The following is a 110519-nucleotide window of genomic DNA, read 5'->3' as shown; positions in this document are numbered from 1 at the left end:
TAATTGTAAATTTTCCCATTTACACTCCTGTCATATAATTTTAGTGTGTTCTCTGCACTTGGCAGTACAGACTACATTTTTCAATTATTTGTTCATTTCAATCAGAATCAGACAATATTGGAAAATAACACTAAAACCTATTTTAGTCTAACAGTGATGGCAAACCATTCCTTAATTTAAGTCTTTAGGCCATGTTTGTTATTACCCACTGAAAATCAATAAAGGAAGCTGAAATAATCAAATTACAATGCACATCAGAATTATTAATTCCTTAGTAAGAATCCAGATAACACACATTCCTATGAATGTTATTTTTAGGAGTCACATCGTTCACTCTGTTCCTATTAGAATTCTGTTTGTGACCTCTGTGGCCTGTTTTTAGCTATTGTGCTATTTATTGCCTTTCTTTTGTACTGCATGAATATTTGGTGCTTTTACAGACTAGTAATGTACTACATGTTTGGATGCATGTAGCATGTACCTTTACTTGAATTAAGAGACCCATAAGGCTTGTTTTTCCCATTCTAGCCTTGTGAGTAAGTAACCTCTAGCTGTGAAAAGAATTGAACTGTTTGACCTACAGTATGGTGTTTATTGGGACATAATTAACCTTTGAAGTAAAAAAAAATCAATAAATGAAGCTGAATTTCCCAAGAGATATTGATTGCCATAGGATGACAAGGAGGACTCGAAATGGAGATCTAGATCCTATTTGGAATAAATCATAGATAATGCTCAATGATGTACATTATACTCTCCTGTTATTCTGTGATATTCATCTTTGTACACCTTGTCTTTTGGTGGTTTTTCTTTTGTTCTGAAATATGGTAAATCAATCAATTCATTCAATTGATTATCAATAGTAATAATAATAATAATAGTAATAATAATAATAATAGTAATATTATGCAACTCCAATTACAATGGCCCGGATATTTTTTGTTATATTACTGCCTTAGTCTGATATCAAAACATACAGTACTTTGCCTTCTCACTAGACAGACGTTTGCTTCTTGTTCTTTTCTTTGTTTCCAATCTAACGAAAGAACATCCTGTAAAATAGAAACTGACATTTTTGGATAAGTATAATATCAATAAGATGTAGTACAATATCATCCCACTAGACAGTTTAGATTCTGTATTTTTTTCAATTACAGTATATGACGTCTATTTCTTAATTTAATGCAAATGTAAAATTAAACTTTAGGCATTGCAGAAGTCATGGTGCTAAATTGCAATGCATTATTTGTTTACACAATGATTCTGTTCCCTGTGTTATAACAATAACTGCCTATTGGATCTTCATACCCTAATGATAACATTTGTCAATATACAGTCCTCCTCCCCACGCTCTGTAAATTTCCGCAACTGGCAATCAATTGATCACCCAAGGTTTGCAAATTCTGTTCTGTCCTCCTTATCCTGTTTCTCTTCCTCTGACCCTCTAGAGGACAAAATACAGTTACCTGACAATGCTCTTTTATCTACCCTCGACACCTTTGCTCCTTTAAAAACCATCTCCTTCTCTCGCCCTGCCCCCTGGTACAATGACCATCTGCGATCCATGAAGGCAGCCTCTCGGAAACTTGAGCATAGGTGGCGTCTTTCTGGCCTAAATTTACATTATCAGGCCTGGAGAGATTACTTATCTAATTATAAGGTTACTATAGAGTCTGCTAGATCCACCTACTTCTCTCACATCATTGAAAATCACCAAAACAACCCCAGACATTTTCTCCACCATAAACAGACTGCTCAAGCCAAACTGCCCTACCACATTACCTGCCTCATCACAACTTTGCAACACATTCTTAGATTTCTTTAGTTCTAAGATTGACAACATCCAGCATCACATTCTCTCCACTACGCATATCATTTCCATACCTCCTCCCTTCTCATCCAACTTCTCTGGTTCCCGTCTCTCCAGCTTCTCTCTTCTTGACTCGGCATCCCTAAACGAACTAGTTATGCGCATGAAACCCACCACATCTATTTTAGATCCCATTCCCACCACTTTATTCCAGTCCTGTTTCTCTTCTCTCTGTCCCATTGTCCTCAATATTATACATTAATCCATGACCACTGGCATTGTACCAATGGTCCTCAAAACTGCTGCCATTACCCCCACGCCAAAAAAGCCTAACATGGCTCTCGACAATCTTAACAACTTTCGCCCCATCTCCAACTTACCCTTTCTCTCATAAATTCCGTCACACTTCAGTTACATAACCACCTCATGACAAACAACCTTTTTGAACCCCTCCAATCTGGCTTCCGTCAACTTCACAGCACAGAAACTGCCCTGGTCAAAGTCACCAACGATCTCCTAATAGCTTCTGATTCTGGTTCTCTTTCCATACTCATCCTTCTTGATCTCAGTGCTGCCTTTGACACTTTTGACCATAACATCTTACTTTCTCGTCTCGAGACTGTGTTTGGAGTTTCTGACACTGCCCTCAAATGGTTTAAATCTTACCTCACTGATCGCTGTCACTTTGTCTCTCTCAATGGGTACAGGTCTGAAATTGGTCTTGTCAAGTCTGGTGTCCCCCAGGGCTCAATACTGGGCCCCTTGCTCTTCAGCATTTACATGTTCCCACTTGGTCAGCTTTTAAGATCACATGGTCTCAGCTTTCATTTTTATGCTGACGATACTCAAATATACATCCATACCAAACCTGACACTGATGTGGCTGTCTCTATTCTATCTAATTGCATCTCTGACATAAAAATTTGGATGACTCAAAACTTCCTTCATCTTAACTGTGTCAATAAGTCATGCTTATTGGTACCCCCCATCAACTTCGTAAAGCCAGTCCTGTAACCCTATCTGTAGATGGCTCTGTACTTGAGCTTCAATCAAAATTGAAAAACCTTGGGGTTATATTCGATTCTGGCTTAACATTCGACCCCATGTGCAGCATACTGTCAAAACATCTTTTTTTCCAACTTAGAAATATCGCAAGACTACGCCCTATGCTATCATTAACTGTGGCTGAAAAGCTGATCAACATATTTGTATTCTCTCGAATTGACTACAGCAATGCTCTACTTGCTGGGGTATCTAAATCTACTCTGAACAAACTGCAGTATGTCCAAAATTCAGCAGCCAGAATCCTGACCAGGTCTAGTGCAAGTGTTCACATTACTCCTATCCTGGAGTCCTTGCACTGGCTTCCGGTCAAATTCCACGTAGACCTTAAAATCCTCATGCTCACCTATAAGGCTCTACATGGCTTGGCACCTCAATACCTGTCTGAACTATTATAGCCCTGCTCCCCACCTCGCAACCTCCGCTCTTCAAATTCTGCCCTCCTTACTGTCCCCCAAGCCCGTCTACATTGTATGGGTGACAGGGCCTTCTCCTGTTATGCCCCCAAGCTCTGGAACTCTTTGCCCAAGGATATCAGAGAGTCACCTTCTCTTAACTCCTTCAAATCCAGACTCAGAACCTTCTTCTTCAGAAGCCTTTACTTAACTGGTTCCATTCTTCACCCCTCCACTCTTCTTAGTACCACCTTCCATGGTCTCCTCTATTGTTATTGTTGTATTGTTGAAATTGTAATTGTGTCTTATCTTGTGTATTCTTCTTACTTATTGTTGTATTCTTATTTATTGTTATTGTCATCCTGTAAGGCGCTTTGAGAAGCCACCTTTAAAGGTGCTATATAAAATAAAGTTTATTATTATTATTATTATTACAGTATTTCTCATTTTCAATGCACAGATCAGTTAAGAATTAGCTGGAAACATTGCTGACAGCATAGTATACAAATTGATGTATACAATCTAAGGGCTTCTTTTGAATAAGTAAGCAGTTAAGATTAACATTGCTGCATCACCACTTAAGATATTGAACAGACTGCAAATGAAACTCTGATTAGCTATTTTCCTGTGGCAAGAGGACAATAGCAGTTACACCAAGCTATATGGTACAGTATTTGGAACTGTCAGGCAAGTGATGATTTCTGAAATGTAGACTACAGAACTATTGTTTTCTGGAGAAACAGAGAAAAAGAGAATAACAAAAGTAAAATAACAATAACATCAACCAAATCTAATATCTGACTGTGTAACATTGTGTGTTGTATTAACAAACTATATCTCCTCACACAGTAATGTGGAAAATGAAGCATATTCGTGATATACAGTAAGGAAATTCTTCTCTACATCTGCAGTTATTTTATACATCTGAAGTCCTCATTAGCTGAGAAAACTGCTCACACAATAGTGTAGCAAACATTATAACAAGATAAGGGTTGCTTCTGATTTAACTGTAAGACACAAAATACAGCTGAACTGAGCATAACTATGCCTGCATCACCATTTATACTATCAGAAGGACTGACAGTGGAATGCCATGCAAAGAATATTGCTCTGAGAAATAGTATTAAGCACATACAGTATATTGTGTTCAGTACTAGTGAAATATTGATATTAGATATTAATTTTTGGAACTGGATGCCACTGTTGAGTTAAAATTCAAATCCTTCTATTCTGGACAAAATGTCAGACTTTAACAACAAATTAGAGATAAAGATGTATTAATCTCCTTCCAATGATGTCCCACATGAACATATTTTTAAAGAAAATGTTTTAGTCATAAAACTGAATACTCTTATGGATGAAAAACGTTACCATCTAAGTTTCATAAATGATAAGATTAACAGAAAGTAAAACATTAAAGAGTGTACAGATGTTTGCCATTATTATTTATTCATACAACAACAATATACTGTAGAACATGAGGGGTGGATCAATGTATTAATATTATCCAAACTGTAATTTGTTATGCAATAAACTAAATGCCCATTTATTCTCCAAACATCGATATCAGCTCATGAACTGAGAGAATCCTGAGCAACTTTAATTGACTTTTCACTGAAATAAGATACTTTGGGAACATCATATGTCTAGGTGTTTCACCTAAGTGCTTTAAAGTGACAAACATTTCTTGGGTTACTATACTGGGCCAATCTAGGAAAGCAGCCAGCTTTCAGAAGTACTGAAAGGGATCTTCACCTAAGGCCCAAGGGAGTCTAGGTAAGTTAACATCTGCTAAGTCTCGGCTCTTTCTAATTACCGTAGGCTTTCAGACTCTGACTGGAAGCCTACTGTGATTATTAGGATTTTTATTTATATTTACAGTAGGTCTCCTGGCAGTGACCTGAAGCCTTTTGGTACTGTAAGGACTTTCGGTCTTCAATTTTTGAAGCTGCTGGTTTTCAAAGCCAAGCTGCTTGAGAACATCATACTAGAGTAGTATACTGGGAGAGAAAAGCCATTGAAAGTGTAACACAAATGTACTGTAGATTCTGTGTCAGACAAGGTGGTGTATTTAAAAACTCTACCAAGATGTTATTAACTGCCACATTGATTGAAAGGGAACTTTGCGGGCTTCATCAACAATCAAAGCTATAGAATGTTTACACCCGAGAAATTGCTGTATTCAGTTTTACGCCAGCAATAATAGTGAATAAGTGGTAATTTCCCCTCCAACAGCAGGTCATCAAATACTTTGTGAAGTATTACACAAACCTCTTACACAAACTCTCATGTTCAATTATAATAATAATAGTTATAATAATAATAATATAAGTGCTTTACAGGTAATGGGGACTCCCCTCCACCACCACCAATGTGCAGCATCCACCTGGATGATGCAACGGCAGCCATAGTGCTCCAGTACGTTCACCACACATCAGCTATCAGTGGGGAGGAGAGCAGAGTGATGAAGCCAATTCATAGATGAGGATTATTAGGAGGCCATGATTGGTAAGGGCCAATGGGAAATTTGGCCAGGACACCATGGTTACACCTCTACTCTTTTCGAGAGACTTTAATGACCACAGAGAGTCAGGACCTCAGTTTTATGTCTCATCCGAAGGACGGCGCCTGTTTACAGTATAGTGTCCCCGTCATTATACTGGGGCATTAGGACCCACATGGCCAGCAGGGTGAGCACCAGTAACACCTCTTCCAGCAGCAACCTTAGTTTTTCCCAGGAGGTCTCCCATCCAGGTACTGACCAGGCTCACACCTGCTTAGCTTCAGTGGGTTGCCAGTTGTGAGTTGCAGAGTGATATGCATGCTGGCCAATTATCAATTATCTGCAAACCTAGTAGGCATCATTCTAGAAAAAAAAAATCCAATATGGCTGATTGGCTTAAATCTTCTCAGGCTTCATTTCACCCTGGCCTGCTTCTACTTTAGAAGTTACAATACTTGTATGCATGAAGCAGGTCATCAGGTGCTTGGTGAAATGTGCCCCTTATATTTACTGAAGCTCTTCTACAGAAACAGTATGGCCACTTTAATCCAAACATTATTTATGTAGTACTAGTACCAACAGAGTGAATATATGTGAAAATGGATTACCTGCATAAACCAGTATAGTTGTTTGACCATTTTCTTTGTTGTTGATAGACTAGCATTATCTCCTGCTGTTTAGAAGCAGTTACAGTACATTATATACAGTTTCCGACCCATACTTAATAAAGGTACCTCTAGTCTCCCCTTAGTTTATTAGAAGTTCTCTAACACTTAAAGTAAATGAGTAAGGACTTTTTTGGAGGTTTACTGACCATACTGTGACAATGCATACTCCTGTATAATATTTATCTTCAAACTGAGGTTGTGAATTTAAATATTTGTGGAGTATGCTATAAACACAGCTAGATCATTCAAAATGATAAAGAAATTAATAAAAAAAATTCCAAGAAATAATGGACCCTTGTTTAGCACTTAAGTTTTACATTTTTAGTGCTTTCGTCACATTGTGCCAACACTGAAGAGGGGAAAAGACTGATGGGCTGTGATTAATTGAATTTGCATGTAGTGGCCAGTAATTGTGTTTGTAATGGAGTGTTTGTCCTTTTCATGAGTGTTTGTTTCCTCTGCATAATCAAAGCTGTCAAATGCAGACAGTGAGGCAGAAGGCAATTAGCAAGGGTGCAGGAACATGTTTCCTTGATTTCCACACCTTCACTTGGAAGTGTCTGGTGAAGCTGAGCCAATTTGGAAGTGACCTTGGGCGAAGGGGGCAGGAAAAGAAACAGGAGTGACGATGCTCCACAACACCTGGAAATCTGGACTCTGAGACCAGAGGATGAAGGCCACAGCATAATCTTTCTTCCTTGTCTACAGAACTGGACTTGGAGACAAATAGGGTAGAGAACATCAGGTAAACATTGTTCAGGATACACAGGACTGAAGACGATGCCTAATAACCACCAAAGGAATTACATATCAGATGGAACTGTTAGACTACTGTACATTCTCTTGGGACACGCAAACTCTCTTTCAGGATCACCCAAACCGTGACACTATCAATAAAAAAATGTTCTGCACAAATGTTAAAAAATAAAGCACATTCAATTATCCTTAATCAAAACAAATGTTGAAAATTATGAGTTGCGGAACACACTTCTTTTTATTGCACAGGACATTACCTCTTATACTTTAGCAAAATTAACATTTTTAACTTAAAAATCTACTGTGACAATCAGAATAACCATGTGATTGTTTGAATATTTATATTCGCCCTACACACCACTAAAAAGTGTTATTTCAATAGATACACCTTACAAGTAATGATTAATTTTGAAAACACAATTATCAACACAATTACCAATTAACAGTTTGAAACTGTTAATTCCAATTTAAAACTACAAACTTCCAATTTAGAACTACAGTTCTAAAAGGAGTTTCTTTTAGAACTACCAAATTATTTATTAAGAAAAGTGGTGGTTAATAACAAGAGTTAGTAGCATTGTTTTGTTTTTGCGTGAAAAGCATTTTAAACACTCAATTAAATAAAATATCTTGAATGAGCCGATGTCCATAGTGAACACATTAATATTTAATGGTTCTCTAGGCTGTTGCTATTTGTGCAGAGTTACAATATTTAAGGGAATAATAAGGTCATTTACTCAACATGAAACAGACCCTTGGACTCCTTCTCTGGTAATGAGGTCAGCAGGGAGCTTTTTATCATACTGCCATAGCACACAAGTCTAGTGTTTGTCAATTACCATGTCAGATACTGTATGCTACTGGCTCTTTTGTTAATACTAGAAAGCAAGCAATAGAAATACATTATCACTGCTGGCTTGGATAAAATGATAGTTTATGTAGTTGACACAATTATTTGCAATCTGACAAACAAGAGACATGCCAAGCCTTAAATCTTGAAAACCAAAAGACATTAAAGCAACTATATAATTATGCAAATGATAATATATTACTAATTCTCTTCACTGTACTGGTGCTGAGTGTTTGCTATAACAAAAAAGAAACTGCTTTAAACAGCTCTTTTGTTCAAATATGCCATTGTTTTCTATTGAAGAAAACATTCCGTTAACTTCTGTTTTAGCTTTCTATACACATCTTGAATATGAGATTATGAATTTTGAAAAATGAAACCTCATTCCATCATTCTAAATTTGGTAGATCTACTTTTCAGTGCCCTACACTAAGTTCTTATTAAGTCTTTTTTTAACCCAGTGCCAAGGTTCCAAAATCTCAAAGAATCAGTAGAGCCTCGAGATCATCAAGTATTTTGATATATTTAAATTATGTGCAGATATACAGAACATTTTTAAAATAAAATAAATCAGTCTTAAAAGTCTTAAAAACAGCGACATAAGCTATCACAAAAAAACATCCCGTTGAAAAGGGCATGTTCTCAAACTTTTTTAGGTCTCTGAACAAAGGTGTTATAGTTTCATGCATTTGACCAAACGTCTGCTAAGATAAATACGATGCTGAGACAATCTCCTCGGTTAGCTGCTTCCTATTTATCGATAGTGGTTAGCAGCAGACAGTACACTATTATTCCATTACAGTGTAATTGAAAGAAAAATTTGAAACTAGCAGACTTTTAGTACCAGAAGATAAATGGTGATGTGAATGGATGTTCAGTTTTTATTATTTTCTTTCATTTTTTTCTTTCACTGTTTCTTTGATTATGAAAAATCATTACTAATTATCAATGATTTCATAGTGTTTTAATTTTAACGGTAAATCAAAACACTTGGGCAGCATGGTGGTGCAGTGATTAAAATTGCTGCCCTGCAGTGCTGAGGCCCTGGGTTCAGTTCCTGGGGTGAAACTCTCTGCATGTTCTCCCTGTGTTCTTGTGGGCTTCCCCTGGATGCTCTAGTTTCCGTTCACAATCCATATACATACTGCTCCTGTTGGTTAATTCGATTCCATTTATAAATTGCCCCTTGTATAAGTGAGTGAGCAATTGTTTTTGTGTGCCCTGTGATGGACTGGTGTCCCATTCAAGGTGTATCCTGCCTTGCTACACTGTATTAGATAAAGCAATTAGAAATGGATGGATAGATACTGTAAGAACACTTTTACTGTATATTGCAGTGTCTGTTTACAAGAGAAGTAGTTTAGCCAGTAGCCATATCACCCTGCAGCTAAGCATGTGTGAGCCTGGTCAATACCGTACCTGGATGGAAGACCTCCTGGGAAAAAGTAAAGTTGCTGCTGGAAGTGGTGTTAGTGGGACCAGTAGTGAGTGCTCCCTCTGCGGTCTGTGTGGGTCCTAATGCCCCAATATACAGTATTGATGGAGACATTATACTGCAAAAGGTTCCGTCCTTCAGATGAGACGTTAATCCTGACTATGGTCATTAGAGTGTTTCTTGAAAAGAGTAGGGGTGTTACCCTGGTGTCCAGGCCAATTTTCCCATTGGCCTTTTTCAGTCATGACCTCCTAATAATCACCATGAATTGGCTTCATGTTCTCCTTCCCACTGATAGCCTTGCTACACTGTATTGTATTATGTGGTGAGCATACTGTGAGCAGTTGTATTATCCAGGTGGGGGCTGCACATTGGTGGTGGTGGAGGGGAGTCCCCATTACTGTAAAGCACTTTGAGTGGAGTGTCCATAAAAGCACTATATAAGCGTAAGAAATTATTAATTATTATTACCAGGTACGCATCTGCTACCAACTAATTCACTGGACAGACTGCTGAATCTGCTTGCTCCACAAAGCCAAGCTAGAACTGAAAGTACTGTGGTTTGGTTTAATCATTTGAACCTTGCGGTCTGTGTGATAACAAAGGGTTTGCATCCCATTAATATGTATATTTCTACATACAAAATATTGTGTTTAGCTGTGTTTTATGTAACATGCTTGTTATTTGGGGTGTTATACCTTGCAAAAAACATGAATACTGTATGTATGCTGTGACTTTTAATCCCTAGTTTGCTGTATTGGAAACAAATGATTAGTGGGTGTAGGCTTCATCTCTTTACTGCAATGGTAACAACATAAGACAGAAATTAGAAAACCAATGCAGGACAAGCACAAATTGTTGATTTAATATACATCCATAAATGCAGATTTATGAAGCAATATGTTTACTTGTAACTGTATGAATGAACTTAGCTGAGCTATGTGAAGGTCTTTCTTATGTTTTGAGACATAAGGGAGGTGTTGATATAAAACATTTTCCCGGGTTTTATGTACTTCAAAGCAAATAGGAAAATCTAATCTCAAAATGAGCCTGACTTATCTTAATATAGAGATCTTAAAAATGAACAGGGGGCAATTATAGAAGCCCTATCCCCAAATTCTAATGTATTTAGAGATATTGTAATATATTTGTTCCAATCAGTTCAAATTGTTTGTGGTGTAAAAAATAAACATTGAAGAAAATTATTAATGTATGACTCTTATAGCATTTACCTAATTTAGCAACATCTTATTATACACATGATTAAAAGTGGGTCTATGCTTTAAACCTTTGATAGAAATAGAAATTTACATCCAAATAGATTGTGGACCAAATGTATTGGGCAAATATGTTGCTTTGATTGTTGAACCACACATGCTTCTTGGCTAATCTTAAACAAAATGTTTATCTACTTTAAACCGGGAAATTAATTACATCAACGCTTCCCAATTGTCTAAACATAAGAAAGAATGTTCACACAGCTCAGCTAATTCCATTCATACAGTTAATTCCAATAACACAGTAGTGGAGAATTAAAGTCACAGCCCTAAAATACTCAGAAATTCACTGGGAAGTGTCGCCACATGGTCCACCCATACAAGCAGCAACTTGGTTTTATCTGGAGGTTTCCAGTACTGTACAAACACAGCCTTCCTTAATTTTTGGGAATCAATTAGATCAGGTTACAAGGTGGTACAGTAGCTCTGGTGTCGAGCTAGACCATTAACAATCATGAGAAAATAGTTTGTTGGTAAACCATAATTATTATGGTGAGTACTAAACAGACAGAAATATTCAAGTAGCATAAAATCTACTTTTATTTCTTATCTGGAATACTTTTCTCAGCACAATGTGTGGAAAGGAACTTGCAGCTTCAGTGGTTCTCATTCAAAACTTTCTACACTGCACTGACTGATTTAAGGGAGTTAAATTAAAAGTGATTCCCTTTTCTCAGGGAAAGGGACCCCCTCCAGCAGATGGTTTCTATTTTTAAAATAATTGAAGTGGAACATTTTCTCCTAATTTCTGAGGAGCTAAAATGGCAAAAAACCCAAAACACTCTAGTGTCAGTGTTAAAAGTCACATGTTGCGTGGGAGTTTGGACTACATGGGCTGACTTTTTCTTTGGAAAGAATATGGAATCAAGATGAGTCAAGCATTAACTAGAATGAGCTTTTTTTAGAGAAAAATCCCTTTACACCCAAGTGAAAATGGAAAATTCAAGAAAAAGTATGTCTTATGGAAAGTGTGAGGAAAGCAGGACATTCAGTAAAAATCTATGTGCACACTAAGAGAACATGCAGACTCCACACAAAACCTACCCAATTTCACAATCAAGCCAAAAACCCAAGAGATAGAAGGAAGCATATACATGTTAAATCAATGCAGCTTTTATATTTAATAATATACCCCATTTGTCACATTACTATTATTACTGCTACAGCTGTAACCTGCAATTGGATAAGAGGGCTGGAATTGGTGGAAAGATGAGATGATGGAAATAAGAAGCAGAATACTAAGAGTAGAATATAAACTATTGCTTTCACTATATTTCTAAAATACCATCAACACAATTTGAAGATGTTAATAAGTAAAAGAAGTGTTAAATTCAAGAGGTTAGGTCGATATTGTAGATACAATCATTTTGTAGATAGGCTAAAAAGAAAAAGGCAATGACAGAAAATCAAAAAAGAACAAAAAGTGAAGGAAACAAGAGGACACCCAAATGTGCCAACAACAAAGACAGCGGAGAGATGAGACATTCTTTGAAGTTTAGCTCTCGGAAAGGAGGAGGCTGATGAAGTGAACCCCAGACTGTTGCCAGCAAAAATGAAAGCTTATTAAAGAAACAGCAAGGAAGGCAAATATGGATTTTTTTACAGTGTGCATCTGAATGATGAAAATAACTGATATATTTTCTGGGAGACTAGAACATTAATTATTGTATGAAGATGCAATTAAAAACATACATAGAAACAAACAGCAACAAATAAATTAATCTTTTCAACGGTCTCCATGTTTACTAACTGTACAGTAGCAAGAACAAAGGAAAAGGTGAGCAAAATGAATAAAATATCTTTATCTCTTTTTTTTAACATGCAGAAGCTCAGAGGGTCTGTTGAATTAAACATTGTTTTGGCCTTTATCACATAATGAAACAATCAAGTTATCAAGTGTCAGTATAGACTAACATAACAATAAGCTTGTCCATACTCGTAATTTGCCAGCACCATGATAATTTCACAGCTTAGAAGCAAAAAAAGGGCAACAGATAATTTTACCAAAGTACAACACACTGAAAATCTTATACCGAGTGTATATATAGACATAATGGAATAAAAAAGCAAGGCTATTTGAGGTATTTTGTTAATTGAATGCCAATATTTACATGACTGGATTTGATTGTTTCCTTTAACCAACAGCTGTCTTGTAGAGAATATGCAATTGTTTTCCGTACATGTTGAAGGTCAGACACTGCCCCTTCTTTTATAAGAAATCTATGTAAAGTCTAATGGAACCTGGAATTTGGGGTCATTTTGAAGGTAATTGTAACCTTTTTGAATCAATAGAAGTAAGATCAAAATAAAGGTTTAAGCCTTTCACCAGTGTGCACATTAACATCACAAAATGGGTTTTGATTGTAACAGGCTTTCAATATTGAAATATTTTGCATTTCAACAGCACTAAATAGATTTTTTCTGCTCTTTTATGATAAGCACCATATCAAAGTATTTCACACAGAGTTATGTTGTGTAGCGGCAAGGCTTATTAAAATACAGGAATTAAGTTTTCTGCTCCCTTGCCAGTGAGGCCCCATCTCTCTCTTCATCTCTGTGGTGCAGCCACAGAGAAGCTATTCATGCAGGCTGATTTAAAGATGTTTTCTTTTGATAAGGGACAGCTCCAAAATGGGGATGCACTTAGCTAAGCCTGGCTATCATGATCAATGGTCATCCATTGGCGCCTAAAAGTCTGCAAGATTCCAAGGGAGAGCCTCATCCAAGTGGCTTACAACCCCAAGGTCAGAGGGCATGGTTACTCATCATCAGCCAATCAGGAATTGGTAGGGCCGAGTAACCCACGTGGGTCTCTGATGCCCATGAAACTTTCAGCCAATGAACGAGCTGAAGTTCCTCCAGGTAAAAACAGGCAACACAGAGAGCCTGAGAAAGAATTCCAGGGGAGAATTCCAGGGGAGGAACAATTCCAGGGGAGGACGGCCCGCAGGCCAGAACAGTTGGGAAGCGCAGGACATTCTCGCAGTGCGCCTCCTGACCATCCTGAGACTCAGCCCGGACCACCACGTAATGGCCAGTGTGTCCGAGTGCCAGAACTTTGCTTTGCTCTAAGAGTCGAGAGCGGAGGTTGCCAGCACGTGACCAAAGGATCCACCCGAGGTTAGCACCAGCAGCAAGCCTCATGAACAGGTTGGAACTGTGGACAGCTGAATCAGTATTCAGAACTAGCGCTTCATCAGGAACGAACTGGTCCTCTTCCTGACCTGCTGGGACCCACAGTAACTTTTCTACCATGCACAAAGCCAGCACAAAGCCAGCACTAACTAGCGAGTCTTCAGAGAGCAGCGCAGCAGGAATCTCTCCAGCAGCACCAACCACTGCTTGGCACCGAGCCAGTGAGCGCGGATTGGACAGCAACAAGCCTGCAACTGTTTCTTTGTGCCCGCAGGAGATCTGAATCCCCAGAGATTGGATGAGTATTCAACTTCACTGCATTACAGCTCGAGAATTCAATTGTTATCCCAACCAGTTGATATCAATTTAATTCCTAAGAGTTATGTACTTGTTTTGAGTATCTAATGTAGAAGTTGTAACCAAGTTCAATTACGAAACGGTCTAAATAAATGATATACTGAACGTATGTCCTCTTGGTGTGTGTAACTCTTCGTAACTGAATGAATATATATATATTTTTGTATTCTGATGACCCTCACTATAAGATCTGTTAGGTTTACATGCATATTCTATGTATTAATAAATGTATCCTTGTGTATTAGTACCGGTGTGTGTGCGTCGTTTTGAGTTATATTGCATGGTTGGATTCTAAGGCCATTAAAAGAATCATTTTGTGACTTACTGCTACAATTAATAATTGTCCCAGTAAATGCCCAAACCCCTACAGAACTGGTGCCTCGTGAGAGCACACTACAGTTGCAACATGGTAAAAAGACAGTACAAATGCAACCACTTATACAAAAAATAATATAAATCTAGCTAACCACAGATATAAGACTCAAAATATTTAGGTTTTGGTGATTACCAATTGATTACTTTTACTTAAAAGGAACAGAAATTTAACACAGCATAAATGAAAACTATAAATGTCAAATTAGAAGGCTTGTCCTAGACAATAATCTGTAATAACCCTTGCACCCCTCCAGGATGCCTTCCAGCGTAAGTGTGGGTTTGTGGCAGCGCTGATCTTAGGCCAACACTGTCATTTCCTCAACCAGACACGTTATTGCCAAAATATTTTAGGAGTTTATCCCTTTATATGGTATTTGTCAGCTTGTTGTGTCATTATTAGAATTATAAACTACTGAAATAATGTAATGGAAATAACATGAGTCTTGTACATTCAGGTTTGCAGGTAAACAGATACAGAAGATTATGTTCACTGGGACACCAAAAGCGAGTTTTTCAAACTGAAAGCTATATTTTGTGCATCCATTTTGTAACCGTTTCTTCCAATTCAGGGTTGCAGGAGAGCCGGAGTCAATCCCAGCAAGCAATGGCACAATACAGTGTACCCTCCGATGAGACACCAGTCTATTGCAAGGCAGACACACAGGCACACTCACTTTTTCCTAGAAATGTTGAGGACTAACTTTTACCGTTCTCTGACTTCAAAGAAACAAATAATTTTCCCACATCTTTATTCAGATAAATGGCCCTAGACTTTAAATTGAAGACAATCTAAGTAAAAAAAAAAATTATATGATGCTAGATTTCCATGCATCAGAATGTTACCTTGATACTTTTTCACAGGGTCTAAAAACCTCAGGATTCATTTTTAACATATAAATACTGTATAAAAAACATTCTGATAGAATTAATGGAACTGTGAAAACCAATCCATCCACTAATTTTTTAACCATTTCTTCTAATTCAGAGTCGGGCTGTAAAACTGAGGCAGCAATGCTAACTACATATAAACTACAGTATATTATGCCTATGAAATATGAGGCAATTTATTTTGCATCTGAGCAAACATCACAGACCTCATTTTAGCTTATAAGTACATATCAAAATCAAAAACCTAATTAAATCCAGGTCAAAATCAAAACAATTACATAGCATAATGCTTATCATTAGAACATTAAAAAACTTCAACATGTGTAGTAAATCTTGCAACAAATGTTAATAGCATTCTATACTGTAATAGCTTCCTATTACAATATTTTATGCGAAATACAAATGAAATGCATAATGATAAATAAAGTAATTGTTGTAGTATGCAGATTAGGCAAAAAAGAAATGACCTTGAAGTCTACAATAAAGATTTAAAAAGAAATTTTAAGACATGAAGAGGCTGATTCACAATACATAGAATTCATAACCATTTAGAAACACAGGTCATCCCAGATACAGTAGACTCTCAGACTATACTGTACCTTGGTTTCTTGAAATTCCAGGAGCAAAGAGTCTTGTTTAGTCTCCTTTTAGAGGAAACTCTCCTAAATCAGGTCTGGTTCAAACAGAGTATATGATACAATTTAAAAGTATGAAATGGTGTATTTAGAAGTTCAGCAATGTTGTAGTAAAACTCTAAAAGATCAATTCTCAAACTGAAGTCAATACACATACAGTATTTGGAAGGAGAACTGGTTAACCCACAGGAAACAAAGTGTACGGTTAAGGAGTGATTAATTGGGGTGATGTAATTAGTGGAGTACCAGTGGTTCAGTTCAAAATCCAGCTGTTCGAATTTGTAAAGCAAATTCAATTACAGTACGTACAGTGGTCATTTTGAAAGTAAAAAGTGCAGAGAAAGATTTGTGCACCAGTAATAATTTATAACATTCATTGTGAATTGAATGAATGGTTTATATAGCTAACAAACGTGCAGTTAATGTTTCTTATAACTTCAGAATATTGAAGCCTCTCTATCCTACACAAAACCCCTTTTCCCTCTGTTGTATTATGACCCTTTATTGTTGTTACAAGAGCCAAAGCTAACATTTCCTTGGAAGATAATAACTAAGTGACAAATGGTATTGATGGATCTCTAACCTCAGAGAGCAGATGACCGTACAAACAGTACCGACCAAAGAGAAATGCATTATAGCAGTACTGAAAATAGAATAGATTTTTAATTGAAGGTAACTAGCAAATTAAAAGATCTGATCAGATTATAAGGTATAAAGGTATAAAGGACAAGAATAATTTAGTGAGCACATACAGTACAGTATAGAAGTCTAAGTCATGTCTCAGGTTACTCAAACTCTCGGAAGCCTTTGCAATTGAAGGAGAAAGGAAATACATTTGAAGCTATTGTATTCTAAAATATACAGTAGGTGCTGAAAAATATTTTTCAGTTAAAAATGTACAGACAACACTGACATTTCCAAGCATCCCAGTGCCATCGTCCTTGAAACACATTTCCTCTAGCAACACTTGTGCCTCATCTTTATAAATGTAACCTCACAAGAAGCAGCAATTCTCACTTCCTATGAGCTTTGGCAGGTGTGAGGTCTTGAAATGGATTTTAAAAGTATTTGAGAATGAATCTATATTTAGATGTGATCCTATTAAACCGGTGGTGTCTTCCTTTGACAATTGAAACTGAGAATGAGAGTCCAAGAGATTAAGGTCTGCTACAAACAAAAAAACAAACAAAACAAACTAATGTGTATAATATTGTGGTCACCACCTCCCCTAAAGCATAAGACTTTTCACAAAATAATTTACTTAAATATTTTACATTGATTGAATTAAGAACTTTACATTGTGTGTCTAATATTTCTTCCATTAACACTAACATATTGGCTCTTGGGAAAATTGGCCATAGATGTGTGTGTGTGTTTGTGTCTGTGCTCTGCGATGGACTGGTGTCCCATCCAATGTGTATCCTGCCTTTTGCTCCTCTTGCTTGACAGGATAGGCTCCGGCTCTCCTTTAATCCTGTATTGGATTGAGCAGCTAGAAAATGGATGGACAATCAGACATGCTTCACATACTGTACATTTCACATTTCTTCACCTTCTTCCTATTTCTTCTCCTAGATTTAACGAGGTCTCAAAGAGCTGAAAAACACATCCATGTCAAATTCTAATAAGGCTAAAACTAACTGACAAATGTTAAGGGATAGTGAACTTAATACTTCAGTGTATTGAAGCTCAGGAAATAAAAGCACTGTCGCAACCCCTTCACTTATGAAGAATGAACCAGGGAGGATGCTCCAAGGGTGAAACTGGGAAGCTAGAAAAGAATTGTGTGCAGCCTGAGAGTATTAATACCTAGTAGAGCAGAATTACCAGATTAGAATTTGACTCTTTCCCGAATTTGTTAAATAACACCAAAAGTATTAAATGCAATAATTTTTGTGAAAGTTTTGATTAAACACTAAATGTATTACAATGAAGCACCATAAAGACAGGAGTTTTCAGAATAACTGAAGTTGTTGAAAGGTAATGAAGGTGATGAAGTTGTGTGGGAACCATAGATGACACAGAGTTCTTTCAACCATTAGAACATCTAATTCTCAAACTCCTTCCTCATGTCATGGTGAACCTTATTTGGAAACCCAAATTTGAGAACAAAGTCGTTAAAAATCTTGTCTGCTACAATCTTGGCAGTTGTTTTTAGTAGTGTATGCTTGTGTGAACCTAGTATAATGATCCATCGCCAAGATGTATTCATATCCCTGTTTACAAGTCTTCAAGTGAAGAAAATCAATAGACAATGGGGCTCTTACTGGTTTATTTGGCTTCTTTTGTCACGCTACTTTTGTCACGAAGTGTTCAACATCATTTTGCATCCGAGGCCAATAGAATCTGGATGGTATTCTTTTGGTAGAATTAGCTGATCTTGTACAGACATTTTCCTGTGTAAAACTCCTTCTTTGTCCACATATAACTTAGCCCACTGCTTCAACAGCACATTATCAGGATTTTCTACTTGTTGTATTCCTTGGGGGGGCAATTGATTCCTTATTTTGTATTTCAAAATCACTACAATACTGGGGTCATTTTCTTGGGATCTTCTGAGCACTTCTGCAGTCAAAGGTTGACTGAGACTGTGGAACTGCCTGTCTTGCACCATCTCCAGTGGATTTGCAAGGAATGTTTGGGTTCCTTGTGATGGCTTCTCCTGGTTTACTGATACTTTGAGCATTGAAGCACTAATGACCTCTTGGTATATTTTCTCGGTGCACTGGTTCATACTGTATAGCTGTCTATCTCCATTGGCATCAGCGTTGCACTTGCCAGGGCAGTACTGTCACGAATCGCATGCAGGCATGCAAGCACTCCTACATTCCCACGAGCACTTCTCTCCCTAAACGCCCACGCACCAATCTACTCAGTACTATTTAAAACCTCAGTTGTCTCCTTTTCCTCGCTCACGGTTGAGGTCTCCTCCCTGAGCTCTGTACTTGTACATTCCCAGCCCAACTTTGAAGATTACGACTCTCCCGGTTTATCGACTCATGGCTCTTCATCGACTATGACTTCGCCTCCCGATTTTACTAGCTCTCGTAACCTTCCTGGCTTTAGACCCAAGCACCCAAGCACCAATCCTCGACTACGACTCTGCCTACTCATGCCTTTGCTCTCTGAACTTTCCCGGCGTTTGACCTCCTTGCTTTGTCCATGACCACGTCTTCGCCTCCCGTTTTCGACACTGAACCACCGATATCAGAGGTGCCATGCTCAGGGTCCCAATCTACCGAAGTCTGGTTCTACGCGACAGGTACTTGATGGTGAAATTAAAATCTGCGAGCTGTGCTATCCAGCTGTGTCCTGTTGCTTTTAGCTTTGCTGTTGTGAGGACATAGGTGAGCAGATTGTCTGTGTATGCAACAAATTAGGGTGTGTTGTACAAATAGTCCAGAAAACGGTTACAGATGGCCCATTTTAGTGCTAAGAATTCAAGTTTTCCAGAGTGCATGTGGTAATTTTTCCTTCGGTAGTGTCAGTGTCCTAGAACATTAAGCAATTACAACCATCTTTAAATTTTGTCTTTGGTACAGCACAGCTCCAAACCCTTCATGTGATGCATCACAGTGTAACACAAATGGCTGAGTGAAGTCTGGATACCCAAGGATAGGTTGACTAGATAAACAATTGATTAACTGATTCAATATTTCCCAATGTGTGCTTGTCCGTATAATGGGTGTGCAAGGTGGTAAATTTTCTAGATGCTTTGTCCTTGGGCTCTTCTTCTTTCTTTGTGCTCATGTGGTGCAGTGTTCAAGCTCAGGTGTGATGGAGGAGGACACAACAATTCGTACACGGGTTTTGCCAATCAGGAGAAATTAGGAATATATGACCGGTAGTATGAAAGAAATCCCAGCATTTTCCACAAGTCCCCTATAGTTTCAGGTATTTTCTCTTTTAGTGCCTGCACTGGAGCAATTTCAACAGGGTCCATAGTTTAGCCACCTTCTGAGACCATTTGTCCCCAAGAAATCTCACTTTCCTTTTGAATTGCTCACACTTTCAAGGAGTAAGCTTGACACCATACTGCTGGTATCTTTGCAGGACAGCTTGGACATGATTTAAGTGGTCATCAAATGTAGTGCTGTGCACAAGATTATCATCTAGGTACGGCTGGCAGATAATGTCACGGATGTCAGAAGGGATGAACTGTGGAATGGCAGGAGAGCGAAAAAAGACCCTATGCGTAGCGGCGAGACGGAGGTTAGCCCGGGCTCAGCTGTTCAGGAAATGCCATATAGAAACCTATGCCCTCAGGCCACGAACAGGAGGAGCGACCTGGTGCTAGGTGGGTCTCAGGGCATCTGAACCTCAATGCTGAGCGAGGAGCAGAGCAGACACAGGAAGTAAATAGGCTACACAACAAGACACACCAGAAAGACATGAATAATCACAGGGAACTAGGAACAGGACAGAAGTAGAGCACCCTCCAAGTGTACTAGGTGTGACAGATAACATCTCTGAGACCCAAGAGACATTCTTCCATGCACCTGAAACTGGATCTGCTGGATCTGAGCTGAGTCCAAAAGGCATGTGGACCCCTTCATAAAGCCCTCAGGGGGTAATAAAAGCTGTCAAAGGGCGGCTCTCCTCATCCAGGAATCCCTGATGATATGCCTTACCCTGGTCAAGGACTGAAAACCACAAGCTGCCACTTAAGGAATCCAACATGTCCTGAATCCTTGGGATTGGATAGGGGTCAGGCACTGACCTCTTATTTAACTCTCTGTAATCACAACAGAACCTCAAGCTCCCCATCTTTCTTCCTTAGACAAAAAGGAGACAAATATGGTGATCTGGACTGTATTATTCACCCTCTATTTAGTAGATCTTGCAGGTACTCTTTCACTTCTTGGTGTAATGTTTTTGGAATTGACAAATAAGTGTTTTGAACAGGTGTGGTATCTTTAAGCTTGATATGTATGTTAAGGCATGGAATACAACCAACATCATTATGATCAAAGGCAAAAGCATGACATCCCGCAACATCTGCCTTAATGCCTGTTCTTGAGTATGGCTTAAGTGATCCAAGTTCATCGGAGGGTCCCATTCCTGCTTACTGTACATTTGCCTTCACAGTGTGACATGGTATCTCTTACTTTCTATTGTTGTTCTTGGGGTGAAGATAAACAAGATTTATTGTATTTACTGTATGCTCCTTTATTTGCTCCTGACTGTTAATAGGTTGCACTGCAGCTGGATATACTGCTTTTATTGCCTGGAGATAACACAGTATTACATGCTGGTCCATAATGATATGCTTGGTGGTGTTCACTATGGGGATGGGGACATAAGGATTTCCGTTCCACACAATTAGAAGTACTTCATTTAACAGAAGGCCTTCTGGTAATGAAAGCTGTTCATTAGGGACAAAAATAATTGCTTTGACTTTAAACATGTCTCCCGCATGTGCATGACCATAGACAGTGGTCACCTGGTCTGCTGACACAACTGTCCTTTTCTGCCCCATTCTTACAATCCCTATATTGTGGGTGGTGGTGGAGATCTGTAAAAACTTTAACACAGATCCTACTGGATTTGCCATTATGAGAAGGCAGTACTTACCAACTGAATAACATCTGACTTTGTGTCTATTTTCACATTCCCTACTTTCACTATTTCTTCTATTACTGTACATGAAAGGATCCTCAGCAATATTTGGGTCACTTGACACTACAATTGGAGCTACCAGTGTCTCTGGTGGGGAATCACTGCCCAATTGGAACCTCACTTCAATCCAGCCAATGAAAGGGATTTCTGTCTGATTGGCAGCAAATCCTGTCCACGTCCCAGGACCCAACAGCTCCTCAATTGGTCAAACTTGGGTGTGGGGTAGATAGTCTCCTACAGGTCTCATTTACTATGCAGGCTTGGGCCCCAGTATCCCACATGGCTTGCACAGCCACAAGGCTGTCTTCTTAGATTTAATAATTTGGCTTGGCACTGTTGTGGTAAATAATTCACAGAGGTAGAGGACACAGTTTTGAGAATGGTTCTTAACATGGGAAGGTTAAATCCACTCTAAAAGTCCAACATCACTCACATAAAGTCCTGGGCTGACTGCATTAATTACTGTCTCAATAATTTCAATTTCTTAGTGTCCCTGCTTCAAATCTGGTGGACCAGACTTGTATAGGAAAGTTTATCCTTTTGCCCTCCTTCCCCAATCTGTCCACAGATTCTGAATTCTCTTCAGAAGGTCACTTCAGGCACTAGAGTGGGCAAACTTATTTCCTCCCCTTTTCTCTCAGTGTTGTGATTTGATCCCTTTTAACCACTTATTTTTCTCTTCTAAAAATCTTACGGGCTTCCTCTTGTCACTGCTGAAATTGGAGGTATTTCTGTTTTAGATCATTGATAAATAGTAGTTCAACTTGAGATTATTTCAAATTTGAGGCACTTTGCCTTATTTCTCCAATAAAAGACAGGAGGTGTTTAAGAAACTCACACAAATCACTCTCCTCCCATTCTAATTAGAGTTTGTCTTGTTTTAAAAGGCAAAATCCCATAGCATTTTAAATATTGACAGACCTCAACAAGATGAGCCTTTTCTAGTTGTAGCAGAGTTGCACTCACCTCATCTCGTTCGCAGTGGACTTCTTTTAAAATAGCTCCTCCAATAAATCCCGGTCTCGGTTCATCTCTGTGTAAGCACTAGAAGTATTTTCTGTACAACGTACTTCTCCTGGCTGGCTCACCAAAAATGTTGCGCTTCAAGAATGAAATGAAGTACCCATCCATGTACAACACATTTATGGTTTTAGGTAATTTACAAAGAATAATGGTTTGCGTTTCACCACAGTGCAATGATTTTTGTTAGAATGCATCTTTAAAAAAAAAACAAGGTGCACATGCTTGGTCTCGCTCATGCTGATTGCTGGCCATTTAGTAAATATGCAGACACATACATTAACATCACCACTAATAGAAATAGTACTAATAAAACAGCAATCACAATGGAACAGGTCAATTTGTAATGCATTTTGCATTACAAAGGCACAGATAAGGAAAATAGTACACAAAAGTTCCTAGAGATGGAATATCTCTATGGAGCATGGATTTTTAGTCTAAATGCAAAGTGTCACATTTGGTGCAAACCTAAACACAGTACATTACCTACTGTACTCAACACTATCCCTATTGCCAAGCAAGGTGGTGGCAGAATTACTGTACATTATGGGCCTGCTTCTCATCAGCAGGGACTGGACAGCATGGAATAAACCTTTGGCCCCAATGTGCCACACCTTATTTAATAAACATTGATTACAAGTAAAGCAAATAAGTTGACAAAATGGTGAAAATGTGAATTTGTAATATTGTCAAGTATTACAATTTCAATGGTTATGGGGATCAGTTATAGTGCTATTACACATGACATAAGAACACTCACTCAGAAATGTTTATATACAGTTTGACATGCATGAAAAGAGCTCATACTGGATCATGATTTAAAGGATTAAGGCAAAGCCATACTGGCATAGTCATAACACATATTATGTTACTCTTTTCAAATTCCACAGATCATTATGTACAATAAATGTTCCTGTTCTGCATGACTGAACATGAATTTAAATTCCCCGAACTACATGAAAAAAAATCTATTATGTTACAGTATATGCAGGAATCTTGATCAAAACAGGCACAACTAGGTTCCAACTCTCAAGTATTAGTGAGAAACTCATCTTTTTGTGTAAAAAAATGTTACAAGTATTAACTATGCATGACATACTCACTCCTCTAAGTTGGAAGCAGATCAAAAGAAAGTCTTTTAGCAAGGCATAGATTAAATTTAAATGAAGCAAAAAAAGAAACAAAAGTACTTAAACCCTGAATACATTTGATTATTTTACACAACAGATAAAGAGAATATTGGCATGGTGTTGTCAAAACAATGACTAAGTTGCTTCAATACCACAGAATTATAAGACACAGAACTAGTAAAGGAAGAGATGCATTTTTGCCCATCTATCCCATTTGGATGCTGGAAGGCAACTGGCTTGAGGAACCCATCCAGTTGTTTCTTAAAAAATACTGTACCAGCTTCAATAATGCACCTGGGTAGCTTGTTTCATACTCACACAACCCTTTGTGTAAAGGGCCTCCAGTTTTTAATTTTAAATGCCCTTCCCCTTAATATATTTATGTTCTCTTATTTGTGTATGATTTAGAACTTGGTTATTCTTCTTTGGAATGGTTCGAGAGGCAATATATTTGAAGAAGGCTACACATGTTAAGGCTGGATATCAGCCAGTGTTAAATGATGGACCCTATGCTTGCAAGGAGATAAGAAAGCTGTAGAAGGAGTTATCCAGAATCATAGTCAAAAGAGTAGTGCAAAGTCCCAAAAAAACTGAAAACTAACAAACCTTCAATACCAGGGTCAAGTGGGCAATCCAGAAAAACCAGGAAGCAGTCTAGCCACAAACCAAACCAAACCAAACCAAAACAAACCAAACCAAAACAAAACAAACCAAAACAAAACAAAACAAAACAAAACAAAACAAAACAAAACAAAACAAAACAAAACAAAACAAAACAAAACAAAACAAAACAAGGCTCTGAAGTGTATCTCAAGAAGTACAAGCCAATACAAAGCATGGAGGAAACAGACAGCTGGGTTTAAAAAAGCTGAAGGGGAGGCGTGATGATGGGTTAACGAGGCCTGGTTAACCTACGCCTCCCCAGAGAGGATGAAGTAGGCCGTAAGCATATAGGTGCCCTCTGGTGGTTGGAAGCCGGTACTGTAACACCACAGCCGAAACGTTTCTTTTTTTCTCTGTTCAGCATGGAATAAACCTTTACTATTGCAGCCTACGCATTCTGACACAGCTACCTAGTTGAAATATTTTATTATAGTTTGGTATTAGAAACTGTTGCACATTATTCTAACTTAAGTTTTTCTAGTACGTTGCACAACAATTATTTAACAGACCCACTGATAGTATATCTGTTTTTTTCTAGCCTAAGTAAGAAATGGGTCTGTTAATGTGTTTAAGATCTAAGGAGAATTCTAAATAGAATTCTGGAATACAGATTTAATTGAAATCATATGAAAATAATCAAAACTAAGTAAAATATTATACATTTGGAATATTTGAAGCTAAGCTAACATCTGAATTGTTTAATCTAGAGATGAGGAGGTGTAACAGAACATGTCTAATTACATGAAAGTCCTTCAGTAATTACAAGACTTGAGTCAGAAAAGACTTGATAACCTATTATGTTTGAAATGGCTCAAGATCTGAGGGGTCCATATGACTAGGAGTACAGGAAAAGAGTATAATTATGACTAATGTGATTGTTAGCTGATATCCCACTGATTTGTATGAATATTAAACCTATGCCATTCCATTCTCATAAAATATTTAACTACCTCTCACAATCTGTGAACATCATCTGGAGTAATTCCTTTACATTGTGTAAAAGTCCTAACAAAACAGCTAACACTAACAAAAAAAGTCTAAATAATGCATAACAGGCAATAGAAAAAAAATGTTAGGTTTGCTCTCCTAAATCAACGGGTGTATGACATAAACATTGAAACAATGGTATTTTTACACCATGTACACAATCACTTATTTGAACACACATAGGAATATTTTGTATAGAACACCCTTATCTGTTCTAACTTTGGGTTCGTTGCCAATAAATTTGTTTATGAGTATATACCCTTCTTTAGAAAATGAATTTAAGGGGCTGCTCAGTGATCTGTATCTCAGTGCACCTTGTTGAAAGCTTTCCCCCCTGGGCTTCCTTCATAAGTGGCTTCTGGGTAGTCTGATAGACTAAACATAGTGAGACAGACATGGTCTGGGCAGTCCTGACAGCATTAATTATGCTTGAATTGAAAATGAACTTTGAGTCTCTTTGTGCCTTCAGCTGTGTCTCTGCTTCATTCCTAAGAGATGCATTTGCCGGTAAAAATTCCAAAAGCCAATTCCAGAAGTACTGCAATTGCAACAACTGTATCTGTCTGAATGTAGCTTTTAAAATGACAATGTATTCATATGTAATAATTTACCATCTGCATTACATTGAGAACCCACAGTTCTCACCTGATTCACCTTCCATTAATGTGTAGAAGCTGTTGCAGGCACCAGATAAAGCACTGCAGCAGGTGACAGGTCGAGGCCCAAGCCTGGGCTCTAGATGATCCTGGAGAGATGGGGAGACAGAGAGAAATGAGGCAGAAACAAAGTACGAAGCAGACTAGGCGACCGATTAAGATACAGATTGTCGTCAGTGGAAAGTGGAAGATTTGCCTTGAATAAATCAGATAGTTTATCCGATTCTAAGCAGACAAGAAACTGTGAGAAGGTGACGCATCAGCAGTAGTTAACACAGTAGCACTAATCTCGGAGCACCAGCCAAGCAGAGAAACCTGCCTTAAGTATCCCTCTTAATGGGATGATTGCCCGGTAGATTGGCTGCCTGATTGGAAGATATTAGACTTAATTGATAAGCCTCCTGACCTAGTTTGTACAAAGTTTATGACTGGCTGCATCCATGTGCGAATGTGCTGGTTGTCACTAGCAGTGTGGCAGGATGCAAGCCACTCCCAGCATGGGTCTGGCAGAAGCAGAATAGGCAAAGCTTGACCATACTCCCGGTCCCAGTTCCCTGGGTGCTGTACAATAGACGACAGCATTGACACTCATGCTTTTCAGGTGGCCCCAGACAATAAGCTCATTACATGTGTTACAGCAATTTGCCTCTGCTTCCCATGATGCGCTCTGTCTTGGGGCTGTGGGGGTATGCTGCCTGGTGGACAGCCTGTTGTTAAGAGCTCTGAGAAGTCACTGTCAGAGAGTGACATCATCTGCTTTGACCAGAGAAGGCTCAATGGTACCACCTCATCTTTATTGTCCCCTCTGCATCCCTTGGTGATCTCATCTCTTTCTCATTCTCCTGGACTTCCTTAGCAAAGTGCATTGCTCTAGGGATAGTCCAGGCTCCCTGAAATGCAGTGCAAATGAAGTTTGCAAAAGTTACTTAATGTTAATGCTTTGAATGAACAGTCCAGTGTTCTGTTTGTATTGCTCCACTTACAGTACTTTCATACAAGGAACATCCCTCCCCTTTGCTGCTCACAAACTCCACTTCCACCTGGATTTCTGCAGAATTTTCACATCGGGACGAACGTGTTTCCATTTTGATCGTTGATCTTCTGGGGGGAAAAAAATCATGAACAAATCATTCATGGTGAAATGTCGCTCTTGCTGTCTAAACCCTGCTTGTTTAGATGATGTCAGGTGCGGAAATTACATTTTTAAATTTGTGACTTCCCCACTAACTTCAGCAATGACTGTGTAGCATCCTCTCACGAGACACCAGTAAATGTAGGGGTTTTGTGCTTAACTGGGACAATTATTAATTGTGGCAGTAAGTCACAAAATGATTCTTTTGATGGTATTAGAATCCAACCTTGCGGGATAACTCTAACACCGCACACACAGGGTACAAATACACGAGAATACATTTATTAATACATAAAATGTGCATATAAACATAACAGATCTTATCGTGAGGGTTAGCAGAACACAACAGGTATATATTCAATCACGAAGAGTTACAAATGCCAAGAGGGACATACGTTCAGTATATCATTCATTTAGACTGTTTCGTAAATGAACTTGGTTACAACTTCTACACTAGATACTCAAAACAAGTACATCACTCATAGGAATTAAATTGATATCAACTGTTTGAGATAACAATTGAATTCTCGAGCGGTAATGCAGGAAGTTGAATACTCATCCATCTGTGGAGTCAGATCTCCTGCAGGCACACAGAAACAGTGGCATACTTGTCGCTGTCCAATCGGCGCTCTCTGGCTCAGTGCCAAGCAGTGCTCTGTGCGGCTTGCGACGTGCTCACTGAAGATTGAAGTTAGTGCTGGCTGAAACTAGCAGAGTTTGTGCTCAGGAGAAAAGTGACTGTGGGTCCCAGCAGGTCAGGAAGAAGACCGGTTCGTTCCTGATGAAGCGCTAGTCCTGAATACTGATTCAGCTGTCCACAGTTCCGACCTGTTCATGAGGCTTGCTGCTGGTGCTAACCTCGGGTGGATCCTTTGGTTACGTGCTGGTAACCTCCGCTCTCGACTCTTAGAACAAAGGAAAGTTCTGGCGCTCGGACACACTGGCCGTTACGTGGTGGTCCGGGCTGAGTCTGAGGATGTTGAGGAGGAGCCCTGAGGCTGAATGTCCAGCAGGCGCGCTGCGAACAATGTCCTGCTCCTGGGAACTGTTCTGCCCTTGGGAACTGTTCTACGCTTCCCAACTGTCTTGCCCTGCGCTACGTTCTCCAGGCGCTCTGTGTTGCCTGTTTTTACCTGGAGGAACTGCAGGTCGTTCATTGGTTGAAAGTTTCATGGGCATCAGAGACCCATGTGGGATTAACCTGCCCTACCAATTCCTGATTGGCTGATGATGCTGATGACCTTAGGGTCATAAACCAACTTTGAATAACACTTTCCCTTGGAATCTCAGACTTTTAGGCGTCAGATGACCATTTACTTGGGTGGTTGATGTGCCTCAGCTGTTGGGAGTTGCTCCTTATCAGGACACTCTATCAGCTAGAAAAACACCTTAATTGAACCAAATGGAATGTCCTCGCTGTATTAAGCACCACTGAGATGAAAGAGAGAGGGACTGGCAAGGGAACAGAAAACTTAATTCTTGTATTTTAATAAGCCTCGCCGCTACAACTGTCATGTATGGATGCTTTATCAGCTGAATCACAGCCTGAATCTGACCTTGGGAAATAACTTGCTTAACTCTCATGATTTCTTGCTCATGTTCTGCCAAAATATGGGGCTGTCTTCCCATAACAAATGAATATATATATTTTTTAGCTTTAAAATTCAAATGATCATCAGCACATTTCTTCATTATCTAATCAATAAAATTGCCAAAATACAGTATTCTGTATGCCTTCACATTATTTTGTCATTGATTGAACTTTTCCAGATTTTCTGTCACTGTGTTGTCAAGAGGAATTTACTTAGAAGTATAGTGCAGGACACACTAGAGAGTAAGCTGATGTGCTGAAATCCTCCTGCCAATATTACAAATCTTCCTCTGTGTTCTTTTTACTTCTCTGTGCATTTTTTCTTACTTGACATTTTTATACTATTCTTCATGCAGATTTTATAAAACACATTCAACGTGATGGCATCTGAGACATTAACAAAATACAATAAACAAGTTTGTATACTTGGGCACTCATTGGATAGTCTTGTCATGTCTTTTAGGACCAATGTGTTCTACTGCTTGGAGTTTGATGATGTTGCTAACATCATAACATAGTTGAGCAGGCCTTTGCCTGGGTCTGAACCTTTGTCTTAGGGACACGTGTTACTGCAATATCAAAAGATCCAACTCACAAGACAACATCTGGGTTGGTTATTATGTAAGTGGACCTCTAAGAATTGACTATAAACTCCAGTTTCTCATATGACAGGTGTAAGACTGAGCTCCAGAGAGGAAGAACTTCTGGTTCCCTATTGACATGCTGCATACAGTATATTGTTAATTTCCAGCTTGCTGGCTCAGTATTTACAGTATTTGTTTTGTCTGTGGCATTGACAGTCTTAATCAGGACTTCTCTTTTCCAAGAACCCAGTGCTGTAAATAAAAGTATCTTTTGTTTTTTTAATGATGAACTTCCAGGCTAAACAGAAGAGAAGCTTTGTGCGGAGCCTGTGACAATTGCATATTAAATGAATCCATTCACTGGAGATTTACAACTTGACAGCATGTGTGTTCTAGGAAAATACCTGAGGAATCCATGTGGGTAAATATAGCTTAAAAAGCAATATTTATTACCCATGAATTAGTGAATAACCTAGTTTCATACATAATATTTGAATTATTATCTTCCTACTTTTATGTGTTTATAAATAGAAACATCACATAATGTGACATAATTGTACCAATCAAAAATACTTTCTATTTCTCTTGATTTACAGTATATTTTTTACTGGTTTAGAAGAATTTTCCTAAACTCTCAGCTTCAGTTTCAGAATATGTTTCCTTAAACAAAATGTAGTATGTTGTGGTTTAATTACTAAGCTGGACTGAAAATATTAAAATCATTACCAAGATTGAATTTTTCCACAAAAATATGAATTTTGTGGCTATGGGGTGTTGTCAGAATTTGAATCCATTAATAAGTTTTATTTCTAAGGTTTCTTAAGGTCCAAGTATAAAGAAACAAGGATAGCTTTCAAAGCTTTAGACTCTAGTTCAATATGTGCTCCATTTTAAGTCAGGAAATTCAGAATAAAGTAAAAAGGAAAATGAAAAAAATGTTTATGCTTTTCACACTCTGTCTCTTGTTTGTTGACATTTTTAAACAACTATATTTACTTACAGATAAAAAGAAGCATATTTTATTCTGCATTGTAAATTGATTAGGTCATGTTATAGTATAACTTTTTTTTTTAAATAGTTGTGTTGCAAAAGATGTTATGGCTTCAGTGGTAATCACATTGATTGTAAGTTCACCTGCTACATTTTTAATTGCCTTATGCTTTACCGTGATGAATGCTTTCAGACTATAATTGTCAAATTATGTTTAAGTAAAAGTTCTGCAAGTCTGTTGAATCGGTAGCGTGGGATAGAACTTTACTGTTCAGCATAATAGTTTGTAGTTTTCCATTTCTAATCAAGAGATTCATTTTATTACCAAAAGAAAATTGCTTTTTGCTTTGATATAATGCACAAAACCTTTACCTTTTGCACAGTACCCTGCTGAGTGCTTTACATTATTTTGTTATTATCTGTACAAAGCAAAAAAGTATCATGTAACTGAATAAATTGGTTTGCCTCTCCCCTCTTAAAAACAGTGACTGTGCACTTCACTTGCACATTTATCTTGCATCTGTTCCATATGACTAAAGTATAAATTAAAATGTTATTAAAAACAGGACGGAGAGGTGGTTGTGGCTTTTTTTAAATTTAAAAGTCTTGAACTAGTTTTTATTTTTCGATTAGTTGTCTTTTGCCAACATTTTTCGTCTGTAGCAATTACTCTGAACTGTGAAAGGTACCAGTACTTCATATATTTCTCTTTCATTACTTACTTTGGAATTTGAGAGGAGCTGGAGTAAACGTTTGGCACACTACGTGTGGCAGAAAAAATTACTCTTTAAAACCGATTGATAATTTCCTTTTCTCCATTGTCGCATAACATTATGATCACTTCTCATGAGATGTTTTTCCAAAGGTTTTAAAGAGTTCACTTTAGACTTTAGCCAGTGCTGATCCAGCACTGATCCCAAGGCAACACTGGTTTCAAGTGCACTGCAATGTCCTCTATAGTCTGTACGTATGCCCTCCAGATCACTTTTCTTTTGTCAGTGACAGAATAACCTGAGCAAACAATGGCTTCTCAGAGAAAGATAAAGGGAAAAGTAATCGTCTTTTCATCCCTAGTGGCTGGAAGTGTGACATGTTTATGCATGATTTCTTCTCTAAGGTTTATAATTACCAAAAGTGATCTAGGATGAAACTTTGCTATTATGTAAATATCAACTTATCTTGTCTTCAAGTACATACTGTGTTAATATGCTAAAATGCTATAAATAATTCTCCAGGACTCAAGTGTTTGAAAAAGTTGAGTTTTTTTAGCTAACAGTAGAAATCTTTATTATTGATTTTGTTTTCAATGTAAGCTAATCAGAAGTCCAGTGTCAGCATCTTTTTCAGATCACTTTTATTCACTTCTGTTCTCATAGTGATGAGTTATATTTGGCTTCACCTCTCTAATGTGTCTTATATGTAACACTTTAACACTTCTGTAATATAAATTTGTGCTAATAAGAAAAGGGTTCCCTATACTTTATTTATATAGTATATGCAGGAATTGTATGAATTGCAGTTTTGTTCCTTCAGCTGACATAAATTGAACCATTGAGGAGAATCATTGTAGACAGGCCTTAAGGGACTTAAAATGAAGAGCACAATTCTCACTGAAAACACCAGTGTCTCTAACATCAAGCACTAGCCCTCTTAAGTTTTTTGTTCCGGAGCAAAAAGTAATTGTATATTTAAAGGTATGCATCCAGCATGAGCCAAATTAGGGGTGGAAAAGCAAAAAAAAGAATGTATTTAGAGAGAGACTGCAGATGAAAAAAACAACACATTTTACAATGCCTTAAAACACTGTCCCCCTGTCACTTCTTTTGATGCTTGTTTTACTGCAGGGAGAAGAAAAGACCTGCAGCAAATTCCTAAGGACTTTCAGATGCTGTGCTGATTCTTGAAAGGTAAAGATGCTGCTGAACATCTCATCTATCATTAACAAAGAATTTAAAGGCTCATCTTGAAAGAATCTTCTTCCCAATCCTACATCTTTAGTTAATATTTAGGAACAAATCAGCTTTGTATGTTGCATTCTGTCATGGGGCTTTGACTCTGCTTCATTCTACCTACTGTACATCTGTGTGGGGATATCGTAAGAACAAACAGCAGAATTGTAACACAGCTTCAGCAAGACAAAGCACCAATTTCAGATTGAGCTAGACTCTAAATAGCTTTAATTAGTGTTACCAGAAAAAGGAGAAAGTCTGCTGAACTACTGCATTGGGAACATTGGCACTAAAGGCCTATGTGAATATGTCACTTGAAGAATAATTCCAGCTGTGCTAGGCCTTTGCCATTTGCCAGTATGCTTTGGAAACAATTTAAACTTTCTTCGAGCAGTCCAGAATGATCACTGAGGGCTCTTTGCAGGGGTAATGAGTATTCTTATGCTATAGGAATGAAATGTAAATAGGTCAGTGACAAAACAAGCAAAGAAAACCCACCAGCAATAGGAATGTCTCATAAAAAAGAGCCGCAGTAGGGGAAAAAAAGCCAGATGCACTTAACATCAGGAAAAGGAGCGAGAAATAAGAGAGAGTGAAATCCCACTCTGGTGGAAGCATGGATAATGCGAGTTGACAAGATGGATGTCTGTTGTACTGAGGATAGAGTGGTAGTCTGACAGGTTTCCTCTCAGCCGCTGGGAGGTTGCGACCACAGTTGTCTGACCTCATAATGTTTGACAGCTTTTTCCAAGGTAGGATATCTGGGAGTAAGGACATTGACTCACACCGTTAGAAAAAGCAAGAGAGGCAAGGGTTCATGACATTGTATTGCTATATGCTATAGTTAAAGTAAAGTCCTACGAGATACCAAGAAAACATGGTAAATCACAAAGAAATGTGGAAATGTGTGACATACGTCTTGGGAATCCATGGTAAAGAAATTAAACAAAAAGCTGTTGAAAGTTACCTTGGCAACATTTCATAAGAGGTAGCAACTTAAATGTCAGCTAATTAGAAAAAGTACATTAAGGGCTGTTTTTTAATAGAAAAGTTCAATTATATTAATTTGCCTTAAGAACTCACCAACATTACCCATACTGTAGGTGAAGATCAGTTTTGCACTCTGAATGCAGGCTTCTGTTTAACGTATCATTGGGGATAACCCTGTGATTGATATTCACGTATTAATTATAACTGTTTATGTTAGATGTAAACTATATTGTTTTGTATTGGTGAAACTTTAATGGTCAGTCTAATCAGAAATTATAGCTTTAAAAGTGACCATTTTATTGAGGTACATGTACACTATGAAGACTGTTCTTCAGTAAAAGAGACAGAAAGGAATCCAATGCTACATTGTGGGTACTACTGTTTTCATGAATCTGGTTGTTCTTCTTATTATTTTTATGATATGAATGCTTGGATTCTTTGAAATCCAGAATTTCACTGATAGCTAATGACTCAGTACGGGCTATTGACATTATTTTCAATCTACAATTAATCGTGTTAATTAATTAATTATTAATAGGTCACACCTGAAGAAGGCTCCACAGCCGAAACATTGTGTTTACTTTTTTTCTTTTCAGCACGGAATAAACCCATTACCTGTTTCTTTGCAGCCTACGCAGCTACCTACAGTACTTGAACTACAATTAATAGTGCTTTCTTAGCTTTTTGCCAATTCAATTCAAAGACAATTTAATTGTCTTTCTGCAAGCTCTTTATATTCCTTTTATTTAAACATGTCAGAGAAGTAATATTACTGTATCTGTGGGATTGCATATTTGTTTAATTCACTTACCAGTCTGCTCTTTTCTTGGGAGCAGATTTTCCCAGCAACACAAAATAACTATTAAATGAGTGCATATTGAGTGGATACTGTATTTTGCTGTTGAAAATTAATGGAAACAAGCAACAAAGAGTGTTTTTTTATTTCACAGGTGTCTCAAACATTGGATTAATTCTGAGCCTAAAAATATATTTTAATCTCAGACATTGTGACTTTTATTTAATTTCCAGGTAAAAAAAATAGAGTTCTAAAGACATAAACACTTTTTTTGTTTACTAAATAATGACACATGATCTAAAATCCCCCAACAGCATCTATCCCTTAAATATCCTTTGTTGAAACAGTGTAAGGGAACAGGTCCAAGATGAAGAAGAGAAACCTTAAAGGTCTGTGGTAATCAAGCTCTCAGTGCTTTATGAAGTTAGTCATTATGTAGCATCTCAAAAGCAAATACTAGAACAAAATGTGTGCTCCATGCAGTGATGGGGCTCAGTTATGGGCTTGTGCTGTAGTGGTGTGGTAACGTTCTGTGCGCTAATTATCTATCTGAGCTGTAGTCAAGGTCTTTGTCTCATTCTACAGTTATGGATTTGGCTTTTGAATAGTGGTGTTTGATTGGTCTTGGCCTTTGAGGTGCAGTGGTGTGCATACGCCAGGATACTTGCACAGAATTTTTCCAGGCAACAATATTCCTATACATGGAGAAAGTGGGACTGGGGCTGGGATCCTGTTTACTTCCCACTGTCAACTGTCCTTTTTGTATTTCCCAGGAGGTGCTTGAAAATGGGAAAGCTGTGTCCCCTCTCCGGGTATGCCATATCAGACCATATCAGCCTGTTTCAAGATGGTGAACAGAGGTTTTAAGCACTTGTTCTCCTAATTCCTCTTAAAGGCCATGGAGGTTGACCCACTGTGCAGTGTGGCAGTGCCACCGTGGGAATATCTTGGTGGTCTTGGAAGACCTGTTGCCACCTCATTTTTAGCCTCTTTAGTGTGTGGACATGTGCTTCCTCTCACTGAAGACGGATTTCCTCCTGGCCATTACAACAGGGGAAAATGACTCTGCAGGTCAGAGCTTCCATGCTGTTCATACTACCAAAACAACTTTTTGTGCCTTTCAGGGGTCAGGTGCCATGTGCAGGTACCAGTAGGCTAGGTGGATAATAGAGGTCTCCAACTCGTGGTGGCCTTTAGGCTCACCTATTTAGCATTCTGGATCCATCCTATCAACTAAATACCACATCTTAGTTGCAACGTGGGCTTCTTCTTCCATGTTTGTCATTTTTCATAGGCTGAAAGTAATGGCCAGCTTCTGAGTCCTTTGCTGGCTCTCCATCACCACAATCTCCTGTTGGCTGTTCACTCTCCTGTTGCATGACGGATTGGGTACTCTTTATACCCAATGACCTTGTCTGAAAGGAAATGCAAGGTTATTATCGTACTGTAGCTCTGGTACCTTGGAAAGAAATGCAGATGTTACCGTTCAAGGTTTCTTAAGTTTCTTAGTCAACCTCTGTGGATTGCTTCCACACTGTTTGGAGTATGTTCTTGGAAATACAGTATCTGATTTAAGGAAATGGAAGCTTTATGATAATGCAAGTAAAAAATGGAAAGAAACATATATACTGTATATAGAGACACCGTTTCATTTTATTTTTTGCAAATATATACAGGGAAATAGAACAAAATACCAATATAGAACTTGCAGACCATAATATTAACCTCTTCAACACAGGTTAGTTTTTGAGAAATCACGTCTATCTTTTGAGTTTGAAGACATTCACTAAATAACATGTAATCAGTTATTATCTGCATCCGAGTACAAAAAGACAAGATGTGTACAACTGATTATCTTATACTGACTTATTTTAAATAAGTTTTTATTTAAACAGTGAAATAATAAATTGGTGCTAAGAGAATCACACCATGACCGAAGTAAGCTTAATTCAAAATATAATTTGTTATACTGTAAATGACTGACGCTTCTGCGTATACTATATATAATTAATGTTCAATATCAAGATGTGGATCATTCACTGTGGACTATGATCCATTTCAAGGCAACAGAAACACAAAGCAAAGCACTGAAAAACATCACTTTACATATATCTCATGAGTTTAGCATAAAGCAAATATAGCTTATAGAATATAAGAAAGGTGACAAAAGAGAGGAGGCCTTTTTACACATCTAGCTCATCTGATTATTAGCAGCTAAGATACCTATGGATCTCATTGAGTAGTGTTAAATGTATTTGTCTGTTTAGGACTAAAAATGCTCCAACTTGTCAAGATTAAATGCAATCTTTCAGTTGTTTGTCCTAAGTCTTTTTGTATTTCCTTTACATTTTCTGTAGTATGTGGTACAGTATACTCTTATTTTGGCATTGTTCATGAATCGAAGTAGTTTACTAACTGTACCTATTTACGCAAATCAGGAACAGCTGTGTTCCCAACACATTCCTCATGCTACACCGCTAATTACAACACCCCAAACTGGACATTCACTCCTTATCTGTACATTTTCCAATCCTTAGAGTTAACACAAAATCATGAATCAGTATTAGCATAACAATTGTCACTTTAGAATATTTGAAGAAAAGTAAAAATTAATTACGTATCAAATGCCTTTTGCTGTAAATTTGGTCTCTGAACAGACCCAGAAGAATCCAAATGGCACAGAAATTAAGTCATGCAAAGGAACAATCATTGTCATCAACTAACATCCTGGAGAGGATATTCAGAGGACTAATATTATATTTGAGTTCATAGCAAAGAGCCCAATCCAAATCCAGAGAGAATTTGTACAATGCATCTGACATACGATATATCAGTCATATCACCACACTATAAAATGATAAAAACAAAACTCTATAGAAAAAGTCCAGAGAAGAATAACAACCTTTTTCTAGGGCTGAGAAACATAAGATATAAGGATACATTTAAATGATATAACCCACGTTATATCCGTCAATATGGTCCCTACAGACACCAGCTGAAGGAGATCTGAAAAAGGTCTCCAAACAATAGAAAATAATACTGTATAAAGTTCAATTATAAAGTTATTCCAAACATCTAGGATACGATAGAAACATGAATGAAATGTCATGACTGCCAGCCAGCAGAGATCAACCCACAAAAGAGCTAACCAGTGCCAGCAGCGGGTTAAACCATCCTAATTCACTTCTCGCTGCTCAATCGTATTGATTCCTCTCCTAGAGAGATTCTACCTTGCCTTTGTTTGAAACCCTCTTGCTATACTTCTTTCGGCTACAGAACTCCCTTTTGCTTTTTGACCATGAACTTGCCTATCGTATTGGATTGGACGCCTGTCTCAGTATCGTTCGGCTTTTGGACTTCCTTTTGCTTTTTGACCACAAGCTCGCCTAACGTTTTGGATTGGACACCTGTTTCAGTATCTACATTCTCCTTCGTCTGCATAGGATCCTCATACCTCATCACTTGGATCCCTTACACCTTATTTAAGATCTTGATCTAATAGGAGGCCAGCAGCTTTTAAAATAATTATTTTTTGACACTTTTGTTAAAAAAAGTATTTTGTAATACAGTTATACAGTATATACAGTTATTTACACAGTATATACACCTTATTTAAGATCCTGATCTAATAGGAGGCCAGCAGCTTTTAAAATAATTATTTTTGACACTTTTGTTAAAAAAAGTATTTTGTAATACAGTTATACAGTATATACAGTTATTTTCCCTATTTTCCCTCGCAAAACAACAGAGACATTAAAAATATAATTCTATTACAGGTTAGAAAATTTTAGTCATATGATTTGTGCATTTAAAAGCAAAAATAAAAAAAAGAAGTTCAAACACAAATAAAATGACACGTAAGTTACAAAGTTTGTAAAATAAATACAAAAAAGGATATCCATAAAATCAAAATTAAAATATGAGACAACATCATACTCCATTGCATGCTTTGAAAATCACTGCAAGCTGTTTCCTCCAGAAAATGAATGTTTTTTGAGACCTCTGTATTAATTCTGATAGGCAAGATAGGGTTTACCATGGAGACAGTTTAATACAATAATAAGGCACAACTCATCCTTAATTGTTAGCATGAACTATAAATAAACTATAAACCAAGTCTTTACAGGTCTCTTATGTCTTTTTGACAACTGAATGTAAAAGAAAATCACTACTATATTGGTAGTCAATATCTTTGATTTATTGTTAAGGAGTACTGAATTACCACATATCCCTAATAAATACTAGAATTATAATTATTAGGATAATTCACTTGAAATAAAACATTCACACACAACTAAAGTGTTACAGTTAATCATTTATCACCCTTTAGTAGTCATTTCTAAAGAAAATTAAGGTTAATTTCTGAAGCTGTTTGCCCTATCTTTGCATGCAAAAGTATATTTGCTAAGTACACTGTAATAATTCAGCTTTACATAAAATTGCATTAACATTTTTTCTCTAAATGTCAATCACAAAACACTTATTTTACACATAGAGCCAAATTCTGGTCACTACGCAAAACACAAAGTCTAGGACAAACCTATGGCTAGTTATCAAGTCCAAATTTGTGGCAAACCGTTATTTGCAGAACAATGCAAAAGTAGAACCACATTTTGGGCAGGGTAACTACACTAGAGATAACCACAGTGGTTGTCTCAGCTTTGGAAGCATGGGCTGAAGACTATTTCAGCATGAAGTGATGTTTATGATTGCATTAAGTACATTTGTGTCTTGATTTAGCATTTTAAAAAAGACAGCTAAGGGAGGCCTTTTCTCATCACAATCATCTGTACAAACAATTCTGCAGGTTATAAGTAGGAGGCATTAAGTAGGAACAGGAACCTTTAAGATAATTACAGTAATGTAAGAAACAAACTACAAAACTAACATAAGAAGAAATTATTTAGACAAAATTTTAAACATAGATTGTAAATGTTAGTCATGGATTTCCACATGTAAATTTAGTGAGATTTTAAGTGGATATTTCTAATCAAACCTTGAGTGCTCAACCTGAACACTTGAAATGTACTATGGGTAATATAATGTCAACAAAAACTACAAAGAAAACTCAAAAACTAAATATATTGAGAGCATGATGTTTTCACTCACTTTACTAAAGTAAATCTAAATTACCTCAGGCACACAAAATTACTTTGAAAAGTTACCCAATTTGTTAAATGGCTTCTATGCACAAAAATAGTAGATCAGATGGTGATCTACTATTTTTAGATGGTGGAATAAATACACCAGTCTCTGTAAGATTCCTCAGTCAGGTACTGAATTTCAAGCTAAGATTTAACAATTGAAGACCAAGGAGCTTTCAAAACAGTTCACAGAATAAGCTAAACTAAGGCAGACATGAGGATGTTTATAAAACAGTTTCAAAGACACTGAATATCCTTTTGAGCATGGTGAAGTCCATTATTAAGAAGTGGAAGGTGAATTGTGCCACCAAGACACTACGTAGATCAGGCTGACTCTCCAAACTCAGCAACCAGGCAAGGAGGAACTTGTAAGGGTTGCCACTGTTAGGCCAACTCAACTCTGAAAAAGCTACAGAGTTTAATGGTGAAGATGGGAAAAAATGTCCCTGAGTAAACAATATCCCAATTTCTCCACAAAGGTGGCCAGTATCTATCTATCAATTACCTAATTGATTAATCAAACTCAGGGTCGGGGGGGATCTCAGCAAGCAACAGGCACAAGGCAGGGCACACCCTGGATGGGATCATTCGTCACAGGACAGACACAAACACACACTCACACCATGGCCAATTTTACAAGCCAATTAAGCTACCGGTATGTCTCTTCATTAAAACTGGAAACACCCAGTTGAAACTGGAGCACAAGTGAACATGGCGAGGACACACAAACTCCACATACATAGCACCCCGGGTCCGGAATTGAACCCAGCTGGGTCAAAGCTGGGCCAACACTTAAAAATTTCTGTCTATTAAAGATCCCAAGCCAACTTGACAGAGGTTGAGTAAGTTTGTAATGAAGAACAGCTGAAAATTACACCATCTCAGTGTGCAAAGGTGGTAGAGACTTAGCCAAGAAGACTCACTGCTGCAATTGCTGCCAAGGGTTCTTTCACCACTGACTCAAAGGGTTAATATAGTAATTATTAGGTGATAAAATGTTAATTTTTGTTGACCTTTACATTTTTCACCTGTAAATGACTAGTTTGACCATTCTCATTTTTATTGAAAATATTCACTTTCGAAAATGTAAATACCTAATTTACCATTCATCAAAAAGGTACAGCATTGGGTATAAAATACTTTTGCAAGGCACCATATCCTGCCTGATGAAATACTGAAAATATACTTGACATTATGGAATGTTACAGGTATGTACTTCTGACCCATCTACAGTAATTCATGACATCAAGCAGGCTTTGAAAGTGGAAGTATTGGGCATTTTCATGTATTTGTTTTGGACTGGCTGTTGTACTTCTTCTTCAGCTAAACGTAAAAAAGCATTAGTATTTCAACCATTTAATTGAAGTCTGCTATTTTGGTGGTGTCCTCCTGGGAACGTTTGGATTAGCGCAGGAGTTGGGTGTAGGGCTAGGGCTTGGATAAGGGTTAAGGATGAGGCTGCTGATCATTCTTACACTTAAAAGCTAAACTTCTTTAAATATGCTAAAATATTAATATTATTCACATAGCAGAAGACGCACATTCCCAGTCTGGTGTTCATGTACATTTTTTTGGAATTGACAGCGTGACCACGCACTGTTTATATAATCAGAATATTCAAATATCTCAAATGAGGTAAGTTAAAGATACTGTATATGTAAAGCAAGTCTTAGTGTATACATTGAAAGAATATAGGGCAATATTATGTTTGAGGTTCCCAAATCCATGTCTCTTTTTTTACTTTCTATATGTTCACCATACAGATAGTGAATTCTATAGACAGAAATATTACTTACTTACCTCTTTCCAGTATTCCAAGAACAGAATAATTATTTAACATGGACAGAATAGGGAATACAGTACTTTCTAGTTATCACAGGCAACCTGGAAGATCATATTACATGTTGCATTAAATCATTGCAACCAATTCTCAAATTAGATTTTTTATTGATGTTCCATGAAACATGTAACAACAGAAAATCAGTTGCTACAGAAATACCTCAAACAGTAGGAACACCTACAGTACATGTATTATTGTAAACCAAAACCTTTGTGGTGGTTTCATACAGAATACTGCATAACTATTGTTAATCAGAAAAGTAGTATATATTCATTGTGAACATAACGGAAAAGAGAAACACCATTGTACAAAACAGGTAATGATATACTGTAAATGTATTAATCACTTTATAACAGAAATGGAGAGCATGTTTAATTACATGAATAAGAAGAATCATGATGACAATGATCATGACGATAATAAAGCTGTGGCTTTTTGTACTCTCAGAAGATAATATCAGCCATATATTTCCGTTTTCCTTTTTAACACTTCCTGTGTACAAAACCTGGACAAACTTGTCCTTCTGCTTTGTTTCAAAGGTGCACACTAGAGCTTCAAAAAGTATAGAAAGAGATATGTGGATCTACATTTCACAAGATGATTACCTGTGGTTGTGCATAAACATATAAACTAGATACAAATTAGATAAAAATGTAACATTCAACATTAAAAAATCGGATGTACCATGTGTAAAATATAATGCTGGCTAGATTGAAGGCTTTTCATGTGGTTTGAAACCCTGGATTCTGTTTGCTCCTCTGGGTTTTGTAACTATTAACTCAGAGAAAATGAAATTCTTACAGGAAAACACATACTGTACATACAGACTCCTAATCATATGCCTGAGTCATTGATGTGCAATTCTGTAACATACAGTATGTTACTCTGGCTCTGTGGTGGAGATGTATTATATTAAAACATCAGTCCAAAATGAAAGACAGAAGTAGATACAAGCTGGAATGCCATAGCTGTTCAATGCCATTGACCATTTTCTCTCAATGAAGGATGCCTATTTCTCTGGCTAAGCCAGATAGCACCCACAAGTGTTCTTGCTCCTTGCATGTGTTTCTCTCTTGGCATTCCAGAAAACAATTTCTATTTCTCTGTCCTGGGGAGTTCTCTGATTTAAAATTCTTCTCCTCGATGCTGCGACCGGTTATGAACTTACCAAAGTGTAGATCATACTGGATGGGGAGAGACAAAGAAAAACAAATATCTGTAAGTCCACAATTTTTACAATTTACATAATTGAAAAGTTGTTTAGAAGCCTTTTGAATAAACTCTGATGACTTCAATACACATTTATGAACACATCTGTTTTACAAGAAAAACAGACTGGCATTATTTCTTATGTGTTATGTACAGTATGTGGTAATTATGACACCACTAAACTAGAATTAATGGCATTTTACACCATTATGAATAGATCACCAGCAATACATTGTTGTAGGATTGTGCTTTTTCCAAATACATTTTAAGTTTCCCAAATTGCAACAGATAACTGTATTATATATATGCTATCAACCCTGGTGCTAGCAGATGGAGGAAGACGATTGTGAATGCTCTCCTCCAATCCTGCTCTAACATTGCTTTTATTCCTGCTAGGAATTGAATGGAAATGATGATTGCAGTGCTATTTGTGTAAATGTGCTTCATTGCAAGCTCACGGATGTCTGACAGACTCGATGTTGTTGCTGCATATCAAGCTGAAGACACTCAGTTCAACTCAGGCCCACACAATGCTGACCGTACTCATTTAATTGTGTGCACTGTGAATCACTGAATGAAATGCTGCCATTAAAAAAAAATCATTATTGGAACATTTAAAGAGGTGGGTTATTCATATTCATACAAGAACTAAACATTGTGTGTTGAGTTTATGCTTGTTCTAATGCTTGATAAGTAATAGACATATGATGGTATGTTTTTAACACTGTGTGAAAAAAACTGATAGGCCTACAGTAGCTCTGGCAGATTCTCACAGACTCACTAGAACTTCCATTATACTATAAATGAGACTATCCTGGTTAGCAGTGTTAAAGAATAAAAAGAAAAGTGAATATCATTAACTCTGTAATGCAGATGTTCACACGTCTAGAACTAGAGTCTGTAATATTGCTTTTGCCAAGATTATTATACAGAGATTTGACAGAAGAAAATTAGAGCCTGCCACTGAGGATGAGGCAATGAGTCTGAAGGCTTATGTTGCCTTCATAAACAATAGAAATACAACTTAATTAGTGCTTTTTAGTGCACTACCACATATGGTGCTAAGAACAGTTTGCCATTAGACTATTGCCATTAATCTTCATTCTTCCTTTGTTCCCCTCTGTGGGTGAAGATTTCTAGACATCAGATGAAAACAACAAAACATATTCAGACAAAGCTGATGTCTCTATTAATAGATGGTAGTTAGCTTCAAAATTACAGCTGGTACAGCTGCAGGTCTGACATGATGCAGTTTCTTCCAAATTTATTGACCATCTATACCAAATACTCTTACACAGAAAACATGAACATGCTGATGTGGCTTTTCAACATCAGACAGAAACTAGAGCCTAAATTACATCTTACATACTGTATTCTTCACCATAACAACTCTTCTTTACAATCATTGTGCCGGACATACTGTACATCCAGGACCTGTATGTAGACTGCTGAAGAGCAAATATGTCTTCTATATATTCAAAACTAAAGCCACTATTTATTTTAGTGACAGAAAGTTTTATCTATATGCTGATGATTAATGAGAAAAAGTCAAATTCTGACTTTTTCTACAAATTCTGTAGCCATGCAAGATTTATTATGTATAGACTACACATAACCTTGCTTTATACAGAAGGATTAAATGATCATGATAAGAACAAGTTGTACAAGAACAGTATGTAAAGTAGCCAGCTGAAGCCCTGCCCAATTCTGACAAGCTACAGTATTTGTCAGTGTCCACTGGCACTGAATTCTTCTCTATGCCCAGTATCACGTGTATGCCAATATACCTGCTAAGTTTTAAACTCAGACATTCAAAGCTGTCTAACCTTGGTCTTTGGAGCAGAATAAAACACAAATCTTCACTTTCATGAAACAATTTGCAAGCACACCCTGCAGCACATCTAAATTGAACTTGCCAGCTTCTTCTTGTTTCATCAAGGACTGTTTGTTTTCATTCAGCCACATACCACTAGGTCTGGTAAATAATAATTAACAATGTAGAAAATGCATGGACAACTGAGTAATGCCAGTGTAAGATATATTTTCAGATCATATTCACTCCCATGGCCTATTTAAAGGAGGAGTAATTTATAAAAAGTTCAACAGCTTCATTCAAATGTTTTGAAACCACTGAGGCGACAAGATTTCTTGCGACAAAAGCGCCAAACAGACACTGAAGAAGCATAAAGGTCATCTTAAAAAAACTCCCCCCGGGAGAGTATTTTACATCTTCAAAGTGCTAAGAGGTCTACACTGGAGATTTACAAGTACTTTGATATCACAGGAGAAACTACTGCCAAATAAATTGTAAACTGATATCATGCTCAGTTCAATTTAAAATGAAGCGATATTTTTGGCCATATCAATGAGTGATTCCCATTGTTACAAAACAGAAATGCTTGATAATGAAAAGCAAAAAAAAAGGTTTCCTGCTTGTGAAGTAAAAAAAAGGTAGGTTGTGTTTGCCAGGTACTCTGCACAAAACATTTACCTTTGTATACATTTTATATTTCTCTTACATCCTCTTAATCCTGATTCAAAGGTCTTCCTGATTTTTGTATCTGTAACTTTCATTGCTCCAATGCAGAAATACATCAAACGTAAGCTTTGCTTCAAATTGAATGCTCTACTTGAAACGTGTAGTTACTGAACCTGTGAGAAAGTTGATCATGTTCGTTTGCTCTCAGCAGCAGGTTTTTAACAACAACTTACAATTACTTTGTTGTTGAGAGCAAATATCCTTGCATTCAGAGTTAATAAAAACCAAGATGTAAGATATACAGAAATGAAAAATAGTAAAAGCAGTGTGAAGGCTCTACAATTTTAAATTCCCTGTTTGTTTAGAAGTCCAATTATGTCTTGTACAACGTCTACATGATTAATGTTCCACGTCTAGAAGATTTTAAATCTCCAATTAAAACTGGAGCAGACAATAGACAATAGAGCAGACAATAAAATGGGCACAGACAACCCATGTACTGTATATTTAAGAGTTGTGGATTTCACAAGAGCACTTGTAGACTTTTTTCAGTAAGTCCTTTTGTATGAAACAAGACAAAAATGAAACATCCTTCAAAACAAGAGCTGCATAGGACAGAAAAATGAATTTTAAAATCACAATTGTTTACGCACACACCTGAAGAATGAAGTATGAACTACATGGATAAGATTATACAGTACATTTCAGCAAACATAATCAGATTTAGCTACACTAAGTACAACACAACAAGCCCTAAAATCACTGTAAATCTAAATTTAAATCTAAAGTTTTCTGAATCCTTTTTGAGATCAAATGCCATGAATCATTCATTTAATTTTGAAATGTTTCAGTACCAGATGCCTCTTTGTCTTTGTTTTAGACTCCGCCACTAACCCAACATTCACAGACATGCAACACAATTCAGAATTAAAAAAAGTAGTATTTAGAAACACAGGAAAAATTAAATTGCACATTGGTCGTGTGATAGGAATCAAGTAGTACAGAATAAACCTACCAGTACAGATAGTAGAAGAAGGAAAGCACATAAAAAGCCATCTTGCACCAGGCTTCTTTTTGACAAAACTTCAGTGTATCCCCATTCATCACTGAAGCAGGATCGTATAATAACTCAGGACTGTCTGTGGGGCTGTGAAAGTACCTGCCAGAAAGCATCAGGACAGTGGAGGGAAGGTTATCTAAAGGTATTTGTTTGGTTTCATATGTGTTTTTTCATCACCTGTTTTTAAAATGTAATTCTGCATGCCAATCTCAAGATGTCACCACAGCCTTGTGATCAAGTCCTGTAATGAGTCATCATTACATAATCCTTCCATATAACAACACTGTTGGTAACTATGAGCATTTATTTACCTTCTACATCCTAGTGGATTTTCACAGTAATACAGGATTGTAAATTGGTGTTTATATATTTATGTTTATTTTTAATAATAATAATAATAATAATAATAATAATAATAATAATAATAATAATAATAGTAATAAATCTCGCTTAACCTCACAGCAACCATCTAGACCAGACACTTTCCCCTTCAACAGAATCTGCTGCTTCATCTGCAAATATACAGTATATCCAATACAATGCACATTCAAAGCCCCTCTGGACAATTCCCTGTCACCCAGAGGACATCATGTATATCCAGAAACCTCATTTACTGCATCTCATGCAGAAAATGCCCAGCCATTTACATTGGTGATACAGGAAGATGGTCTCTAAAGGCCATGATCTTTTCACATCTTTCTGTATGCATCCTCTCACAATGGTTTCAGGACTCTGAAACAAGTAAATGAGAACAATAATTGATTGAGAAACAAATTCAGTCAGTACGTTAGGAAAACATACTGACAAAGAGAGACTGGGAGATGGATCTGTTTTTTTTTCAAAGGTGTGATGGTGACAAACTAGTATTTTGAGAGAAAGTCATTTTCATTCTGTCCACATTGTTACTTTGTCTAGAATTCTAGTCTCTCCTTATTGCTTTCTACCACATAGTGCTACTGAAACATGGCCTTTAACTTTGCCTGTGTTTATGCGTCACATTGACTTGGCAGAACACTTCAACTAAGTATTTTTGAGAACCCTGACTCCTGAAAATTGAAACTGGCAATCTGAGATTAATACTATGACTTGATTTATGAGACCCAGAGACATAGACATTAAAAAAAAAATCTCATTAGAACTTTGCAAAAATTATATAGTTAATTTTCAAAAGATTGACAGTAAATAAAATAAAGCATTCACTGCAATACTTTATTAACATTTAAAGGTTTTATATTTTTTTTATTTTAAAAGCTCACAGCAATTCAGGTTTTGTCCTTTTGCTGTTCCTGATTGTAATTCCAGATTTTGCTTAAGTATTCTATTTTAATATATTTTTTTCTTTTTTAAGTGTTCCTGAAACACTTCATGTTCCCTTGTGAAATGTAAGGTATGTAATGTGACTAATGATTTTAACATTATATTAGTAATGTGTGGCCTTGCTTGGTCTTATAATTGATTCATATCTACAGTATAATGAAAGACATGCATGACCAAGATACAGCATTCCAAGCCATATTTGTTCAGCAAATGGGAAAAAGGAACAAACTGAAAAAAAATTTTTTAAAGTACCTAATAAAACCTAAACTGCATTTCTTTGAGAGATAGGAGGAAACCAAAATATTCAGAGAGAACCTACACAGAGAAATTGGGAGTATCCAAACTCCATACAGAAGGCACTTCTAACTGAAACCCAGAATCCTACTGCTATGAGGCAACAGCAGTAACCACCACACCGCTTTTCTAAAAATAAGCTTATAACTTTTAAAGATACAGTATAAAAAGTGTTAAGTCCAGGAACATATACCTACAGCAGTCTGTTTATCTTTAATAATCTGATTTTTGCTGGAAAGTTTGATATTGCTCTCTTGATGAATATTGTCATATATGAAATAGACTGCAGTGGAATATGAATTATAAAATCACCTTAAGAAGATGTTAGCCCTGGGCTCCACTGGAACATAAGTTAAAGACACCTCGTACTGTACATGGAATGACCAGCTCTGTACTTCTTGTGTTGCCTTACGTATAGTATATCTTATTCAAGTTCATATGAGCATCCAGGTATTAAATCCAAATACTATTTCTCAGCATCATGCAGTGTCTATGTATTAATCAAAGGGGTCAGGTGATGTACAGGGTATATATTAGCAGTCCTGTACAAGGTTAAAAGTTAAAGTTGAAATTGAATTTTTTTGCATTTAAAGTGAAAACTGTACTTTAATACTAGTGCAATAAACCGTTTTGTGTAAGGTGTACAATTTTATACTCACAATATTATTATATTCACCAGTGGTCTGAGTGATGTAAAAGTTCTGAGTTTATAAGTTAAACTTTACATAACCAGAAACTTTGATTTTAATGTGCATGTGCCTTGTCGGGTATCTCAGTTAACATCATATCATGTTTTTGTTTCCTGTCTTTTAAGGCATACAAGGCTGCAGTAAGCAACATCTAAAGCTGAAAGTGCGAGAATTGTTGCAACAAACTGAAGGACACAACTCATCCGAACTAGAAATTCGTTCTACAGCTGAAAAATGTTCGAATTAATACTCTGATTATTTTATACAGCCCTGCCTGATCTAAACATGCATTGAAAATGTTCTAAAGCACTCTTGTAAAAAATATCTTTGACTGAATGATGATGACACAGCATATTTGTGTAGTTCCTACCTCCATGTATTGTAGAAGAGAAGGGGAATATTCAAGCCTACAGTCAACCATTCCTGAGCACACAGGAACATGATACAGAATAGGCCATGGATAGAATATTCTGGCAGCACCAGCTAGGGAGAAAAAAGAGACACAACTATTATGTTTCAAAGTGACATGAATGCATACGTTTCTATAATACTTTATTTTCTGATTTAAGTACATGGCGTATCTTCACAGGTACTCCGTAAGGACATCAGTCTGTCTTAAAGCACATTCATTTTTGAGGTTTATATAACCCTTACATGCAAAGTATTGTATGTATTATATATCAATATATTCCAGTCATAACAACAATAAAAAAGCATGTAAATCCTTTAGGTTTTCCAGACTGAGGAATGTATAAAACTAAATGGAAACATGAAGGGTCAAAACAGGTTGGCACCCTGTTTGAAATTGACTTCCTTAAGGTCGACCAGGAGTTGTAATGGGATTTCCATAGACCAGGGTCAGATGCACATTTTTCCCCATCACTCTGAGCTTCACGAAGGGATTACCAGAATGGACTGACATAAGATCACTTTATTAGCCATATTCAATTTCTTGCATTAGGAATTTGTCTTTTCACATTCCCCAGCTTGCTCTCCATGAGACACACAGGCACACAGATGGGGAGAGAGAAGCTTGGGTTCAGAGTGCAGGGTGACATTGTGACACAGTTTCTTAGCAGTCAAATGAAGGTGTCTGGAAGTCATAAAATGACCTACTACAGTGCACAGTAAAATTAGAAGTAAGAGTGGTGTATAATGTTTTGATGTTTTTTGCTGTTTTGCTCTTATCAGGATGTGTTTGCACTGGGCATTGGACAGCAGTGGTTTGGTTTATTTGATATCCTTTTGAATATGGGTAGTTATTTGCATGTCCCTCTAAGTACATTAAATTATATAAGGGCTTGTTGTGCTCTCATAATGGTATTGTTAAATTACTTCATACACAGACAATAACAGCAGAACCAAACATCAAGACAGATAATTGCAAAACCAGTCTTTTTTTTCAGTTCCCATTAACATTTCTGCCAAAACAAGCTTCAGTAATTCTAGATAATGGACTAAAACTCCATTTTCATTAACCATAAAAATAAAATTAATCTTATCTATTCTAAGACAGCTAGACTACATCATAGGAGTACTGCATATGAGCCTGTAGATAATTTTCAATGGGACTTTTTTCACCATGTTTGACTTAATTCCTTTAACAATAACAAATAAATTAAACCATTTGCTTTGGCATTACTTTTTACACTTTAACATTTAAATACAGAAACAAAACATTACTAAAATATTTATCTTGAAAGACATAGGCATTGTTCATAAGGTGATTAGAAACCTCAAATAGTGAAAATAATCATTAGGTTAGGAGATTAGGTTTGATTGTGTGTTTATAATTTTAAACAGATGTCTCAGATTGTCTTATTAAATCCATTTAGCAGTTGTAAAGCCATATTCATAAACTGGAAGGTTTCTGGGATGACTGCCAGAAATGAGCCATAGTTGTTTGTATAACCTGAGGGGTACTCTCAATCTAAGTAACTCAGGGCCATAGGCTTTTTGCATTATTTTTAACATGACCCTGTAGCTGAAAGAGATCTCTCAGAACAAAATTAGATTTGTCTGCAACATCACCACCCCCTTCTGACAGACCCATATGAGAATGGGAAAGTCTGACATTGAAGACCAACTTTCCCCCTGGTTATCACTGTATGATAGCACTAACATAGTTAAGGAAAGCCATGCTCACTTCAGCTTTAAAAAGGCCAGAAATAAAATGAATCATTAATTAAAACAACCTACTGTATGTCTGGTCATTACAGAACAAGATTAGATAATTTCATGTATTGATCAAAATAGTGTTGTTTAATTGTAGTTGTAGGTGTAAATTAGCAGTAATACCTTGAAAAAGGCCAGGGTAACATCTTCAACAACATGGCTGGGCAACCTATTCCATTTTTTCAAAGTTTCAATCAGGGTTTAAAAGGAGATATACTGTAGTTAAAAACAACACCTAAAACTGGAAATCGTATAAATATATCCCAACATTTGCCTTTTATTGCTTCCCCATTTTCTCAAGATGAAGACAGTAAACACCATAATTTAGTAACATTGTCAATATAACAGTTCCCCGATCAAAAAGCATATATATATAAAATATATATATACATACACTAATGGGTATTCTTACTACCTACACTCAGAACTTGTACACTTTTTATTTCATTTGCCAGCTGTTTGGCCAGCCCAGAGAAATATTTTCACATACATAACATAATGTAATAACATAATAAGAACATAATAAGAGGTTCATCACTACAAAAATACCAAGGTGATTCACTGGGTAATTTTTCAGACTTTGTATGCTAAAATGTAAAAAGGGGAAGATAAGGGTTATGTGGGAGGCGTTATTAAATATAACCAGTATATCTTTGTTAGTTTTCCAGAATACCTCTATGCTTAACTCGTCTTTCTTCATTACCAGCCCCAATAAAAGCTACAAGTTGCATCCATAAATTTAGCAAAAGGGGTGGGCACCATTGTTGGGCTAAAATAGTGAAATGCCTTATTACAAGACCTATTAAGGTCATAGCTTAAGGCTGGTCAAGGAACAATAATAACAGAGTTATTTTGGCCATTAACAGGCTTCAATAAGACATCAAAAGGTTTAAGAGGTTACAATTGATTTAAATTGTGACATTTAAGCCTCATCTAGCTGGAGAATATGCTCTGTGGAACCTTTAAATATTTTATTATCTACTGAGAGCACTAGTTTAGCTCACTGCAGCACATTTAATTCTATGCATCTACTCCTCCTCCTTCTGACTAATGGCTATTATTCACAGGCAGCTTCATTCTTTTTCTTAGACATTTCACATATTACAGTCCCCAATTACTGCCACTTTGCTTTAATTATATAGCATTCATTTGGGACATTCAATACGGGAACATTACACAGGAGTTGTGAGGACGTCTGGGACTTCTCTTGTAAAATGCAAACCGATGCCATACAAGTTTGTCCCTTTCTGAAAAATATATAAACAGAAAGAAAAATGCAAAAACAAAAAGAATATTTTATGCATAAGGAAATTTTAATCACTATTCAATTTAGTAATATGAATAGTCAATGAAAGAACATCAACATATTCTGTATAGAAAATTATATATAAAAGAATTATGCTAAACACCAAAAACATTTAATCGGGGCAGACATTATGCCAATTAAGAAATTTTGCCTTTGCAAAAGAAGTGAAAATATACTTCTTTTGCATTTTTTCATTGATTTTCATTTTTTCAGTGATGATTCAGTTCTGTTTTTATTTTACCCTCTAAAAGTGCTGCTGTGACATGTCATGCTGTAATATAAACTGCAGATCGACTCAGAGAATTTGACAATATTGGCAATGTTAACTGAAAGCAAAATTGTTTTGAAATATTTCTGTAGAATAGATTGCAATGCAAAATAAGATAAATTAATTTTAAATAACTGATTTATGAAACTTTAGGTTTTATGCTAAATTAGTGCAGGGCTGTAAACTTAAAGGATATAAGAAAGGTTACAAACAAGGGGAGGCCAGTTGACCCAACTCAACCATTTGGTAGTTAGTAGTTCATTGATCAATGGACATTATCCAGCCGTTTCCTGAAAGAAGTCATGTTGGTGATATGAATTCAACAAAATGGGTGGTTAGCTTGGTCCCACAACTCTCTAGGCAAAGAAGTGACCCTAGTTCTCTGTTTCACATGCACTTTTAACTAATTCCACTTGTGCCCTCTGCTTTGTATAACTGTCTTGAGGTCCCCCATTCAAAGGGACATTCTGAAGTGCCAGCAGTCAGATCTTTCTGTTGAGTCTGAGGTGAATGCATTGGTCTAAAAACTTCATACTAATTATATAATTATAGTCTGTAAAATCTGTAATAAGCAGATGTTGTTCTGTGCAGAAGGGTCAATTATTCAACTTTCTTTTTTAAAGTAGTAATCCTTTTAGTAGTAGTAAGCAGGGGAAACAAAGTTGAATTGAAAGGAATTGAAGTTATTGACAAGTCAAATGCATGTTTCCAATATTTACCTCCTTTCTTTGATTAATAGAACTTTTATTTGCTGTTGTTATGTGATTTCTTAGTTCTTTGCATTAATAAGCAGGTTTTCTGTCTTGTGATACTGGAGAGTTATTATTTTAGATCGTACACTGCATTCCTTTTGATTTAATTAATATTTCCAAACATGTCTCATTTGTTTCTATATGTATTGTATTATGTATAAAGGGGTTTCCCAATATCTATATGTCACATCAAAATACATTATTCTTTTACGTCAAAACAATGGGCAGTTCAAGGAATATATGCAGAGCCATTTCTCTATGTCTGTGAAGCAACTAACATGGACAAACATCTTTACTCATTAGGACGAAACCAGTTGCAATTAATTAAATCCTTATGAATGCATCAAAAGAGAAGAGAGGATAAAAAGACACACAGACAGAAAAAAGAAGCAAAAAAGGTTCCGTACTCATACTATAGATGTGACTACAGAACTTGAAGGTAATTTGAGTACTAGAAAGATCAACTTTGGAACTCAGGTAAGGGACTTACTGTATTGTTATAAATTTATTGAAAAACTGATTTCCTATTTGTGGTATCCACTAGGCTAAAATAATTATTTCCTTTAGTAGCAGGTTCTCATTTGTCCAAACATCCATTTTAGATCAAGATTATTTAAACCACAGTAGAACCTTGTATTTCATAAGGCTCCAGTTCTCTTTCCCATTATATGGCAACTAGTTGTGTCTCAGTTGCTGGGTAGAGTTCTATGTTTCCATGTATGTAAAAAGCAGGACTCTGATGATCACAGTGTGCACAGTTATCTGTACAAAGCAGTAGTTGAAATGTTCTGTCTTGTACTATAATTAATAAATGTTTGTCCCTTTTATGTTTGCCACCTAGCTATTCCTTAGTTACCATGTTTTCAGGAGAACAAAGAAAACATCTGCCACGTGATGCTGAGTTATCAGTTATTATTATACAGAGGTATAATTGCTAAATTTTCTACATTAAAAAATCAATATATTGTCCTTGTGTCAGGACCTTTAAATTAATTTGATAGATTTCCTTATTTATAGTTATCCCCCCCTACCCCAACTCATCACAATTGCATTTATGTTAGACAAGAAATAATTAAGCGAAGATATTCTTCTTCTTCTTCTTCACAGCCTTAGTCCCAGACTGTCCTGGGGTCAGCTGCTTAAGCGAAGATATTACTGTATGTAAATATTAAGGCAATACCCCATAGCAAGCAGTTAATTTTGAAATGGCTATTTAACAAGTTCAGAATCGGTAGAGTAAAGGAAAGTCACAGAGCTTGTGTATATCCCTCTGTACAGTGTGTCAATTCCAGCAGAACCAGTAGATTTAGGGAGACAGAGAAGCCAAGAAGTATATCACAACACTGCCATCTAATTCTTTAAAACATCCTGAAACACAGATTTTGCAGAATAATGTTCTCCACCCTGTTATAACATTTTAACCTTAACTCATTTTGATATTTTATATCTTACCAGCAAGGATTTTCTTTTGCTTCAATTTTAGATCAAAGAGAACCTCTAGTCTCTAGTTACCATGTATTTTACACAAATCCCAACCTATATCAAGAGTAATACATTTTTGGAATTATTTTCTTTTAAAGCAGACTTAAGCCTCATGGACAGTCATAAAGTGAAACATATTTTTCAAGAGCCTTATTAAAATTAAAAGCATCCCAGCCTGCATTTCCAAAGCTATCTGAGATCAATTAATGAAAATAAGAAATAATAGTAACTTGCATATTTCATATATTTTAAATTAAGAAAAAAATATATATCTCCATCCTTTTATTAACAGTACAGTTGCATAATAAATTTAAAGTAATTTACTAATGTTATCCAGAATATGGATTATATTGCATATTGTTTAGGGTCTAAGATCTGTGTATGCTCCACAGAATACAAAATACAATTATATATTACTCAATTTACTTTGTTTTATAAGTATGAAATCATTTAACTTTAAATTTATTGAAGAGTCTTTAATGTAAAATTAATTGCAGATTCTCTTATCCTGATCTTTCTTATAATTCTTCCACTAAGTCTTCAAAATAGAAATCACATGACTGCTATACAGAATGACATTCCTGTGCTATATCTTGGATGAGCAACAGGCACAAAAGAAGATACAGAATACATAAACCGAAAAGCTTGAAAGTCTACATTGCTACATTGTAATTGAGCTGCAAGGCAGGTGAAGATCAAATAAATCTCAAATCTGAAACAATGAGAACCATTTAATCACATAGGTTATATGGATATCTCTCTGCTAGATGCCATGACACTGAAAAAAAGCTGTGAGTCCGGCCCTGTTCATGAAGGGCACAAAGGGACCTGTGCAGCAACTCCATTTGGGTTTCAGTGCAGCAGAGAGGCAACTTTATGCAACACGGGTGTGAGGAGATCACTGAGGTAGGCACTGTTCCAGGCTGTCACGGATGTTGGAAGGGACGAACCGTGGAATGGCAGGAGAGCAGAAAAAGACCCTATGTGTAGCGGCGGGACGGGCGTTAGCCTGGGCTCAGTAGTTCAGGAAATGCCGTATAGAAACCTATGCCCACAGGCCACGGACAGAGCGGCGACTTGGTGCTAGGCGGGTCTCAGGACATCCGAACGTCAATGTTGAGCGAAGAGGAATGAGTGACCCGGAAATATATATCCCCAGACAGAGAAGACACTGGAAGGACAGCAAAGCACAGGAAACAAGCACAGGACAAAACAAAGTAGGAGCCCCCCTTGATGGGTAGATCCTGACGCCCAGAAAATAAATGAGCTGCACTGCACTGGGGGGAGGAAAACCTCATTTAACTGAAAGGAAACCTCTGGGAGTCCACAGCTGAGAGTGATATCCAGCAATGAGGATAGGAGAGCCAGCTCAACATTTAATCACGGATGCCGAGAGAGACAACCCGAGGAAAGCCAGGTATTCGTAAGCGGATGTCGGAATGGCATACCACTGAATGACCCACTCACAGACATGGAAGTCAAGAGTAGCATCCCGCGATTAGAATAGGAGAACTGAAAAAACAGTCCAGAGAAAAAAACCTGCGGGAAGGCAAAAAGGCGTCGCTCCCGGGGTCAGGAGATGGCTCAGCATTCTGTCACGGATGTCGGAAGGGACGAATCGTGGAATGGCAAGATAGCGGAAAAAAAATCCTATGCGTAGCAGTGGGACAGGTGTTAGCCCAGGCTTAGTAGTTCAGGAAATGCCGTATGGAAACCTATGCCTACGGAGCGTGATGGAATTAGTGTCACCAATGAAAAACCCATTTGGGTTCCCCTCTTGTCCCTTAATGTTACTGTATCGCTCTGGGGAGACTCTTCATCTTGTTCTATTTATGAATATAAATATTATATATTCCATCCATACGTTTTCTAACCGCTTACTCCTGGTGAAGATTATGGCGATAATAGGCTGAAAAGGATAAAGACTTGTCCTAGGTGCTCCCAGGCTTGCTGAGAGATATTGCTCCAGCATGTCCTGGAACTGCCTTGGGGTCTCTGCCCAGTGGGCGGTGCTGGTACACATCCAGCAGGGGGCGCCTGGGGGCATCCTCACCAGATGCTCGAACCACCTAGATCCAAAAGAGCAGCGACTATACTCCAAGGTCCTCCTGGATTGGCAAGCTCCTCACACTGTCATGGAGAGTAAGCAGCCCTCCAGAGGAACCTTATTTCCGCTGTTTGTTCCCTTGATCTCATTCTTTCAGTCACAGCTCAAACTTGTCACTATAGGTGAGGATGCAGACATAGACCAAAGGGAAAACCAAGAGCTTTGTGTGAAAAAAGTGTTTGGTACAGTGTCCACATTACTGCAGCTGGTGCACCAATCCTCCTGATCCCCACTACCCTCACTCATGAACAAGACCCTCAGGTACTTAAACTCCTTGGCAACTACTTGGTTACCCTTGGCAAATTCATCTAAGGTGAGGGGCCAGAGAAAGACTGACACAAACTAGACTTCCATAATGGTTCCATTAAGAAATTAGATAACCTGCCAGTGTCAAAGACATCAAGACCCATCCCGAAATAGCTACTGTATATGGAGCTGTCATATGGACTGACCACCTGTAAGCCGAAGGATGGGGTCCGGGTGCCATGCCAGCTGGGTGATGGGCTTGAGTGGGACAGATCTGGGTGGTCTAGACATTTATTATACATTCAAGGCATTATTTCTTCTTTGACATTGGATTTGGCTTTTAATATAGTGTATGTGAGTAATATTTTGTCTGGAGCTAAATTGTCCCACTAAATGTGCTAACTGTTTAGAGTTGTTTGACAAAGGAGAAATATAGATATTTCCATGCTACAGAAGTATCATTGCAAACACCAAGATGTTTATTGATTTACTAATAAGCATGAGTGTGTAGCAGCCTCCTCTTCTACAGAGAACAAAATGAAGGGGGCTTTATAATTGAATTTGTCCGTTAGGTGAGAGAGATATTCAATATTGGGGAGATTATTAGTTTAAACAAATATCTTGGGCAAATAAAATGCTTTTACTTGAATATCTACTGTACCCCTTCAATGTTTAAATCATGGTTTTGATACTACAGTATAAGTCAGATTCCAAAATCAATTATATTATTGCCACCCAAGCTCTTTTTTATGTAGTTCTTAATGCAGATCCATATCAATTCACCATGCCAATTTCTGTAGATTTTTTTGTAATTAATACATCTCCACACCACTGGTGTACACCACTGGTGGTTTAATACCTCACAAAGCAGGAAGTTTTGGACACGGTTTCAAGCCAAATTGGAAGAACTCTCAACTTTCAAGGAAACTTTAACTGTGGCTGTAGCTCGACTGACATCTCTCATGTTATGTGAGATGCAATCAAAGGCTTCATTAAAAATACTTCTACTGTACTTGCCTTACAACTGCAAAAGTCATGCCTCAGGAAAATTAAGTTGGATTTTCTAGAACATATTCAACAATTCATTTTATTCTGAGGCTACTGCAGTGCAATTTAACCTTGTTAAAGAAAATAATTGAATTCACTGCTTAGACATTGTTCGGAATTTGTTATATGAAGATATAAGAAAATGTATTATTGTCTAAGATCTTCAAAGAAGAAATGGCAATTGTCTAAGCCATTTACCAGTTGTCTGGCTCCGTAGTAAAGAACTTTTTGCAGGTATTTTTGGAACAGAGGGAATTACTGATAAACTCCGCATTTTGCTTGGTTTACTTTAAATTATATAGTCCAGACATCCTATTTCATCAGTGAAAGAGTATGAAGATTCTCAAATCACTTCATTTACATCCAGTCACTTAATTTCTTTCTTCTTCAGAGACAATAAAATAAAATACAGTACCTGTATCTCTAGATCCCATGCAATTCAGAAAATTACAAAGGGGGCATCTCCCAACATTGGTAGTATCTATGTGGAATTATATCTGTCATTTTAGCTGCAATTATGTCTTTGTGGAATATGATAGGTTATTATGAAAGGTAATATTTCTGGTTGTTTCTGCGTTACATGTGCTAGAATCAGGTTTCATTAATATAGTCTTAGTGTTAAAATAAAGTCTCAGTGTTAAAATATGTTTACTCTTCAGCTATAGCAACAGATGTTCTTCCCAGTTTGCTATATCTAGGGACACTCTTGAGGGTTTCCACTTTTATCTTTACTTTGAATCTTTTGATCAATGTACTACTTCTACTATTATTACCATTAATAGTACTCAACACTGTATATTGCTCAGATTATAATGTTACATATAGAAAATGTCCCCCAATGTTTACCTCATTTGCCAACTATTTTTATAAGGATAACTTATACTCTGCTCTGATCTATGTTGCTGTTATTGAATTCTGCAGTGGCAAAGCTGGCCAACCGCTTACTAGTCAAATACACCCAGAACCTTGGTATTTAGATTCACTCTTATTATTATTTATTTTTCTTTCACATAGTTTTTGATATCATATGATTTTGTGATCCCTAAATAGAATATATGCTATGCCTAATTTCTTAGAAAATTATCCTTACGTCAAATAGGAGTGACAAAGAAATTCATGTTCTAACAGATATTTCTCTTTTACAAGATCATTCCAACCTGACAGGTATAAACAGAAAAACTGTGGCTGTATGGTTGTGCTAACATGCTGACCTTTCTACTTTTTGTGCTTACTATTTCCGAAAGATAACACTGTGGACATAAACTGGGTATTACTCCGATTTAAACATTAGAAAATAGTTATACTGTACCTGTACCACTCAAAACCATACAAATAGATTCAGCTCCAAATGAAAAATGGAAGTTAAATATTGAACACCACAAAAAAGCAAAAGAAATTTGTAAAAAAAAAAAGCCAATTGCTATCTGTCCCACTAGGAGCTAACCTCTTGGTGGAATGATGCAATCAGGCACTTTATTTATAATAAGACGTTAGCCACACATTTGTACAGTAATCATTTGCATTCTCTGATTTATAAAACAGAAACTAGAATGATCTAAGAACATAAATACTGTATAAGAAAACAAATGAAATGAGGTACCATTGTGGTAGTTAGTAGCTAGCTAATCTGAGGATATCAGCCAATCATTACCTGATTCCCATAGTGTAAATATGTAGAGGTCAGTAATTTGGGAAATTTGAGTTTCATTGGTTTAGTAAACTGTAAGGATTTGACCAAATGGCAATACAATACAATCTAATTAAAAAAAACTGAAAACCCTGTCTAAATATTACTGCACCTTGGTGTTTATAAATACCAGCCAGACCTTCAGCTGGTACATGTGTTTTCTGCAATGAAGTGAATTGAAACACATCAGGAAAACAATGCACTATTGAGAAACATTAATGTATATAGTTAAATTGCTCTTGCCGTTGCTTATCATTTGTGTTTAGGAATTTAGTCACATGTCAACTTTAAATATATTTAGGTCGGAATATTTTTTCTTTTTTTTGGCAGCTTTGAGCCCCTGTCCTCTAAAGGTTCTCTCCATGGTGCCAGCAGGGGGGAAAGTGGAGGCTTGGTGTGCGATGGGATTCCATTGTACCTGTCTGGATTTTCTGTATTGACTTGGAGGGGAGGACCACAGAGTTGATGTTACATAGATTGGCAGATATTTTTTTTATTGGATTGCGTTTGAAAAAGCTGGATTGTGGATTGTGTTTGATAAAATAATGGCATGAGGCTTTCATAATCTTTTGAAATAATTCAATATACTGTATTTTAGCATCTGTATCATATCAGATGTCATGGGATGTGAATTCTTATTCCAGGCGTTATTTTCTTTTCCCAGAGCTCCTTATTTTGCAAAGCAATTAGCAGATCTGACTGTTTCTTTGAGACACCTGCTATCATGTAGGAGGAACTTTTTTTAGATCTTAATGTACAAAATGTAGGTCTTTGAAGCTACTGCTTTTTACGTCCCCAGAGGAGCTTGACCTATGACACAGTTCAGACATCCTCACACAGCGTGTATGAACTCTTTAAACCCATGCATCTATTGCTTTAATAGCTCACTATGACTTTGAAGTCATGTTAAAATACTGTTCCATTCGCAAAGTCACTCACCTTTCACAATAATCTTCATAATACTTGAATATGTGTCTATGGCCTTTGATCTAAGCTGCACTAAAGAAAAAACAAAGCTATTTTTTAAGAAAACAACTGGCGTTTGCTTAATGTGATCAAAGTCGAGACGAGCTTACAGGTTCTAAAGATTTTAAATTATCTTGTTAAAAAATATGCATGTACTGTATGCTTTCAGAATTTCATAAAGCCTCATTTCAAAAAGAGATTCCAAATATTCATGGAAAGTACAAACCTTTGATTTTCCTTTCCATTGTATGGTTTGCAATTGTATAGCAAAAGTGGGTGTAAAATAATGTGAAACTGGAATATGGACATCCATTTTAATAAAGTCATTTGGAAACAGTGGTTGTTTCTCTTGGCACTGCATTGAGATAATTATATAATTGCTATCTCACTAGCCTTTATGTGAATACATGAGGCAGAATAGGAAAAGTTAGAGAGACCTGATACACATGACAGAACGTCCTGACAGAATGAACAACCCTGGCAAAAATACAAAACTTTGTAACCAAATCTAGAGAAAGCTCTGCAACAAAAGAACGCACGTTACAGGATACTTGTTACGACCCAGACGTCCAGAACAAGACAAAGACAGAGGCGGTAATTACTTAGTCTACCACCTTGCTCGATCACCGACACCCTCTCCCTATTAAAGTATTTCAGCACAGCTCACCCGTTCCACTCTGCTCAGTATTGCACTTTCCTTTGAGCTTCCTACCTGCTTTGGCGATCTCCCTCAGTCTACACGGCTCCTGACCTTTCACGTTTCACTACTCTCCTTGCATCACGAGCTGGCCTGAAGTTTGGACTTTCTCTCAAGGTAAAGGACTTTTTGGCTCTTGTTTTCGACAACTCTTTGGATTGCGACTTTGTTTTGGCTGCCGTCTCGCCTCCTGAACCAGCACAGGATCCTATTGCACCTGCTCTGTAACCCCATCCGTAACAATACTGATGTACAACAAAATGCAGCACTTAACAATGTATCTCATAAAGCCAATGCTAGAACATAGAATAGGCTGTACATGCTAAATAGTAAGTACTGTTGTTAATAATTTGACTGTACTATTACTTTTTCTAGTAATGGAAGGCTTGACAATGTAATCGGCAACTTTGACCTTCTCCTCCAGATCATTATGCCACCACACACATGGTAGACTCTTAATGCATACTGGCTGTGCTTTGTTTAGTAGGGACAGCATGTTTGACTACAATTATCATAGGAAAATGTCATGTTGACATCCCTCCAACACACTAAGTTCTTATTGTTACAACTATAGGTGACTAAAGAAGTGTGTCTTTTTATTTAGAGATTTAGAGACAATGGGTAACACCTGGCTAGTTCCAACATTTCCAGCTTCAAAGCAAAGTGATGTTTAGCTGAGATGTACAGTAGGGAGTTCCAGATTCAATTATCAAAGTAATCAAAAGGTTTACTTTGGTTTAGCTTAGATAATTAAGTTTGAGATTAAGTGTCGATTAAATGATTAAGTGTAGATCAAAGTCCAGGAACTCTGATTTCCTGTGTAGGGAACCCCTTGATTAAAAACGACCTCAAATGGTTATTGAGTGCATGTTTAGAATTGGGAGGTAGGTTCCCATTCATTTGGTGAGATCTGGGTTTGCAGAGAGATAACTTACCCATATGTTGTATTTTATTTAGTTTAGAAGGTTGCTTATCATTTATTTGTGACCTTTGTAGACAATTATACAATATTTTACTAACAGTCTGGGTTTTTTCTGGGTTGGTTAGGACATTAGACCTCTAGGCCTTATTTGTAAATTTGTCCATAGTGCAACTTGTGTGTTGTATCTTTATGTTGGGTGCAGTTTAGTGTGTGTATTGTAATTTTAAATAAATATGTTTAACCAAGTGTGCCTGAATTATTACTCTTTTCACCAAACTGCGCCAGAGAACAAACAATTTATGTGCCTCGAACTATACCAGCCGCTCAGGTATATTCTTGGAAAAAAGTTAACAAATTGGGAGTTATGATTACTTATTTTACATATTGTTTTATCCATTCAGTCAACTCCTGATTTTCTCCATTTTTGTAACTCACCATTTGTAACACTATTTACAAAGAAAATAGGGACTTGTATCTTCGTCAGGAATCTTTTCGTATTTTTGTTCTGATGAAGGCTTTAGACTGAAACATTGACAGTTATAATAATTATATTTTAGAGTTTATATAGTGTGCATCCAGTTTATACAGTTTTTGATATTGCTTTTCCCCTGACAGCGCCTGCATGAAATTTGGGTATGCATTCTTATCTTTTATTATGGAAAGTACTGGGGTTGCTGTTTCATGACAAAGCTAGGATACCTGGCCCACCCTGAACGCACTCAACCAGGTGGCATTTGGCCAATGTTACATAATCACTTGAGAAGCTCCAGTCACACTTTGGTCAAAACAAAATCCAGATGTTAACTACTGTAGGAATCTCTGGGTCATAGAGACCCTATCAATTTTAATCAGATTTAATTTTTGAGTTAACCACATTATGTTTTATTTGAATATATATATATTATATACAAATAAATATTAATCCTAATTTATTACATATTTAATTAGAACTGATTATTGGAAAGGCTTACAGTGGGTTAAACCGAAAGGCAGCACATTATAGGCAAGTACCAAACCTGCTACACCAAAAGGCTGCTCCATTCTGAAAGGAGTCTGAATGCTTGAGTGAATGGGGAGTAACATTTCAATGACAATTTTACATTACTTTACAAGTATTTTTGTTACACAGGCTATAGAGTAGCACAGGGGCATCAAACTCATTTCCTGAATCTTCTAGCTTTTGATCCACCTGAGCTCCCAGCTATTTGACTTTTATGTGTGAGCTTTTGGACAAATTCAACCCTTCACAGCAAGCTTCAAAACAATTTCTAGGCTACTGTAAACTAAATAAAATGCATCTGCAAATTCATCCTTTGTAAAAGTCCAAAAAATACTTAAAATTCTGCCTTGAGCACACAGATCAATTAAGTTAAATAAGAGCTATATTTGGAAAGAAAATCAGAAATCCTTGGATCCTTTGGGGTACTGCAGTTAATACTGAAGTAGAACATAAAACATACTTATATATATTATTGATGGAAAATATATATATAATTTACCTGTATTCAACACAACAATTTAATTCAAGCACATTGTGTAATGTGTCGGCTGTCTTAACATATCTTAAGCAGCTCCAACAATTACAGCTACACATCAAAGGACAGAACTTAAGACAGGACCAACCGGTCATCTCATGCTACATATCAAAGGATAGCTACACATCAAAGGACAGGACTTGAGACAGGACCAACCGGTCAACTAATGCTACATATCAAAGGGCAAGACGAATACACATGAAGCTGAAACAAAACAACTTCCTGAGCTCATACTGTATATAAGAGCTGGGAAACCCTTGCAGTTTGTCCGCCCTGCGGGGCAGACCCAACGCGCGTTGATGTCATTATTGAGCTCAATAAAACAACTGAATCCACAAAGACTGTGTCCTGCTCCTTGGATGAAGGATTTCCCACAACAATACAGATGGATTTTAGTGCAGATTGTATTTTTTCTTTTTTTAAATGTGCATTAGCATATAATATTTTTAGAAAATCTGACTGTAAAAGATTTAATTATTGGACACTGAGTATTTAATTTTTAATGATTCATCTTTGAAATGTCAGTTTAGCGTTAACATTTAATAAGCAGTAAGGTTCAACCACCCTTTGATTTACAGTTATTTTAAATTCTCATACATATTCACAAGGCACTATTTAATAACTGCCAGCATACTTGACACAACTAACACAGAAAGCAGCTTTTGTTTCAGCCCCTGCATTCAGTCCTATGTGTTTGGAAGACAACTGTATTTTTCTTGAAGGCATTCACTGATTTTGCTATCATGTCCCTAAATTCAGCAGAGGGAGTGAAAGAGGGAAGGCAAATAAAAAATATGCTCTTCTAGAAATGAAATGCTATTTGCTGTGTGGCCGTGGCCTCCTGAAAGGTCAGATTTCTATTAATAATGAGGTTTGCACTATGGCAGCCTTGCTATCTGCTCTGCTATTAAGAAAATAAGGTCATCTGAAGAAACTCACAGTAGAAAAGAATCAGTGCCCTTGTTTCCTTAGGGGTTAAATAAATATGGTGTTTCATTAGTGGCATTTCTGTCCAACCAGCAGGTGATCATTCATATGGGGAAATATAATGTATACTGTATATACAGACATTACAGACAAGGTACACTAAAGTCCTCATCTGCACAATAGCATATTGTTTATTGGCTACTTGCAACATTCAAAACTCAAAAACATCCTAAGTTGCCCACAAGGATATACGCTGAATACTAATACATATTCTCATTGAATTGTGTTTGACCTTGACCTTATCTATCTCACCTCTTAGAGATCAATAGAAAGTAAAAAGTGATTTGTATTGTTTAGTGGGCATACTTCTCTGGAATGTTTTAAAGTATTTCTCACTCTTATGTTTTCATGCTGACAGCCAGTGGAAAAATAAGGTACACTGGGTTATCAAGACACCAGAGTACTATATACAGTAGATCAGTAAAACACAGTGACATTTTAGTAAATGCACAGCACAACACAGAGAGACATAAAACATGATACAGACCGTGGTACCGTGTTGGCAAGGCATGTTTGGAACTTTACTGTAGAAAGTGTCTGAAGATTATAATTTAAAGTAGGGAAATTGAAAAAAGTCATTTGTACCGCATATCATATTTAATAACATTGAAACAGTGTTGTGACATTGGCCAAACACATGACACATTACTTTATTGAAGCCTTCTCTTATCTGTGGCAGCTGTAGGCATCTCTCGATCCACTAGGATAGGATCAAAGATACCTCTAAAGGAAGGGTCCTTTTTCTGTTTGTTTTTCATTAATGTGTTTAAAATGCCATGTGAAAGGACATGGTGTGATACCAAGGCAGATGCTTTTGCACTGCAACATCAAATATCACCCTTCTCGTTTGAAGAATTAATGAAACAGTCTGAGACAATCACAGGGAATAGCTCCATTCTATCAAACTAGGGTTGCTAAGTCTCTAAGAAAAATTCACCTTGACATGCAGATTACCAAACAACAGGCTTTTACTAAACAGGACTGCATATATAGTATATACAAAATTAATGTGAAAACAAAGCACCTCTGAGAAAAACCATGAAGGTGAAATTGAAATTTTCCTGTTGTTCCTGCAGTTAGAGAGAATACCTTTGAAGAGCAGTGCTCTAACACTTTTTCCTATCTGAAGTTCTTGACTGAATAATCTAATACCAATGCTCCCTGCTTGACCCTTCCCATTCTGCAGACTCTGAAGAACTCTTGCTCCCTAATTAACCTACTTGCTAATTCACCACATGATGACTTTATATTTATATTCTCCTCTTTTAAATATTTCTCTCTGTTGTTTTGACAGCTTTGATCACACCACCATCCTTTCTCCCCAGTAATTGTTTTTAATCATTTACTTATTATTTTTCCTTTTTTCTTTTATGGCTGTTTTTTTTCCCATCTCCTCCTCTCTCTCCAGGCTTCCCATTTGTACTGGTGTCCCTTCTTTCTCAATATCTCTCCCTCCATGGCTTATACTATGCTGTTGATGCTCTTTTCCCTTCCTCTATCTCCATCCATCCATTTTCTAACCATTTCCTCCAATTCAGTGTTTTCTGGGGAATTCAGAGCTTATCGCAATGGGCAGAAAACAGGGTATATCCAGGACAGGAGGCAGTCTGTCACAGGGCAGACACACAGATAAAAACACGAACACAGACACACCTGGGTCAATTTTCCAGTACAGCAGTATAGGAAGACAAACACAGGGAGAACATACAAACTCAGGAAGATAGCACCTCAGGTCTGGAATTGAACACAGGGCACATGTACTGTATCTTGATTTCATTACTAGTTCTCTTTCTCCTGCTTCTGAGGACATTGGTGTGACTCTTGACAGCCCAATCAAAAATTCGTCTGCTTTCTTTCTCTGCTTTTGTTCTTGTCACGGATGTCAGAAGGGACGAACCGTGGAGAGGCAGAAGAGCGAAAAAGACCCTATGCGTAGCGGCGAGACGGGGGTTAGCCCAGGCTCAGCTGTTCAGGAAATGCCGTATAGAAACCTATGCCCTCAGGTAGCGGACATGGGGCGACTTGGTGCTAGGCGGGTCTCAGGACATCCGAACGTAATTGCTGAGTGAAGGTGACCTGGAAATATATAGCCCCAGAGAGAGAGACACTGGAAGGACAGCAAAGCACAGGAAACTAGGGACAGGACAGAGTAGGAGGCCCTCTGGCTGCAGAGGGCATGACAGTTCTCCTGTACAACTCCTATAGTTTGTGCTCTTCCCTAAGTGATCTGACTACATTTAGTTTCTCCTTCTTATCTTTTAATTATATATTTATTAATGCACTCTATTACTTCACCTGTCTCTTGCCTTTTTTGTGCCCCTATGTTCCTCATTCACTAAACTTTTGTTGACCGCATGAATTACTCTTTCTGTCAGTCTTCTAAAGGTCTTTGGAATGGAATGTTTATTAAGACAGCACCTGTAGACCCCACAGTATTTATTTAAATTGAAAACAAAACCAAACATCAACACTTTTCTACAGTGTCCAAAAGTATCCAAATATAAGCACATTGGATTCAGTTTATTATAGTATATTTGATTATATTGTATTATAGAATACTACATTCGTAGTTCTGGTACTGTATGTACTTGGATTCAATTTTACTGTAATACTGTATATTCCTGTACATACTATGCCATATCACTCTGAAACTCACAACTGGCAACCCACTGAAGCTAAGCAGGTGTGAGCCTGGTCAGTACCTGGATGGGAGATCTCCTGGGAAAAACAAAGGTTGCTGCTGGAAGAAGTTTTAATGGGGACAGCAGGGGGCGCTCACCCTGCAGTCCATGTGGGTCCTAATGCCCCAGTTTAGTGACGGGGACACTATACTGTAAACAGGCACCGTCCTTTGGATGAGATGTAAAACCGAGGTCCTGACTCTCTGTGGTCATTAAAAATCCCAGGCCGTTTCTCAAAAAGAGTAGGGGTGTAACCCCACGTCCTGGCCAAATTTCCCATTGGCCCTTACCAATCATGGCCTCCTAATAATCCCCATCTATGAATTGGCTTCATTACTCTGTTCTCCTCCCCACTGATAGCTGATGTGTGGTGAGCGTTCTGGCGCACTATGGCTGCTGTCGCATCATCCAGGTGGATGCTGCATATTGATGGTGGGGGAGGGGAGTCCCCATTACCTGTAAAGCGCTTTGAGTGGAGTGTCCAGAAAAGCGCGATATAAGTGTAAGCAATTATTATTATTATTATTACATTAGCTTATGCTGGTCAAACATAATGCATCTTGCACTTAGCTTACTGTGTAGCTCATTGCTTTAAAATTATTAAAATGTATCTGTCTTTTCAGCTCCCATATCACAGCAATCAAAAAAACAGTTTAAGGTATACTTTTACTGATTTTAATAATAAGCATATAAAATAATGACTGAAGATATAGCGTGGCTCTGTGATGAATGAATTTACTGTATTCCAAGGTGCATTTTCTCTGTTACTGTTTTACATTGGAAATTGTATTCATGTTAATAATAAGTAAACATTCAAAGCTTTGTCAAATCTGACTGTAAAGTTTTAAGAACTTGTCATTGTAATTTAATAGTGGTAGGGCTTTAAAGAAATTAGTGCATGTTCAATATATCTCTCCAGGATTTTAAAGAGTAAAAAAAAGACATTGAATAGCCAATGATTAATATTCATTAGAACTGCATTGTAGGAACTGTCAATTGCCACTGAGTTTAGAAGAAAAAAAAAGCTCAAAAGCTTCTGTTTAGGTTTAAAAGGTTCTAATTTTACATAATCTGTGATTACTTAACTGGTGAAAATGCTAGGCACTTCCAACTTCAAGGATAATAATCATGCTGAGGTAATGCCAGAATTTCTTATCAGTGCTTAGTTATATTGGTTTTTGATGATGCTGTTATGTGCTTTTCTTTTCAAACCAGAAATTCATATGTCTTCACTCATTAAAAGGGCTGCCTCTGAGATTTGCTTATCATTGCTTATGATAATCCAACATTTTCTGTGTGCGCATAGATTAAAAAGCCACCAGACTGATGCTGTGATTTTTGTGGTGAGCGCTTAATGTAAGTTTTAGAGTATAAACAATAAGTCGCACATTTTAAAGCAGAACAGATGGCTCTTTCAAAAGTCTCTATTCATATGATGGCTGTGAGAATTTTCACCAACAATTCTAGATTTATTTAAAATCCCATATATAAGCTTACTGTCGTTTTTTATCGAAATCGAGATGATGTACTGTACCTGCGAGCAATATTCTCACGACTTACTCTAAATCAGCGATGCTTCCTAAAATGTGTGGAGGGTCACTGATACAATACAGCATCAAAGGCCAATTAGCAGGAAATTGCAAAATCAGAAGCATGAGCCATTGGATGAGCCATTTTGAAATTCTCTCGAGCACTAGTAAAGCAGATATTTCTTTCAAATTGTGGGAATACCGTTGGGTATACATTTTACATCTCCAAGGGGAGCATGCAGCCCACAGGCCAAAGACCTGTGAGCAGATGACAACATGAGTGCTATCCTTTCAAACAAAAAAGGTCAGAAACTGCCCTCTTCCTTCCCATGTTAGGGTTTCACTGTAATCGCCGCCCTTTGAGATTAGTCATATCATTTATCCCCAGACTCCTGAAGACTGCAAAAAGAGCCTTTCAGAAAGAAAGTCACAGAAATCACTCCCATGGGACACAGTGGAGTCCCCAAACAATGATACGGAACAGGATGTCTGATGAGCCCCTGGCAATGAGTTCGTCTAAATATAGAATGAGAACCTTGAGCCCTGGGGACCAATGACTGTATAGAGAAAGGTAGGACAGTAAAACCACAGGTACCAGATCACATGATCGAAAACTTGTGGCAAACGAAATAGCCTGAGCTTTTCTATCCTGAGCCACCTGAAGAGAGAAAAGTAAAGACTAAGACTGTGACTTCTTTCACTATACAGTATATGTTAGCTCATTGAAAAATCAAGACTATAGTGTTTTATTGAAAGTACAAGACATTTGCATGTTTTTAACGCATGAGATGCAATAAGCTTTAATGCTTTCGAATGGCAGGCAAAAGGGTTTAAAGCCTGAAATATACTTTTGATTTTATTAACATTTAATGATTGAATGTTCTAGTGCAACTGCAGTTTTCTACACTGTTTACCTGTGTGGGGAAGGCAGTGATGCCGAGCAGATGTTTTCCATTTTAAACTATGCAGTTTGAAAACTGTGACTTTAATCCCCAGTCCAAATCCACCACCACCCCTGCACTTTCAGAAGCAAAGGAAACAGCTGCCATAGGAATTTAAATGTCACCTGATACCAACAATCCCAATAAAACCATATGGCCAGTTCCTTTTCTTGCCTTTCCCTTGATAGGTGGGATCTGTGCATGTCACTGCTATGAATATTCAGATCTGTGTTCCATAACAGGTCACTTTGCACAAATGACACACTCTGTCCTTCACAAAGGATACCTGGTATCCTTTCATCTCTCCCTTGTGAATACTATCATGATGAGATGTTTCTTACACTTGACCAAAAGAATTCCATAATAAGAAGAACCCTTCATTGCAGTCATTGCTTAGAAACAACAATTTTATAGAGTGGTGATGATTTTAGTAAACAGCAAAACAAAAACACACACACAAAAACACATATTCTTTAAAAGAAAACTATAATTGAAAATTTTACAAAAACATTTAAAGAAACAATTTTAGCCCCATGAAAAATAATCCCATACATTTATGGACAATCATATAATGATTTTTAATGTGGGTGCATTACAAAACAGTACTTTAAAGCCATTTATATTTTATAAGGACATATACAGGTAATTAAAGGAGCTGAATGATTCAGAACAACAAAAAAAATTGCAAAAGGGGACAACCATACTTTACAATATACAGGTTTACAAACACTGTCATCTCACTTGTAAAAACTACACACTACAGAAAACAAAAGTTGTTTTAAAATTAGAAGTGTTGAAATGTGATTGTAATGCGAAAATGACTTACGCTTGTTTGCAAACTTAATGCAATGTTAAGAAAGGAAAGCATGATTACCTTTCTCAGAAGGAAGCATATCCTCTCAATGTTTCTGAGCCTTTCGCGCTGTGGAAACGGAGGGAAGATAATTTGTTAAATCCCTTAAGACTCAACATGGGTGAGAAAAAACAGCTCAGAAAAATATCACCACAAAGCAGACATCTGTTCCCACGCTTTTCATGCAGAGCTATAATTGACATAGCAATTAGGAAAAGATGCTAGATATGAGTATTGAACCTTAAGGAATGAGCATGGCATTTTACCAAAGTCATAACTGCTGTAGTTTTAAATGTTCCATCCTCAGCACTAAATAGAAATGCCAGTGTTCGTTGCCTTTTCAGAAGTGTAGTATAAAAATTACCTTTTCACTGGCATAAATCATAAAACACTGATCAGATATGATTTGACAAAAGTGATAATTATTTCCTACTGTTCATTTACAGTACTTGTTTCCAGCTGTGTTAACTGCTTTTTATTTTAGAAACAAATCCAGGCCAGGTTATTCTTAGCCTGGATTCCACAGAAAAAAATAATATAGTTAATAGTGACCGTAGGACAAAACTACTTTTCTTGAACAGAATAAAAACATGTGAATGATGTGAACTTGTATACTACAAGAAGTATTGTTTTAGTAACAACAGAGTTGTGGTTTGTCATACCACCTTGATAAATATTGCACTCTTACAGTATTAATATAATAACAATGAAATGAAGAACAATTCCTGGCATTTATATAAAACTTTTTTTTCCCCCAGAGTATGCTGTGCTTCATGACTCACTCATTCACCAAAGAGCAGCACCTGCCTGGATGATGAGTAATACACATCTTACACCAGCACTCCCACCTAACACTAAATCAGACAGAGAAGTTAGACGTTTGCTTCAACAAACTGAATAAAAAGGAAGATTTAGGTAGATACCATTGTGCAAGCCTAAGAGGAATTTAATCAGGACACTGGGGTTTTACCACACTACTCTTACTAATGTGGCCATGAGAGTTTTAATAACCAAACAATCAGAACCTCATCCATAATATACTGAAAGGCATTTAAAAGGCAGTAACGTGTATTTGAAAAAATAGCATGTGTTACATTTGTAATGTTTTTCATCCATCCGTTTTCTATCCGCTTTTTCTAATTCAGAAATGCAGAGGGGTCAGCAATGGCAAGCAATGGGTACAAGGCAGGGTACACCCTGAATGGGACACCAGTCCATTGCAGGGCAGACAGACGCAAACACAGACAATTAACCTATCAGTATGTTTTTAGACTGTGAGAGGAAACCAGAGAACATGGAGGAAACTCACTCACACACGTGGAGAACTTCCATGTGTCATCAGCAGCTATATCACTCTGCAACTCACAAATGGCAACCCACTGAAGCTAAGAAGGTGTGAGCCAGGTCAGTACCTGGATGGGAGATCTCCTGGGAAAAACTAAGGTTGCTGCTGGAAGAGGTGTTAGTGGGGCTAGCAGGGGGCGCTCACCCTGCGGTCCATGTGGGTCCTAATGCCCCAGTATAGTGATGGGGACACTATACTGTAAACAGGCATCGTCCCTCAGATGAGATGTAAAACCGAGGTCCTGACTCTCTGTGGTCATCAAAAATCCCAGGGTGTTTCTCGAAAAGAGTAGGGGTGTAACCCCACGTCCTGGCCAAATTTCCCATTGGCCCTTACCAATCATGGCCTCCTAATAATCCCCCTCTATGAATTGGCTTCATCACTCTGCTCTCCTCCCCTCTGATAGCTGATGTGTGGTGAGCGTTCTGGCGCACTATGGCTGCCGTCGCATCATCCAGGTGGATGCTGCACATTGGTGGTGGTGGAGGGGAGTCCCCATTACCTGTAAAGCGCTTTGATTGGAGTGTCCAGAAAAGCGCTATATAAGTGTAAGCAATTATTATTATTATTATTAGCTTCCAAACTCCACACAGATAGCACCCCAGGTCTGGAATTCAACTCAGGGCCCACTGTGCCACTATGTCACCCTGAAAACGTTGTGTTTTCTTTCTTCTTTTTTTAGCATGGAATAAACCTATTACTTGTTCCTATGTCACCCTAATGCCTTTCAGTATACAGCTTTTGAAAACCTCTCACAATATGAATGTCGAAAACATAAAACACTAATGCAAAATCATTGGAATGCAAAAACTATATGATTTATATTCTTAACAGACAGTCCATCAAGAAAATACATGAGTCATGAATACCTGAGAAAGAGAACAGGCACCTTTGGCTGTTGAGAGGAGAACTACAACACTTTGAGTTCTTACTTCAACTGAGCTTAATTACTTAGACACAACACCTTTACCTGGGCAACAGAGTGGCTCAACCAGCAAAGGCATTAGATTGAGCACTATAGCCCAACATCATTAGTCCCAACCATGTCATGTCACTAACCAGCTGTGACTAGGATTTGGAAGTGGCAGGTCTCCATTGACAGACTGCTGCCAAGATGTGGGTGTGTTAGGTGGCCAGGGGGCATGCAGGCTTGAACTTGACATCAGTAAGAGATGTGCCCGCTGCTTCAGTCTCCATCAGTTGCCCTATCATGCACTGTGGGGCTTGTAGCATGTCAAGAGATAAATGGCTGTGAGTGACTGCCAAGTCCTGTACTGTATGTCAACGAAGCTCAGCTACTGTACAGGTGCTCATTCTTAATATCAAATAAAACAGATGTGGCCAGAAATATGGTTATTCCAAATGTACTGTGTAACTAGACCCTTGCAATGTTCAAGTTTTAAGTAGAAATGTTTGACTAACCCATATTTCATCAACTTATATGTTTTACATTTTCTATTTCTATGTTTGAATGAGGCAGTATGAAGTTGTAGAACCCAAGATAACCAGCTGATTCTGCACAGGCATTCAAGACTGATTAATGCCATGTAATTAGACTAATTTTCCTTTGAAATGTTAGATTGCAAGAGATATGCTTGACAGGTAGTATATCAAAGTTAATTAAAAAAAACAAACTGAGGGTAGAAAAAAATACTATGCTTATTTAAATGGGCTAGCTTGAATTTTCAAAGTCTGAACCACACATGGGAATTCAGACTCATAGGTTAATTATAAACACAGGACCCTGTTTCTCTCTTACCATTTTCTAATTGTTAAGCAGACAGATTTAATTACACTTAATTGTAGACTGAGAAAAGCACTTTTCTAAGAGGACTGAATTAAACCAAAGGCAGCTCCAGAAGACACTCTGTTCCTCACACATGACAACCCTTCGCTGCCTACATTTGCCTTAGCCTTCGTGGTGCAGATTGAAGACAGATTTCAGTTTCTAAAAAGTTTTCAGTCTTATTTTGAAGAAAACAAGCTTCTTTTCTCTCTCTTGAAGTATATTTCCCTTATTTGAAATCATTTTTAAGGATGTGGATGGAAGATGAAGAATGTGGCAGTACAGAATGCACGTCTCCTGTTAGATGAAATTAGAAACAAAGTGAATGCAGAATAAAGCAGGAAGAACAAGTTAGTCCTTATGCCAATCATTGTGTGAAAGTCAATTTTAAAATGGGTACTACTGTGGATACAAGATGGTTATAAAGTCGTGCAATCACCTCAAACGATTTCAACAGTTCATCCAATTTACTTGATGTTCACAGGATCATGGCTATGTCAATGGTTTTTACTATTTCCAGAAATACAGAAAGTTTCAGCAATATTCTTCTCAGAAGTGACTGCAAGACACTGTGACCCATGTTTCAGTGTGATGAAGCTTGTGATAAGTGCAGTAAGCAGAAATTAAATGCATCATTGAATATGAAATGCATCATTAAATATGCTTTGAATTGGTTTTTGAAACATATGTAATGGACTTGAAATTAGTTCACTTAGTCAACCATTATTTATTTTACAGAGCAATTGTATTTGAGTAACTTGGCAACAATATGACTAGCGATAACCATATATTTCCTTGCATAGAACAGGGCCCTTGGCTAGGAAAGTGATAGTGAATAATTTGTAAATGAAGAAGTTATAAGCAAATGTCATTTTTTATTAATGTGATCGATATGACATGGTTTTCTATCTCAGTTTAATTAAATAATGTAGTGTTAGTAATAGCTCTACTCTACTCTCTGATGGTATTTTTCAGATATAAAATGGAGATACAGTAGAATGGAAAACAATACAAATGCAAAACAACTGTGCTTTCAAAATAAATTATGTGATTCTATTTAAAATACCAAAACAAATAATTTGTTATGAATATTAAAAACAGACAAACATTTTTTAAATTAAAACCCAAAATATGGACTCTTAGGTTATACTGTCTGGACTATATGATTTTCCCAATAAAGGTCAGTCTAGGTTAATTTTTTCCTGGTTTCACCAATATAAATCTGTAAAAAATCTTAAGTGACACAATTTAACAATTACTGTCTTATCTTAATCATTTATACTGAATAACATCTGAATCATGAGTTCAGTACTCTGGATTTGTAAATGTCTGCACCATACTGACACATCTTTCAAGCCTCATTTTGTATGTTTATCATTTAATCCATCTGTGTTTAATTTGTGTATGAGATGTTACTTGCTGAAGGATATTCTTATCCTAAAATAGCTTGCTCGCTGAACATCTATGCAGAAGTGCCAACTGCTATGATTATTACAAAGAACAAAGAGAGCCTATAGCCATATATATACTGTAACTCTTGGTTTGATCAAGGCCTCTAAGGCTGTAAAAATGTGCCATCTAAAAATATCCTAGGAGGTGTATAGGAAGTAAAATAGAATCTTAAACTAAAAAAAAAACTATTTAAACGAGGTTCATGAAGTAATGCATAAACATATGTTTTACAAAATATAACCAGTTGGAAAAAAGCACTTATAGAGTTGAATCCAATGGGCAAGAGAAGTGCTATGCTAAATGTGTTTATAGCCGGCATCTCTGCATCCCTGTAGAGAACTCCCAGTATGAACTCTGGCTTCCTGTGAACAGACTATGGACAGTATCAGCTAATTAGGTTAAATAGGTGGAAAGGAAATGCATTTAGTTGAAGGTGGTGGGATGGGGTGTCAACAATTGTCTTTACCTCTCTCTCTCATATGAGCAGTAATGCAGGGAAACAGTGAATTAATTGGACACTACCTAGATTAGTCAGGAAAGAACAAGGTAAGGTCATCAGGGTCTTCAAAATTCTCCATGTTTGTTTTAGTGGTGGCACTAACAGAGCATCTCAGTAATGGAGAAACACAATTACACCGAGGGACGAAATTCACAATACAATGACTGAGGGTATAATTATCCCTTCACACTTTTTTAATGAAAGGACATTGCATCCTTTTAGCCATAAAGTAATTAAGCCAGTCTACCAATGCTTTTCAGTAAAATGAATCAGACATCTGGCATCTCCATTATTAATGACTACATTTTAATGTCAGGACTTAATCATGACACTACAACTTTTAAGCTAGCCTGAAATATTTATGTGTTGTTCACTTGTACTGTACTGCATATCATTGGAGGTACAGTATATTGACACGTTAGGGAATTACACCTGGCAACTGACATTTCCATAAACAGATCAAAGAGTTCCCTGAACCACAATCATATTTGCTGCATATATCCCTGATGCACAACAAAGCAACAGCACTAATACTTGAATTTACAAACCGCATGAAGGGGATTGCTCTGATCGATTGGGTTCTTGAAGTCTGTTTGGAGCTCATCAAAGGCAGTTATCTGAAAGAAAATGGAAAGATATCATGATAGTTGGACATGCCAAAGGTTGCATGTGCTGTTTCTTCATTTTAAGAAAATTTGAATTATTTTGGATCATTTAGCAGTGGTAATAAATTTATCCCGGAATTTACTAAAAATACGTTTTTAACACACAGCTTCCTCAGAGCAGAATATAATCAGGATGCACAATCCATAAGCATACATATAGTATATGTGTGTATGAGTGAATGTGTATGTGCAATATACTGTATATTGATAGTGAATACTGCAAAAAACAATATCAAACCTTCAAATATAATTAGAATGTAATTAGAATGACCAAAAAAATAATGTCTTTAAAATCATTCCCCTTGCATGACCAAGGGACATGGTAAGCTAGTAATTTTGAATCTATCCTGATAAATACAGCTCAGTGCCTAAACAGGAGAGCTCAAACCATCCATTAAAATAGTACATTTTTCTTATCTTTGTGTTGTATTGACACTTTAAGGCAGTGAAGATTAAAATTAAAAATTCAAATTTAAAAAAGAAATTTAAGAACTGTTATCTCCTTGAACACACAGAGTAGCTTGGGCCATGTTTTCAGAGCTTTTGTCAGATTTAGTTGTACACGTCAATGGTAGAGATCATAATCTTACAAAGCAGAGCTGGAACTGCGTGGATATGCAGTGGATCTCAGCTGGAAAGTACAATTTCCTCCGAACCTGCAAATTGTATTAGGTGCTTATTAAGTTACTGATTGAGACAGGAATTAGAAAACCACCAAGATTGGTGACTGGTTGTGAAACATTGGGGTCTCCACATTTTGAAATAGACATTGCTGCTTTGGAATCAGTTGAGAGAAGGTCAGCAAACATAATTTCCGGTCTTCAAAGAATGCCTTACACAGACACGTTAAGAGGACTGAATCTCTTTATCCCTGAACAAAGGACAATGAAAACATTCAAGAACTGGATGCACTTCTTTACATATGGGGTTGTGGAAGCCAAGAACAAACTACACATTGTTGAATCTAGTATCCTGGCTTCCATCGAGAAATGACTGAATGGGTTACTCAAATCAACAATGCACAAGCAACCAAACAAGCAAGATGGGCCAAATGGTCTCCTCTAATTTGTATCCTTGCTCATGTTCTAAGGCCCAAAGGTATCTGATTATGAAAGCGCACTTGACTTGCTTGTGATTTCAAGTTCAATCAAATGCGACAATATCAAAGAAAACAGAAAGCAATAGAGACACCTTTGGGGAACTCAGCACGATGGAGAAGTAATGTATGCAAATTCTTTTCATTCATCTTAGGACCCTTAGTTTTGATTAGGAAACACATAACTGCACACACATAATTCTCAAATTCAAATTGAGAGGATTACAAAAACTTAACTGGTCTTTCTAATTTAAAAAAATGTAGCTCAGTGAAAACAGAAATGCTTTAGAACAGAATTAAAAAGGTGGAAAAGCAGTGCTAATGAACCAAATTACTTAACAAGCTTTTAAAAAGCACATTTTGGACATGTTTTTCCAGCATAGCAAATACAAGAGTTCTATCCAAATAATTTAACTACTGTATATCTCATGCAAATTCTAAATTAAAATCTCTTTTTGTATCTCTTATGTCACATTTTTCTCATTAATGTCAAGGGAAGGATTATTGAAATTTTTCACTTAAGTATTAATTGCCAGCATTTCACAAAGACACGAGGCTCAACTACAAAATTACATAATTCAATACATCTATAGATTACTGTTTTGAATATTAAATTTAATCATTATTTAACCATTAAATTTAACCATTTGATACAAGTAAATCCAAATGAAAGCTCATTTTATTTCCTTCCACTTTTTCCCCAAACCTATACATTGCATTATAAACTCTCTGAAATCACACTCATGGGAATGAAATACTTCAATTCTTCATGGATGAGAAGCTCCAGCAGGCAAACATCTGTGTTTATCACTACAGAGCACAGAAACAATGACAATTGTTGTCACTCACAAAATCACAAAACTGGAATATCTCTGACCAGCATACTGAAAAAAATGTAATTTACTATATGTAAACGACACTCTCCCCTTTTTTGTATCTTTTGATGGAAAAAACAACTCTAGAATGTAACCTAATAAATAAAATACCTAAAATTAAATTAAAACCAGAAGACCCTCAGAAAGCTGTGCACAACTTTCTATTTAAAATAAATAGAATAAGAAGGATATGTGAAATTAAAAGGCTGAGGCAAAGATGCTAACAAAAATATGCCACACATACATATAAGTAGGCAAACTCACATTTATATATGATAAATAATAAGGCTATATATGAACTGGCAAAATTTGACCTATCTTGTTTATTCAGTTTTTAGTTTATAAATTCAAGCATCTTGTGCAGTCATTTTTTAAACGATCCCTGGGAATTTGCTAATATTTGCTAAAAATAGAAAATGAATTTTTGGCCTGTAAGCCAATTCTGATACCCATAAACCTGTTTAAATATTCCCCCAATATGTTCAGTATGTGAAATGAAATTCAGTAACATGAAACAAAAGAAATTGAGGTTCTAACAAGGAGAACAATATTTCAAACCCAATATAATAAGGTGTTCACAAGATTTTCAATACATCTGCCACTGTTTCTATAATACAACAAAACAATTGTGTTACAGTACATCATATCAGGACAGCTCCACTGCTAATTTTGCTCGATTTAGCTTTTGGGAAAACAATTTTATTTTTTCATTTTCATACCTATTTTAGGTTTATCTTGATTGCTGATTATGTAATCTTACAAAGGCTTTCAGCAAATTAAAAGTAAATTCTGCTCTAGAGGAAACCTTTGAACATTCCTCCCAGTTCACCTGCTGACCTTGCTGGAACGTAACATATTCATATCCCACAAAACTTCTGCCGTAGCATGTACATGCAATGAATGAGATAACTAAAACAACTCCAATCAACTACAGTAATTATCATAATGTTATATGTAGAAATAGATTCTAGCTTATTGAGAAAGACAATGAAGAAGAATGGACATACAGTACAAGGACTGGTTCTTGTAAATCTTGTGTGGGAGAGACATAAGCTGTTGGTCACTGATCATACAGCAAAATGACTAGGCATGTTTTTAGCTTTTTATCAAAAGCTTTTATTTCTGCCAGGATCCTCCCAGGCACAGACCTTTTAGTTATACTCAAAAGCAGGAAAGACAAATGCAACCATGTTTTTTCCTCTGTTTGATCGGAAGGGGTTGTGCTTCATCCATATTTCATTGAAACATGCTCTTTTCTGGTCACTAGAGTCACATTTGAATTGCAGGTAGAAATTGTTAGGGTTCAAATACAACTGCAGAAAACACACAGGTATAAGTTCTCTTGCTAACAAGGTTGTCCGGTGCACTTTTCAAACCCCTTTCAGCAGCAGAGTAAAAGACACACATTCAATTGTTTGCAGGCACATTTCCACCTTTATTTGACCTGCATACTGATGAAACCAACACACAACAACCATGCCTTGAGCATGAGCAGTCTTCAGTCTTGGTTCTAGTACAGAGGGGGAGCAAGTCAGATCAGAACAGCGCATATACTGCCTTGTAAAAAAACGTTATTGCTGAGAACTACAGATACTGTATGTGTAATATTCCTGGTGTGCAGTAAATGGCATTGTGTCCCATTTACTGTACATGCCCTTTGTAGATTTGTGGAATTTCTGTACAACTCTCCCCATGGAGTGAGGAGGATGTATGTTTTGTGCATCATGAGTTCTCACAACAATGGTGAGAAAAGCTTGAGCTTCTGAACAGCTTTCTAAACAGCACCTGGCTATGGTGAGCTTGTGGGCACAATATCTTGTACTTATTTTGTCTAGATCGCACACGTCTTTCCATCTGTTCCTTTCAAGATGTTGTCTCCCACGGGTGACAACTTTCTTCAAGAAACAGGAAACATTATATAGTCTGTTTAGCAGTTGTCAGCTTGTGCCTCGGTTCATGAATATTCTGTTTTTTTTAGCTTCTATCCTCTTGAAAGCAATTATATTAACTAAGTACATTGCAGTATACGTCAATACTATAATACTATACTGTAGGTACTTTAAATTTCTTTTATTATAAGACCAAATGAACAGCAAAGTGGTGCAGTGGTAAGCATTGCTGCCTTGTAGAGCTAGGGGCCTGAGTTCAATCCTGCACCTGGGATGCTATCTGTGTGGAGTTGCATGTTCTCTCTGGGTTCATGTGGGTTTTCTCTGGGTGTTGTAGTTTCCTCCCACAGTCCACAAACATATTGGTACAGTATGTTGAAGGGCTTCTGGGAAAACTGGCCCTGGTGTGAGTGTGTCTGCCCTGTGACTGACATCCCATCCAGGGTGTACCCTGCCTTGTGTCTGCTGCTTGCTGGGATAGGCTTGGCCTCCCCCTGCAATCTTGTATTGGAAGAAGCAGACAGAAAATGGATGGATAAGATCAAGAATATATTATTGCTTTATTTTCACCTTTTTCCTCCTGCTGCTAATAAAACAGTTTCTTAGTTGTTTGTCCTGTTTTGTAAGCCATTACTTACCTTTATCTCTTTCTTCAGTTTTCCCTGTTTAGTACCTAGGTACAGTAGTGACAAACTGCCCATTCAAAAAAAAAAAAGTAGTGCCTTGAACCTATTCCATTTTTACTCACCAGTGCTTAGAGGAATGAAGAGTCATTGAATTATGGTTTGCCTCTAGGGAATGTATAATAATTCTGTTTATAGTAGCCTTGGACAATAAAAGTAAATCATTTCTGAATAGTGTTGCAAAAATCAAGGGCCTAGTATGATATGATTTCCACTGGAAGCAAATTTGCTCTAGCTTTCTTTAAAAGAGAATCAGAATTTGCTGATTTTTTACCACCAACAGCAACAGCATCCTGTATTAATGCATTGCAACATCAGTTGCATAATATTTAAAAATAATATTTAAAAAACAACAACAAACAATTGACATATAATATATATTTTTTTCCAGAATATTGAATCCAAGTTTTCACACAGTATATCCATTATCCATCCATCCATCCAGTTTCTAACTGCTTCATCCAATTGAGGGTTGTGGGGGGGGGCAGGAACCTATTTCAGCAGACAAGGGGTGCAAGGCAGAGAACACCATGGACAAGACTCAAGCCCACTGCAGGGCAGACAGACACAGACATGCCCACACTCCCTCCCACCAGGGCCAGTTTCTCCATTTAAATCCAGAACCCAATTAAACTACCAGTATGCCTTTGGGATTGTGGGAGGAAACCGGAGCACCCAGAAGAAACCCACGTGAACACGGGAAGAACTACACACAGTTACCGCCTTGGGTCCAGAACTGAACCCAGGGCCCCCACTGCTGACAGGCAGCAATGCTAACCACTTTCTTCTATCTTTCTTCTGTAAGAGTATCTTTTTACCTATTACCAGTTTTATTCATATTTAACGGTTTAAATATTGTGTACCAATGTTGTAAAAAGCACGTTAGGGTGTTTTAAAATATATATTTTACATAACTCTATATTTTATTAAACTCCTCTGTGAAGTTTTCACTTAGATTCCTTGAGTAAAATGTCAATCAATTAAATGTTTACCTTAAAAAAAAGTTTGTCTCCATAAAATGTGATATTGACACATCAGAAAAGTGAAGAGAGGTTTACTAAGAGGAGTAAAAGTTATAATTCTAGTGCAAACTATGGTGAAGTATACCAAAAAACATAATAGTAATGTGATAGAACTCTTCCCACCTAAGTTTGAGACATCTCAGCTGAAGTTCTTGCTGCATGCCAGACAGTGGGTAATTACAGTGACAATCAAAGTGATGTGTTCCTGTAAGTTATTGCTTAATAAGCATTGTGAGTCAATCAAAAGAGTTTATTGCAGTACAGAGAATTCTATTCACTGGACAAGACTGGACATACTGACGGATAGATCTGAAGATTATAAAAGTAATAGTGTTGCAAAAATCAAGGGCCTAGTATGATATGACTAGAACTGACAGTTTTATACATCTACTGGCATAGTGTTTTAAAAAGTAAAACTGACATACAGAGATGGATGGAAACAAAGTTTGGGAACTACTTTCTAAATGTATTGAATACATGGCCTTTTAATTACCCCCCACTCCCCAGTCTAAATCATTTCATTCTAAAATACATTGTGTAAAATTTGAAAATACCAAAAATTTTGAAACATTTTCTTAAACATATAACCCCTTGTAATTTCAGAGATTTATTTCAGGGTGTACCCTGCCCCTTGAAATTTCATTTATGAAAGTTATAATTTTTTTTCTTAAAAAATCTAATTGAAATACATTAAATCTATAGCAACTTGCATCCAGACACTAAATGTACTGTTGCACAAGCGCTAGGGAAAACGTTCCATATGCCACAGAAATATGCTTCACTATTTTTCACAGTACTACTATTTGTTTTGACCAGGAATGTCTAAAGGGCCAAGCTAAGAAAAGGAAACTGAATTTAGGTAAAATACTTCTCACAATACAGATATAAAACAAATTCCTGTTCTTTTACACAGTTCTCAAGTCAATCTTTATTTTTATTGCCCTGTGGCTAAACAGGACAGCATGGTGGAACAGCTCAGCCTCAGCAATGGGCCCCAATGGATCTGGGTACTATCTGCAGTGGAACAGGTACTCTAGTTTCCTCCCACAGTCCAAAGACATACTGGTACTGGTAGGTTAATTGGCTTTTGGGGAAATTGGCCCTGGTGTGAGTGTGTGTGCATTTGTGTCTGTGTGTTGTGTGCCCTGCCATGGAATGGCATCCCATCCAGGGTGTATCCTGCCTTGCCCCCAGTGCTTGATGGGATAGGCTCCAGCTCCCCCGCAACCTTGAAATGGATGAAGCAGTTAGAAATTGGATGGGTAGATGGATGGATGTTGATAAACATATCACTTTCTAAACTTATACACTCCACTGTACTAGGTACTTCCCAATCTCCTTGCATAATGTGGCAAAGGTCTGGGATAGAAGTGCGATCGTTTTCAGAAGAAATTAACTTAAAATACTTTTGATATAATGATTGGCCAGTTCGGGACTATACATGAAATCCAAACTTCCACTAGCTCCTGAGTATAAAAAATAGAATAGGCTCCCTGTAGGTATTAAACTTGTGACTTGCTCACAATACACAGTATACCGATCATCAGGTTTAATCAAGCACTGCATGTGACTGTGGGGAGGCCATACTAACATATCAGATATTATTACTTGCCACTAACTTAAGTCCATCTGACACATCTTGTTGCGTATAGTCTGTAAATTTGTCATTTTAACTTTGTTATTAATATAAGTGAATCTGAACATGTTGTTTATCATATACAGTATATTTGAATTTTGTAATAACAAATACAGAATCATCCTTTATTGTAATGTTGCAGTGGCATCTATGATGAGATATGGTGCTAACAGTTAGAGAACAGAACCTCAGTTCATATTTATCAGGTGTTGCTAGGCTAGAAACCTACCAGTGTAATGCTTCTATAAGCTCAGGATTCATGAACCCCTGTGGCATCCTTCTGTTGCCTTTAAGCAATTGAAATATTTTGCAAAAAAATTAATATCATTAATATCATTAATATTAATAGCAACAGGGAGGCAACAGTGCAGAAAATTCATAAGGCAAGTATTCAACACTTTCTAATTTGCCGCCTTACCATGGCAAACCTAATAGGCATCAGAAATGCACTGGGAAATTAGAGACCTAACTACTAAAGATAATTCATATAGATTGTAACAGTGTGAAAATATTAGATTAATCACATTCCTCTTAATTGCAAAAGTGCATGCAGTCAGTTACCTGTTAGGATTACTAACTATATACAGTATAGGTTATGTGTAAAAAAGACAGAGACAGAACCAATTGTTGACTGATTTGGCAAATAACCATATTAATCATGAAAGACTGCCAAGATACTCCTCATCTATATATTTATAAGATTGTATTATTTTTATGTGCAGCCCTTCGATTATTTTTTTCTTTTACTTACAATTATTTAAATATAATCATTATTTAAGGCACAGAACATTTATTCTTTGGATGACACGCAGTAAGATAAGGTGATATAAGTAAGGTAAGATGACATGCATCTTAATTTCTTTAATACAGCATGAGTATATCATTCTTGCAAGCCTCATTCTTGCTCTTGAATCTTGTTCTGTTATGTTTTCACACCACCGATTTTTAACATTTATGCCATGTTAGCTATTCTCTTTGGTCATTATCTGTGTTTTGACTGGTTATCCTAGTCATTAAACAACCAATGAGCTATTTAAATGTCTAAAGCAGAAGGAAAGACATAACCAACTGCATTTGACACCAATAAAATAATTTCAAGCTTCTACTTCATTTTATAGCTAAGATGTCTCAGTAGTTACAGCACTTCAGCTAACTACATCAGTAGGCACATTAAAAGGTGACCTTCTCCTGGTGAAATGTCTTTCTTGAGGATGAGACTGAACCATACCTGTTTCACTGAAAAGTGAAAGACGTGAACTCAACAGTTCTCATCTCCAGGAAGGCGAGTCTGCCTACAATAGGTCATTCAATAACATTGTGACTAGAGAAACAGACATCAACCCAGGTCTATAAACATTTAATCAGAATTTTATAATATGGACCAAAAAAATGAAAGGCTTTTTTTTAAAGGGATGTTATTTGTTGTTCTCTACATGCTAATGTGCTGTAAAACAAGATTAACACCTTATACGCACGATTTGAAGCTCATAACCCTGAACCAGCCACCTGGGCCACCTGGACCACTGACTCCACTGCCACCCCACCCCCCACACTATCCAAGCTAGATGCCTGGAAATCACTAAGTAGAGTTAACACACAAATAGCTGCTGGACCTGATGGTATCCCTGGGCTGGTACTTAGAACCTGTGTCTGGCAGATATCTGATGTCTGTACTGACATCTTCAACCTGTCCTTGGCCCAGGCTACTGTGCCTAGCTGCTTCAAGACAACCACCATCGTGCCAGTACCAAAAAAATCAGCACCCACATGCCTAAACGACTATCGCCCTATTGCACTCACCTCCATCATAATGAAATGCTTTAAAAAACTACTTATTCCACACATTAAAGCCAGCATTCCAAAAACACATATTGCACAAACCGCTCCACGGAGGATGTAATCTCTATAGGTTTACACACCACACTAACCTACGTGGATAAAAGGAACACCTATACAAGAATACTGTTCATTCACTTTAGCTCAGCATTTAACACCATCATACCCATAAAACTTGCTACCAAACTCAGGGCTCTAGGTCTAGATACCACCCTATGTAGCTGGATCCTAGACTTCCTCACCAGCAGACCCCAGACTGTCAGGATTGGCAACCTCACCTCCAACACACTCACCCTTAAGGCTGTGTGCTCAGCCCACTGCTTTACTCCCTGTTCACCCACGACTGTACTGCCACATTCAGCACAAACACCATCATCAAGTATGCTGATACCACAGTCATGGGCCTGATCACTGACAACGATGAGACTCCCTACAGGGAGGAGATAAAACAACTTGCAGACTGGTGCCGAACCAACAACCTACCGTATGTCTCAACATCAGCAAACCCAAAGAGCTGATCGTTGACTTCAGGAGACAAGGAAAAGTCCACTCCCCCATCTACATCATAGGGTCTGCGGTGGAGATGGTGAATAACTTCAAATTCCTATGTGTTGTCGTGGAATTTTATCAAAGAAGAGCCAGGAGAGGTATTCTCATTCCCTCAGAAAGGTCTTTATTCATATTGCAATATGGGAAAAAACCATCACCCGTCTGTGCAGAGAAGTGAAAGCTGATTCAAAAGCAAACAGGGAGAGCCCTTGTTTTATATCTTTTTTAAGCTGATGCAACACTTCAAGGACAGACAAAGCCGTAATTTTCTATTCCTTATAGGTTCTTGCTTTAAGCAAAGAAGAGCAGTTATTCAAATAGTTTCTCATACTCCCTTCTTCAAGCAGCCGAGATAAACATTATTAAAACATCCCGTGCCCTTGACGAGTTGGGTGCTATCACACTTTGTTCTAAGTATCCAGCTGCTTCTGCACCACAGCTCTGTCCGTAAACAACATTTTTAGGATAAAACACTTTTTCTTGGTAACTTTCCATTACAGTGTTCACATCTCTAAGGACCTTACATGGGCACTCAACACCTCCAGTCTCATCAAGAAAGCACAACAGTGGCTGTACTTCCTGAGAAGGATGAAGAAAATATGCCTGCATCCACGGATCCTCCAACTTCTACAGATGTACGGTGGAGATCATACTGACCAGCTGCATCACAGTCTGGTACGGCAACTGCACCGCATTTGACCACAAGGCACTGCAGCGGTTGGTCAAAACAGCCCAGCACATCATCGGCAGTGCCTTACCATTCATCCAGGAAATCTACAACACCAGAAGTTTGAAAAAAGCCACCAAAATTATGTCTGACCCCACTCACCCCAGTCATAACTTGTTTGTCCCGGACGCTCCAGTCGCACACAACTAGACTCCAAAATAGCTTCTTCCCCAGAGCCGTCAAGCTGGTGACACCCCCACTACCTCCCATCATACTATGATCTCTCCTCACTTCTTCCTGTACCTACAGTACAATGACTGTACTCCAACACCACTACATACACGACAACTGAATGTAAGCCGAAATTGTACTGACAACTGTACCAGTTGTAATATTTATTAATCACCGTATTATTTTTGCACTGTTCCCCGAATTACTTTTGCACTGTTTTGTCCTGATGTATACCTTTCTCTGTTTGCATATTTGCACAGTTTTTGATTACACTGTTATTGTTATTGTGTTACTGTCTATTGTTTTTTCTTCTGTTCTATTTATATACTGCACCTGAGTGACTAATGAGAAACACTCTTCACTATACTATGCACCTGTATAAGTATAATGACAAATTAAGTTGAATTGAATTGAATTGAATTAAAATCAGGTTCAGTGAGGGTTAGGATGTTGTTCAAACTGTATAATACTGTATAAGAGAAAAAAACAGATCAAAACCTACAAGGTACTAGAAAAGCAAATCATCACAAAAAACCTATGGTAAGAAAGTCCATAATAAACAGTAGCTTTTCTAATAGTTGTACAGTATCTGCCACAGTGTAAGACTGACTCTGAAGGGGATTTTGCAAAAGTTTTTTATCTTTCCTATTACCATGCACATACAGTATACACAGTTGACTGTAGCAGTATATTAATAAAATGTGAATGGAATACGTCTTAGTGGCTTCCTTGGTATACAGTACATATAATGTGTTTGAAAGTAGATTACAGCTAAAACTGAGCATAAAGGACTCCGTGTCTTCATTCATACAATTTATAATGTAATATTTTTACACTATTTGTTCGTAGAACGTTTCAGTGTTATAGTTTCGTCGATTAGAGTGGTTTTGTTTTTTTACTGGGATAGTACTGTAGGTGCGCTCTAGCTTTGCTTTTGCGTAAAAAAGGCAGGAGACAAATGGTCGAGTTCAGAGCGCAGGTTTCCCCAGCTGATGAGACTACAATCACTTAAGACGTATTGCCCAGTCTGCCTCAATAAACCTTGAGATACCCAAGCGTGCTGATACTGACTGAGAATGAAGAATTCATTATTCTTACCATAACGTTAATTCTGACCGCTTTATTGTGTAACATCTTGCTAAAAATGTGCATCGATATCAATACTGTACCACTGCTGCAAAGATCTATATACGGAAGGCTCTTAACTACAAAAACACGAAAATCAATACCATTTAAAGAGAATCCACTTTTTTTTAAATTAAAAAAGAGAAAATATTTGCTTTTTTCTAACAGATAACATTCTAAATCAAACACGAAAGCAGAATGTTCGTCTGCAATTAAAACAAAAATAGTCATAGACAACTTTCAGGGTGATTGAAATACAATAATATCATTTAAACTTTTATGACACCTTTCCATTAGAACAATGTTTTTAAATTCTCATTATATACAATTTACTTTATCACTAGTCACACATGAAAACATTATTCGACATTAGACTAATAGGGTCAATAATAATTTCCAGATATGTCCAATATCAATATTGTGCCTATATTTCAGTATTATCTGAAGAGAAAAAAGAAAGTCTTTATACTTGTAAAAAAAACAGTTCCACATTTACAATTACTTTTTAATAATATATGATTGTTTTCAAACCAAGTTAATTCATAAAAGGCTTTTGTACCATTATACTTCTATATGCGATCATATTTAAAATTGTTGTTAAATTCCTACATTTTCTAAGTGATTCCTGTTCCGATGTACAGAACAGCAAGCATGAACGAACAAGCAGCATTTTTACTGGTGCGTTCAGCAGCCACAAAGAATTAAAGACCCACAAATGCGAAATTAAAGAAACCTGTCATGGAATTTACACATAGCTACATGTTATGTTCTTCCTCTTTCATGATGACTTTTTATGTGAGATTATAAAGGAAGAGTTTAAATCTGCACTTACATGCCAGATTGCAAAGAAGATCAGTGCAGCGCAGAGAACCAGCGAAAGCATGTAGCAAAAGGCAGCGAAAGTAAACATCATTCCAAAAATAAAATTTCTCTATATAAATAAGACTTCAAAGACAGGAAAAGTAAATCTATGGTTTTACATCCACCAAAAACAATTCTCGCATCCTTCCTGTATGTTTGCAACAAATGGTGGAAATGACCACAACTGTTAATTCAAGTTTTTCCTTTCCGAGGCACGTATTTGAAGAGCTTTTTTTTCCCTCAAAAGAAAATATTCCCAATAAAAAACCTTGCCATTTTATAAAATCTTCAGGCAGTCTCCGCAGCCTTAAAAGGAGTTTCTGAAGAGAAGATGTGCATAACGCAGGTTCCACAAGGCAAAATCCAGGTAATTAACTGCTGAAGGATAAAATACTTTTACTTATCAATACATCCAAAAGGCAGTGGATGTAATAAGAACAAGCACACCCATTCTACTAAAAGAAAAAAAAAGTAATGTCACTGAGGAATTTAAATCAAGAGCTCCCCATATCTACAGTAAGTAGACGGCATCACGTCTAATAAGCTTTTTCCTCAATCCACATTTAACCCATCGCTCCACAATAGAGAAGGCGCAGGCAGTGCTTGCCAACAGGTACATTTAAAGGGCCAGTTCATAAAATGCATTTAAAGAGACATAAAATGAGACACTTACACAAGCATAACACAACAAGATGGATAGGACAACAGCAACATACAATACATATAATAACCAATATTTCCTAATTACAACATGGTCAGTTTCTACTATCAAAAATGGTCTTTATTTCAACAATTTATCACTTGAATGCCTAGTTTTGAAATGTTTAAAAAAACCATGACAATAACACTTATATCTCATCTGCTATCAACTGATTACTAAAACAGCGAAGCATTGTAATACACTTTGAAGAAGTTTTCAACTAGTTTCCTGATGATCCTAATTCTTCTCCAAGTCTCCTTGTTCGCCAACGTTTGTATGGCTGTGTTGAGGAAGAGGCCTGAGGGAAATCGAAACGTTCTGCTGCTGATGAGTTGAGTTGGGTAGTTGTGCGGTTCCAAATACACTTCTGCGGTCCCTCCTTAACTTCATAATTTCATTAATTTATTTATTATTACATGTTCATTAGGAGTTTTCTCACCTTTTTTGCTTAAGCAGCTCTTAATTTGTGATAAATTTACTATGAGCAGAGGTGGTGGTGACAATCTACCAATCTCTACCACAAAGAGGCTTTCTTGAGAGGTCCAAATGTTTTACATTGGAGATTACACAGCTGAATATGGGACCATCTGAAACATGGAAAAATGTACTAATGTCATATCCAATTCAGTATTCTCAGGAAATCTGATCCCCCCTCCCTCTGAAACGCAATACAGATTTCCAGGGGATTGGATTGGATGCGACACCTGTCCGGGATGTTAGCAATTATAATCCTATATGACTATACGACTTATTTAATATTTAAGAATAGGAATAGAAATATATTCTGATTTCTGTGCTTCCCAACTCAGCTGAAACAAAAAACAATAAATACAGTTGTAATACCAATTACAAATCCCATTCATTTTTTTAAGATTTGGAAACAACTTTCAACATATTCCTCACATAGAAAAATGAAAGCAATTAGACTATGCTTAAGAAGTCAACTGGAACCAAAATTGGAGGACACTGAGAACCATTCCCCTAACACCTCAAGAAAAAACAAAACTGGAATTTGAAGGAAATATATATAAGCTTATACAAACTCTTCAAACAATACCCTGCTGTAGGGAAGTATTTAATTAGCATAAACAACACTATTTACAAGACTTAACCTTAGATTACATGGAGCTGAGTACAGGCAATCTGGACTCTTGTCTTTATGCTTTCCTTATGACAAAAGGCTTTATGAAGTGCAGCTGCAGCAGAGGATGAGAACTGTAGAGTATTCTGATAGTTACAAGTTGAACTGGGATGTTGATTTCAAGGTGTGCTCTTTTAGGACTACTTATTAGGTCTCTGTAGGAAGGGCTAATGTCAAGCAGCTTGTGAATGTCCATAAACCTGTTTATTTTTTCTTAAGATGACAATATGGTGCATCATACATCATGTACAGTCATCCTTTAGCAACCCAATTTTGTTCTCAATGTATTTTAAAGACTTTTTTCTCTCTTATGTATATATACTGCATGTCACATAAGAGCAGAACCCATTGTTGTGCTGAACATAAAAAAGGAAATATAAAAAATACAATGTTTATATAAAAAGCATGTTCACTGTAAAAGTGCTATGATAAGCTAAGCTCTAGTCCAGGTACAAAACTGATTCAATGAAGGATTGTGGAAGGAAAGTGGGGCATCCAGAGGAAACCCATGTGAACATGGGGAAAATATACAAACTTCATGCAGATAAAACCACACAAATTAAACTCAGGGCCCCAGCACCACCAATATTTTGAAATAATCTGTGGTTTTATAATATTAATTTATAATAATAATGCCGATAATGTGTTCCATAGTAACACTTATGGAAATAGTTTTTACTAATTATTATGTTTCATTATAAAAACATTCAAACTTGCAACTAAGTTGTACAGCTATAGGAAATTACAGGGTTGCAGATTTAAATACTGGGTTTATTGAGAAACATTTTGTACAATGTTTCTTACAATACACTTTTCCAAACCATTCATATTTTTCATATTTAGAAAACACAACAGACAATATGTTGTGACTGTGCATTAGAGAAAGCCTGTATCTATCAGAACTATAGTTCTTAACTTTCTGAGTGCTTTGACCTCTGACATAATTCAATGACTGTATCATGTACACAACATGATGCTGACCTAAAGCTGTGACACAGTCCTTGCTTGTGATATAGGCTGTTCGACTTGTTTGTGATACTGCTTGTGTTAACATTAATAACCAAACCCACAAATATTTTTCCTAAATGCTGTACATGACTCCTACTTTAACAAAAGTGAGTTGTATTACTACCTTATTACTTATTAATACTTAATTAATTTGCCAGTAGTACTTTCAGATAAATATTATAATAAAGGCTAGACAAAGGACTGATGCACACTGTTTTAACACATATTGTATAACTTTCTTAGGTTATTATCTAAGCTGTGAAACATCAAAAACTCCCCACAAGGACTTCACAATCTGATACTGTTTTATATAAAGTAAACAGCAACTACAGAATTCATGTAAATTCTACAGTACAGTACATTTCTACTGTATGTAACTGGATGCAAGGTAACTAAGGTGAATGTCAGAAAGTTCTCCTGCAATAAAGTGTTATACCAGATGGAATTCTATTTTATTTTCTATCATTAAAGCATAATGAAAATGTGCTAGTGCCACATTTGATATATCAAGTCATGTGGAAAGCACAGTGAATTTGAATAAGGTCTCTATTCCAGCAGCACACCTAGAAAATGATAATACCATAAATACATGAAATATTAAAAATATCATTTCATATTTCATATTTTAGACCACATGTCAAGTAAAATATAATCTGAAGTTTATCTCTGAATTAATTTTACTGACAGTGCAACATGGACAGAATATTTAACTTGGAAGAGTATGCATCCTTCTTATGTACTGTCTTGGGGGATCTCTCATGTCATATACAATCCAGCATGAGCATCTAATAGTCCTAACTGCAGATATACACTCAAAGCATGAAACATTTTCATCAAAAATAAATAATTGTAGACCTAACCAATACATTATTAGAATATTTTTTCCAGTAACAAAGTTATTAACATAATTTATACTCTAAGGCAACTTTTTTGTTGGAATTTGTAACATCAGAAGATATAGGACTTTTTGTTAGTGTATGAATGCTGAAGCTATATATTTGAGAAAATTACCCAATTAAAAGAATGCTTTTCAAATTCACATTGAAAAATAATTCAAGACAAAAATAGAACTTTTATTGAGGCACTTTTATTGGAGTTATACAAGCTTTATATTTCCCTACATCTGCAATGTGATCTAGATACAGCAGGCTGGGACACACAGACTGCCTTAGGCTTTTTAAGCACTTTGCTTACTATTGCTGACAAATACAGCTCATTACCTCTCATATTACAATATTCTCACTGAAAACAGGTAAGCTTTGTGAATGATGAATGTTTTCAAAACCGCTGCTTGTGCACATTCTAGTTCTAATTTAAGCTTAAATTCACTTTCTGTGTGCATTTTCCCTTTACAGATAAACTGAAAAATTTAAATGATGTAAATGTTTCGGGCTTTCCTGAATCAACCATTTTTTAAACGCCAACTGTTAATGCATTAGTGTGCTGGCTATGCCCTCTTGTGGACAAATTCCAATGAAGCGCTTGAGTTGGAGATACTGAAATCAAACAGCATATCTTGCTGCTATGAAGATGTTGCTATGTAGTGCTAATCTACAGCATGAAACCCTGAATTTATGGTTCACACAGCAGTTACGAATATGAGTGTATGTCACTTCTCTTTAACATAATTAACCGCGTTTTTTTAAACTCTTAATCTTCAATGACTGTCACCTCTGTGACATATAAAATGGGTTATGTAACACAATATATTTATAATTACTACATATTTATGAGTAGAATTCTAGTGATGTTTATCTTATTTTTTTTAAACGGAAACACAAATTTCACATTTTTCAAATGTCTAGCCATTACACTACAAAATAAGGTGCTATAAGATGCCAATACTAAATCCTACTTTTGCAAATTGTGAGAGGTGCAGCTTCTGGTTTCTTTGGATATTTATTGAGACATGGTTTGATATGTTTAATTCTATGTTCAATATATATTTTTCACACACCATTTGTTTCTGTACACTGTATTTAAAATAATTTTAAGATGCTTTGATGCACACAAAATACTGGTAATCAAGAATTACATAACAGTTATGTTGCGCATTGAATGTTTAAAGTATCTAAGCTGTATTGTGGGAAGACTTAGCTACAGTATGGGATCAAGAGCTGATCAGAGTTAAAGTGCATACTATATATAACGAAAATAGTTCTCTCTGTAGATACCATAGTCCTTCATGTGTATATCTTTCAATGTTTTGTGTTGGTTTTAAAATAAAGTATTATATACATATTATATTGCAATATAGATATAAACAGATTTTAAATGTAACATAAAAATAATATTCGTTTTACTGTTTATGTTGAGGAACTCGAAAACGGAATCATTTGTTTCTATAGATTTTTTAAAGTGACACAACAGAAACACTTCCGGTAAGATGGCTGCGTCCACGGAGATAACACATGGGAGCTCTGAGGAAAAATTGAATGGTATTATAATTATTAAAAGTTTTGTATGAGAATATTTACACTTTTTATGTTAACGTAATCATTTTAATATATAGGTACTGATTTTGTTTATCGTGTTCTTTAGCCTTTGTCAATACTTTCAAAGAAATATTCGTTTTGCCTGAGCTACTGTTTGCGTTCCTTTGTAGTTAGAATTAACAAATGACATAATTATTAAAAGATTAGAGTGCTTGCATTAAATGATTTTGAAATGATTGAGATAATTTTGAAGTGATAAAAGTAGCAACAAAACAACATCTTTTAATGGATCATTAGACAAGAAAAGAATAGGCGTTTTTACAGGTAACGTAAAATGTAGCGTTTTTACTTTTAATTTAAAAAATCGAATTCGGAAATCAGCAATTGTTTTATTAGACTAAAGGATATATAAAAACGTGTGGGTTTGGTTATTCGTAAAAAAAATAGCTAAATGTTTATTTTCCGGACAAACACTGTTTAAATTGGGAAGTGATCTTTACAATAGTGTTAATAAACGAGGGATATTGTATTAAAATCACAAGATCATTTCATATTCAATTCAGAAAATATTATACATTACAATTTTATTATGCTTTACCGAAAGCCTGCATTCGACTTTTAGCATGCTTTAATTACAGTATATTAAAAACGTATAGTTTTCCTGTTAGCGTTTAACAAAAAACTATGAGTAGTCTTACAGCTAAACTTAGGCAAATTTCTTCCCAAGCGCTCTTATAGTTTCATAGTGTGCAGCTCACCATAAACCGTTCCTGTTACGCTCGGCAACAAAGGATTTTTTGTTGATAATACATTGAAAGTATCGTCTTTGTGCAGTGTCGGATGTGGCTCAAACAAAAGTAGAAAGTAGAAATATAAATGAATGCATTTACATCTCCTTAAAACCAGAACCCGCAGTACTTCTTGTCTAATTGTTTGAAGTTTCTAGTTCCACAGATGGCAAGGCTGTTTTTATTTTGTGTTATACTGTATTTGACTGTTCTCAAGGCTGTGAATATTATAGGTATTTTAAAGAGTCTAAATAGGCATTGGTTCTTGTAACTAGGAATCTTAAAATCAGGCTAAACGTGATTACCCTACTTGTCCACAAATGAGAAATGAATAGTTGGTAAATATGTAGTTTTTACAAGATTATTTCTAGAAATGGCTTGCTTCCTGCACACCTTCTACATAGGCTAGTATTGTGAACTGTTCTGGATATTGCTGATTGCTCCCATCTCATTCATTGAACTCTGTAGCTCTTTTAAAATTGTTAGTTGTTGTTTTCTCCTTACCTTGAGATAAGTGCCTGAGCTAGGCAGTATCAAGGTCATATGATGCACTTTCAGTTTCATAATGATTATGTAGATTGTGCACATACATAGGCATATTCAGAGATGTATATTTTATATAGAGAGACGTATATATTTTTGTGGAACAAGTAAAAGGTTTATTCCACGCTAGAAAAAGGCTCCACAGCCAAAACGTTGTTTCCTTCTCTGTTCAGCGTGGAAAAAACCTTTTACATGTTCCTTTGCAGCCTATGCAACTTTGCAACTACTTCAGCCTATATATTTTTATAGCATTTTCATGCTTTCAATGATTTTATCCCTGATCTGCTTTGAAAGCTCCTTAGTCTTTATGGTTGAGTCTTTGCTTGAAATTCATTATCTATTTGAGGAACCTCACAGGAGACAGATGTTTTTCTTTCTGAAACCTTGTGAACCACTATTAATGCCCACAGACAGAGGTCATTCAACTCATTGTGTGGCTATTTAATGTCATTCTGTGGGCCTAAATTTATCCACGTTTGGCACCTTTTTGTTTTTATATAAATTATTAAAAAATTAAAATTGTGTATTATTGTGGAGATCAACCTTAATCCTAGAATGCTGAACATGAAGCTGCAATTCTTTTCTTTCTGTTTTTAACTTACACAGTAAGAAGAGACAAATTGGGAACATCATGGAAAATGGGACAATGAAGACATAATTTTTTTCCTACCAGTTCCTGACATATATATTTTTTTCTGTTTCTGGTGTCCTATTTAATTGAGTTTCTGAAGCAGTGCGGCTGCTTGAGATGATCTCGTTTGATGTGTTAATAATTTGATTTGCAGCTGCTGAAAATGAGGACAATTATGGTTCCAGTGAAGGCGAAGCAGATGGAGGCAGTCTCAGTGGTGAAGGCTCTGTGGGAGGTGAAAGCGAAGATGAGGCGGAAGAGTCTGGGAACCCCAATGCTGGCTGGGCCGAGGCCATGGCCAAAGTCTTGCACAAGACAACGCCGGAGAACAAACCAACAATACTCACCAAGAATAAAAAGTTAGAAAAAATGAAAGAGAAGGAAAAACAGGAGAAGTTAGAACGGAAAAAAGAGGTATGATCTTGGTGACTCTTACTTCCCATGTTAAATGCTAGGATCAGAATGCATGACATGGCTAATGTACAGTTAGTTTTGTCTTTTTTGTGCACAGTTTTGCCTTTCATTTTTTAATTTCTTTGAATGGTTCATGAGCTTCAATTTAATATTTTCCTGTAAAAGAAAAAGATTTGATCTTGATAAAATCAAAGTTCAAGAAAACCAAGGTGTAATAATTCTCTCTGTTTTAGCTCCGTCAGAGATTTAAATTAAGAAGCATGGCATAATCACAGAGCACCTGCTTCTATAATGAACTGCCGTCCAGAATAATGGCAGAAATCATATGATAAGTCAGTTGTTCTTCACTCTTTTTTTTGCTGTTTACACAGGCAGAAGGAGGCCTTAAAATTTGATTATGACTTTTGTTATGGAAGCAGAGTTATGTCTGCAGCCAGCTGATTAGCATTTTTAAGACCATGTTTGAGAACTAGCCAAGAAGTAATGCATGCTGTACCTTTAGTGTTCTTATTCTGAATACATGACAGCAGTGACTTAGCCTACTGTACTTGAGTAAGATGGAAGCAAACATGCAAACAGTTTAATACATTCTGTAACTGTAAACATTAACGTTTGTAGCACTTGGATATTCCTGTGAATGAAAAAAAAACAGAAATATTGTAATATTGCTTTTAGTTTTCTAATGATGCTCTCATGTAAGAATAAGGATAGGAAGACAAGTGAAATGCTGCTGATTAAAAAAATACAATACATAACTTGCATTGATTTGGGTTTCTATCAGAAATCAGCACTGTCTGAGGAGCTGTGCAGCTTGGGGCTGGTGGCGGCCTGAAAGTGCTCCAATCTCGTCAGGGGAGGAGCTGTACACATCCCACAACCAGCACAACACATCACTACAGCTAGTAAAAACGATAGGTATAGATTATAATTCTCAGTGAATTATCGCTTTTGGATCTACTTGGGCAACTCTACTTGAATTTTTACAGCACAGTATGAGCCTTTTTGTAATTTAGTTTGAAAGATTTGTTTTGAGTTCAGGCTTGTTCTTACAGCTTGATAAGAAGAAGGCTTGGGAGATGATGTGCAGGGTGAAACCGGATGTTGTCAGAGACAGAGAGACAGAGAGGAACCTTCAGAGAATTGCCACCAGGTATCATTTTCTTTTCTCCATCATTGTCTATGAAAATACCTTTGACTGCTTTATTTATAAAGCATTGTTGCTTACTTTAAAAATAGGAATATATTTTTCCCCTTTATAAAGAACTGTAGATTTTAGCTTTTTGATGCTGTTTGTATCAGAAACCTAGATTATTGAGAGTCCTGATCACTGAAGTTCAGAGACTCTGATTATTAATATTTGATGCATTTAGTGTAGTTCATTGATAACAATCGTATGCATATTGTCAGCACCAACACAGAAAGTAAATTCTAATACCCTGCTGTTTTTTAAAGTTACACTTTTTCTGTAAGCTAAATGAGAGAAAGTGTCACTGCCAGAGATATGAAAACAATAGGTGCACTGCCTGTTTTCTTAACGTAAAGATGCATCTAACTGGATTCTACAACACAGTGAACCGATATTTGTTTAACGTGTACCTCTGCTGACAAAACTACATTTGAGAATTTGACTGCCTGTTTCTGCATTCGCATTGCAGTGTTCAGGAAGTTCTGTTACAATGTTAAGTTTTCGGCTTTGTTCTTTTTTTTCCCCCCCTCTCAGGGGAGTAGTCCAGCTGTTCAACGCTGTTCGGAAGCACCAGAAGAATATGGATGAGAAAGTGAAGGAGGCTGGAGGTTCAGAGAGGAAGCGGGCAAAGCTGTTGTCTTCAGTTTCTAAGAAAGACTTCATTAATGTTCTTCGAGGGACTGAAACAGGGACATCACAAACAGGCTCAAAATTAGAGAAGAGCAAAAAGGTAGGTCTATGTTCAGAACTTAAGTGCTATTCTTTATGCATCCTAGAATTAATAAGCTTGTGTTTGAAGCAAAATGTATTTCTTTCCTTCTTATCGCTATATAGAGGATCTTCTCATTTTTTAAAACTTTGACTTTGGAAAAACTTTGAAAGGAGTGATATAGGTCTTAATTTCAGAGTGTACATATGACACACAATTCAGTTGCCATATAGATGAATTATTTCAGTCTAGTCAATGCTGAATAAAACCTGTGCCTTTAAAAATGTGATGAACAAATACATTGAAATCCCAAAGGATAGCCCAAGAACAATATATTATATATAAGGGCTAAAGCACCTGGTCTTATAGGACCTATTTGAATGCTTGTTTTCATGTACCCTTACATTTAATCAGTGAAAGAAGGTAAAATGTTGTTTGAAATGTCCTGTAACACTTTCATCCAAGTTGTTTGGTTGCCATCCAAAGCTTATTTGACACTGTATGGCTTCAATAGGTTCATTTTGTGACTTTGTGAAAAGTATTCTTTGTTCTCTAAATATGTTTTCATTGCATAGTGTATGTGTTTTGGGTCATTGTTATGTTAATAGATAAATTCTTGTTATAAACACCTTTGACTGGCAATCAAATTACCTTTGATTTTATACATGGTCCTGACACTTCTGACTCCTGAAAACATCTAATGTATATTAATTGGTTTGCCGTTGTACAATGACTATTATACTGCTCTCCAGTCTTGCTTTAAACAAACTTGTTGATTATCTTCAAATCACTCAAACCTGGATTAATCTGTAAAAGAGTACTTTTTTTCCAAATTTGATCATACCACTGTTTAATTTCTGTTGTCAATTATGGTGTTTTTGATTCCTCCATTAAGCAAAGGTACCTGGATAGCTACACAGCATAGAGTGAGCTGTGTGCTAGCTAAACAGGACGTTACCATTCCTGAAGAAGTGTTAATGGCTTGTGACATATCTGGGAAATGGATGCCGTCACAGGATATTTGAATAGGTGGATCTCAGGGAAAAGAGACTGACAAACACACAGACACAGGAAAGAGAGAATTTTTTTTTCCTGGCAAAAAAGAGCATAAGAAAGGTCCAAAAACTGTAGCTATCTAATTTAACCGTGTTGAGATATTGAATATGTCAAAATACATTCTCCTCTTCTTAGTTTATTAGCCTTGCTATAAATGAAATACAGGATATTAGTTGTATCCCACAGTTACTGGTATTTATCAGCTGCAAAAATGCTGATCTTGACATGACAGAAGGATTTAGATATGTTTTCCCTGCAAAACAGAAAACCAGGACAGGAAATTAAAATCGCTGTATTGCATACCTTGAAGATGTTTGAAATCCTTGACTGAAAGAAACTCTGAAAACAGATGAGAATATCATTTTTGTTCCATTGCATTAGCATCTGAATGCATTATATACAAGGTTTTATTGTCTCAGTGATTTGAAGTTTGAGTAGTTGAATTGATGAATTATGGCAGGGCTAGAAACCTACCAGCAACTTTGGCTTTTGTGTGAGGTATTTGACACCTATTACGAGAATTTGCTTTTTCACACAGAGATAAGATGGATTTTGTGTGGGCGCATGCTAACACATTTTGTGTGTTGTTGAATCACTCAAACTTTTCATTGTTTGGTGTGATTAAACCAATTATTAGCCATTCTCGGGCATCTTAGACTAGTTGCTCTCTGTTGCATTTCTATGCAATGTCACAAATAATCAAATCTGATCAAATAATTTTGAGAATAGAGCCAACCGAAAGTATTTAATAGGTTAATATTATCTTTTTTAGTTATGTTACATTATTATTTAAAATTCTGATTTCAAAGAGGATCCAGCTTCCTTAATTATGATATATACAGTGAGTCTTCAAAATGAATGGAAAATCTACAGATTGGACTAATCATAAGGATTGTGCTAATCAATTAAAGCATACAGCAGAATATTTTGGTAAAACAGTATGGTTTTTAAATGGTCACCAGGTTTATTCCAATTGAATATTTTAAAATTACATTCATACAGTATGGTGACAATGTAAACAAATGTGTGCTTTAGTTTTAGTTACTGATAAATGAATACAAAAAAACTTTAAAGCCTGGATAAAGCGGTCAGAAAATGGATGGTTGGATAGATTTCTGCATTTCTGGGAATTGGTAGAAGGAATTTTAATTTTCTTATCATTTGAATTGGGATGCTGATTATTATAGTTGGGAAAATGTAATACGATTAGAACATTTTAACTAATTTTAACATTACAATAATAGTGATTTATTTCATATGGTGTTAGAATTTTTGTTATCAATCTAAGAACATACATATGTTCAGAGGGATCAGAGTTAAACTCAGACTACAGAGCTTCAATAAAAACGTAACTGCTATGCTTTATTGATATATTTTTACTTTAATAATACTGTATTATTTCAGGACATACAAACAATACCCTAACAGATCTGTATTTCTGTTAAAATAATTGTTTAAGAATATTTGGCATCACTCTGGTTGGCTTGAAGGTCTCCTAAAGAAATCCTACTCTGATCTCCTAAAGACATCATATGAAAAATAATGGAAGATTCAGACCTCTATATTCTTTGGTTTTGGAGAATAACACATTTTAAAATTCCTTAAGTTATGAAATCCAACATGGTGGCCAAACCACATTATTTATCATACTTTTAATTCTGGCGCTAGTGCTGTGGACCTTTATAATCTTGTCAGGTTTTGTTCTTTGTTTTGAGTTTTCATCCAAGGTTTGGATTTCACAGGATTTTGAAAGTGACAGTGTAAGAAAAAAAAGTACAACTAGAACCTCAGTAATAGCAGTAGGGCAATAACAACAAATTCATAAGAATAAGAACAAAGCATTCTTATATTAATATAATCAATTATATTTATTATAATTATTAATATAATATAATTAAAATTGTCAGAATAGTTCAAGTCACACATTGAGTAAAACTTCATGTTTATCAGGCTTAAACCAGAGCTGGAATGTAGTGCCATAACATTAAAACCTATAGTCATTAATGTCTGAACACAGGCTTTGAGAGCATTTATTACTGTTGAGTGGTATAGCCACACTAGACAGTAGAGGAAAGTGTAGCTTTGGTCTGGACATCAGACTGGAAATGGAACTTTTGCAGATTGAATGGAAGATGGAACCTCAACTCTTTATAAGAATATGAAATGTTGAATAAGATAAGATCACTTTATTAGCCCTATACAATTTCTTGCATTAGGAATTTGTCTTTTTGCATACCCCAGCTTGCTCTCCATGAGACACAGACACACAGACTGGGAGAGAATCTTGGGGTCAGAGCACAGGGTCAGTCATTTATACAGCACCCCTGGAGTTAACCTGGGGTTAAGGGCCTTGTTCGGGGGCCCAACAGAGTAGGATTCCTCTGCCAGCCGTGGGATTTGAACCGGCAACCTTCCAGCCACAGGCACAGATCCTTAGCCACAGTGCCACCGCTCCGCCGCTAAGCATGCTGTAGTGTTATTTTTATAAGCAGGATATGACATTTATTTGGTTTGCAAATGCAGCTGCTTTACTATGCAAGCAGCTTATTCTTTTCTTATCATTTTTTGTGACTTTGGGCCTGTAAAGCTTTCTAAAAAGCATGGCAAGAACATTACGAATGTTCGTTTAAATTCTGAGAATGTTTTAAGACATCACAGCGGATTTACTTCCTGCCAGAATCTTAAATGTGGATTATCAATCAATGGAATGTCTCTTATAAATAGCATTTCCATTTTATGTTTGGTCAAATCATCAAAAAAACATATTGTAGAAGTGATTTCTAAGATAATCTCTGAAATTTCCTTATTGGCATTTCAACGCTTGTATATACCCTGAAACAAATTTAAGTGCCTACACATGTCCACTAGGTTGCACTGTTGTATGTAAGATGATCCTCTGGAAGCTAATGTTTTAAGATAATGGTTGGGGAACCATTAACTTTTTGAGATTCTTCCTGATGATTAATAGAGGATGTCACTCATTTCTTACCTTTTTGCCACAACAAAAAACATATCCAGCTCTGATCTGCGTACCAGATTTTTCAAGGCAGTGTAGGATCAATGATCCAAAAGGAATTAAATTTTGAACATACTGTAAGTAAAATATAGGAGCAATATAGGTACTTGTTTAATATAACACCAATAAAGAACAAGTTAAGGTTAATTCCATACTGAAAAGTAGAAAGAAGAAACATAGCATTGTTTCTTCAACACGGCTTCTTTCGGAGTGGTTATGTAAGACAAAGTGATGCGTTTACTTAAAAAACAGTAAACCTCAAACATCAAAGGTGCATGAATTAATTTAAAACAGAGATAATATCACTACTTTTAGTAAGTATACTTTTTAATTTTGTTTTAATTAGTTCACTGTTAATTATTTAAGATACAGACAATTATTTTTAGTTTAGATCATTTTATATTTGCAGTTACAAGATAAATTTTATATTTTTTATCTTGTGCTGTGTTTTAAAACACCAAAAATATAATTCTTTTTGTATTTCTTCAGAATCTATATACATGATTGATTAGCATGTCAAGTTTTTAGAAATGTTTTAGTTCAGATATTATTTGGCGGAATAATTACATTGATAAATATCAGTTTGTACCATTTTGTACAAGAATATCAACACAACAGCTTTTTGTTCTGGGTTTTAACAGTTTGAAAAAGTTTTCATAATGAAATATGAGGTGATTTTAAAAAGGAATCTGTGCTTTGTGTGATTAATTTTAATTTTAAAATAAGATATTGGCACAGTAGTATTTTTGTGAGCAAATCTTTCTTTCTTCAGGATAACTTAAATGAATATGACAAGTTTTTAAAAATGAAAAAGTTAAAAGTACAACTAGTATATCCATTCTTGTTACCTTTTACCTAACAACCACTTCATGTTTTCTCAAAATGCAATCAAGCAGTAATTATTTCATATCTTGATTAAATCATAGTGTTTACATTTGAATGTTTCTGGACAGCTACAATGTTAACAGTGATAGTGCATTTGCCAAATTTACTTGAACTGCCATATGGAACGATGTGCGGGAATTTGTTTTTAGTTCTACACCAGTCAGATTGTGTGATTTCTTGCTTTTGTTTAACTTCTAACACTGTATTAAATACACTGATTCGGACACAGCATTGCTACTGATCCTTGAGTTAATGTGAAGGAACTGTATTGGTACTGGGCATAAACAGTGATGGCATTAATGTACTTAGCCTAAAAATAGGCTGTGTGGAGGCTTTGGATTCTGGATTGTATGGTCATGGGTTCAAATCCCAGGTGGGGTACTTCTCTCAAATTACAATAGGACCTGGTATATTACAGCGCTATAACAATAAACATCTTTAACTTTAAATTATTATAACCATTAAATGAGAAATCTAATACTTAATACTAAGACTTTATAATGTCACAGAATTTTAGCATTTGGAACTAGAATAAAAATGCTTATTTGCAGGACAAATTGTAATCTTGCAAGTATTTTGTTGTTGCTTTCTTATAATTTCTCATTTCTCATATTATATATATAAACTTTACAGCAGTATAGCGATACATTCTAGCAGTGTAGCCTTACGAAATCGTTCTTCAAATGTTAAAACTCAAGTGTGTTCTGTAGATGGATCTTTTATTAAATGTGGTAGATGGCAGTATATCTTCCAGTCACCACCTTCTTTCTTACAGGTATGGAGGTGGCAGCTTTGTGTGTCCTCATTAACAGGGACTGGGAATCTGTCAAGATTCACTGTGAAATCTAAAATGAAATTTTATCTTGCAGTAGGACAATGATGAAGAATGTAAATGTCCTTGAGTGGCCAAGTCAGAGTCCTGACTTGAATCCAGTTTATTATATGTCATCAACAATCCTGAGCATTTTTGCACAATGCGGGGATATTGCACTAGCCTGCTGTGCAAGGTTGGTCAAGACTTATCCAAAATAACTCGCTGCTGTAATTGAAGCCAGTGGAGCAAGTATTGAGTCACGGGGTGAATTCTTATACAATCAATAAATCTGTTTTTTATTTTACTTTTTTTGCTGACATTTAACTTCTTTCACTTATTTAGGTATGCAGTTTAAATAGTCATAATTGGCTTTAAAAATGTGTATACACCACTTGTATTTAATCAAAATGGCACTTATTTCTAAAGGGGTGAGTTACTTTGCAATTTTTAGTGTTTGTACCTACAACATTCACGTGTCTTTACTGATGTTACGTGCAAGATTAGCAAGCAGCCAGATGTTCATTTTAATCCTGTTTAAAATATAGTTGATGTTTAGGTAAATTGGGTTTGAGTGGAGCAATATTACCTGCAGGATAGATATATAAAGATGCTGAACTGTATTTAGTTCTATGTTTTCTTTGCTGATGTTGCAAGCCATTGGCTATTTAAATATTTGTCCAAGGTGATACACATATTAAACTAGAAATGCCCTTTTTCATACACAGTCCATGGACTTTCAATGGACGGCATTGTTGCAACTCTGTCTTAAACAGAATTCTAAGAACGTGCTGCTGTGATAGCATCGAAATGTGCTGTAGCTCACATTTATACTATAGTAGACATGGTCGTTTTGCCATAAGTGTCTACTATAGTATAAACGTTGCAATAAATACTGATGACAAAATGTTGTCAAAACTAATAGCTTTTCAAATGTTGAAATGTGCTAATGTCTTCATTTATATTTTTTTAAGTAAAATGTAAAACATTTTTTAAATGTGTCTTTTATAGAGTGGCATAAAAACAGAAGACAAGCCATCTTGGAGTATATTGCGTGACGATTTCATGATGGGGGCAGCCATGAAGGACTGGGATAAAGAGAGTGAGGAAGAGAACTGAAGGCTTGAAAGGATCATCATGACAGTGACTCGAACTTCTTGTAGGTTTTTTGCCTACGGAATTGTCAAGGAACACGGTTTTCCTTCTTTTGTGTATATGTCACATTCTTGGAATATTTTGAAGGTTTAATTTCATAAGGACTTCACAATGATTTAAGACTAAGACCTCTAACTTGGCAAATACAAACTCTTCTGGTTAGGTTTACCAGGTTCTGCCAAGTCAAAATTCTAGAGAGAAACTCTATTTCTCTCCATTTGCTTTCTTTCTAGAGAACCTTTACATGGATTGTCCACATGGGAATTTTTTAATGCTCATGAGATAGTGTAAGATTGTGATTTTCTTTCTCTAAATGACAGCAAGATTCCAGCTCACTGTTTAACGGTATATAAGTTACTTGACAATAATATGCAACAGTCTTATTTTGTGTTGAATGTTTTGGTCTTACGGTACCTATTTTAGAAACATGTAACTTAGATGTAATAATGTAGTAATGTAGTAATTTCTGCCCAGGATTTTTCCACTATTATTTATACTGCTCGAAGTTGTAATACATTTACCATTAAACAGTGATAATGGCATTTCCAGATTTTTCTACTTCTTACTTATTGATCTACTTTTTAGTAGCTGTTACAGTGTCATCCACTAGCATGTCTGCCTGTTATGTGACTCCTGTGTAACTTACCTTACCCCTGCAATCTTGCTGTTTCGAGCTGAGTAAAACAGTTTTGCTGAACATAACTTAATTTCAAATCACAGTTCTTAACAAAAGTCTAGAAAGTTTAATGAAACCATGCATATTGACAATATACAAGGTATCTTTTTTTCTTATTACTCAGCTTCAAGGAAACTTTTGTTTTTCCAGAATGAGCTATCTGAGTTACAACAGTACATACTACTTGAAGTAGTAATGCTTTTAAAGATTTTTATAAGGCAATGAATTGGTAGTTAAACCAATTAATTCACCAGATGTGAGTCTTAATTAAGCTATGCTGACCAGTTGATTTTTTTCAGGACTTTGTTTTATGTAATACAAAAAAGAGTAATATCCCTTCAAATAAAATACCTGTTGTTACTGTACAGGGTGAATTAATTTTGCAACTGCAATTTTTACAGTTGTTTGTACTTGCATTCAGTCAGAATTCTTTAAGTCCACAATTGTATATAAGAATTCCAATTTCTCATGGTTAGGCCCACATTTTACCATATGGATATAGCTGCCAAATAGCTTATCAATTTGAAAAAGCCATCAGTCACGTTGGTGTTTGCTAACCTGCCTCCAAAGCATAGACGATCATTTTCTCATATGATTACCAAAGATCTGTCATGATATAATATCAGGATGTGAATTTTCACATAATCTTTCCACTTTTCAAGGTATTCTGTTCACCTAACCTGCGTATTCTTTGCGTCATGCACTTCCTGTGTCCATAGTTTTATATTTCCTACCCATTTATTGAAATTATTCCCCATGTACTTTTTGTAAGTAACTAGAACCAGTGCAAGTCACAAATAGAAAGTGTTTTAGCTATATAGTTCTGAACTTAAAAAGTGAAAGCAAAACTTAATATTTTGTATTCATACACTATACACTGGTGCATGAAAGGGATTGTAATTTTAGTGCACGTTATGGTCTTTGCTTATATTCATTAATAATAAAATAATAATAAAATACCCATGTAAGGTTTGATCACAGTAACACAAACCAAATAAAAATCTTGATCAGAGAATTCAAGTGAAAACTTTAAGAATACTGCTATTAGCCAAAAGTGGCAATAAAAGAGGGATCAAAATTGATTATTCAACCATTTTATGTCGGCACATTATCACAATTCTAAGACAGTCACATAATTGCACTTTCTAATCATTTAAATAAGATTAAGGAAGTAATCCAAAAAGAGGTACATTTGGCATAATAATAAATATGTTTTTTAATTTCCTGTAAACTGGTACACAGTGGATGGGAAGTTAGTACTTCATTCCTGAAGTTCAAAGGACTTGAGTAGACAGTCTCTTGATCTTAAAGTATGGCTAAAACTATGATCAGTTCAAATCTTGATTTAAACACCAGACTGTACAGATATTGATGTACTGGAAACATATGTTTAGAATTAAAGAGATAGAGATGAGAGTTTCAGAGTAGGGGGTTATTTTGACAAGTGTGATAAATAGTTGTTTGGCAGCAAATGAAAAGTTTAAAAATTTTTGATGAGTACAAATGCAAATCAATCTGTCTTTCACTGTGGACTTTGCTGGAAAGTCTAAAGCATCTTAAAAACAAAGAAAAGGTAAGTCTTAGCTCTGTCTTTTCATTTTAAATTATGTGAGCACAAAACCTTAATACTTTAGCTAGGAACTTTGCCGTTTTTATAATTCAACAAAGTGTCGTTTGTCAAATTATTTTCCGAATGAAGTAGTGGTTTAAGGACTAATTTATCTCATATTCTGCTTTGCTGTGCAAATTTCTGCTAGATTGTGGTAAATAATCTATGTGATAAAAAATTGCATTTGGACTTATTTACATTTATATTTAGCATAACTATTCTAATGATAAATTTCCAAAAATGAAAATATGTATCATAGAAATCAATCGTTTTCCTGCTTAATCTGAGTTGAAAGTGTTGAAAACTTGTTTTGACTCACTAAAAGCCATCATTGATGTGGGGTTCCATGTCTTAATAAAAGTGAGGAAATTCACTTTGGGAATGTTACTAAGTGGAATGGTCACATCTCCCTATGTTAACTTTGTAGTGTACTGAAAGCCAGTTAACTTACTGTCCACCTACTGAGAATGGAGGCACTGAAACCCAAACATAGCCACTAAATTTATGTTGATTGAATAGGAGGATTGTCAGATCTGGATTAATTTAGCATTTCATCTCTTATGGTTATAGTCATGAGGCACCTATAGGTTTTGTGTCACAAAAAGCCCCATGGGGGGAATGGGGGGAATTTTCTTAATCATCCGACACTGGTGGTGGAGCTAATGTGGTCAGCATCACGGTCCAGCCGGCCTATTACCCCCACAAGGATTAACCCCCAATACTCATTCAGAAAGCAGGCTGAGTGGCCCTGGGAGCTGTCTGGAAGGAATTAGAGTTACATCGCTTGCCCCCTACCTGAGATTGAACCCAGGACCTTCCGGTTAGGAGCTAGACGCCCTTGCCATCTTAGCTACTATGGCTCCTCATGAGGTACCTATCCAAATGTAGAATCATGACTGCATCACTGGGCTTCACAAGTGCTGTTCCTATTGTATGTAATTAAAGATGACAGGCCCTTTGAATATTGTCAGTGTGGTGGTTTTGGTTCATTCCTAGTTCTCTATCTCATTTCTGCTGTTGGACATACAACAAAAAAACAAGAGAAATTATGACAGGCAAAGCCTCTACAGCAAGCCAATCTTTATCCCATATAATGCTCATCTTAAATCTGGCGTCAAGCTACCTAAGTGTTTCAATGTACATACTGGCTAGCAGTTTTTTACTTAATTGATGAGGCCCAATTTGTGACACAGTGGCATAACTCTCAAGCATGCAATGCTCAAGCCAGACTACTAATTATGCAAAACATTACATAAATGACTTTCTTGACCAAGTTATTGAACAAATTGTGTAAATACAGACATAATTTTAGTAATATGTATGATCATTCTCTTTTAAAGGCTAGCAAATTAACATTAAATTATGTGCAGATTTGGCATTTAAACTTTGATTCAGGCTTGCGAAATAATGTTGAAAACAATCTTGAAAAATGCCAGATACCCCCATCAAGGAGATGTCTAAATTATTGGATTTGCAAATGGAGTTATAATTGAAAAATGGAAATTCTGAGTTGATTCTATCTGGCACTAAAATTGCAACATCGGGCAGTTAAATTGTGGAGACATCAAAAACAAATTGGATTTGTAATGGATGTTAAAATGGCATCATTGAATCTATTTGCAAACTAAAACAATTTTAGTTGCTTCAACATTGATACACAGAGCAACCAGTCAGCTAGGTAGGATATTTACTACTACAATATGTATTTACTACTACTCTTATAACCACCTCAGGTTGGATGACACTCTAAAATATTTTAATGTTTTTTTCTTTCCACAAAGTGTATGTGTGTTGTTTCTGGAGGACTTATAAGTTATGAATTCATATTGGTTTACCCATTTTGTAATGCCAGCCTCAAAAGGTTGGGTCATTGAATAACCTTTAATTAATCTCTTGAATTTACACCTTTGACCATCAAATAACATGACCAAGCTAATGTTTAATAAGAGTCACATATCAGTCGGGTTTGCAAATAATGCCAAATTAGGAGGACTGGTAAACACTGCAGAAGCAGAAATGTTTAGATAAAACACCTGGGAGATGATGCACAAGTGCAGGATTATGAATGCAGTTTGCAAAAACATAAACTATAAATGCAAAATGGGACTCATTAAGATAGAAGAGGATGTTAGAAAAATATTGTTGAGAAAAATATGTTGAGAAAAATATGTTGAGACTTAATTTACATCTTTTAGACAATGTGGGGAAGCAGTGCAATAATGCACTGATAAAAGCTCATTGAGAATATTGTGCACAATTTTGGTCACTACATGTACTGTAGCTGCTCTGGAATCAGTCCAGGGACGTGCTACCAGCTACACTGCAGGGCTTAAGGGAATATTCTACAATGACAGGCTGAAGGAACAAAGAATATTCTAGGAACCAGAAGGCACAAGTTAAAAGTACATGAAAGTGCATTTAAAATAGACAACAGGGGGCACGTCTTTACCCAAAGGATTGTGCGAGCCTGGAAAAAAAACTACCGAGCCATGTTGTTGAAACTGACATCATAGCGTCTTTCAAGAAATGGCTAGATGAAATCCTTGGATTAATTAGCTACTGACTATCAAATAGGCTAGATGGGCCAAATGGTCTTTTCTGCTTAGTAATTGTTCTTAGTCTTAGCCCTGTGATGAGAAAATGACAAAATAAATACAATATGCAGCAGTGAGCTAAAAAAAAGTAATTGAACATGTTCCATGTACTGTAGTATTTGCCAAAATAAAATTAATTGTGTGAGAATTCAATACTAACTTGCAGTATAAATGTGTGCTCTTCATAACAAACCACTGTTGCTTGTTTGGGAGTTAACTAACATTTGTTGTTCACAGAAAAATCATGTTCATTCTGTAAATTTAGAACAGTGGGTGTTGGTTTTAGTGGTAATGTAAAACTGCCCTATGTCCTTGAGTCAGTAAACAGGAGTAAAGGTCTTAATAATCAAGAGTAGTACTAATTAACTTGGGTCTAATTACCTTAAATCAGCCATGTCTTAGAATAGTATTCCTTAAACATGACCGAAACATTCTTAGTGAAGTCATTAAGCCAGCCTTCATTGGAATGTGTCACAGGA

At 36.5% G+C, this 110519-nt stretch overlaps 2 protein-coding genes across 2 annotated transcripts; one reads left to right on the top strand and one right to left on the bottom strand.

Moving 5' to 3' along the window:
* Positions 1 to 35541: 35541 nt before the first annotated feature.
* cnih3 (cornichon family AMPA receptor auxiliary protein 3) lies at positions 35542 to 88735 on the bottom strand. The gene is made up of 6 exons (XM_088935875.1): positions 88655 to 88735; positions 76097 to 76165; positions 70488 to 70535; positions 48656 to 48768; positions 45941 to 46084; positions 35542 to 35623 (listed from the first exon to the last, which is right to left on the bottom strand). The coding sequence occupies exons 1-6, from the start codon at positions 88733 to 88735 to the stop codon at positions 35542 to 35544; spliced, it is 537 nt and encodes a 178-aa protein (XP_088792001.1).
* A 5161-nt stretch (positions 88736 to 93896) lies between these two features.
* Positions 93897 to 105701, top strand: rrp15 (ribosomal RNA processing 15 homolog). Its single transcript, XM_088909479.1, has 5 exons — positions 93897 to 93970; positions 96084 to 96343; positions 97396 to 97493; positions 98064 to 98259; positions 105018 to 105701. The coding sequence occupies exons 1-5, from the start codon at positions 93919 to 93921 to the stop codon at positions 105123 to 105125; spliced, it is 714 nt and encodes a 237-aa protein (XP_088765605.1). The 5' UTR covers positions 93897 to 93918; the 3' UTR covers positions 105126 to 105701.
* The last annotated feature ends 4818 nt before the right edge of the window (positions 105702 to 110519 follow it).

This window comes from Atractosteus spatula, chromosome 2, assembly GCF_055471065.1.
Source record: "Atractosteus spatula isolate fAtrSpa1 chromosome 2, fAtrSpa1.hap1, whole genome shotgun sequence".
NCBI classification, from domain to species: Eukaryota; Metazoa; Chordata; class Actinopteri; order Semionotiformes; family Lepisosteidae; genus Atractosteus; species Atractosteus spatula.
The sequence above is the reverse complement of the archived record's forward strand: the minus strand, read 5'-3'. Positions and strand labels throughout refer to the sequence as shown.

What these genes read in the sequence shown, in the direction of transcription:
- rrp15 (XM_088909479.1), top strand. Translation starts at nt 93,919, where the DNA reads ATGGCTGCGTCCACGGAGATAACACATGGGAGCTCTGAGGAAAAATTG. An exon ending in CTCTGAGGAAAAATTGAATG is followed by an intron (nt 93,971 to 96,083) that starts GTATTATAATTA and finishes TTTGATTTGCAG; the next exon opens with CTGCTGAAAATGAGGACAAT. An exon ending in CTTCAGAGAATTGCCACCAG is followed by an intron (nt 97,494 to 98,063) that starts GTATCATTTTCT and finishes CCCCCCTCTCAG; the next exon opens with GGGAGTAGTCCAGCTGTTCA.
- cnih3 (XM_088935875.1), bottom strand. Translation starts at nt 88,735, where the DNA reads ATGATGTTTACTTTCGCTGCCTTTTGCTACATGCTTTCGCTGGTTCTC. An exon ending in AGAGCAATCCCCTTCATGCG is followed by an intron (nt 70,536 to 76,096) that starts GTTTGTAAATTC and finishes CCGTTTCCACAG; the next exon opens with CGCGAAAGGCTCAGAAACAT. An exon ending in TTCTTCTACTATCTGTACTG is followed by an intron (nt 35,624 to 45,940) that starts GTAGGTTTATTC and finishes GTCATGCAACAG; the next exon opens with GAGAGTGAACAGCCAACAGG.